Source organism: Rhinolophus sinicus, linkage group LG10 (genome assembly GCF_036562045.2).
Source record: "Rhinolophus sinicus isolate RSC01 linkage group LG10, ASM3656204v1, whole genome shotgun sequence".
In the NCBI taxonomy this organism is placed as follows: domain Eukaryota; kingdom Metazoa; phylum Chordata; class Mammalia; order Chiroptera; family Rhinolophidae; genus Rhinolophus; species Rhinolophus sinicus.
In genome coordinates, this window is record NC_133759.1 from 36,829,165 (window position 1) to 36,951,060 (window position 121,896).

A 121,896-nucleotide genomic window follows, 5' to 3' on the forward strand; every position below is an offset into this window, starting at 1 on the left:
AATACATACAATATGACTTAATAATAATTAAATCACAGGGATTTTGTCAAAGTGATATTGGAGAGCTTTTGAGTTTCTATTATCCCATATTTGGAAAAAAAGGAAAGAAAAAGAGGACCCCAACCAACACTAGACCTGCTTATATGTATTTATGCAAACAGAGAGAGAGAGATGAGAAGGGATATAAACCAATGGATGACATTGATCATACATGGGGTGCATGATTTTAAACCTCTTCATATACTATTACTTGTTAAAGCAAACATGAATTACTTCTGTAATTTCATGAACTCAAATAAAATAAATTTAACAAACAAATGAGAAACATAATGGTGTTTTCTCAAAAAATTGAACACAGAATTACTATATGATTCAGTAATTCCACTTCTGGGTATATACCCCAAAGAATTGAAACCAGGGACTTAAACAGATGTTTGTACACCTGTGTTCATAGCAGCGTTATTCATGATAACCAAAAAGTGGAAACAACCCAAGAGTCCACCAATGAATGAATGGAGAAACAAATGTGGTATATATCTATAATAGAATATTATTCAGCCTTAAAAAGAAAGGAAATTCTGACACATGTTACAACATGGGTGAACATTCAAGATGTTGTGGTAAGTGAAATAGGCCACACACAAATGGACAAATATTCCATTTATATAAGGTCCCTAGAGTAGTCAAATTCAAAGACAGAAAATAAAATGGTGGTTGCTAAGGGCTGGGCTTGGGGAGAATGGGGAGTTAGTGTTTAATGGGCACAGAGTTTGAGTTTGGGATGATGAAAAAGTTCTGGAGGTGGATGATGGTGATGGTTGCACAACAATGTGAATGTACTTAATGCCACTGAACTGTGCACCTAAAAATGGTTAACATGGTAAATTTTATGTTAGGTACATTTTAATACAATAAAAAAGACATCTTTGGCCTCATTCACTTTTGGTAGATAAAGTACTAGTTTGTGGGTGTCAAGAATCGCAGGAGTGGAAGTTGGAGCAATGAGATGGAGAAGAGGGGTCAGGGCAGGAAGAGTACTAGGGGAAGGGGTGGGCAGGGGTGAGACCCCAAACCTTGGCCTTTATGCCTATCTGTGGAGTTCTGGAAGCACACCTGTGGGCAGGTGGAGGGATATGAGATCACAGACCCTGCCCGTGGTGGGCCTCCCTCAGAGGGAGGCCTTACCAAGGTGGTCACCCCCCGGGCCTCCTCCCCTACACCAGTTTGGAGAAGGAGGGAAGCAGACACTCTGAGATGGCAGCAACAGCCACACTTCTGTGCCCAGATGGGCGTGCCCAGGAACTCTACTTTGACCCAGCACAGCTAAGACACACAGGGTCACCTTCTTCCCACATAGGTCATGACAGTGTGTGGGATGTGTCTTGGCATTGGCAGCACAGGCACAGGCTGGCTCCATCGGGAGGTGACCTTGAGGTGGCAGACAGGGGTGAAATCATGAAGAACATTGTGGGGATATGCCCTCCCCTCCCATCCCTGAAGCCTTCTTGCTGCCCACCACCTTTATCACACATACACCTCTACCTCATTTTCTGATGACAGTGTAACATAATTGACTTCTTAGGTGCAGTCTCCACACCTGCCCCACCCCAGGACTCCAAACAGTGCTCCATAAATGTCAAATTTGATTGACTGTTGTATAGGTTTCAGGCCTGGCCTGAAAAGATTATAGGTTAAGCAGCGTATGGGTTTGTATCTCCCTCTGTAGCTTTTCATCAGATGATATGATTAAGGACCATCCTCTCCTTGGCTCAAACACATTCATGCATTCATTTATGTGTGTGTTCCTTCATAAACATTAAGGCTCTAATGCTAGGACTAAGCTTGATAACCCAGTAAGTTATCAAGACACACTGAGAGAATTGCAGCCCCTTAGCAGGACAAAACCTCACAGATACTCTGGTTAAACCCTTCATTTGACCCAAGGGGTTGCTAAAGTCCAGAGTGGGAATGGGATTTGCACAACATCATACAGCAAACATTGTTTTTGTGTTTTTAATTTTTTCTAGATTTACTGACGTATAATTGATATATAACATGGCATTAGCTTAAGGAATGCAATGTAATGATTGATATATGCATATATTGTGAAATGATTACCAAAATAAGGTTAATTAACACTTCCATCACCTCACATAGTTACAATTTTATGTGTGTGTAGTGAGAACTTTTAAGATCTACTCTCTTAGCAGATTTCAATATAAAATACAGTATTTTTAAAACTATGGCCACCGTGTTGCACATTACATCCCCAGAAACGTTTTTTGTGTTTTTTAAATGATGGTGTACAAATGGCCAACAAACATATGAAAAGATGCTCAACATTACTAATAATCAGAGAAATGCAAGTCAAAACCACTGTGAGACACCACCTCAAACCTATTAGGATGGCTAATATTAAAAAGCAAACAAATAACAACAAAAAAAGCCCAGAAAATAACAACTATTGGTAGAGAGATTGGAACCTTGGTACACTATTGGTGGGAATGTAACATGGAATCTCTGTTGTGGAAAACAGTATGGAGGTTTCTCAAAAAATTAAACAGAATTACCATTTGATCCAGAAATTCCACTTCTGGGTATATACCCCCCCAAAATTAAAAGCAGAGTCTCAAAAAGATATTTGTGCACCCATGTTGATAACATCATTATTCACAACAGCCAAAGGATAGAAACAACTTGTGTCTATCGACAGATTAATGGATAAGCAAAATGTGGCACATACATAAAATGGGATATTATTCAGCTTTAAAAAGAAAGGAAATTCTGACACATGCTACAATGAGGATAAACCTTGAGGACATTATGCTAAGTGAAATAAACCGGTCACAAAAAACAAATATTATATGATTCTATTTATATGAGGTTCCTAGTATAGATAGAAAGTAGAATGGTGGTGGGCAGGGGCAGCGGGGAGGGGTGATGCAGAGTTATCATTTTTTAATGGGCACAGAGTTTCAGTTTGGCAAGATGAAAAGAGTTCTGGAGATGGATGGTGTGATGCTTGCACAAAAATATGAACGTACTTAATACCACTGAACTGTGCACTTAAAATGGCTAAGATAATAAATATATGCATTTCATCACAGTAATTTTTTTAATTATACAGATAACCCACAAATACATTCTTGCTCTAAAAAATCAAATAATACAGACAAAACTAAAGTCCTTCTTGACTATTTCCCCATTTGGCGATATAGCTTTATATGAGTACACACTGTGTCTTACTTAATCCTTGTAATCGCCCTATGATTTAAATATTACTCTGGTCTCCGTTTTACAGATGAGGAACCTGAATTGCAGAGAAGCTAAGGACCTTTCCTGGAGTCAGTAAGTGCTTTGGTCTAGATTGAAACTCAGGCAAATGAATTACAAAGACCCTGCTCTTACCCAGGGCTCTCAGCTCCTCCTGTACGTCAAACTCTGTGCTGGGCACCAGGACACAAGATGTAGTATGAAACCTGGTCTTATTTTCAGGGAAACACGGTATCAGATAGAGCCATTGCCCTTGAGGAATTCCCAGTACTTTGGACAGAGAGGGCAGACACAAAGAAAATTACTCTAGCCCCACATGGAACTGCAAAAATAAAACTAATGACATCTACACGGCAGAGGTTATCTTTCTATTCCAAAGGACAGATATTTTTATGAGATATTAAGTTTTTATAAAAGATGAAATTGTAACCTGAAACTAATTTTAAAAAAAAGATGAAATTGCACATACACTTTTAGTCTTCTTTTTTATTTAGGTCCCAAATGAAATGTGACCTCCTCAGAGAGCCCTTTCCAAATCACCCTAGCTAAAATAGCCCTCCGCCCCCACCAGTCACTCTCTCCCAGCACTTACTGTAATGTCTTCATGTCACTTTCCTTACCTGCTATTTTCTCCTTCTTAGATTGTTTTCCTGTCTCCCCCCACTTGAATGGCAGCTCTGTGAGAGCGGAGATCCAGCCAGGATCTCTGCTCTGAATCTCCTGTACCTACAACAGTGCCTGGTACTTAGTGGGTGGCTGTGTTAGTTTCTGAGGGCTGCCAAAACAAAGTACCACAAACTGGTTGGCTTAAAACCAACAGAAATGTATTCTTTGTTCTCCTGTAGATTTACTGCCTAAACTTGGAGATTCAGACCTCCACCTGCTTTGGTCATTCAGAAATGATTAGATAGAAACTCTGGGCTTCACAACTGAACCCCAAGCTCTCCAGGGCTTGCTCATCATTTCTGTTGTAATTCATCCATCACTTGCTGTGCCCCAGAGATGAGCAGGACTGACCTGGCCTCCCGGGAAGTCTCGGTCTGATGATGGAATGAAGATCCGAACTGACACCTGTACAGAAGGTGGGGAGTGAGGGGCACAGGACAGTCCCTGAGCTCCACCAGGTTGCGCTGGCTGGGAGCTAGATCTAAGCTTTATAGATGCTAGAAAAGGAGGCAGCGATGTAGGGCTCTAGGGGCCACTTGGAGGGCTCAGGCTCGGTCAGGCCCACCCTGGGGCTGGGAGGCCCTCTAATGCCCGCCCAGCTAAATATTGTAGACTAGGTGTCAGAAACAGGTTTTAGGTGATGTTTATCCACGAGAAGCCATTTGTTCACATGCCACTGGTGAGTCATAAACCGCCTGGGGCAGCACCTGGTCCACCCCGGGTTCTACCTACCCGGGTGTTGCAACTGCACCATCCGCTGACGCCTGCGCGGGACGTTGAGGGCTCCCTCCTCAACTCCTTCCTTTTCAGACCCCGGCAAGCGCCCGCCGGGTGGCCTGACCCCGCCCCCTTCTGCCTAAGCTGGTCCCCGAGGGCGGAGACTTTTGGAACGGTCGGCTGAGAGCAGAGAAGCGCAGCCGGCTGTGCTTTCCCAGGCCTGGCGCTCGAGTGCGCAGCAGGGAACTCCGAACTTGGAACGCCCAGACGGTGCCCGTGGGTCGCGCGGGGCAGGTGCGGCGCGGCGGTCAGGTCCTCGCGCTTGGCGGACAGATGTGCCCGGGCGTCGGGGCGCGCGGACTTCAGATCAAGTGAAGCTTTTGGAAAGGGCAAGACGGCGGCGGCGACATGCAAGCTCAGGAGCCCTGCGCTTCCGGCGCGGCTGGTGCCGCCAGCTCCCAAGGAAAGCAGCGTGCGCCGGGCCCCGACCCACGCCTGTCTAGCCAGCTGCTGCCCGAGCTCTACACCTTCGTGGCGCGCGTGCTGTTCTATCTGGCGCCGGTCTACCTAGCCGGCTACCTGGGGCTCAGCATAACCTGGCTGCTGCTCGGCGCCTTGCTGTGGATGTGGTGGCGTAGGAACCGTCGTGGGAAGCTCGGGCGCATGGCGGCCGCCTTCGAATTCCTAGACAACGAACGCCAGTTCATCAGTCGAGAGCTGCTAGGCCAGCACCTGCCGGCCTGGGTGAGCCTTGACGAGCTGGGCGGGGGTCGGAGTGGGGCGGATACCCCTGGAGGTCTGGGAGGAACCTGCGATCCGCTGGGGAGCTGGGACGCGTAGACGTGAGGCATGGCAGGAAACCAGCAACCGGCACGCCTGGTCCCGGACCGCAGCCGGCGCACAGACCCTGGGGGCGGTGGCTGTGCCCCTCGCTGCCAGTCAGTTTCATCCCCTTGAGCTGCGAGACAGAACCTGGGTTTCATTTAAGGGCCCAGAGCCTGGCAGAAAAGTCACGGGCGCACCACACCCAGGAGAAAAACAAGGGCGTCTAGGACTCAACAAAATTACTCGGGAGGGAAGCGGGGGGCATTTCTTCCCGTTCCCTGCTGATTCAAAGACCGCTGGGCGCAACACTGATCCATAAATGCGATGACAGAAACTGCAGACTTAGTTGCCTTCAGCAGAAGTCAGGACAAAGGGAGGGAGCCCGGCTAGGGATGCGAGTGCGGGGATGGGGCTGAGAGGGGCAGGGAAGAGGCCGGCAGCTCTGGGTCACGGGCTTCTCTCCCTCCGTCTGTCTGGTAGGGATGCTCAGACATGTCCAGACACACACACACACACACACACACACACACACACACACACACACACACAGAGTCACCCTACAGCTACAAACCTATCTCCTGGTGTGGAATGGTCTGGACTATGGTTTCTCAAACGCTACTGGTACTGAGAATAACCTGGCCCGCTTGATAAAAAGTTCTGGGCCCTCCTCACAACTCCCAAGTGGGACTGAGGCACCCTGGGGAATCTTGTGATCAGGTGAGTGGGGGAAACACTGGTAAGAGGGGTGTTTAGTCGAAGGCTTGGTCTGTGGCTAACCTACCTCTGTGGGTGCTGGAGGCTCCACCCTTCTCTAATCTCTTCCAGATGCACTCAGGTCCACAAGGGGACATGTCCAGTGGCCACCAGACCCCTCATTTCCTCTGGCTTGAGGCTTGTATTCTAAGATCCACCCAGGCATAGGTTCCTCACACCTGCCCATAACAGTAGCATCCGAAGTGGGGTGAGAAGAAAATATTAGAACGGCTTATTTATATTTATTTTATGTTTTAAAAAAGAGAAATTAAGGCTTACTGTATTAGGTTGTTATGGTTGCCATAAAGTACCACAGACTGGGTGGCTTAAACAGCAGAGATTTATCAAGATTAAGATGTTGAGAAGGTTGGTTTCTTTTGTGCTTTCTCTCCTGGCTTAGAGAGGGCCGTCTTCCCTCATGTGTCTTTGCTTGGTCTTCCCTCTGTGATATCTGTGTCTAAACTTCCTCTTCTTATAAGGTCACCAGTCAGATTAGATTAGGGTCCACCCTAAGGGACTCATTTTAACTTAATCCCCTCTTTAGAGTCTTTATAGACCTTATTTCAAAATACATCACATTCTAGGTACTAGGGATTAGAACTTCAACATACGGATTTTGGGAGACACAATTCAGCCCATAACAGTTACTCATATTTAATATATGGATTGACTGTAAAGCTTTGTAAATAGATTTATGTATATTGGGGATTAGGGGGTCAAAGACTTTTACTGCTAAGGGTGTGCAGTAAAAAGTGACAGTGACCATTTTCCTAGGGTAACAGCCATGGGGTCAGTATTTTGGACCTGTCTCCTACAGACTTTGGCCATCCTGGTTGTTCAATGGAGATTTGTGATCATGAAAGGTGTGGACCCAGAGAGCAGGTCTGGACCTGTCCACACTCCGTGTTCACTGTTGAGTGAGCCCAGGCCACCTGTCAGACCTCTGTTGTGACCCCCATGGTGGCCTCAGCCCATGAGGTTGGACATGTGAGGCCTCCCCAAGTGACAGCCCTCCCCTTCTGCCTCTTCTTGTACTAGGGAGGCCTCTAGACACTCAGCTGTATGCAAAGGCAGTGTTTCTGATTTAGGGCAAGAATCAGATCCTCTAGGGGCACTGACACCCCCAACCCACCCCCATCCCTATGCACAAAACAGCATAGAAATTGCTTGGGCTTTCTTGAGAGAGCGGGGCCCAGAACTACAGGGATCTAGCTGACAGGGTGCTCAGCCTGATATGTATGACAAATACAAGAAGGTATCTCTTGGGTTTCCACCCCATAAACCATACCGAAGGCCTGACCCAGCTGGATGTTGGGACACCGAGGAAGGTGACAGTATCTCTCCTTCCAAGAGGGCAATCTGAGGCAGGAGGCAGATGCATAATAGGTAGCTGCTTTAGAGGTCTCAGGGAAGCTGGTGCTGGGAGTCTGAACAGAGCCCAGTCAGGGGGCGCAGGCTTGGAGTGAAGGGCACCCTACTTGCTTTCTGTATCAGAATGTTCCCAAGCCTCCTGTTTCCTTGGCAGAGTCCTGGAGGCCTGGCTTCAGCCTGCATTCTCCAGACTTTCCTGGCTGACTTGGCTGTCCAGTTGGGAGAGCCAGGGCCTGGAAAGCCTTTTGGATGGAGGCAGTGGTGCTGCAAAGGGCGTCCAAGCAGAAGGAGGCTTTTGAGCACAGCACGGAGGTGTGGCATGGCCAGTATATGAGGGAGCACGCGATGGTTTGGCCGGGCTGAAGTGTGAAGTACAGGCTGAGGAATAAGGGCCAAACTGAGGCAGGCTTGATGGAGGTTGGGCCTGATTCTGACGGCCGCAAGGAGTCTGTGGAAGGTTTTGGAAAGGCCCTATCAAACTCAGCATGGAGGCAGGAGTAAGCTGGGGGAGAGAGACCATTTGAGAAATTGATCTGAGCAAAGAGGCTGATAGTGGGGCTCAAGAGGAGGGGGTGAGCGATGTGCAGAGTGGGACTCTAGGTGCTTGGTGGCCTCAAGATTGGGGTGAAAGAAGGATCCAGGGGCCTTTCAGGCCACCTTCTGATTTGGGGAGCTGGGCGCTCGTTACTGGGATTACGAATCCAGAATAAGGAGCAGGTCTGGGGAGGCTGGTCATCTCTGAACACCTGTGAAGAATATGCAAGTAGATGTAAATGTGGACTTTCTGGCCCATCTCGGGGATGATGTGGAAAACCTGAAACCTACTCGACTGAATATTCTTCTCCCATCCTCTCTCTGCCTCCCGAGGAACACATACTGTTTGTGAAGACAGAGAGACGTGGCTCCGGGTATGGTGGGGGCAGCGTGACCCTTGCCCACAATTTTGGAGCACTGGGCCTTTACCTTACGTGTGGACCTTTCAGCATGCCTTCTTCCCTATTTTGAGAACTGATTTCCTTGTATGGATTGAAGAAAAACTGAGGATCTCAAGGGCCTTGTATGTGGCTGCCACACTCAGGCCTCACACAGTTGTATCAATGGCTCCCTGAAGAGCAGCACCCAGCGAGTGTGAGGGCATATCCATCACACCTGCTGCTTGTTAAGCTGTGTGCTGATTTGCACCAAGCCCCTGTGACGGAGTGGAGGCCACGGCCAGGCTGAGCTGAGTGGAGGCACCATCATGCTCCCCTGCCAGCCCATGGCACTCAATTCTCAATCAGGCCGCCCTTCCTGCCCCTGGCCCCTTAGGCTTCTTCTCAACACATCACCCCAAGCTGCTCCCTCCAGGTGATCTGCTTTCTCTTGTTGGGGCTCATTGTCCCCACCTGTAAAAACCAATAAAAGCAGGTTGCTTCTAGTCAAGCTTCAGACCGCTCTGCCCCTCCTCTGGCTCGTTCCGTGGAAGGTGTAGCTCAGAGAAGGGGTTCTGCTTTCAAAGGGGTCCTGTGAAGAACCCGGGGATCCCCTCGCCTCCTGAATGTGCCTGTCCACACGGAGAGGGAGGCAGGGTGCCTCCGCTGCTCATCCTCTGAACGGAAGCGTGGCCGCCACATTTACATGTGAGTGTTCATTGCGCACAGTTTTTAGGTCTATTTTTGAGAGGAATTAAGCGCTCCCTCCGTCAGCCCTCCCTGCCAGGGCTGGGGACTGTGGGGACAGCGCAGTGACAAAGTAGAGCCCTTGGTGCTATAGAGCTGGTGAAACCCCAGTTCACCACTCATCTAGCTGCGGGCATTGAAAGCTGTTTCTATACGCAGTTGTGATGTGTTGAGAGTCTGAAAAGCTGCTTGTTCAGAGCCAGGCACCAGTGAGGGCTCAGTGAGGACCGCCTCTGTGTTCTCATTGCCCAGGCCTCTGACTACCTTTTCCTCATATGAAACTCATTCCCAAGTGTCGCAGCAGCAAACATGTCTTTCTGGAGCAGGATGACGGCAGGGGGTGGAGCAAGTAGGAGGGACGTGCGGAGCACATCCCCGAGAGCCCATCCTGTGGCCCTGGCTCTGCCCGGGACTGTCCTGTGGGTTCATGGAACTCAGCTCTGGTGCTCCAGAAACCACTTCCTCTGACCTTCAGTGCCATTCTTCCATCCTCGGGGCTCTTCAAGACCCTTCTGGGGGTAATCTTTGTTGCTGCACTGCCCCCCAACCCCTGTGGCAGGGCCCTGCTAGAAGCTGTGCAGGCCACACTCCTGGATTTGTGTACCCAGCGGCCCTTGGCTGCTTCATGCATTGATGGTTATTCGTGGAGCCTAGACCAGGTGGCTGATTGAGTTATCAGATACTTGTTTTGCCGTGGCCACGAGTGGGCTGGCTGTGAGAAGGGAAGTTTGGTGAGAGCTCACCTGGCTCAGGTCAGACTGGAGGTGTTTGGGGGACAAGGGCCTGAGGCAGAGTAGAGAGGGGAAGGAACTGTCAGAAACTTTGTCTTTTGTCTGTCTGTAGTCTCAGGTCTGTGCGGCTAGCTCTCCTGCCAGCTGATAGCAATCAGTCTGCAGCTTTGTTAGGGACAATTAACCCTTGTGTGTCTGCGGGGGTGGGAAACTGATGTGATCTGATGGCAGATCTGAACTTGGAGTCTTTGCTCAGTCACTGGAGGACCTTGAGAAGGTCCCGTCTTCTCTGGGTCCCTGATTCCTCTCTGGAAATGATGAAGTTTTAGGAGATGTCCAATAGGGTCTTTTTAGTTAAGGAGTCTGCCATGATTATCATGGCTTTTCTCTGGTGCCCCATGACCATAGGACCCTGTTGCCTACATTTTCCTACCCCCCATCTAACTGGATGTGTCTGGGAATGCCTGCTGAAAGCTGAACCATTCCCCCAAAGCAGTGAGAATTCCAAGGCTCACAGTAGTGTCCCGGGGATGCTGGTCCCCTGGGATGGTCCCCTCCAAGCCTCGATAGCAGCCATTCAGGCCCACAACCAAGGCTGAGTGCTTTGCTTTCCTGGAACAGAGTTTGACATTCCTTTTGTAGGTGGAGCCACAATCTTCTAGGGCCCAGGCTCTCATAGTCTGTCTAGTACTGATACTTTTGTTAATTAGGGGAAGTAGAGGCAATGACAACTCTGAGCTAGTCTGGGTACTCTCAGATTAAATCACAAAGCTCAGTTCTTGGAGCCAGTGTGTGAAACCTCATCGGGACTAGTTTGGGGCCACTTGAAATTGGGGGACTTCTTACCCATGAGGTCCCTGCAGTCCTATGAGGTCATTCCTATGGCTTGGCGTCAGGCCTGTCCTCAGGAAGGAAGAGGCATGGCAGATTTTAATCATGCTCCTTGGGTCTCTGCCCCATGTCTTAGTGATGCTTTAGGGACTTATCATGTCCTGGGCCAGGATTGGGCAATAGGGGGACAGAATGTGGGCCTTCCTCCCTCTCTTCCTCCAAGCCCAGCACAGGGATCTTAGGCATCCTTTACTCAGCTGGCAAACATCTATTGAGGACTTGCAATGTGTTAGGCACAGGGCCGCAGGCTGGCCCACAACAAGAGTGACACACGGTCCTGCCTCAAGAAACCCCTGGGCTAGATGAAGATTCAGAGCCTGGAGAACAGCTTTTTCTGATACAAGGTGATCAGTCCTAAAGGTGGCAGTGCAGGCTCTCAGAAAGCCTGGGGGAGGGGACCTACCCAGGCTAGAAGTGGTCCAGGTAGCCTCCTTGGAGGAAGTGGCACTTTGGTTTGCTGGCTGCGGTAGGGGTTGAGGTACTTTGGGCCCAAAGTTTTCCACAGGTTTGGGCACTTGAGTTCATCATCTCATCCTGAGGTGAGCAGATTCTGGACAGCAACTTCTGACACCCAAACTCATGTGAGACTGCCCATTGCTTAATTTACAATGGGCTGAATTTTTCTGGGGCAGGAGTGTCCACGGCAACCTTTTTTCCAAGCCAAGTGCCTTGAGGACCTGAGTAATTAGGAGGTTATGTAGTGGGTGAGGTTCAGGGCCAAGGGTGGGACAACCCCTGTCCTTCGTCTCTATCGTGGCCCCCTCTCCAGTGGTCAGAAAGCTGTGGAGAGCTGATCACCAGCTTCCACTGGCCTCCTGGCCCAGAGCAGGCAGAGTTGGCACCTTTGTGGGAATATCCCCAGGGACTTTGGGGGAGCCACTGGGAGGTGGGAGCTGCCTCCTGATGGCTGTGAAGGCCACAACCCAGCTACATAAGCAGGGAACTGTGGCCAAGCCTTCCTTTCCTCCTTGCTTCTCTAACCCACCTCTATTAAAGTCACTTCTCCTGGCAGAGTTCCAGGGATTTTTAAATCTCAGGAAACCTAAAGCTTATAGCCCCGAAGTATTCACATATGCTTGAGGAAAGTGACTTCCCTTTTCTTTCTCCTTCTATACTGCAAATAGAGAAGAGAGTTGAGATGTTTTCCCCATGGGAACTATTAAAGGGATGAAACCCATTTTCTTAATACACCCGGTTATTTCAAGCCAACGGTCTGAGACTTGACGGCTTCTGGCCACACTGGGAGTCAGGACCCATCTCCTGCAAACCCACCCTCTCTATAGGAGTGCAGGGTGGCCATTCTTGCTAAGTCCCTTCCTGTGTGCCAAGAGTCATGAGTCCTCAAAACGCTCAGAGTGACAAGCTAAGGAACTTCTCTAGGACATAGGATGGTTCAAAACCCCAGAATCACCCACTCCATTCCTTTGCTCATGTGCGTTTATGTTTTTAAAGTAACTGGTTATAAACTGGTTAAATATCTGGATTTTCTGGTCATTAAAGTAAAACTATTCCCATTGTAAAAATATTTGGAAATGGCCTAAAAGTAAAAATTAGAATTAGCATTTACCCAGTATCTTCACCCAGAAAGACATCATTATGTTGGAGTGCCTTCTTTTGTACAGAATGTGTACGTGAAAGCAGTTTTACAAAAACTTGTACCCTCTTTTTTCTCCTTTACCTTCTCATTTTTTATGTTCTCAACCTTCTATTACAAACATTCTCCGAAAACATGTTTTTAAGGATTATGATATCCCTAATGTGAATATACCATAAGTTGCTTAGCTGATGATTTTAGTTATTTCTAAGGTTGCCCTATTCATATGGCTAGCTGAGGTGGGGAGCATTTCCTGTATCTGTCTGGAAGTTCTCCTTCTAATCTGCCAGTCTGGCTCCTTGCCTCTTTCTTCAAGTCCAAGCTCAGACACCTGCTCTAGGACCCTTCTCCTCTGGTCCCCACAGTACCCTGAGCGTGTTTCTGTCACTTTACTTCCCATGCTGATTTTCACCTGCCTATTTTTATGTCGGACTTTTCCTCCCAACTGAATGCTGTTTTAAGGCACGGCACGTTTCTTGTTCATCGCTGTGCCCTCAGCTCCTCGCTCAGTGCCCTGTGCCTAGTAGGCTCGCAATAAAAATCTGTTACACGAATGCTACAGTGAACGTCTGTATATAAATCTTAGTCCATGTTTCTCAAGTTCCTTCCTGTAGATTCCTGCATAAACTGATCTATCAAAGCTTATGAACATTTTAAAGATTCTCATTCCCACTGCACTGTGGCTTTATCAGCATTGCAGATTATTATTATTTTTTATTTTTATTTTTTGGCTTTTTACTAGTTTGCTATGCAAGAGAATAAGGTTTTTTTAACCTCCAGGTATTACCAAAGCTAACTGGATTGTCGAATTCTCTAGCAACTTACAATCACACTCAGGTCTCCTTGAAAAAATGACAATGGACAGCTGAGGGCACTCCCTCTCTGCTCCAAGCCCTTGTCCCTCCGCCAAGGGTGATGGGCTCCTGGCACCAGTGTTCTTATCACTGATGACTGCCTTTGGGGTTTCATCTGCTCACTTGTCCTTCTGCTGGGTCCAGCTGACTTAGGCCAGTTTGCAGGCTGGGTGTGTAGTTAAGGAGCCTGTGGATTCCCCCAGAGCAGTGCTAGCCAGAATTTCAAGTTGGGAAACCAATTATTTCCCTTCAAGCACTTTTAGCAGGGTAATTTTAAACAGAAGAGTGGGCAGATTTAAAAGCAGTTTTCATGGCTGAATATTTGCCACTCAAGAACAGAGGGGAAAAAAGGGACAAAGGCTCTTTATCAGAAGACAAGTGAGTGAAATTGAGTGCCCCTTTTCTGGTAGAGCAGGAAACCCTGTATGTGCACCCACAGAGCAAGACCTCTCTTGGGAAGACAGGAGCTGGCCTGAAGTCCAATGTGGCCTCCTATGTAGGACATCCCTGCAGGACACCCAGAATGAGGGGTCTCTTCTCTGAGCCTGGGGAGGGGCTTGGCTACATCAGTTGGAGTCAGCAGGAGTGTGTGAAAGACTGCTTTGGAGCAGACAAAGCCATGAGGCTCTCTTTTTTCCCCCAGCAAAGAGGGTGTATGTCTTTGTGTATATGTGTGATTCTGTGGAGGTGTTTCTTTAATTCTGGGTGTGTGTGTGTGTGAACACATCTTGGTGTGTATGTCTCCATGTATGCGTCCATGTATGCCTGTCTGTCTCTGTATCTCTTTGTATGGGCTGCTCCCATGGGAGGAGCTATCCTTCCTGTGAGAAGGAACGAGCAGGTTCACCTAGTGACATGCAGGCCCTTTCAGTGAAGCTCTGCCACCCTCTGCCTCCTGAGAGGGTCTGGGGGCCACAAGCTCCTAAGCAGGCCTCCCACCCCAACCCCAGCCCATCTGTGGGCCCTGTCTGGGCCCCTGCCATGATGGGAGGTAACCAGCACTCTGGCTCCATTTCCTCACTGCTTTGGAATCATTTTTCCTAAAGGCCTGCAAAATAAAGCACACGATCTCCTAAAGACAGAGCGTTGATGAGGGACTCTTTGGTGGCATCTGCTAGCCCGGAACTGTGACTTAGCCTGGTGTTTGGTGTATAATCGGTCTCTTCTCTACTCAATCCTGCCCCTCCTGCTCATTACTGCCCCTCCTGTGACAATGTTCACAAATGCTGTCATGAAAATATTAGCCCACTTTACCTGGGCAGCTTCTGCCCAAGTATACTAACAGCAGCGAGAGGTGTGTGAGCTCAGGGAGGCCTCAGATGGGGCTGAGGCTCTGTCTCAGCTTCTCCTAGGGGGGCTGCGGGGGGAGGAGCAGGCAGCTGAGATCCTAGTGACCTGACCAGGGCCCGGGAACTTTGCAGTTTTCCAGGCCTGCTTTGGAGAAAGGCTCACACCTGAAATATATCAGTCGGACGACTGTTGATGTTTCTGCGGGGTGGAACCTTATTAGAGTTGCTGCATTTGTCTCCATTTAGAAGTGGGTTCGTGTCCATTATCTCTCTTGACTGTAGATCGAGGTGGCCCAGGAATTAACAGCCTCACTTCTTTCAATGATGAGGAACCTGCGGCTGAAGGAAGAGAGTCAGGAGGAGCCCCTGCTCCTCGGGAGGCCCCCCAGTTGCACTCCTACTCCTTTGCCTGTCTACAAAAAGCAGCCTTGGGTGTGAGTGGTTCAGCTCTTAGGGGAAAGGGCAGCGCCCAGAGCCAGGCAGCATCATGATACTGTGTTTTTCACCTGCTGGCTTTTGCCTCCCCTTGTTCTTTGTGGTACAAATGATAGTCACTTTGTAAAAGAATTGAGGTCTGTAAGCTGCTGGTAAGAATTTGGTGTTCTCCCAGGAACACACCTGGAGACACATGCTGTGACTTTGGAGTCTTAGTCAGGAACCCCAGGGGACACAGGAGCCACCTTCTTCCAAGGCCCCAGCAGGTCCTCCAGCCTTTATTCCGTGCACTCCTTCCATCTCCTCACCACCATGATCAGAGCAGCCTGGAGAGCTTGTTAAAGATGCAAGTTTCCAGGCCCCGCCCCAGTCCTTTAAGGCCCTGACCACAAAGCCACATCTTAACAAGCTCTCTAGGTGGTGTTTTTGTACAGAAAAGTTTCAGAACCCTTTGCATTGCCAGGTGGTGTGGGTGTCTCCCCCCTGGCTGGTCCCAGATACCCCCAGCCTCATGGGGAATTGGAACAAAAGTTCAGCGACATTAGGACTCAGTCTAACAGTGAGCCACCTGTCTTCCTGCCTTTCTTTTGTTTGCCTAGTGAGGGGAAGACACAAGACAGGCTCTGATTGGATGGATCCCTTTGTCGTGCCTCACTATGGAGCTCCCTGGGGGCAGAGTTTCCCAGGAGCACCTCACAAGCATTGGGCCCAGCCTCTCGGTGCCTGTCTTTATCAGGGGTCACAGATCCCTCTGCCAGTCAGTGGAGGCCAGGGAAACAACAATCAACCATGGCCCTTCCCCCGTGGCCTCAACCACTTTCTCTGTGTTATTCTCTCATTTTCTATTCTCCCTTCTCAGTGGTCTCCCAAAGGGCAGAGATGCAGGCATTGGGACACCCACTAGAGATTTGCTGGCTTTGAGTCAGACAGAAATGGACACACAGTCCAGGTGACCTTCTTCTTGGCATGTACCTGAGGTCAAAGGTGTCAGAGTGTCTGCACCTACAACTTCCAACAACACTCACCACTTCTGGAGCATTCGCTCTGAGCCAGACACTGAGCACTTACATGCATTGTCTCATTTCGTCTTCTCAGGAACTCTGTGGAGTTGGAAGTATTGTGCCCATCTCATACATGAGAAAGGTGGGTTCACAAAGGTGGAATTTTAAATACACAAGGAATAGGTTGTTAATTAAAAAAAAAACACTAAGAAAGGGACTTCAAAGGATGACATTTCAGGTGGAGGAGGGGGAGGGGACATGGATGAGAAAAAGATTTGAAGGCTGGGCTCAGATCACACACAGGTGAGATCAGAGTTCTGGTCACCTGGGTGATCTTGGCAAAATGGGGATAATTGCATTTTTACTCTTCGCCTTATCCAGCCCTAGGAGGATCAAATAAAGATGTCTATGGATTGCTCTCTGTAAGCTGTAAAGCATGGCCTACCAATAAGGACTCAGGGCCCATAAAGGCAATCCTCTGCTGAATGAGACTTTCTACCCAAGAGGAAAACATGGTGGTATTTAAAGAAGAGGAGTGAATGGGGTTCGGGGGATGGAAAAGCACAGACAGCTCTGAATCTAGGTCTCAGCTGTAGCTTTCTGACCTCTCTGAGCCTTAGTTTCCTCACGTGTAAAATATAGCTTGTTAACCTAAAAATAAAAGTCCTTTCAAAGTGAGAGGCAACAAGCATTTATTTGAGATCAAAGAATAGCTATTCAGGAAGCATTGATTCAGGCAGAAGCCCAAATAATGTCCCTATTAGGAGACAAAGGCAATGGGTATTTATGAGAAAGGGAAGTAGAACAATTACATCAAAGGAAGGAAGGCATTTCTATTGGTGCAGATTAGCCTACACTGTGACTGATTCTAAACAATATTTTTAATTTTCAGTCCAGTAATCATATCTGCTTTCTTGTTATTTTTGCAAACAGTTCTTTGAGGTATCATGTTGCTTTAGGCCCAGTCCAAAGGTTATTTTGCCTTGTTTTAACATTCCAAAAGTTTAAAACATAAGACCTACAAGACAGTTCCTCTGGGACGGCAGCTCTAGCTCCACTTATTGTTTTACATTTCCCCTTTTGATCAAGATCTTTCCTTGAAAGCGTTGCTGATCAATTATCAGAAAGCAGCACTGATCACTTATTAAGAGCATCATTAGTCCTCCATTGTTGGGATGGTTTATTTTAGGCATGGCATGTTATTGTCAGTTCCTCGTAGCCAGGCAGGCTGATTCCTGGTATATTATGTCCCCTGTAGGAGGGAAAATGGCTTTCTTTTTTCTTAGGAGCCTTAGGTCACATTTGAGCAACAAGAGCACCAAAACAGAGAAAAGCTTTCCCGTCATTTCTCTTTAAGGGCAAACATCTTCTATAGCTTCTTCAGGTTTCTCATTGGAAGTCTTATAGGTCTTAATAATCATCTCAAAACATTGAGTAGCCATGATCAGAGTGGTATCTTTGTAACATCACGATATGAAAAACAACAAAAACAAAGTTTTATAAAAGCAAAAATTTCTATAATAACAAACAAATGCCAAGTCCAATTTGAAGAGTAGATTTGAACCAGAGGAAATACCTGAGTATAGTAAGCAGAAGATATTGGAGAACCACGAAGCATTCGTAGGCACTGTATTTAATTATTTGGTTTATCAGGTTTTATCTAGGTCTCTATTTTATCAGATGCATTTTATCCAAGTACAATAAAAAGTATTAACAGCAGAGTAAAACCCACTTTGTTCAGTTAGGAAATGGTCAAGAGCAATTTTATTGTCTAATATAACTCATCTAAGGGAATTTAAAGATTTTTCCTGGTTGGCTATTGTTGTGGTTATTGTAATACCTCCCCAAGGCAAAGGTTGTTTTTTGTTTTTGCAAATCTGATACTTTCATGACATCATCAGGCATTGGACATCTTTGACTGTGTGTACAACCAGTTGTACATTTTGACCTGTGAAGTAGGTTTAAAGATGATGCTCAATGTTGAGTTATCGTTCTAGTCAGAAATTAAGGGGAAAAAGGAAATAATAACTATTATAGTGAGTGCGTGGCTTCTCATATTATTTGTGAGATGGGAAGGAACGGAATTAAAGTAAGGCAAAATTGTAGGTTGTACAAGCCTGGTTCACAAACTTGATTTAGTTGTCCACTCAGATGTTGCACTCTTCACATGGTAGTAATTTTGAACTTCAAATCCTTTGTTAGTTTAGCTGTCCGGTGACCTATGAGAGCTTTCTTTGAATTGAGAACCATGAATCTAAGAGGCAACACCTCTGAATTTGGTTATACATGGATTAGTTAAGAGTACCTGACATTTTGGAGGGATCAGGTAGAAAGGAAAAGATAAATGCTTTAATTCTGCTTACAAAAGTATACGTTACCAAATTGCTGTAGGTCATAGGTAGCTTAGGAGAAGAAAAAAAAATTCTTGTATCTGGAAAACAAAGATCAAAACCCAGTAATATTTGATAGAAAAAGTCATGAAAATTACAATTATTCGTGTCAGTTTATTTAGCCCCATGTTATTCTTATTGTCTGGATCTTTTTGTTAGCAGTTTTGTGGATCCAGTTATCCTTAGAGTTCTGTAAATCTCTACTGAGTTCAGTGTTGTGTTTTTAAAATTATAATCTCTTTGAAGATGAAACACGTTTATGGGAACATTTTTTTCCACAGCATCAGAGTAAAATAATAATTGTCTGTAAATGATAAAAGACTTAAAAATGGCCATTGTTAAAGATCTGGTGAGAGTTCATTACATACATGTAAATAAGGTAATTAACTTAGATATCCATTCCATCTTAGTTTGACCATATATATATCTTTTTTCTCAAGATCCCTTCTCCATGAACCTTTTGCAACTTCCACAAATCTTCCACAACATACACAAACCTTCTGTAACTTTCACATACCTTTCAGAATTTGTCCTATCTTTTCCTTATTTTGAAAGTATCATTTTACTCTAGGACAAAATGTTTTCCCTTTTTCCTTCCTTTACAAAACAAAAACCCTGTCCTTTATATCTTTCCTTATCCAAAAAACACTATTTCTCTTTTCACTCAACAAAAATGTATCTTCATGCTGTATACCTTGGTCTGCCGAAAACATCCTATTTTCTGTTTATAGTTATTTTGTTTTATCCTTATTATTTTCTATGAGAAAACCCATAGCTCTTTCACAGATCGGCTTTGGCAATGGAGCTTATACAACAGTTTGTATTTTAAAAAGGCCTTTTTATTTCCCCTTCAGTCTCTGTGGACAGTGTTTTGGTTAGTTCCTGTGTGTTTATATTTCAAAGACAAAATTTATAACTTTCAGTGACAGAGAAAGATTGTAAATTAGCATTATACCACGACATGTCAGAATTTTATATAATTTTTAGAACATTTATATTAATAATATATGTATATAAATATAATTATTTTTTATATTATAATGCTTCCCATGTAATTTTAGCATATCAAATAGGCCTGATTAGTTTAATGTTTGTTTTTTATATTGAGAGAAAGCAAACTTTTTGAGGTGTTTCAGGGGACCTCTGGAACATTCCAAAGTTATTTGTAGATTAATAATACTTTATTTTGATCCCAATTTTGGGAATTTTGTCAAACATATCTAAAGGTTTGGATATTTGACTGGAAAATCACCAATTATTATGGAATAATAGCTAACAAAATAATACCCATTTAACCAACAGTGACAATAAAATATTTTAAGGGCAAATACAGAAGGTTACATGGTTGTAAGCAAAACTTTGAAAAGATTCAGTTTTCTTAAGTAATCAAGGACATGATTAAGACAATATAAAACGTAAAACTTCATTTTTTAGGCATAAAACTTCATAAAATCTATTAGGAATGGACTAATAGTGTAGAAAAACTGTCCTTTTAGCAGATGAAAGAACATTAAGTTTTAGCTTTACATAAATACATCATTGATATTAAAGCTTAATTTTCAAAAACAATCTTTATAATAACAGTTTAATTTTAGCCAGCTTGATTATACAAGGTAAAAATTCTTTCCATTCTGAAATAACCAGTACAAAATTATTTCCCTTAATGAAAATGTGTCTCTATACTGCATACTATCTTTTATTGAAAACACATATTCAATCCTTCCATATTAATGAGAATTTTTAACCCTCATCAATTTGCCAATCTGAATACCTTTTATAAATTTTTGATTGGTAAATGTATTTTATAATTTTAGAAACATGTGCTTAATGTAGCATAAAAACGTTTTTATTAACAGACCCAAATATCTTTAATTTTTCTGCATTAAAAGAAGCCAAAAGTAGGTAAACATTAATTAGTTAGCAATTAATGTTTTAGTATTTTATCTTATTTAGAAATGACTTAGATATTTAATTATTTCTATCTTTTAATTTAACTTAGTAAAATTCTAAGGTATCAAGTTACTAAAAGATTTAGGGAAACTATTTTTAAGTATACATACCATAAAACAATTATTGCTATACAGTTTCACAAAAAAACCCATTTATTTTATTTATATCTATTTAATCTATTAATTCTCAGTAATTTAGATCACTTATGAACCATCTAAGAGACAGTAGACAAAGTCAATTATTATCCCAAGCTATTTTACTGTGGATAAACTCCGTAACAGTGAGAGTATAAACTTACTTTTTTGTAAAGTCAGATAAAATAAAAATATCATATTAAATATTGATAACTTTAGCGACATGTCATTTTTTTAGTTAAACCAGACTTAAATCTATTTTAATATTAAATAATTTCCTAGATCATGTGATCCTGAAAAGAATTTGATTCAATTTCTGTAATATTTCTTAATTTATGTGTTTAATTCCTTTAATCCAATTAAACAGCTCTCTATATAAAACAATTTTAATAATCTCCAGAGTTTGATATACATACACATATATAGACAGACACAAACAGAGACCTAAGAGTTTCATTTAAAAAAAAAGTTTTTTAGCCATTAGAGAGGTGCAATAAGGCAAAAACCCATTAATTTATAACAATTGAAATAAGTTTATTCATTTAGACGGCTAGGGCTTTAAGATTTTTATTTGTTCTTGATAAACTATTTTTAAGGAGATTGCAGGGGGCTGCTTGGGTAAAGGGATCTTTTCAGTCACTTGTGTTTTTAAAATTCTTTCCCATTTTTTTCCTTTTGTCTGTTTAGTCTCAGGCAGTTACAGTTCTGATTATCTGTTAGGAAGGCCTTAAAGTTGCCAAGGAGATTTTTTCTTTAAACCCTATTAGACTTCTAGTTTTGCCAAATTTCTGATCATAGAGTTATTAAATTCTCTGAGATATGTTGTCAGGTTTCAGGCAGGAGAAACAGTAAAAAATCTTAAAGTACCTGCTCAGATGGCCAAGTTTAGGACTCTTTTAGAGAGAAGCTTCCACTTATTAATCAAAGAATGTATCCCATTGTCCCAGAGAAGTTTGGAAGCCTCTCTTTATGAAATCTTTTTCTTATGACACATAACAGGCAGAGACAAGAAAGGAAACAAAAGAGCCACTGTAATTAAATGAGTACTCACCCATCAGGGGAACCCTTTCGGAGCTGCTCACCTCTCCCCACCACCACCACCACTTCTTACAAACATGAGCTGTGAATGGTCCCTCCTGAGAAGAAAGATTTTCCTGTGAAAAAGAGGGTGTATGTGTGTGATGTTACAAAGTTGCCTTAGTGAGACTGTAGAGCTGAAATTATATGCTTATCTTACCCTCTACAAAAAAATTCCAGACAGATTAATGACCTAAATGCAAGAGCTAACATATAAAGCCAATAGATAAAAACATAGAATAACTTTGAGAATTGGGAGTGGGGAAAGATCCAAAAAAGACCACTGATAATAGAAAAATAGACTCGTTTGTCTCATCAGACCAAGGAAGCATTGGGTATGAGGAGCTGTTTCATGTCAGTGTCTCTGATTTCATTCCCTGATCCAGAACTTCTTCAGGGGCACAAAGGTGGCTCTGCTCTTGTAACAGCAACTTGGGGACTGGTGGCAGGTGCTGAAAGTCAGGCTGAGGCAGGGCCTTCAGGGTACCTGAGGCAAAATGGGGTGACCTGATCGTGTCTTCTTTTCTTGGTCTGAACTGCTGCTCTGTCCGGGGGTTCAGGCTCACATATGGAGGAATCTCTTAGCTAGAAGCCTGAAATACAGATGTGGGTGGCCCAGAAAGACCACGGAGACTTAATCAGTGTGGGCCCTGGGCATTCTGTTGCTGTCCTCACTGCCAGGGCGAGTGTGGGTTACTCTAATGCAAGGGATGGGCTGCTCATCGATACCTCACAACCAACCTTGAGTGAACTCCAGAGTCGTGCCAGGAGCTTGTTAAAAATAATGTGGAAGGGCACACCCTGATACACTGATTCAGTAGGTGTGAGGCAGTTCAGGAATCTTGGTCTGACTCCCAAGTGTAGCCAAGGTTGGACCCGTCAAGCTGGATCACCTTTTAGGGTCCAGCAGATCATAACTTCTCAGCTCCCTGAGGTGCAGAACTGCCTGGGGTCAGGGGCAGGGGTGTGTCCTGGGAGAGGATGGGAAATGCAGTGGTTAGGGCGGAAGGAGGAGAGTGAGGGGTCCAGCCAGCAGGTTTGGGCAGAAGAGGAGCAGAGGTGCCAGTGAGAGCCCAGCTGTAACCATACTCTCTCATCTGTGACGTGTTCCCCCTCCCGCTTTGGCTCGGATTCTGCGCTGAAATGGTCTGTGAATTGCCTGCTTCCTTCACCAGCCTGGGAGCTCCTTGAGGGCAAGAACCTTGCATTCATTCATGCAGTCATTCATTCCAGAACTATTTATTAAGACATTCATATGCCAGAGACAGGTGCTAATATGGAACGAGGCTGAGTTGGCCCCCTAGTGCTTCCGGTCCAGTGAAGAGGCAGGCAGTAAGACCAAGCAGCTCTAATAAGGTGTGTTATATGCTGCAATGACATGTAGTTGGGACACCCATCCCCAATTTGAGAGATCTGGAAAGGCTGCCTGGAAGAAGTGGAGTCTAAGATGGTGATGAAGGGAGCAATCAAAGGGCAGTAGAGAAGTGTTTCAGACCCAGGGAATGGTATGTGTGGGTCTTTGTTGGGAACGGCTGCACTGAAAGGTGAGGAGGCAGAGTTCTGGGGGATGAGGCTATGGTTTGTGCTGGGGCCCCAGGCCAGGCCCATGTGCAGCAGTTTTTACTTTAGTGCTGAGCAGTGTAACAGAGGACAGTAAAAAGGTCCCCCCTTCACTTCACTTGCCTGGTACCCAGCTTGGGAGCTGACCCGGGGCAGCTGCAGGGAGCATGTGGAGAGCAGGCTGCTTCTCTCTCCAGCTGAGCTGGATCGCCTGCCCCAGCCCCTGCCCGCTTCCCACATCATTCCTGTCTGTCCTGTGGGCTAGGCCAGCTTCCCCTCTGGGAACTGGGTAGTAGTCCTTCAGCACCTGGAAATATTAGATGCTTCTCCAAGTTAGTGTGGGCCACTGCCTAGAGCTGGGGAAACTGAGGCTGGGAGAATAGGATGATGTGCCAGGAATCTCAGAAACATTGGACTTCTCTGACCTCTCGAGCTGTTAAAACCTGTGTTCCTAAAGAATTCAATTGCTCTGCCCTGCCTTTGGCTCTCCTCCTGGCAAGTAGTCTCTGCCAGGGTCTGTGTTTGGGCCTTCAGGGCATCGTGGGGCTGGCCCAGAGCCTGGGGCTGGGTGGGTGTGCGCTAGGTGTGTGAGCTGCATGGACACATCCACTCAATCCCTGGACAGCGAGCCTCTGAGCCCGCAGATGGGAGGGCAGACCTTTTCTCCACTTTGGGAGGTCTCAAGCCCACTACGAATCTGATCTGGAGCTGGCCTCGGGCTCAGAGGGCTTGGCGCATGGCGACGGCGATGGCTGTTGCTGGCATTTTACTGATCCATGTTTTGTGCCAGGCAACAGGCATCCTGGCACAATTTCTGTGACGACTACACATACTTATTTCTGGAAAAGACTGAAGGGAATGCGTCACTCTGTTAACCGCCAGTTATCACTGGGTGCCATTCTCTGATAAAATATTTTCCCTTTTGCTTAGCGACACTAATTTTTCTACAGAATATTACTTGTGTCATTAAAAGGAATAGCGGGATGGAATTTGTGGGCTGATTTGCACAAGCCATTGGGAGGTTTCCAGTCTGTCAGCAGGGGCAGAGGGGAGGGGAGAGCAGTCTCCAGAGCCGCTCAGGAGCGCACCTCCAAGCTGGAGCCAGCATCTGTTGTGCCACTGGCCTGGCTGTGAGTGGGCGCCATCTGGTGATTTGCAGCCTGCCCCGCCTGACCGTGCGCTCCTTGAGGGCAGGGCTGGCTCTGAGTTGCAGGCCAGGCGCTGGGTGGGTGCTCGGCATGGGTGGGGGCAGGCGCAAGAACCTGCCAGGCAGCCCTGCCAGGCTCAGCTGCTTCTGTGGCTCCCAGGGGTGAGCCGGTCTCAAGTCTAACTTCCCCTTGGGGCTTCTGTTCCCTAGATCCACTTCCCGGACGTGGAGCGGGTGGAGTGGGCCAACAAGGTAAGGTGAGCGTGGGCCCAGTGGGGCTGGTCTCACTCCAGGCCTGGTCCTTGGCTGCTGCCCTTGGCTGAGTCACCTGCAGGGATGGGGGCGGGCAGCACGTGGACAAAGGCCCTGGCTGTCACTTGTCTGCCTGTCTCTCACCCTTACCACCCTCTGGGTTCTTCTCATCACCAAACGATGACTCTTTTACCTGAGAAAAGTATTCTTTTAAAACTGTGAAATTAACACATGGCTACAGCAGAAAAGTTAGAAAACACACAAGACATAGAAAAGTACAGCCTCCAGTGCCCTCCCCCCCGAGCCCAGATCAGCAATTCCCGGGAGAGAAAGGGAGTGATTGCTGCTCCGTCTGCCCTGGTTCCCAGTGCTGGCTGTCTAACCTTGGGCAGGTTGCCTAACATCTCAGAGCTCGTTCCTTCCTCTGTGCAATGGAATAATTATGGTCCCTGCCTTTGGGGTTGTTGTGAGGATTAATGAGGTAATTAATGCACCAGGGTGCCCGGCACACCATGGACGCTGGGGTAGCTGTCATCGCTGGTATGACTGCTGTTGGATCATGCAGGGAACTCCCTGCGGGCCCTGAGACTCCAGGGCTGGGACCCCCCTTTACAGAAGAGGAATCAGTGTCTGGCCCCCTACCTCATCTGCCCAAACCTGTCCCTAAAGGCGAAGGCTCCTGCAACCCCCTTCAAGTTTTCCTCAGGGCTTTTTCTAACACAAACCTTGCCTCTGTTCTGGATAGAGGCTTAGCCCAGAGCAGGAATGACTTAGGTTAGATATTTAAAAAGGACTTCCTGATGGTTTTTGATCTAAGGTTGGGATTCTCACCTTACCTGAAATGTCATTGCCAAGTGCATCAAAACCTGTTCCCAGCCTCTGGGTAAAATTTGGAGGAAGTAGCTTTCTGCTTTAAGAGGAGTGATCAGATTTCTGTGGATTAATGCAGGCCCAGGGCTTCTGAGACAACAAACCTGTACTGTGCCCCCCAAAATAGCATGCTTCCTACATGTACGTCAGTGGGTTCATGGACCCCGCATGCATGATGTGTTTCTTGACCAACACACAGAGGCCCACACAAGATACTGGATACGTACCATTGTTGGGATGAGGCTCCTGCCCTCAGCTCAAGGCTCAAATGGGGAAACAGTTGTGTAGATGAACCACCCTCTAGAGCACAAACTATGTCCCAAGGAGCTTTGTACTCAAGAGGTACTCAGCAAATGACAAAGCAGCGAGACAGGAAGATGGGACCAGCTCCTAGAGAGCCCCTGAGAGAGAGGGGAACAATAAATCCCTAAAACCTCACGTCTTCAGCCTCCTCCAATTGGAAAGGGGGAGGCACATCTTTAAACTGAGGTCCAAGATAGAGGAGGGAGAAGAAGAAGCCTGTGCCTCAAACAGAATCTATTGGCCAGCTAGCCGTCCCTCTGCACCCGTGTCTGATCACTGTCTCCTGCCACCAGGCCCCATTTCTCTGCTACCGTTCCTCTCCCCAGGCCCTGCCCTTGGTTCCCAGGCTAGGGCCATGAGTCATTCTGCTGCAGAAATCAGCTGAAAGCAACCTTTCCTGGTTGCTCGAAAAAAATCAAATCCACAGGAGACAATTTAAGTTTCTCTTCTGTGATTTTTTTTTTTTTTTTTTAGATCTCTGCCACCAGCTACCTCTTGTTTACACCACAGTATAGATTCACATAATTTATGTTTTAGCACAGCCCTGAAGGGCTTCATAATGTTAGGTTTCAGGAATGACTATTTCATGGTGCTCAGCAAAACGGCACCAAATCTTGGGGGTTCCCCTGCCTGCACAAAAATGAGAACCACTGCTGTAGTTATTCGATGTTTGATGGACAGATAAGTGGGTAGATGGGTGGGCAGGCAGGCAGATGGGTACTGCAGCATAAGAGTTCCATGGCCCTTACTTGCATATATTTAAATATATTCAAAAATATTTTTCAAGTATAAAATTTTAATGTTAGGTTTTTGAAGGGAAACTCCAAGTTAGATTTTTAGCAAGGACTATGATTAGACCAGAGATGGCCATGCTCCTAGGCCTAAAAGCTTCTGACAGCCATGGGTCTGGCGCGGTGGGGCACAGACCAGACCCTGAGAGCCTCTTCCTGTTCTCGCAGATTATCTCCCAGACCTGGCCCTATCTAAGCATGATTATGGAAAACAAGTTCCGGGAGAAACTCGAGCCTAAGATCCGGGCGAAGAGCGTCCACCTGAGGACCTTCACCTTCACCAAGCTCTACTTTGGACAGAAGGTCAGTGCTGTCACAGAAAGGGCAGCCTGGGTCTGTTGTGCCCCAGTCACTCACCTGACTGACTGGGATCCACCGGGCCTCTCGGGGGGCCGGCCCCCACCTACACTTCCCAGCCGGGCCTCAGGACAGAGCCCTCACCATGTCTGCAGGGTCTAAAGAAGCCTGGTTCAGAGAGAACAAAGAAGAGAGGTGGAAAACAATTCTACTTTTCTTAAGCCAAAGTTTGAAAACATGCTCCCTGGTGGAAGCCAGCCAGATACAAAATCCGTAAGTCACACTTACTACCCTCAGGCATCAGCTGGGGAGAACACACCCTCAAGGAGTGAGATAGTCAGTGCCTCAAAGCAGTGTGTGAGATTATCTACTAATTTATTCTGGCATTCAGCGTCACCAGCCCAGGCTCGTTCTGTGAAGATAACAGGTGACCTAGGATAAAAGGAGTTTCTGTTTCACACACCTCGCTTCCTGTCCCTATTCCAGGCTTCTGCCTCTGCCCCACTCCTCTTGCCCCAAAGTGCCCCCTGAGGTGAGTCTTACTTTGGTCATTTGAAAATGCATCCTCCAGGTAGAGAACTGCTGTGATGTCCATCACCTGGTAAACCAGAGGCGTTGGCATCTGGTTTGCTCAGGAACAAGCAGGTGTCTGAATGCAGTTCAACCTGCTGAGAGCTGTCTGCCAGCCCCCAGGCATGTGCCCAGCTTGGAACTGCCAGCCCCCGAGTCGGGGGTGGATCAGGCGTGCCTGAGCCTGGGATATTCTGGTGCATGACACTCCGACTCTGCCAGGACTGGTTTGTTCCAGCATCTGTTAGTTCATATGTTCTTTCCCTGTTTTGTTCACGTATGATTTACTGAGCATGGCTGTGTGTGAGGCACCATAGACAGCGATGGTGTGCCTTCAGGAAGGTCACCGTCCTGCTGTGAAGGGAGATGGATACGCTGGTGGATGACAACACGGCAGTGTCCGCACGGTGGTGGAGGAATGTGTGAATTCAGGAGTGGACGCGTGTGGGGGCTGTGGTAGTCAGGGAAGGCATCCAGGAGGAGGTGATGTCTGCGCTGGCAGTTAAAGAGTTCTGTAGACTGCTGTGTTTGGAACAGAGCTTGCTCAGCCAGGCTGTTTGTCTGGTGGTGCCTGTGGGACATGGCGCTACTGGAAAGCAGTCCCTTGCAGGCAGCAGAAGCAGGCTTAGAGGTGGCTGATCCTAAGGGATGATTTTTTTTGGTGGGAGACTGGCAGGCTGAACAGAAGCCCCAGCCCTGCCAGACAAATACCAGACTCTTGGTCCTGGTATTGAAAGCCCTTCCCTCTTGGCTCTTCCCCCACCCCCTTGGCTTGCCTCTCCTCTCCAGTATGGGCATCACAGAGGACTCCTCAGTGACCTTCCTGGGCTTGGCCAGGACCCACACACCCCCTTCCTTCACGTCCATCTGTGTTCCCATCTCCCTTCAATTCCTGTGTCCATGCCCAACTCCACTCTGCTGTGATGACCTTGGACTAGTGACTTAACCTCTCTGAGCTTCAGTTTCCTCCTCTGTGAAAGGAAAGGACCTACTTCTAAGGGTGGTTGTGAGGCATGTCTAACAGGCCTGGTCTTAGGGCCACTCCATGTGGCTGTGTGAGTAGTGCTTACACAGGGCACCTGGCCAAGAGGGCCGGGGGAGGCCAAATTCCAGCCTCGTGCCCCTCACCTAACTGTGAGCCCTGGCCTAGGGCCACGCTGCCCAGCACAGCGCAGATGCTCAAAGGATGGTTCTCCGTCCTCTGTGATGCGACCTCCAGGCGGGCAGCCTTCCCCAGGACAGGTCTCTGCAGATGGGGGTCTTGGGGCTGGCTGAGCTTTCACAGATGCCAAAAACCAACCCCCAGTTCAGGAGCAACAGGCTCCAGGCTGTGGGAAGTCAGTTACAGGGCCCCCCACCCCCACCCCAAGGTTTCCACTGGCTTTTCTGGGTATTTACCATCAAGGGCTGAGCCAGGTGCTGTGTGGCGCAAAGCTTCTATAATTCTGGGGGCCCTCTTAGAAAGAGTGTAAAATTAGGACAAAAAATTAATATTAAATAAGTATAAGAATGAGAAAATACAGCGAATTATACATGCAGCATATCACACATATCATAAACTCGGGGGAAACTACATAATCATTTTAATTAACTGCTTAGCAGGCTTAGCCCGCCTTGCTTTTTGCCTTCTCCCCTTTTTTCTTGCATTTTTGGCTCCATACTCTTTGGTAACCTTTTCACGTGACAACATAAATATACTTTCTATGGGGAGAATAGAAAGATAATGGACTCTTTCCTCTAGCATGAATTTTTTTTCTCCGATATTTTATTATGGAAAATTTTAAACATAACAAAAAATTGAGAGATTTATGCTGTGAACCGTCTGGATTGCACCATTCTTATCCTTTTGCTATATTTGCTTTGGTATATATCCATGCCTCTATCCTTCTTGACATCTTTTTTTAAATGCATTTCAAACTAAATTCCAGACATTAGTGAATTTCATCCCTAACCACTTCAGCATGCATATTACTAATTCAAATTCAAAAGAAATTTAATTTTTATTTTTGATAAATAATAACCAGACTCCACTCCAATGCCACCAGACAGGAGGAGGAGAATTTGGGCAGAGGGGATAAGAAAAATTACCTAGGAGCTCAGCCCTAGGCCCCAGAGGTTGGGGACTGCGGCCCTGGAGGGGGGCACTTGAATTCCTAGGGTCAGAGCCCTCATCCTGCGACCGTGCCCTCTTCCCTTTCCCTTAGGGGCTAACTCCTTTATCTGCCAGAACCGTTCAAATGCCTCCTCCTCCAGGAAGCCTTCACTAACCTCTGCCCACCGCAAGCTCGGTTGGGAGGTTCTCCTGATGTCCCCAAATCTCCACATGACAGCACAGGCTGTACCTCATCACATACTCCCCACTGTCTCCTGTGCTGGGCTGCGAGCCCCTGAGGGCAGGCTCAGCCCGCCTTGCTTTTTGCCTTCTCCCCAGGCCAGTGCCTGGCACAGAATGGGTGCTCAGTAAATATCTATGGTAGGAGAGAGAGAAAGAAGGGTGCACATTCTAGGGAGAGATGTATCAGAGTGACAAACTCAGGTGGGCTGCTGGGTGGATTTCCATGTTTGTGCCTCATCCCGGGAGTGCAGAGATCGTATTGGTTGTAGGGGGCAGCAGCCATCCCTGCAAGAGACTTCTGCTGACCTAGCCCTCTGGCATCTCTTCCAGTGCCCCAGGGTCAACGGTGTGAAGGCGCACACTAACAAGCAGAGCCGGAGACAGGTGGTCCTGGACCTGCAAATATGGTGAGCCCCTGCCTGTGGGGGTCAGGGGCGCACTGGGGGAGCAGCCACTCTGAGGAAGGAGAGGCATATGTACATTCTAATGTGGGGTATGAAAGCCCCTCACAGAACATATAGTACCCTGGGCTGCAGCACAGGGTCCCTGCTTGGCATATGGAGGGGGATCAGGAGAATGGATGGTCCCAGGGGAGCCACCACCATCTGACCCCTCAGCCCAGACCTGGCTTCTCCCATCAGGCCATGCACCAGGCACTAGGCATGCTCTGGGTACCAAGGCCCAGGCAGCAGTGCTTTCTTGGGGGCCAGGACCAGGTCACCTGGATGGTCAGACCAGCTGCCTCAGAAAGGATGTAGCAAGAGGGAGTAAGTGGGACAAGAAGATATGGGCACTGTGGTGAGGCCCAGGGAGCTCCAAGCATAGGCTGTGAGAGACCAGCTAGAGAACTTGGCTCTGTGGCACCTCAGAAAAACTACAGGATGCAAAGACACATGAGTGACTAGTTTAGTGGGTTGGGCAAGGGCACCTTTTTTGAATAAGGCTTGTAATAGGCTTGAGTTAATGAGAAGGGAGATTCAATCCAGGAAGTCTTCCCAGAGGTGGTGAGATTTGAATTGTGTTTTTAAAGGAGGATGAACTCCTGTGGTTCCAGAATGTTGCCGTTCCTTCCCAGTGTCTCATATTTCCTGTCCTTAGCCCAGAGGCTGGCACTGAGAGAGAAACTGGGAGACAGCTCTGGGAATACCCATCCTCACTTAGTGGCTGGTCTCAAGTGTGTTGGGGTGGTGCTAGCTGTTGGGTGTCCTGGCCCCGAGGCTCTGCCACAAGATCCTTGTATGAAGGCTTGGGGCCTGTCAAGGTTACCTGGCCCACACACCCAGCTTCCCAGTCAGCTCAGGCTGCTCCTGGGGTCCGCAGGTTCCCCCTGCTGCCCTTCGGGTGGCACTCCGCTCCCCTGCCGGTGTCCTGCAGATATTTGATGGCTGTCCTCTCCCTTCCCTTAGTGTCCTTTAGTCCTTTGACAGACAGCCTCCTCATCTTTAGCTTCAAGGTCACCCATTCTGGGCTCCCTGTGCCCATGCTTGACAGGAGCGACCAGCAGGACTCAGGCTCCTGAGAACGTTATCTATGCCCCCCTCCACCACTCCCAGCAACAATCTGGGTGAAAGGCTGGATATAAGAAGTGAGGCTGCCGTGTTCCTCAAAGAAGAGACCTGGGCAGATGGGGCAGGGACACAGCAGTGGCAGAGGGGTGAGAGCAGTGTATTCACCAAGAGGCCCTCCTTCGCATCTGGGGTGTGGTGGGGCAAGGTGGTACCCAGAGTCCCTGTCATGGGCAGAGGTGGGGGTGTATGTGGGGCACCTGGGTGCAGGGCCCTGCGCAGCTGCCTCCCAGGGTCTGGGCCTGTGTCAACGTCTGTGCAGAGCCGAGAAAGGCTGAGGCTATCAGAGTGACCACATCTGGGTGGCAGGGCTCAGGCTGGGCTGGGGGCGCTGGGCAAGTTTCCTGACCTGAGCGTGGACCTGCCCTTCCTCCCACCTTCCTTCTCTCTCCCCACTTTTAGCTACATTGGGGACTGCGAGATCAGCGTGGAGCTGCAGAAGATACAGGCTGGTGTGAACGGGATTCAGGTGGGTGTAGCCTGGCAGGACTGCCCCCCATACCTGCCCTGGGGTGGGGGTCAGGGCAGGGGGAAACAGGCTGCAAAAGGGGACGATGCTACAAAACACAGAGGCTGGTGATGATCGAGGGACTCCAGGCCCCAAGGTCACACTGCCAGGAGGTAGTGGCTGGGCCTCACCAACCTGCTGCTTGGCCGCACAGCTCCATACTTGGGGCTGTTTGTGAAGTCACCCTGGAAAGACTTTGGCTGCCTAGAGAGGGGAGAGGTTCTGCCCATGCTCAGAAACTGAGGTGGATTAAGGAGGTGAAAGTATTTCGTGGCAGGAGTACAGGAGCTGAGTGGGAGCCGGAAAACACTCCTGGGTCCCTGCTGGTTGTGCCTGCCTGAAATGGGGGCAAGGCTGCAGGCCCTTCAGTCCAGCACACCAGCAGAAGGCAGTGGGGGCCAACTTATGGCCCCTGGGGAGCTGGCAAAGGGGTGGCAACTGCGTGCAGCTTTCTGTCCCCCAAGTTTGGTCTCTGCAGTGACAGCAGGTAGCCCTGACATTTTGGGGCGACACGGGCATGAATGAGACAGCAGTGGCCTCAGCTGAGTGCAGTAGGTGCAGGAAAGGAGGCTGAGCCCTCACGGGGCCCTCTGTGCCCGTCCAGTTGCAGGGCACGCTGCGGGTCATCCTAGACCCCCTCCTGGAGGACAAGCCCTTCGTGGGAGCTGTGACCCTGTTCTTCCTTCAAAAGCCGGTGAGGCCTGGGGATGAGAGGCAGGCCTGCTACTCCTGTGCGTGAGTGAGCGTGCCTGCTGGGCCCCAGGCACTAGCCTTGAGCTCAAGAATGGAAACTGCCTAAGCCCAGCGAGGCCCGGGCACCCCACACACCTGTCCTGCGTAATCTCAGGCAGCCTGAGGTACCCGACTCTGCTCTCCCCAAGGCCTGAAGCAGCAAAGAGAAGTGGCTTGCCCTGGTCACACAGATGGTCACTTAGACCTCTCTGAGTCCAGGCCAGCCTGTGGTTGTCCTGCCAGGGAAGCAGTAGGCCTGACAGCCCTAGCGCTCCTGAGCCAAGGCCTGAGCGGGACTGGGAGGCACTCACCTGCCTGGCACCCCTGCAGCAGGCATCCCCCAGCAGGCTGGGCTCTCCATGGGGGCGGGTGTGAGGCACTTGGCACAGGGCGCTCAGGCCTGGGCTCTGGCTCCTTCCAGCCTAACAGCCTCCTTCTGCCCTGCAGCATCTGCAGATCAACTGGACAGGCCTGACCAACTTGCTGGATGCACCAGGAATCAAGTAAGTGCATGAGACAGCGCCAGGCAGACTCCAAGTGTGGGGCCGCTGGGGCTGTGCAGTCAGTGACGGAGCTGCCGGGGGCTGTGCCCTCCCTCCTGGCTCCCTGCATGAGGACTGGCGGTAGGTGTCTACCCCTCCAGAGGAAAAAGTGTTGGTGTGTGGAGTGGGAGTTGGGAGGCTAAGTGCTGCTTGGCCTCTGTGGGCAGGCACTGTGCTCCGAACATGCACACGTGTGCACACACATGTCGTGGGTGAGCCTGGGGACAGTGGCTCTGATCAGATGAGATGTCCTAGAGGAGGCTGTGTGGGCTAATGAGAGAGCACAGGCTCCAGAACCAGAGCCAGCCAGACCAGGCTCCTGGTTCTGTTGCTCAGCAACTGTGTGACTTTGGACACGTTACTTCACCTCTCTGGGCCCTTCCTCAGTAAAAGGGGAGCCTGGCTCCTCTATCTTGAGGTCCCTGGGAGAACACTCATGTGGGTGTGGTGGTGGCAGAGTGGATGTGGACACACACGAGTGTCTTCCTTTCATCCTTACTCCACCCCCTCCCTAACCCAAGTATGTGGGGAGCAGCCCATGCGGCCTCCCCCAAGCATGGTCCCAAACACAGGAGTGGGGAGCAGGGTGGGGTGGGGGGCCTCTCACCGCAGGGGCCAGTGAGGAGGAGCTGTTATGGGAAATCCCAACTTCCTGGGGCTGGGGGTGGGGTGGGGTGAGGGATTGGGGGGTGTTGCACTCAGAGCCTCAGGTCCCCAGCAGAGAAGGGCTCCAGCCCACGTGGAGACACCTCCCCAGCAGGGAGGGACAGCTGGACTAGCCAGGGCATATACCAGCGGGTCACCAGGCTCAGGCAGCTGCCCCCACCCGTGGGGAGGACCATTCACTCTCTCACTGGGGACATTCCCATTGATCTCAGCCCCCTGGGTGCAGAGACAGTGTCGTGCAGTCTTTCGTACAGAAAGTATTTACTGAGCACCTACTGTGGCCAGTCCTGTCCTAGGCACTGTCCCTGCTGTGTCTACTGGGGAGAAGGAGTCAGGCAATAAAGGGAATTTGGATGTGACGTCAAAGAGCAGAAAGGCTACGGCAGCGAACTTGCATCTGGCATTTACTGTGCACTACGCTCTGTGCATATTAACTCAGCGTTGTAACATCCCTACTAGGCAGGCACAACCTCATTTTAGAGATGAGGAAACCGAGGTCCAGAGGGTTAGCAACTTACCCAAGGTCACACAGCTTGTGGGTGGTGGAGCCACGATTCTCACATAGGCTCCAGGTCAGCACTGTTAGCTACCATGTTGCGATGCCTCAAAGGACAAAGCAGGATGGGGAAAGGGACAGAGGTTGTCAAAATGTGTATTCACATCCTCGTCTATCCAGACAGGCTGGGGTGAGGGCTGTTCTCTCCTCAGCAGGGCCTACCCTGGAGCTCTGCTCCGGGTTCCAGCTCCTGGGAGGCGGGGAGGGGCAGAGGGGCAGGCGGCCTGGGGCCGTAGTGCCACCCCGCACAGCTGGTTATGCCCACTCTCCCCAGCGAGGTGTCAGACAGCCTGCTGGAGGACCTCATCGCCGCCCACCTGGTGCTGCCCAACCGCGTGACTTTGCCCGTGAAGAAGGGGCTGGACGTGACCAACCTGCGCTTCCCTCTGCCCTGCGTGAGTACCTGCACTGGTCACAGAGCACAGGGCCCAGGGTTGAGGGACAGACAGGTGGGAGGGGGCAATGCATTCTCACATGATAATCCTTATTTCTGCCCTCTGGGGGCATGGCACCCCCATTTTATAAGGTGAAGACTGAGTCTCAGGAAGGTGGAATGGCTTGTCTAAAATCACCCACCTAGAGTGGGGCAGAGCCCCGGTGGCATTCCTTTCCAGATCCTGGTCCCTGTGTGGCCTGGGATAGGGGCTGTGGGCGGTCACCCCATCCCAAGAGAACTCCAGGAGCCTCCCATGCTCCCTTCAGGGACATGAGGCTCCCCAACTCCATCATTTGGTGATAGGAAGAATCTTTGGGGTCTGCGGGAAAGGAGAATGTTCAGTAGAGCCAGGACATGGGGCTCCCTTGGGTGCTTAGCAGCACTGCCCCCTCCATCCTGGGCCCCGCTCAGGAGGCCCCTGAGGACAGCCATGTGGCCACCCCACAGAAGGTGCCCTGGCTGTGGCCCTGAGCCCTTTGGGGCCAGGAGTCAGGACCTCAGGAGAGGGGAAAGCGCCCATTTCACCATCAGCACCAGGTACGAGGCATCGGCCCACTCAGGCCATGTAAGGGTAAGGGGCTGGCAAGCGAGGGACACAGACGTGCTCTCAGCCTCGCCTTCACGGAGCGTGGGCTTTAGTGTTTGGCAGCCTCAGAATAACCATACAACGCTGTCACCTACATCTCACTACTGGAAATGTTCTGTCCTTGGGGTCTACCCCACTCAAGATGTACTGTCAGGCTGCTACGATTTCAACTCACTCGGAATAGTTCCCGTGTGTGTGTGTGTGTGTGTGTGTGTGTGTGTGTGTGTACAACTAGCCATGCATATTTACATTGATTTGTTTCATTCCATTTTCTATTTTTAGGGTTTCATTTTTACCTTAACTTCCTTTTACAATTATGTAAAACATTGGCACATTTCCAAAGTTCAATACAAAAGCACGAATTATGTTTTAAGGCGTCTGGCTTCTATCCCTGTTTGCTCCACCTAATCTCCACCCGCCGCCTGGAAGCAGTGGTTTCTCTTTCCACTATTTTTCATGATTTGTTTTCTAAGATGAGCAGCTAAGGTGCGTTTGGTGGTGTGTGCATACCTAATTTTATTCACATGCCCCCTTTCTTTGATGAATGGCGGCACAGTTTTCCCCACCTTGCTTTTATCACTTCCTGTGTCCTGAGGCTCCCGCCATGCAGGGTCGTGAGCCCTTCGTCTCCTTGCAGCTGCAGAGTGCTCCCCGGCGCGGATATGCTGCCGTTTATTTAACCAGTTCCCTATTGATGGACCGTTCAGTTGTGTCTGGCCTTTTGCTCTGACGAATCTGTTGTCATGAATAACCTTCTTATATTTTTACCAATATGGTGCTAGGGCTAGAAATGGGATTGCTGGGTCAAAGGGAAAATGCATGTGTATTTACTGATGTTTAAAAAAAAAAAAAGTTCTAGGCAGGAGGGCTAGTGGCCCCTGAACTGTGTTTTTTCCCAATTCTTGTGCTCTGTTCTGCCTTAAGACACAGCCCAGAGTGTGGGGTGAGAGTCCGTGCTGGGCCCTTGGGAGTACAGGGACCCACTGCCAGCAGCAGGTGTGCCCACAGGGCTGTGCGCGCTTGGGTGTCGGGAAGAAATGAGTCCACATGCAGATAGAGGGGGAGCTGGAACACAGGAGGACACCTCCTCAGGTGGCATAGTTGTTGGCGCAGCAGGGAATGGCTGCAGTGGAAGAAGCCACTCACGTGGCAGGTTGGAGGCAGGGAGTTTGGGAAGGCCACGAACGTGGGTGGGTGTGGTGATGCCGTGGACAGAGCCCTGGGCTCTGCCATCACCTGCTGCGTGGCCTTGGGCGGGAGACTGTCATCTCTGGCTTCTGTCTCCCCATCCAAACCACAGAGACCGTGACGTGGGCTGGGGTGATGTCTGGTGGCTTTGGCTCTGATATTGTGGGCCTTGAGTGTTGGCACAGCACAGGAAGCAGCTGTGAGCCCTGGGCTGGGGCATTTTCCAGGGGGTGATCAGAGTCCACCTGCTGGAGGCGGAGCAGCTGGCCCAGATGGACCACTTCCTGGGGATCAGAGGCAAGTCGGATCCCTATGCCAAGGTGAGCATTGGCCTGCAGCATTTCCGGAGCCAGACCATCTACAAGAACCTGAACCCCACCTGGAATGAGGTGTTTGAGGTGAGGGTCTCCTCAGCTATTCCTGATGTCCTCCAGGGTCCCCTCAGGGTCATGCTGGGTGCAGACAGGGGAGGGCCTCACACACCCAAGGAGCAACACAGAGAAGTGGGTCTTGGGGGCAGGCAGGTAGATCAGTGTAATCCCCACTTCCCACATCCACCAGGTTTCCAGAGGTGGGCTGCTGTGCCCCATTGGAAGGACAGCTTGTAAAAGAATTCACACTTTCTTTCCCCACGAGAGTCAGCTTCGTGGGAAGTTTTCAAAGTAAAAGAACCTAGAAGCAGTTCTGCCCCAATCCTCTCGGCCTCCCCTGCCAAAGCCAGATACCAGGACCGTAAAGTTCTTAACTTCAACTGCAATCCCTACTCCGTGAAGGGAACCCACAGCCCGTTCCGTGCTCTGGAAGCTGCAAGCCCCACACGGAGCAGCCACCCTCTGTGGGTCCTCCCCACGGTGCAGGGGAAGACATCACTGCCTTCTTCCAGGAAAGTGCTCCAGGCACTGACGAGGGCAGGACTCTGCCCAGGTTTCCCAGCTGGTGGGGGTGGACCTGGAATCGGGCTCCCCCTGGGTCATGCTTGAGGGTCACCTCTCTTTCCTTCCAGTTCATAGTGTATGAAGTTCCCGGGCAGGACCTGGAGGTGGACCTATACGACGAGGACCCTGACAGGGACGACTTCCTGGGCAGGTGAGGAGGGCTGAGCTGGGCCTTGGGGCGCTGGGCCTTCTGTCGCTCAATGACCTGCAACCCCACACAGTGACTGTGCCAGGCAATCTACCCCATTGCTCTACGTCCCTGCCACAAACCTCCTTCCTAGTTGTCTCCTGAGTGTCCAGCCCTGAGCTGGGCCCTGGGGGTACAGAGAGGACCCCAAGGTGTGTATACAATGGGCTCTTTCTGTGCTCCTGATAATGTATTGAGTCTCCATTTGGAGCAGTGGGCAGGGGGCAAGGCTGGCATGGATGGCCAGGCCCCCAGTGCCGCTGACTCTGGGGCAGAACACAGGAGCTCAGGGCTGTGGGAGGACTGAAATGGCCCCGCGGGGGCTGGCTATCAAAACTTCCAATTTACATGCCTTTTGGTTCAGCAGTCCCATTTCCAAAAGACTCCTATAAAATAGAAGCATACGTGAAATGTTTGTTGCAGAGCTATCTGTGGTGGCAAAACAAAAAAGCTGGAGGCTGGAGGATGTCCAGCGTCCGAGGACATTGGTTGAATGTTTGAATAAGTTTGCCATGGCCAAACTACAGAATATCCTGCAGCTTTTAAAAACAATGAGTGAAATCTATGTGTATTGATCTGGAGGATATCCGTTGTGTATCAGGAAGTGGGGGAAGGCAGTGGGGAATCACCTGTGCAGTTGGACTTGTCTTTCCAGGGAGGGTCCCGGTGCGGGTTTGTGTGTACTCGTGTGAGCACAGAAAATGCATGGAAGCTACGCAGCCAGCTGCTCACACTGCTCGTCCCAGAGGGCTGGGATTAGGAGGCAGAAAAGCGTTTTATGCAAATCTTCATACTCCTGTATTTAGCTTATTTCCATGAACACATCATTTTAGAAAGTAGGAACAAAACAAAATGGTAGGAATAAAACATAAGATGACAGCCTAAGACACAGCTCGCCAGCAGATGTTGCTTATCATTTTTCATCTTAATGAAAAAAGTTACAATTTTTGTAATATTGCAGATTAGAAGTTGGCTTGTGGTTGACGTTTTACATAACTGACATCAAGTGTGTTTTGAGCTCACGCATCCGTCTATACATCTAACAGTTTCATGGAATTAATTTCAGTTCTCAGGCTCTTCTGTTTGGGCTTGGGTCAGGGTAGGTGAGAGAAACGCTGTGAATGTGGGTGGACCTCCTCTCACACACATGCCAACGGTCCTTATCCCATGGAGAGCATCAGGGGCAGTTTTGGAAATGGGGGGGCATTGTTACAGTGACTGCAGAAGGTGGTGCCACTGGTATCTAGAGGACACTGGACAGGGAAGCTGAATTCCTGCACTGCACGGGCGGTTTTGCATGATGAAGAATCATTCTACCCAAATGCCAGTAGTACCATCCCCAGGAATTCAGAGCCGATGTGTCCAGCAGTGTCTGCTTAATCCCCTGTGGGGATGGCAGCCACCTGCCTCTGAGGGGGGGGGGCGTGCCTAGTGGGAGCAGCCTTGATGGGCCTTCCTTGGCTTGAGCTGAAAGTGGCTTCCCATTGGTTCTTTGGCATGAATAAGATCCTCTATCTTGAGGGCCCCATTCATATTTGAACACAGATTCTGGGGATGGCCCACCCCTTGGAGCTGAACTGACCCCTCCTCCCTGTGTATTCCAGCCTGCAGATCTGCCTTGGGGATGTCATGATGAGCAGAGTGGTGGACGAGGTAGAGTCGGTGCTTGCGACCCCCTCCCCGTGCACAGTGCTGGCAGGCTGCTTCAGCCCAGCTGCTCCTATGAAATGGCCCCTTTTGTGCTGAGCCACATGTGCCCATCTTTAAGGGCTGGGCGAGGCACAGATGGGTCCAGGGCACCCACCGGGGCCTGGGTTGGAAGAAGCTTCCCTGGAAATGCCCACAGACCAGGGACCTTGAGCAGGGGACAGTCACACGACAGGGGAGGGCAGCTGGGCCTGGGTAGGAGGGCCTTTTCCATCCCACAGTGGAACGCTTCTGCTTTTCTATGACCACATCTCCTAGTCCTTTGAGTTCCGAGTCCACCCTGTCTGAGCTGGTTCACCTTTTCCCTGAAGCTCCTATTAGGGACCCAGAGGGTCAGTAGCACCTCACTGGCCTTTCCCTGAGCTTCCCTTCCCTCCTTATCTCCCCCCAGTGGTTTGTTTTGAACGACACAACCAGCGGGCGGCTGCACCTGCGGCTGGAGTGGCTTTCACTGGTCACTGACCCTGAAGCCCTGACGGAGGTGAGTGCGTGGCGGCGGGGCTCCCTAGCAGCAAGGGGGTCCAGCAGTGAGGCTGGTTGTATGTGGGCTGTGTGTGTGGAGGGAGGGAGGAAGATGAGTCCCCAGGTCTTGCTCCGTCTTCCAGCCAGCCCCTTCTGGAGAATGTGTCCCTCAGGCCTCGCCTGCACATAGGGCAGCTCCTGGCCTCTCAGCAGATGGCCTCTGGAGCATCTCAGCCATCTTCAGGGAAGCTGGGATCCGTAAAAGCTCTGTTAGTGCCTGTCAGCTCAGTTCACTCTTGTGTCTGACGGAATCTGTCATGCTGCCACTGTATTCTCAACAAAAAAGCTAGGTTGTGAGGGAGCGTATGGCCCATCTGGAGGGCAAGGGCGGGCTGGCTTCCTGCTGCCACAAATAGGCTTCTCCAAAACCGGTCTGCGTCTCTTGCTGCTGGGGGCACCTAGTAAGGGTCTGTGTCTGCTTGTAGGACACTGGTGGCTTTTCCACTGCCATCCTCGTGGTCTTCTTGGAGAGCGCATGCAACCTACCGGTGAGTGGTGACATGGCCAGTGTCACACACACCCTGCCCTTGTGCACCTTTGAAATGGAAATTTACGAATGTTCTGCTGCTCATTTACCCTTCTTGTGCTGCAGAGAAGCCCTTTTGACTACCTGAATGGCGAATATCGAGCCAAAAAACTCTCCAGGTTTGCTAAGGCAAGTTTGTGTGTGGCTGAAAACTTGAGTAACAGCAAATTGTAACTCCTTTTCCCCAGAGTAACCACAGCCCCGTAGCTTCTGGGCGACAGTCTCTGCCATTCATCAAGTCAGCTGTGAGCCAGGCACTGAGCATGGCAGCTCATCCGTGCTGTTCATTGTGCCTAGGTCCCATGATGGCTGTGTGTCCAATTTTATTGCCATTTTACAAATAGGACTCAGAAAGTTAAGTGCCTGGGTCACACAGCTAAGGGAGGAGCCAGAACTTGACACCCCAGTTCCAGGGAACAAGGGCCTGTGCCCAGGCAGGCCCAGCTCTGGCCACCTGTCTAACTGGAAGCTCCTCCGGGGTCGGTGCTTGCACAGTAATGGCAGCCCAGGGGCCCGGGGAGCACCAGGGTCGCCTTCTCTCAAATGGAGCCAACGGGCTGGCCACAGGTCCCACAGAGGCTCGGGAAGGCTGGGGGTACAGTGACTGGTGTCTCAAGCTGACTCTGATGGTGCCCCCTTCATTGTTGTGGATTTGCCCCCTCACAGAATAAGGTCAGCAGAGACCCTTCTTCCTATGTCAAGCTATCTGTGGGCAAGAAGACATACACGAGCAAGGTACGACAGTTTGGTGTGTCGCCGTGGGCTAAGGAAATCAGTGCCCCAACCCTTTTCAGGGAGAGAAGCAAAAGACAGGCATTAACTTACGCTGAATGCTTAGTAGGTGCCGGGACACTTTGTTATTTTATTTAGTCTTCAGAGTAACCTCACAAATAGTTTTATAGTTCAAGAATCTGAGAGTCAGAGATCAGTGACTTACCCAAAGGCACACACTAAAAAACAGCAGAACTAGGGTTCAAGCCTGGGGATGGCTCTAAGCCTGTGTCCTTTCCGCCACCCCACTGAGGTTCTTAGTCCAGCAGCAGAAGTCCCGTCACCGCCCTGCCCCCCACCCCAAATGAGCGCTAATGCTGGTATGATTTTCAGCCCCTGTAACACTTCCTGGCAAAACTCCCCTTGCCTTTGAGTGGGTCTGGTCCTGTGCAGACATAGCAGGCTCCCAGGGGTACCCAGCAGCCAGAGTGAGAGCAGAGGGTGCCGGTATCCTGCTCTGTCCGACCTGGCCTTGTAATGATCTCTCCCTCTTCTGTCCCCAGACCTGTCCGCGAAGCAAGGACCCTGTGTGGAGCCAGGTGTTCTCCTTCTTTGTGCACAATGTGACAACTGAGCACCTGCATCTCAAGGTTTGCTGGAAGTGGGGCTCTTAGAACAGAGCTACAAGGTGTCTAAGCCAGCTTGGGGGGGGGAGCTCGTAGTGCACCTCGCTCAGGTTCTCCTGGCAGTAGAGTCAGCCCTGTGAGGGAGAGGACACTAAGGCCCGACATCTTCAGGACGCTGGTGCCCAAGGTCACTCGTAAGAGGCTGTGAAGGACAAACCCTGAAGTCACTTGGCTCTCCCTGTAAGTCCTTTCTAGTTGTTACACAGCACCCAGAGTGGCCTGTGTTGAAATCTACTCAGGCCATTAATGATGTATGTCTTTAAAACAAAATGTTTAATCTTTAGAAAAGATCTATGGAAGAGAAATATGTTTATTTTACACGTGAGCAAATAGAGGTCTCCTCAAGCCCATGTCACAGACTTGCCTCGCATAGATCATAATTGCCTCGACCCTGACTCCCTCTCTTCCCCTGACTGAAGGCAGGGTCCCAGGCCCAGTTTTCAGAACGGGACCAGAGGCCAATAAAAGCACAGTACATATTTACAAGGGGCCCAGCGTGGTGCTGGTGACGGTGGGGCTTGGTTATGCTATTGTTTTGTGACTGACCCCTGCCCAGGTGCTTGACGATGACCAAGAGTATGCTCTGGGGGTGCTGGAGTTCCCCCTGTGCCAGATTCTCCCCTGTGCAGACCTCACCCTCGAGCAACGATTTCAGCTGGACCACTCAGGCCTGGACAGCCTCATCTCCATGAGGCTGGTGCTGCGGGTAAGTTGCTCCCCTTGGCCCCCAGGGGAGGCAGGGGGTGGAGCCCTAGCACTACGTACCTGGTCTGTGCCAGGAAGGAGCCAGGAGATGGATGCATGTTTTTCATCAACTTTAGAATACTGTCAGCCATTATCTCTTCAAACGTCACCCCTCCCATTCTTCTAATCCTTCCTTCCTTTTATGCTGGACCTTCTCATCATCTCCTCCTGACCTGACCTCATCTTCACATTGTCCATCTCTTTATCTCTCGGTGCTACCCTCTAATGTCCTCAGCTCTGTCTTCCAGACCACTAACTTTTTCTTTGGCTGTCCCTAATCTGCTGTTTAACCTCTTCACGGTTTTTATTTCAAAAGCTATTTTTTATTTCTAATTTTATCTTTTCCAGATCCACTTTCTTTTTTCATTGTATTTTATTGTCTTCTCATGGTTCTATTTCATCTTTAATCATTTGAAAATACTTATAATGTATGTCTGTTAATTCTATTATTTGAACCTTGGGAATTGAATTTTGATGTTTGTTGTTGTCTGTTGATGCTCTTTCATGGTGACTCATTTCGGTGTTTGGTAACTTGTGTTGCATACATATGTACAGTGTTCCTTTGTGACCTGGATTGAGGTTGTTCACTTCCAAGGAGGCTCTGCAGTTGCTGCACCTCAGGGGCACTGCAAACCTGGGTTCATTTTTATGTTAATTTTTAACTTTGGGTTTCAAGACCCCTCAGGTAGTATAAATTCATATGAGACAGGCCTGTAAGGTACCATATTCTCAGTAAAGACTTTATTTCCCCCCAACCAGAGTACAGGTTAAGACAGACACACTTCTTATCATCAGTCTTTTGCTGGAATGTTTATCCTGGACTACTTTTCACTAAAGAGATCCCACCTTCATGGTCTTACTTCAACTCCTAGCCTCACACTGACCAAGGCCTCTTCACCTAAACCCTTGGATTCCAAGTTTAATAAATGTAGGGTCATTTAGAAATGAATAACTTATAAAGGAGAGCTTAACCTTTATTTTTCTTTATTTTTTTTTAACCTTAGGGATTTTCCTTACTTTCTTGTGAATTTGGCCACACTTTTAAAAGGATGTTTGTTCATTTTATTTGGCATTCCTAACAAGACGTTTTTCAGAATATTTTGACCACCAAAATGGAAATGGAAAACCCTAGGAAGGGTCCTGATGATTAATAGCTGAGGGAAAAGGGGAGAAACACAATGGCTGAGGTTTGAAACTTTGGCGCTGGGAGCACAGGGGTGTGGCTGGGTAGGAAACACATTTTAGGGCAAGCGATGAATAAGGTGACAGCTGGAAAATGACCATATCCAGAAGGCAGCTGGTGACACATGTGGAGGTTAAGGTGAGGGCAAGACTGGAGGTGTAGTTCTGGGCGTCCACTGCACAGAGGAGAAGCACATGCTGTGAGAGTGGCCAGGTCTCCAGCAGCCAGTACGAGTGTAGAGAGAAGGGACCAGGGCTGAGTCTTCATGAAGACCCACTAGTGTGAGGCAGGCAGAAGGGAAAGGGTAGAGAGGCACTGGTGGGAGGGGGCCAGGGGCAGAGAGAGGTTAAGGAAAATATAGTCTGGGGGCGGGGGGAATCCATTGACTTGGGCAGTCAGGAAGGAACAGAAGAGTTTTGAGGAAACCATTCCTTCGAGGAAAAAGAAAACCGGAGATTAAGGTGAGAGCAGAGGAGGAGAAGGCGGTGGGACCAGCCCATAAACAACCCTGTTATCTGCTTACAGCTCCTACGTGTGGAAGAACGAGAGATGGGCAGCCCATACACAGGGCCTGAAGCCCTAAAGAAAGGCCCTCTGTTCGTTAAGAAGGTGGACACCAACCAGGGCCCCAAAGCCCCACCCCAGGGAGAGGGCCCTGCAGATTGGCCATGCCCCCCAGACTCTGCTTCTGATACCAAGGAAGCCTCCAAGAGCACCACGACAGCCACCAGTGCCACCACTGCTGCCTGCGAGCCCACACCCCACGAGCCAGGCCCAGAGCCCAAAGGCAAGGACAGTGCCAAAGGGTTCTGTAGGCCCACGGGGGAGAAGAAGAGTTCGGACACCAACTTCCTGACTGTCCCAGGCTCCCATTCTCCAGGGCCCATCAAGTCACCCAGACCCATGAAATGCCCTGCCTCCCCATTTGTATGGCCGCCCGCGAGGCTGGCTCCCAGCTTTTCCTCGCTCAACTCCCTGGCCTCCTCCTGCTTTGACCTGACAGATGTCAGCCTCGACACTGAGTATGCACCTCTCTGCTTAATCTTTTCTAAACTACCTACATGAAAAATAACTCCCTGGATGGAAAAGTGGATTTGAACTTACTTTTCTGTGCAAGTTCTAGTGTTTCACAAAATGGCTTCCTGAGAGGGGTAGAAAGAGAATGTCCGTCCTGCACAGTCGGCTGTGGCTCTAGCTACAGACCAACTGTAAAACAGACGCTGGACTTTGTCAAGTGTCCTTACAGCAGAAACATTCCTTGAATTCTAAAGAGTTACAGAGGGAAGCTGCAGAAACCTTAGAAGATGCAATTATGTAATCAATGACTGCTGCTTAAGTGTTGACCGTGGGCTTAACGCATTATTTGATTTAATTTGATCTTCACAATAACCCTATGAGATAGAACTTACCATCTTAAAGGTTAAATAACTCACCCAAGGTCCCACAAGAAATCATGGCCTAAAGGCAGATCCCACTCCAGGGTTCGTGCTCTTCCTCTTGTGAAGTAGGAGAATTAATTCTACGTGAATGCTGGATGGAACTGGCTTCCAACTGGAAGGAAACTTACTGGGAATTTCTTATTAATCCACAGGGCTCAATGTTCCAAAAGCAGGACATGCTCTGTCTTGGGGGTCGGGGGAGAGGCCAGCAGTTGTAATGGCACGAGATGTGACAAGCCCTTTCTTTGCAGAGGCAGGGGTCTCAGGTGGCGGAGGCTGGGCGAGATTCGGCTCACAGTGCGCTATGTGTGTCTGCGTCGCTGCCTCAGTGTGCTCATCAACGGCTGCAGGTAATGGGATGCTGGGGCCAGGAGAGGTCCTTTGGGAGTATCAGGTGGCCAAAAATTAGAGTACGGGCCCCTGAGCGATGGCAGGAGTGGGCAGCACCAGTGTAATACAATGGGAAGGCGCGGGGCTTGAAGGCCGCGTGCTGTGAGTGACAAGGGCCTCAGGGGAGCTGATGGGCTCCAGAGCCAACGGCTTTGCTCAGACGTAACCACTGCAGAACTGTCTGGGGTCATGGGAGGCAGTACGTTTCCTCAGGTGGGTGAAGATTTGAACTTGAGATGGAAAGTAACTTGGCTCTATTCCAGATTTTACAGAAACACGTTTTTAAAACCATGTGTCTGATGTTTTTTTCCTCCAAATGCTACAGACTTTTGCTTTTTTTTTTTTTGGTCATCTAGATTACTGAGCATTTTTTATCCTCAAGGCCATCCAAAGCTGAATGGTTAGTACAGCTTTCTCCACATGAGTGTTTTCAATGTTTCAAAACCAGGACCTTTTTTCTTTCATGTCTTTGAAACTAAATCAGAAACCTGACACCCTGTACCAGCAGTGGAGTGGATCCCTATGTTCGTGTCTACTTGTTGCCGGAAAGGAGGTGGGCAAGTCGTAAGAAAACCTCAGTGAAGCGGAAGACCCTGGAACCCCTGTTTGATGAGACGTGAGTGAGTGGGCCCGTTGGCCTGCCTAGAGCGCCTTATCCATTCAAATACTTGCCAGGCACCAGTTGTGAGCCTGGCAGCCTGCCAGATGATATGAAGGGCTAAGGTTGAACTGGACATGGTCTGGGCCTTCATGAAGCTTCTATATACTTTAGTGGGAGAAAAGCACTGCCAGGGCAGTTTAGCAAAATAGCTACCCACTTTCTTTGCCCATAGTAGCTAGTATTCCTGATTATGAAATGTTCCATACCCTTTCTCCTTAAGTGAAGGCTCTTTGGCAGTAAAATGATTTGAATCTGGCCATACATATGATAGATAGATAGATACAGATCTATATCTATATATCTATATCTATCTATCTATCTATCTATCTATCTATCTATCTATCTATCTATATCTCAAACCTGTTTTAAAGCAGCAGTTAAAAATAAACATATCTTGAACCTAAGGATCTAAAATTTCCTCCAAAGCTCCAAGCTCTTTGGTCTGTCTTCCCTCCTGTAACAAAGCATAGGTGTCAGGTGAAACAGACACCTCCCCTAGCTTGTCCACCCTGTTCTTGGGGACGAGACTGGTAGACAGATCCTTATCACATTGCTTGTTTTTGGTGGGTCTGTGGTGGCAAGTCTTCTCAATATTCTTGATTTCAAGTTCACCTCAAGGTACAGGAGTCAAAATCTCATCATTGCTTCCTATTGCTTCAGGATGCTAAGAGAAGCTATTTCTAGCCAGCCTAGGAAGATATACCTCATAATTTTGGTTTCTGCTTATCTTAGAATGAGTCATTTTAGGTTTTACTTCCCTTGCCTTTGGGACCAAGTTCCCAAAGATTCCTCTGAGACCAAGGTCCGTAAGTTTAGTGCCTGTGTGTTCGCCTATGTTTTATTTCAGATCTTGCATTCAAGGCTTTAATCCATTTTGAGTTAATTTTGGTATCTTGTGTCAGGTAGCAGTCTAGTTTCATTCTTTTGCATGTGGCTTTCCCGTTTTCCCAACACCATTTATTGAAGAGACTTTTATTTCTCCAATGTATGTTTTTGGCTTCTTTGTCAAAAATTATAATAGTTGGCCATATATGTGTGGGTTTATATCTGGGCTCTCAGTTCTGTTCGATTGGTCTGTGTATCTGTTTTTCTGCCACTACCATACTGTTTTGATTACTGAAGCTTTGTAGTATAATTTGAAATCAAGGAGGTGATACCTCTGGCTTGGTTTTTTTTCCTCAGGATTGCTTTGGCTATTCAAGGTCTTTTGTGGTTCCATACCAATTTGAGGATTGTTCTATTTCTGTGAGATATGCCTTTGGAATTTTGGTAGGGATTGTATTAAATCTATATATTGCTTTAGGTAATATGGCCACTTTAACAAAGTGAATTCTTCTAATCAATGAATATGGAATATCTTTCCATTTCTTTATGTCTTCAATTTCTTTTTCAACAATGTCTTGTAGTTTTTAGTGTAAAGGTCCTTCACCTCTTTTGTTAGGTTTATTCCTAGGTATTTTATTCTTTTTGTTGCAATTGTAAATGGGATTGTTTTCTTCATTGCTCGTTCTGATATATCATTGTTAGTATACAGGAATACTCGTACAACAGATTTTTGTATGTTGATTTTGTATTCTACAACTTTACCATATTTTATTGTTTCTAATAGTTTTTTCGTGAAGTCTGGGGTTTCCTATATATAGAATCATGTCATCTGCAAACAGTGACAGTTTTACTTCTTCACTCCCAATTTTGATGCCTTTTATTTCTTCTTTTTGCCTAACTGATCTTGCTAGAACTTCCAGCCATATGTTGAACAACAGTGATGAGAGTGGCATCCTTGTCTTTTCCTGATCTTAGAGGAAAAGCTTTGTTTTTCATGGAATACATTAGCTGAGGGTTTGTCATATGTGGGCTTTATTATGTTGAAGTACTTTCTGTATATACCCATTTTATTGAGTGCTTTTATCATAAATGGATGTTGTGTAAACTGTCAAATGCTTTTTCTGCATCTATTGATATGACTTTTATCCTTCATTTTGTTAATGTGGTAGATAGATCACATTGATTTGTGTATGTTGAACCATCATTGCATCCCTAGAATGAACCCTACTTTACTGTGATGTATTATCCCTTTTAATGTATTTTTAATGTAATATATTGCTATTATTTTGTTTAGGTTGTTTGTATCTATGTTCATCAGAGATATTGGCCTGTAATTTTCTTTTTTGTGTGTTGTCATTGCCTGGTTTTGGTATCAGGGTAAGGTTAGCCTTGGAAAATTACTTAGGAAGTGTTCCCCCTTCAATTTTTTGGAAAAGTTTTATAAAGATAGGTATTTAATCTTCTTTGACTTCTGGTTGAATTTACCAGTGAAGCCACCTGACCCTGGGCTTTTGTTTTTTTTTTGGAGATTTTGGTTAGTGTTTCAATTTCCTTACTAGTGATCGGTCTATTTAGGTTTTCCAATTCTTCATGGTTCAGTCTAGGAAGGGTATATATTTGTAAGAATTTGTCTATATCTTCTAGGTTACTGAATTTGGTGGCACATAGCCTTTCATAGTATTCTTGTATAATCCATTGTATTTCTGTGGTGTCTGATGTAACTTCTTTCATTTCTGATTTGAGTCGTTTCTCTTTTCCCCTTGAGTCTAGCAAGCGGTTTGTCCATTTTATTTATCTGTTCAGAGAACCAGCAGCTCTTTGTTTCATTGATTTTTTGGTATTATTTCTATTGACATTTTTTCTATTTTTTCCTTTTTCTCTATTTCTTTTATTAGGTCGGTGCAAAAATAATTGTGGTTTAAAAGGTTAAAGATAATTGCAAAAACTGCAATTATTTTTACACCAACCTAACATTTTTGTCTCTAGTTTTCATTATTTCCTTCTGCTGACTTTGGGCTTAGTTTGTTCTTCTGTTTCTAATTCTTTAAGGTGTAATGTTAGATTGTTTGAGATTTTTCTTGTTTCTTGAGATTGGTGTGTAATGCTATACACTTCCCTCTTAGTACCACTTATAAACTCCTAGAACAAAACATAGATGGTAAAGCTCCTTGATATTGGTCTTGATGATTTTTTGAATTTGATACTAAAAGCAAAGGCAACAAAAGCAAAAATAAACACGTGGGACTACAACAAATTAAGTAGCTTCTGCACAGCAAAGGAAACCATAAACAAAATAAAAAGGCAACCTACAGAATGGGAAAAGATACTTGCAAATCATGTATCTGATAAGGGTTGAATATCCAAAATATATAAAGAACTCATACAACTCAATAGGAAAAAAAACAAACAATCTAATTAAGAATGGTCAGAATATCTGAATAGACATTTTCCCAAAGAAATCATACAGATGGCCAACAGGTACATGAAAAAGTGCTCAACATCACTAATCATCAGGAAAATGCAAATCAATACTACAATGAGATATCACCTCCTACCTGTTCCAAAAAGACAAGCAATAACAAGCGTTGGCGAGGATGTGGAGAAAAGGGAACCCTTGTGCACTCTTGGTGGGAAAGTAAATTGATGCAGCCACTATGGAAAACAGTATGGAGGTTCTTCAAAAACTTAAAAATAGAACTACCATATGATCAGCAATTCTACTTCTGGGTATTTATCCAAAGAAAATGAAAACACCACCGTGTTTCCCCAAAAATAAAACCTAGCCGGACCATCAGCTCTAATGCGTCTTTTGGAGCAAAAATTAATATAAGACTCAATCTTATATAATATAATGTAATAATATAATTAATATAACATACAATTATAATTATAACATAATATATAATATATAATACAATATATAAGACCGAGTCTTATATTAATTTTTGCTCCAAAAGACACATTAGAACTGATGGTCCAGCTAGGTCTTATTTTCGGGAAACACGGTAATTCAAAAAGATATATGCACCCTCATGTTCACTGCAGCATTATTTACAATAGCTAGGACATGGAAGCAACCTAAATGTGTGTGTGTGTATTTTTCATCCATGGGAGAGAAAGTAATTCTACCATTTGCAACACCATGGATGGACCTTGAGGGAATTATGCTAAGCAAAATAATTCTGACAGAAAAAGATACTTACTATATGATTTTATACGTGGAATCTAAAAAAAAAACCAAAAAACTGAGCTCATGAGTATAGAGAACAGACTGGCATTTGCTTGAAGTGGGGGGGTGAGGGTGGGCAAAATGGGTAAAGAGGGTCAAAAGGTACAAATTTCTAGTTATAATAAGTCACGGAGATACAATGTGCAGCATGGTGACTATAGTTAATATTATATTGCATATTGGAAAGTAGCTGGGAGAATGGATCTTGCACAAGAAGAAAGTAACTATGGCGACGGATGTTAACTAGACTTATTGTGATCATTTTCAATATGTACAAGTATTGAATCATTATGTTGTACACCTGAAACTAATGTCACTTATACCTCAATAAATAAAAAGATTAAAACACCCTAGAAGAAGACCAGAGGCCTCTTATGAGTACATGACAAAGCCTGTACACTAAGATTCCTCTGCCTCACCCCACAGGCCTAAGTGGGGAGAAGCCACTATTTTCCATGCAACTCCAGCAAACCTAACTATTCAGCATCCTAGTCCTTAGCTGGTCAGAGTAAAACAACTTAGAAAGGGGTCAAGGTGGTCCTCTGAGCAGACACTGTACAGAGTGAGAAGGGGCAACTGAAAGAGTGGCAGCTAAGGCAGAGTCAGAGAAAGAAAGCAAATCACAAAGCAAAGTGGCCCCAGCCACTTCTCAGAGAGGCAAACAGCAGGGTTTGTGAATAATACAGGACAGCAATTATGTATAATACGACACACTGAGTATCTGCTATGAACCAATACTGTTCTAGTTGTTCCTCTCAATTGTCTACATCTTCTGTTGTAAAAGTAGGAAAACGGATGCAATACTTTAGATTTTCAACAAAAATGATGAAAATATGTAAATATGATTTCCTGACTTTTTTCTCTTAAAGATTTGAATTTTTTGTTCCCATGGAAGAAGTCAAGAAGAGATCACTAGACGTCGCAGTGAAAAACAGTAGGCCACTTGGCTCACACAGAAGGAAGGAGCTAGGAAAAGTAAGTACAAGGAGTCTTGGTACTCGGTGCCTCCTGGTACTCTAGCTGGAGTTCACTGGTGGAACACACCTTGTTGAAATTCCGATGGAATTATCTGGCTATTAGCAGAACTGACTTTAAGGAAGATATAGCCTTAATGGGAGCTTTTTGTTTCGTGTGTGTTGCTATTGTTTTTAACATTCTTGAAACTAAAGAATATAGGTATATAAATTAATGTGATAAATGCTATTTCAACAAACTTGAAAATATCCAAATTCATCATTCTACAAGTATTTGAACATGCTGTTTTGATAAATACAGACAGCACTGTGTGTGGTGAAGCTTGGATCTCATTACATCAGTGCTTTTGTGGTGATGGGATTTCACTTAAAATAGAAGTAGAGGAAATATAATCCTCAGGGAGATGCCAAAGACAGACGAAAGAATGGTATTTGTACAGTACTTTGTCACTGCATTTTTAACAAGCACCTTACACTCATCTTTTTAAAGCTCACTTCTGTGAAGTAGGTGATATTATCCCCCTTTTACAGTTGGGGCAACTATTGCTTAAAATTATGAATCAGTTAATGAGTAAAGGCAAGTTGTTCTCGCTTTCTGTAACATTCATGAATACATTCCTGAGGTGTAACTCCAAAGAGCAGTTCACCTTTTCCCAGGACACTGAACTGAGGTCAGTGTCTGCGTGCTTATGGAGAGGTTCCAGAAGGAAAGCCAAAGCAAAAGAGCCCTTGCTCAAAACTCCAAAACCCGAGGAAGCCCTTTTTACGATCAATTCCGTTTATCCCAGTGTTTCCATTTAATGCAATTTTGGGGACGTGAACTGATTATTTGTGATTGTTTAGGTACTGATTGACTTATCGAAAGAAGATCTGATTATGGGCTTCTCACGATGGTGAGTCCTTTCATTTTCTCAAGTTCATCTGCTAGTTAAGACATTATCTCAGTTGCCCACACTCTCCAAAGTTTTTCCTTTTCAATACATTTCAGCTCCTCTGGTTACTAAAGAGGGAGACTGATTATCACCTTAACTTAAGACTTTACTACCTGCAGATCTTACTTACCTAAAGGTCTCTGGAAGCTCCAGCCATAACCCTGGCTGGCCAACTTACAGGGAGATGGGTTCCGCTGGTGCCATACCGGCCCAGGCAGGCTAGACTGTCCTGATGCGGCCACAACATACTCTCAATACTAACGTAAGTCCAAACCCAACTGTCTTACAGGTACGAGCTGACTCCAGATGGACAGCCTAGAAGTTGATGATGAGCAACATTAGTACCTTTATAGTAAAATGTGTACATATGTATATTTTATAATTTAAATCAGAAGAGTTATTTGAAAATATATATACATACATTCTTGTGTGATATTTAACTGCATGACTGAATAGTATTAGGAAGAGACAAACATATATGTAAAAGCAAGAACTACTCTCTCTTGGTTGGATTTAATTGTTCAAATCCCAAAAGAAACGGGGTATTCCTGCCTAATAAATTATAAGAACCTTAGTGGTGATGTTTCACTTTTGGTAAATAATTATAGACCACCTGACTTAGGACTTACCTGAATGTATGTATCAAAAGTGCCCTGCCTCAGACACCGGGGGGGGGGGGGGGGGACGGAAGTCTGCCTGGAGCATCTACTGGTATTTCTCCTGGGCAGTGACTGACCTGGGACTAAAAGGTGACCCACCCTGAGACTGCTAACAGCTGTCACCACCTAAGCCCTTTGGCTGCCACCTCTGGTCCCTCTCTGTCTGGGGATGTGTTCCTGTATCTGATGGCAGCAATGTTCCAGAGATACACCTAAATACTCCAGTGTGGGATGCCTGGGACAGACTCCAGCGTGTGGCATTATTTCCACAGGAAAATGCAAGGTGAGTCCCACACCCAGGCTGGAGACTGCACAGTGTCAGTGCCAGAGGGGAAAGGGGGCTTTCTGTATCTCTGAGACAGCTGGTTCACCTAAATCACATGTAAAAAGCAAACTATGTCAATTGTACACTTAAGCAAGTGCCTTGTTTGCATTTCAAACTTTATATAAAACCAAATATTCTTGTCCTCTCTGATGTTCCTAGAGCTTCTATCAAGGTCACATCCTCTTCTGTCTTATCCAGTCTGGCAACACCCCTCCCCACCCCCCGCCATCAGTTTTCTGTCCGTTTTCTGTCCCAACCTCTGCCTTCACTGCAGATTTTCTGAAGAAGGGTAACATCTTAAAACAAAGTTTTACCTTGTTACTCTCACTTATGAATTTTCTATGGTTTCCTGTTTTCTATAAGATTAAGGCCCACTCCTTAATTTGTCTTTTAGACCTAACATAATCTGGTCTCCAGTTCTTTGCTACTTTATGTGTGTGCAGATACTCTATTCCAGAATAGTGCACAGATGGTAGGTATCCTACCTACTCAAATCCTACTCACCTCTTAAAGGCCCACCTCAAGCCCCCTCCTCCTCCATTAGGCGGCGCCCCATCCCTACAGCATTACCGCCAATACTGTGCACTTTTCATTTTAACAGTTCCCTGCCTTGTAACATTTTAAAAAAATGTTTATTCAGTATGGGGTATGATCACAAAATACTGTGAATGTTTAAAATTTAAAAAAAGTTATTACAGTAAAAGACACATTGCCATGAATCCCCTCAAAATCCTCCCCCTCACTTCAAACACATCCCATCGTTCTTGCCACTTTCTGAAGCAATTCTGGAAGTCCTCTTTCGTGTCTTTAGTTGCACTGCCGTCGATGCCTCGATGTCCTGAATCGATTCAAAACATTTACCTTTTATGGTCATTTTGACTTTGGGGAAGAGCCAGAAGTCACACAGTGCCAAATCAGGTGAATAACGTGGATGAGGACACACCGTCATGTTTTTATTTGACAGAAATTGCTGTACTAGAAGCTGGGTGTGACACAGAGCATTGTCATGATGGAGGATGAAGTAAAACACGAAAGAGGACTTCCAGAACTGCTTCAGAAAGTGGCCAGAACGATGGGATAAGTGTATTTGAAGTGAGGGGGAGTATTTTGATGGGGATTAATGGCAATGTGTCTTTATCGTAATAATTTTTTTTATTTAAACATTCACCGTATTTTTTTATCACACCTCATATCTACTGATGTCACATGCTAAACAACTATGTATATTATGTTTGGTATTTAATGTTTCTGTTTACACTCGGATTATAGTTTTATAAACTACTTGATTTTCACCCCCATCATCCAAGACTATGCTAAGTACATGGTAAATATGTAATAAAATTTGTTTCTGCTGAAATTTCTATTTCAAATGACAAATTCTTATAACAAAATGGGGCAACTGATGCCTGTCCTATCTACCTCACAATGGCACTGAAATGTTCACTAAATAGACAAGTGCCTTGAAAATAGTAAAGCACCAGAAAAGTAAAAGGTAATGTATTACATATCACATCACGAAATTTAGTAACCCTAAAACAACTACTGGTCAAGATGGCAGACAAAGCAGATAAATAAAAATCTATCTTTCCTCTTCCAAGCACATGGAAACCTGAGTTAAACCATGAACACCATTTATCTTAAACATGTTGATTAAAAAGTAACACAGGTAAGGTTCCTGGTGATGGTCCAAAGAGGAAATCTAAAGCTGAAGGGATGTTGAAGGAAACCAGGATTTCAGCATCACCCGACAGGAGGCAAGGCTACTGCGTGTGAGGGGCAAGGAGCCTGAAGAATTTCGTGTCGTTAAGAAAACCCCTTGGCTGCCAGTAAAGACAAGGAATTAGTTGTCAGCAATGGGTGAAAACATGTCCCCTACAGGAATCACAGGGTATTAAGTTACAAACAACTGACTTGGTGTAGAAATCCCCAAACCTCGAAACTAATGTGAAAATTGGTGTAAAACCTGGAACCACGTGAAACCCGATCAGAGGCAACCACAAAACTGGCCCTCAGGGTTGCCATGCGCACCTAGGGCACAGGTGGGGCCATGGCAGCAGGTAATTCCCACTAAAATGAAGCTCACCGGCCATAATTATAAAACAAGAACAATTTAAAAAATATGAAGCGCAAGGGAATATCAAACAAAAATGGCCAGTAGATGTATTTCAAGAAGGAAAATGCAACATGAAGGCAGAAGTGACGTGGGAAACAGTGGAGAGAAAAGAAACCTGTAAAATATGTTGGTAAACCTAATCTTGAATTGTTTAAAAAATATACACAAGTAACCATCCAAAACCTTTTGCAAACAATGGGTTCAGAAACAGTGGCACTAAAATGCTAGTACTAATATCTAAGAAGGGACATAAGACTGTTTCAGAGGAAAATTCAAGTGTTCAAGTCCTCATCTTATGAAAACTAAAGATAGTTTTATGTTTTAAAAACAAGTTATAAATGTGTCACTTACTAGTTTTATCGCCTCTCAGCTCCAAATCAGCCCCTTTGCCCTGCTTTGATACCGGACACACCACAGGCTCGTGTCCTTTGCCAGGCGACTTGATGTTATGCCTTGTGAAGCAAGGGCATTGGCGAGACTGCAAGGCCAGAGCAAAAAGAAGGGTTTTCTTTGTCCCACTGACATGCTGTTTTCCGTGATAGGTGGCCGACTGCCCTATGGGGGCTGTTCTCAGTCACTTAAGCTCCCCTCACAGTTTATCACCAGCTCATGCCCTTCATGGTTCAACACCTGCCAGCGCCCTCTGGCAAGTTTCTTTGCCTCAAGTGGGCTGCCTGTTTCTGTGGTAGCCAAACCTCTCCTCAAAGGTTGAAATCTCAGCTGGGTGGGAAGGTGCTCTTCTAAATTTCTAAGTTTCTTTCTTGTTCACTGTCCTTTACCCCTGGGGGTAGTATCTGCTTTCTGAAGTTGCTTCTCTGTACCCCTCAGAGTCCTCTTTTATCTGCTTTTACTAGTTAACTATCTTGTACTAGTTAGCAATTCTTGTTTTAAATTTTTCCTGTTTGGCTACCTCTGCAAAGTGGTTTTTGTCTCCTGATTGGACATTGACTCATAAAACATATATTAAAAATTTTAAGATAAGCTGTAGAGTAACAACAGAAAAATCAACCCACCAAAAAAATATGAAAGGGAAAGAAAGCAGAAAAATATAATAGAAAATACAAAAGAAGATAGTCAAAAGACCTCTAACTGTATTTGTAATCACAATAAACCCAGTATTAAAACCTAGAATGTCAAACCCATGAAAATAAAAATAGTTACATGCTATTTACAAGAGGTTTATGTCAAACACATACAAGTTTTGAAAATAAAAGGGTGAAAATGATGTGTGTGTGTGTATATATATATATGTGGTGTTTTTTTTTGCAACACATATAGCTGTCAAATGGCTCATGTCCAGACTATATAAAGACATCTTATAAATCAATAGGAAAAGACAGTCCAACAGAAAAATAAACCAAAGACATATAAAAGCACTTCAAAAAAGAAATACAAATGGCCAATAAACAAAGGAAAAGATGCTTAACTTCATTAGTAATCAGAGAAATCGACATTAAAACCACAATAATAACTCGATATACTACACTGGCAAGAAATTTAAAAATTTGACTTACCAAGAATTGGTCAGGATGTGGAAAAGTAGGAGCTTGCATCCAGACGGTGGGAGTATAAACTGGTACAACCACTTTGGATAATAGTCTGGCGTTCTCTTCTAAAGTTGGAGATACACATGCCCTATCAAAGCCTCCATACTGTACAACCCCGAGGCTCCACTCGCATAGTTATCTATAGAAATGATTCTACCTCCATTTGTACAGTGCACAGCCTCTGTGCCTGCACACAGACGTGTTTCCCCCAGGACGCAGCAATTCTTGGATAGATTCTAGAAAACTTGCACAAAAGTGTACAAGGATGCGTATATAAGAATGTTCATAGCAGCAATTCACAATCGCCAAGAACTAGAAACAACTCAAATACATATGTTAGAGATTAGACTTTTTTTTTCAAAGCATATGTGGAACAGGTATAAAATTCATCACAGAAAGTCTCAACAAATTCCAAAGACTCAATATCCAATAGGCCATGTTCTCTGACTATAATAAAATTAGAAAAAACAACAAAAGACAACCTAAGTAAGAGGCCCTATATATTTTCTTCTAAATTTCCACTTTTAACCAGGATGGAGAAACAGAAACCAAATTTACCCATCTGCCTATACCAACCCAAATCAAACCAAACCAAAAGACAAAAGACATGAAAACTTGACAGTTTTCGAGACACTGGCTATCAGGAATACGTCCAAACAAAGACCTGAACATGAATGTTATTTCATAGCAATTTTATTTGCAGTAGTAGTCAAGAGCTGGAAATAACCCAAATTTCCATCAACAGGTGAATGGATAAACAAATTGTAGTATATTCATACAATGGAATGCTGTACAGCAATAAAAAGGAATTAACTGTTAATAAATGCAACGACATACAAAAATCTCAAAATAATTACGCTGAGTGAAAGAGGACAGTCAAAAGAGAGAACACATTGTATGATTCCATTTATGTAAAATCCTATCAAATGTAAACTTGTCTGCAGTGATAAAAAGTGGTCATTAGTTGCCTGGGGATGGGAGTGGGGAAGGACTCCCAAGGGCAAAGAGAAAACTTTTGGAGTGACAGGTATGTTTATTATTTATGGTGATGGTTTCACAGGCATATATGTATATCAGAACTTACCAAATTGTATACTTGAAATATATACAGTGTACTAAATATCAATTATACATCAATAAAATTGCAAGAAAAATCAAGACTAAACAATATCTGTGGGACTTTACTTATATTTTAAATAATTAAAATTGGATAAAAGTAGATCTGATAGAGAAGGCCTACTATTCTTCCCACTAGTGGCACTTCCCTCTCAGTGGCCCTCCAAAAAACTCCTAGGCCTCTGAGGAAGAGTCTGAAAAACCTGTTTTAAACTAAGAGTTAACCCCTAGCTGACAAAATTTAGATTAACATGATTTTTTAATTACTTCCTTTCAAATACTATTAGATTCCCAAACTGTCTCATAGCAATTTCTTGGAGTAATCTAATCAACTCAAGAGTGTTACATTATTGAGTATCCAAATTTTTTTTTTTATTCAACCCTCAAAGACACAGGTTCTTGCACAAGTTGTGGGCTAGTGTTTGGAAATGTAATTGGAGGTTAACAAAAGAAAGAATTTTAAATCTAGAAGGAACCTAAGATATTATCTTATGTCTAATCCCTAAGGTCAACACCTTGTTAGCAACTTCCAAGATCATAAATTCTACCAAGATTTCTCATTAGGTAAGGACCTGGATGCTTATCTACTGACATGTACTCTCACCATTCCACCATGCTGCTTCCTGGAAATTCTTTACAAGTCTGTATGACAAAGAACAAGAATAATAAACGTCTTCCTAGGCTTGCTACTCATAAAAGAGGAGGGGGGGGTGTAGGGTGGCAGGGCGGTGGGGAGCAGCAACGTGGCTTGTACTCCTAGATGTGAGACAGAACACTAGTTCTTTAAGAAAATCAAACTGAATATTGAGAATAGAGAATAAGTAGAAGGAAGCAAGAAAAGCACTCTTATGTAAGATGCAGCAAGGGTGAACCCGCTGCCCAAGGAGGACTCAGCCTTGTGAGAGAATATGACTCATTATTTGTGAATAATACAAATAAGTCACTGAGGACACGTACGTTTGGAAATTCTTCATAAAATTTTTATTTGCAATCTCATGCCCTTATAAAAAGTACATTACATCAAGATTGCCAATAAAGACACTTTTTATGAGAGACTTCTATCGGCTCATCTATATTACCTCCTAATTCATTTCCTACCCTAACGCAAAATAAAACATTTCCTCTTTCTTCCTCCTGCTTTGACAGGCCAAGCGCCATGAGGGATATCTTAATAGAATGTGTCACTTCCTTGCCAGGAAAGCAATAGCTTCCTACTGGCTGGACTCGAGAGCCACTGGCATTCCTTATTTCCAGAAGCAGAAAGATCACTAAACCCTGAACTTAAATGCAACCTTTCTATTTATTACTTACAATCTCTTTCCCTGAGTTTCTCTTCTACTCACACACTGTACTTCAAAATAATCTTAAATTTTAAGCACTCAAGAATTCCTTAAGAAATGATTAAACGCTCTAAAGATAAATCACTACTTTAACTTAACAACTGTTTTCTATATAAGAATCTCAAAGTTCATAAAAATTATATGAATGGAAAAGGACACAACAGTAGGAAGGGGATGAATTCTGAGAGTAAATACATTTTATAACCCTTGTCTCAAAGTAAGATCAATCCTACAAAATACTTAGAATGTTAAGAATGCAATTTACACAGTAAAAATGATTTGTGTTCAGTATGAAAGTACTTTTAATTTCTTTACGGCAGGTACAATGGCATCCAAGTCATCAATTTCTGTAATAAAAAAAAAAAAAGAATAAAAGAGTAGCTTTATCTAGTGATGGGCTCGGATGAAATGAGAATCTCTATGCAAAAGCAAACCTCAAACACAAAGGCCACAACACTGGTGCTTTCAGGCACATGATTTTTCTCCAATAGTGGTGATAAGAGTCTCACTAATTCAGACACACAGGTCTCACCGGGCATCTTGTTTGTAAAAGCTACCACATACCTACAAGCACCCACTGACGCTGATATAAATCTCATTGGCAGTATGCTCTTACTAAAAGATCCTACGGGCCATATTTATGGTGTTATGTTATTGCCTCTTTAAATCAGTATGATGACACGGATGAGGCTACGTGGTAAAATCTCACGCAGAGGCTCTCTCTCCTGGGTTCCTGAGGACTTAGGGATTTCTTCGCATGGGACACAGACCTTAATTCTTAATCCTCAATTCTCCTGGAAAGATTTCTCATTAGTAGGACCACTCTTAGGTCTACCTTTTAGAATGAAGTATGTCTACCTAATAAAAGGTGTTAACGCCTCCCAAAGTGCAAACCTCAGACGCAGTGCATCATACAGCTTAGCCTGCTCCAGCTTCCCAGATAAACCAGTTCAGGTCTTTCTCTGCCAGGTTCTTTCTGAACCTGATTTTTCTTCCTAAGACTATTTTCTCCCAATCAGCCTAAGTTAGAACTTACTGTCTGAAAGCTCCTGGCTACTGAGGAAGCAAGGTCCTTTCTCTCAATCATCTGGACTCCAGCCCTACTAAAGGTAGGTAATCCCCATTGGCAGGTTCTCTAGATTGTTACCACTTTTTCTAGATTATTCTGCTAGGCCACTGTTCATAAACTCATTTCCTTTACATAAAACATGCTTCCTTGGATTTCCCCTTTCTCCCTCCACGTTTACCTGGATTTTGGTTCTTCTTCCTTTAGCCTAAACACATGACCCATGCTGCTTAAGTTCCTAACAGTCAGAATACTTGTCTGGATCCACTTACAAAGCACCAAGATTTAGGAAAGGAAAAAACATAAGCAAATCTACAACAGAGAATTTGGGTCACACCTTACATCGTGGTCAAGTACAAGATCAAGTTATTCCCCGACCTCCATTCTGAAATCTCGCCTGTTTCCTCACTAAATGAGAAATCCACCTTATAAATGAACCTCACAGAGAAGGATCTTGGCTGATACAAGAATTTCCTCAGCTTATACGGTATAAGAAAAAGGAAGTCCTTCTTCATATCTGGTTCTCAGTCCACCACTCTGTAGTTCTAGATGCTTAATATGACATCTAATAATAACAAAAATAGTCATGGTTGCCAAAATAGATTTCACTTTCCCAATGTTAAATATAATATTTAACTCCAGAATTTCAACTGACGAAAATGCAGAGTTCATCTGCAGGAAGACTTGGCTTCTTGAAGCAAATATTCCACATGAACCATGCTGGTAACATCTGAGAGGAAGTTTCTACAGAAGGATTCCGAAATAAGTGTTACCAGCACACCTATTAACATGTTTTATGAACGACAAGAACTTTATTGTTTAAGTTAATTGCTGCACCAAAGCAAGTAGAGTCTTATTATTCTATGAAACAAGGCTCTTTAAGATACGAGGCAACACATTTCTACAATTTCATGTCTCATCTTAACTTTCAAATTACCTTTTCCCGAAGCATGCCCACACACTGTCTCCCTTGCTCCCACCGTCTATATAAAATTGGCCATAAAACTTCCTTTATGTTCACTAGGCTATATACGCCAGTCAGATACTTCTTTCGTTTATTCATTTTCTTACCAAATTTTAATTTACTCATTCCCTTATCTTCTACTAAACCTCATTTCCTTCTAATTTAATTTCCTGTGTCAAGGAGCCATTCTTTTCTTTTTTCAATCTTTCAAATGAGCCATACAGAAAAAATTAGTGAACAAATCATTTTAAAAAGTGTTCTTAATAGTAACATAAATTACTTTAATAGCCATATATAATCACACTTAAAATAACAGACTTGGGTTTCTATTTTGCCTATGACTCCTAAGCAAATTAAATTTTTCCCTTTAAGAGATATTTCTACTAATGAAGCCCTCAATCTGACCAAGAGTATAAATATAGCTCTTCCTTTCTACAGATTTATAAATTTACCTCTTCCTTTGCACAGATGTTTACTTTACTTCTTCTTATCACCTGAGTAAAAAATTTAATTTGTATATGTAAAAAACACAGCAAGTAAGTACTATCTTTAAAAAGGAGGAGGAGGAGGGAGAAAAACACCTTCCAAGATCATAAATTCTACCAAGATGTCTCATTACACAATGACAGAGTCAGGGCCTAGCCAGAGTAATGCCATTTCTCATCTTAAAGTCCCCAAACAAAAGCAGCCCCTAGCTGCTTAAAGGATATGTGCTTCTCTGTCCTGTAGACTAATCCCAACCACCTCTAACTGCAAGTTAGGAGTGTGTTTCCAGAACTTTCAGTTGTTTCCAAACACTCTAGGTAAAAGCACTAATCCAGTGATACAGGAACATTCTTCCCTCAAAGCCACGGACATCTTAAGACTTGAAAGACTTAAGACTTAACCACCAACAACAAATATCTTACCTAAGATTTCAAGTAGGTCATTAGTAAATGCCTGAAATGCTGGAAAAAATTCTTCATGTTCTTCCAATTTGATGATAATGCTTTTAAAAAAAATGCACAGTTTATACTTAATTTCCAACTTATGGTTCTTGCATCTAATTGAAAATAGAACATTTTTAAAATGGAAAGAAATTTCCCTGCTAATTTAAGTATAAACTTAATGAAAATTTACTGCAAGTCTTCCTTTTTGAGCTCTTTGTTCATCTAATATCACTTTTCCAAAAATAACAAAACAAAAAACTCTTACAATTAATGTAAATACCTGTTCCAAGGTTAAATTTAAATAACATTCCAAATATGGGAAACTTTCTATTTAGCTCAACGCTTCTTAAGAGACCACACTCTTAAAACATATTAAAAAAATAATTGGCTTTTGTATCCAGTATTCTATTAAACATTAGGAATAAGTGTCAGTAGTCAGTAAAACTGTGGGAAGGGGAAAAGGACCAATAGTGAGATATGTGTTCCTTCTAAAAGCATCCAATATCAGAAAACTCAAGTGTCATATTAGGTAAGGGCTCTTCTTGGAAAACTTGCAGAACACGTAGTATATGTATGTATATGTATATGTATGTGTTCCTCTTTCCATATGCTGCAGTATAAAATTGGGGGGGAGTTCTATGTTAGAGATGCGCAGCTTTTAAAAAAATCCTTAATATTTTATCTTCTAATCAATTAATAAATATACTGTTAGTGTTTATTCAAATAGTCTATGGTAGTGTACTAAAAATAGGACATGTTTATATTCTAAACTCATATGAAGTTGCTAACAAGGTTTGAATTTCTCCGTATATAATTTCCCCAGGGAACAGGCTTACAGCAATAAGGCTGGAGCCCTGACCCACCCTATATAAACTTACAGGCCCTCCAATCTCTCTTTATCTCGAAAATACTTGGCATTCTCTCCATCCCTAAAGTGTGAGATTATTTTAAATTGTCAAGTTATTTAAAAGATGCTATCCCAAACACGAAAGGTAAAGAACTCATGAAGTTTTGAAGGTCTTTAATTTCAGCAGTCCAAGCATTCTGGATGATACTTTGCAAACTTTTAAAACTAAATACCTTTGGAGATCTTCAGGTCCCAACACCCGCACGACCTGTTCATTCACATCCTCATTGACCAGCCTACACAATTTTCCAACTGTGCTTACCACCACACATAGTGAGGAAGAACTATCTGCAAAAGAGAAATAAAAGGATAAAATGAAATCATTAAATCAAACACTTTATGCATCAGTTATCCTCAATTTTTGACTTAAAATTTTTTTCCCTACTTTTTGTTGATTTATTAGGAATAATTCTTAAATGGGGGCCAAAAATGACAGAGGGTCAATACCTAATTCTAGGAGTTCTTGGAGGTTTCTCACAGCATTGTTCATTTCTCCAAGCCTAGTATAAACTTCATTCATTCGAGGATAGACTCCATTTAAAGTAGGCACATCAAATAATTTTTGGAAGTGAGCAACAATAGCTTGCAAAGTTTGAAAGTTTGGCATATTGCTGTCCTGTCCAAAAAAGAGGGAGAAAAAGAAAGATGTTCACGTCTTAAAATAATCCCAAATCTTTAATAAAAATTTTAAAAAGAGAAATAGAGTTTAATAGAATATCAATATTCATATCATTATCAGTTTTTAAGCTCAGACTACATTAAAATGTATTATAGCAGTATTAAGTACTACCTTTTCCTTATTTTCAACTTCTTCCAACATGGTATCTACTATAAACAGCAGATCTTCAACTTTGATACCTTCATTTTCATCCTGCTTCTTTGTATTATGCCAAGGCACCAGTTCTGCAGATAGTATTTTCAAGGATTTATACAAATCCTTTATAACAAAAGAAATGACATGGTATTACTGATTTAAAAATAATAGTACTCATTGATAACACTAATATTATGTTTCAATATCTTAGAAAAACACTAGGTTTTATGTTAGGGTTTAATAAATATATTAACCATCATCAGTACTTTTTTAAAAAATACCATTACCAATTAAGAAAAAGTCTGAAAATTAGTTTTCTCCAAGTAAATATAGGACTTACATAAAACATTATATATTAATTATCTCGAATCTGGATGCTTTAAGTAATTATATGTTATTATTAGCATATGTTATTTAAGTAATTATTTTGAATTATTGATGGATAAAAAAGTAGTTTGCCCTTTATATTTTGGCCTTGGATTTTTTTTATAAAAGACTTACTAAGATGTAATTCACATAGGCCAAAATGCACCCTCTTTAAAGTGTAAAATTCAATATCTTAATACATTTACAGAGATGTGCATACATCTCTTTAAAAATTTCACATTTTTTAGTATGCTTTGTCTCTCCAATTAATCTGTATCCTGTCTTCACCTTTTCTGACACCTCCCACAATGCCTTGAACATAATCAATATAATCAATAACTATCCGTTTGTTTCTTTCCTTTGCCAACTTTCTGTTTTAGTCTTTCCGTTGTCTTAGGAAGGCTGGGACATTTTCTAGCCCATCTGTCCCGACAAGGAGAAAAGTGAAGTTAGCACTATTCCCTTCTACTGGAAGAACCCCCTGACAAGCAATGATTGGGGAAGATGCCATGATTTACATAAGTAGCCACTAATTATCACTCTTTTCTGAGATGTAAATTGGTACAACTCAGGCCTATAGGTAGGTATATTACTCCAACATTATCACTCAACTAACATGTTTGTTTTGTTGGATTTTTTTATTTTATAGCTCTATCTGAGCCCTATTTAAAATGGGAAGGAGAAATTAGGCTGAATGTGAATATTCTTTCAACAGTTACAGACATGTTTTCATTAAGATATTTTAAAATTCAGCATCATCATCTCCATTTTTTGTCTTGGAATGTGTTATTCTGCTTTATTCTTTTGACAAATATTGAGCACTCAGTATGTATCAGGAGGTTCCCTGGGATAGATCCGAGAACAAAAAGATAAAACTCATGGAGCTTACACATTCTTACACATATCTCTGGCACCATTTACACTTCATGTAAGAAGCCTTCTATTAACAAAGAGGGTCACTGAATCATCTTCATGAACAGAAGTAGTGCTACATATATATTAGCTGTTAAAAATCTAAAGTTTAAAGGGAACAGAAATTAAATACTACTGACTTTAGCAATTCACCTTTCAGTGAACTACTCAACAAAAACTGAAAGAAAAAATAAAAACCCTGAATTTAATAAAGAACACACGATAACTCTACAATGTGAAGAAATGTTCTTTTTCCATGGATAGATAGGCTAGGTAAGTGAAGTATAGGCTGCTGCCTATAACCTGCTCTACAGAAGAGACAGACATGAAGATAAACTGTTTTGAGAGAAACAAAATAATTTAAAATGTGGAGAGAAAAAAATCCCCAATTAAAATGAAATGAAGAATAAGACATTACGTCCGAAGGGGAATGAGGGCCAGGAAAATTTGCAGTATGGGTTTACCAAAAAGATGGAGATGAAGGCAGAACAGTGGAGGACTTACAAGTGCCAAGTGGATATACTATAGATTTTCAACAAGGCAATGACCTAAAAATGTCTTGTTTAGTAAAACCGTACATGAGGCAAAGCTTATAGTAATGACAACATCAAATAGGTAGTACTTAAAACAGGTATGTTAAGTAGCAAGATTCAAATTTTAGGTAAGTTAAACCTTTTCAGCTTTACAGTTAAACAACAATAAAAAAGTAGGCCTAGTTCTATTAATAAGGCCACAGACTCCACAGATTTTCAAAGCATATAAAGAACATTCAACCCCTTACCTTTAGGGAAGTCAGCTGATCTGCCCACATTTCTATTATAGGAATAAGATGCTCAAATCCACAATCTTGAACAAGATCTTTATTAAAATGTTGGACTCCTCCTTTGCTCTGTTTATAAATTATTACTGGAGCTCTTGGATTGTGAACAATTGAATTGATGCTACTCAGCACCTTTAAAAAAAGACAGTGTTTTTAGTTGAAATGTTTGTTGTAGTCCTATCAAAGTGATATATATGTTAACGGAGTGCTTTATATGTCAATGTAGTATCATTTTCAGAGTTAATTTTAGGCATTAGGAAGATCTTTAATCAGACTGATACTAGTAATGTTTTAGGAGTACAATAGTTTCATTAACTTGATTAAACATTTAAGTTCTAATGAGAACCACAGACTAAACAGAAGAACTGAAATGTATTTTTAAATGATTTAGACTTGAAAGTAGTTATGAATGGCCCATTATAATCCACATAAAGAAGAATGATCATCCAGATATCCTCAGCTAGAATCCCACATTTCCCTGTTTCTATATCCTCATATTTAAGCTAATTTGGATATCAAAAGGGGGCATTTCCTTTTGTTTCACAGCTTTAGTTGAAGTTCAAAATAAAGACAATGAAAAATACAGTCTGACACATTCTAAAGAGAAATCCTGAAACATTACGCAGGTCTTGCTAAGAGGTGATCAACCTGATTAGATAGTGACCAGCCTATCTAAGAAAATGTTAGAGCTTCATTGGACAGGATTCTCCAAGACAAGTGTATTTTAAAGGTGAAAGAACTAGTGAGAGAAAAAATACTATGCTGTTTTTCTTTTGTCCCCTTACACGTCTCCTGAGAATTTGACTTCTGAAGTTTATTTACAAGAAGTTTTGTTATTTTGTATTTTAGTGCATTTTTATATTTCACTTCTATTAGATTTAAACTCTTTAAATATAATAGAGTTTATTTTAACAGAAAAAACCAATCAGATTATTAATGAGATCAGGAACATAGTCCTCCTCCTCTCCCACCTCGCACCAAAAGTAAGGAGGGCAGAACTCCTAAAAGAGATCAAGGAGTGATGCTGCGCTTCAGAGGTTCACAGACAATCCCATTCCATGACAGAGGTGCTGAACAAAGGGGGAGGGAGGTATATGCATCCAGACTTGGCGGGGCATTGTTTGCAAAAATTATTGCAATTATTTCTCTTCCTTATATCCTCTCACCTTTGCCACGCGACACTGCAGGTTTTCCCATCAAGAAGTGGAGCTATTTCCTACTCCTCGATTCTGGGCTGGTCTTGGGCTTTGCACAGGCCCACAGTAAAGGAAGTAATGGTGTGCCAGCTAGGAGCGCAAGACTCAAGGGGCCTTGATTATTTCTGCTCTCTTTGAACTCTGCTGTCACACATGGACAAGCGCAGGCTAGATGACGGAAAGTGAAAGACACCTGACCCAGTCACCTCTATCACCCTGAGCCAATATCCACCAAGTCCCAGAAGCAGAGCCACTTAGCTGACTTGTGTCTGACTGCAGACGCATGAAGCAGCCCAGCCAAGAGCAAAAGAACTACCCAGCTGTCCAATCTCAATAATACTAAAGGACTGTTATTTTAAGTCACTAAGTTTTAGGAGGGTTTCCTACAGAGCAAAAATGAACTCATACGCATGTAAAGATGAAATAGAGCAAGGAGAAGCAGCAGCAACAAGAAAAGCCTGCCCTTTTTTATTATGGTAGGGTAAGAATACGCCCTATGGCCAAATGGACACTTTTGAAGAGAGTCAAGCTTTGCTTTCACAGAAAAAACTACCTATAGCTGGAGGACCGTAAGGGAGTATTACCTGAGCAGGATGAGGAAAGAGATTCCTAAGCAGTCAGCTGGAAAATACATTGTCCACAGAAAGAATGATACATTGCCAAGGTCCTTAGTTGATGGGGAGGAAATAACCCTACACACACACACACACACACACACACACACACACACACACACACACACACACACACACACACACACACACACACACACACAGAGCTTTCCATGAAAGAAAAAGCAGGCAGTGTTTGGTCATCAGCCTCACAAAGGACACCACTGTTAGACTACACCAGTACCAGTCAAGAACGATTCTCCCCTCTTGCTTTCTACTCTCACCCAGCATCTACCCTCACTGCCACCCCTGAAGACACCAGACACAGCAGAGGACTAGGAGAGAAGGTGGAGCAACGAGAATAAAGAAATAGATCATACCCCTTGCCACACTGTCTGTTTGAAAAGTAAGTACAGGTCAGTCATAAGGTAAAGTAGGCAGACGGTAGAGGCTTTGAACTGGGTGACAGATTGAAGTTTTTGATTGAGATTTGAATAACTTTTTCTTCTAATTTTTATCAAGAAAATTTTGAAACATACAAAAAACAAAAAGAATATAAATAATAAACACTGCATGATTCTGGGTTCTCCAGAGAAACAGAGCCAATAGAGTTATGTGTGCGCACGCGTATTATTTATTTATTTATTACAAGGAATTGGCTCATGCAGTTATGGAGGCTGACAAGTCCCAAGATGAGCAGTCAGCAAACTGGAGATGCAGGACAGCTGATGGTATCGTTAGAGTTCAGATACCAGCAGGCTCGAGAGCCAGGAAAAGCCAACATTTCAGTTCAAGTTTGAAGGCAGGAAGAAAATCAATGTCCCAGCTCATAGGCAGTCAGGTGGGCAGAGTTCCCTCTTCCTCAGCCTTTTTGTTCTATTTAGGCCTTTGACTGACTGGAGGAGGCCCACGCACGTCAGGGAGGGCAATCTGCTTTACCAAGTCTACCTACCAACTGAAGTGTTAATATCACCCAGAAACACCCTCACAGAGACACTCAGAACGACGACTGACCAAATATCTGGGCATCCTGGGCCTAGTCAGGTTGAAACATAAAATGCACCATCATAAATACCTGTATGATCACTACCTAGATTCAACAATTGTTAACGTTTTGCCATATTTGCTTGCTCTATCTATATTTCAGCTCAACCATTTGAAGAAAATGAAGACATGATAACACTTCACCCTCAAATACTTAAGTAAGCATCTCTTCAAAGTAAGCATATTTTCCTACAAAACCACAATACCATTATTACACATAAGAAAAATTAACTATACCCTAATATCATCAATGCCTGGATTGAATTTTAAATACATTGATGTGTATAATATGTGACTATACCCCCCCCCCCTGCCAAAAGCTATGAGTTCTATGTTATATATCATCCAAGAAGAAGAAACTTTCCTTTCCTCTTCTTGGATGATATGATAATCAAATAATCAAAACAGCAAGTTTATAGGGAGAAGAGTAAAGCAATTTCCTTATTACCACCGTCAAGCCTATTTAATAAATAGTTACATGAGTACAAAGACAAGGTAACATTTGATCTCGAATCTTTGCTACTAATCATACTTCAAGCAAAACTCATAGGTCTGGTAATATGACTTCATTTGTTTATTTAGGAGCTTTTTTTTTTTTAAGTTCAAGAGAGTATACTTCAACAACTCACTTCTCCTATATCTAAATACATCATTTTACTGGAAAAATTCGTAATTTCCTTTGCACTGAATTAGTATTGACAGCAGAGTATATTCTTCCTTATGACTTAGCCATACGCTGATGAATGGCAGCAAACGATGTATTAATGATGAAACACTACAATGACTAAACAATTCCCAAAGAGACGGGAATTAAAAAAATAAAACTCACAATATAGGTCTTATCTTATGCAGAAAGAGCTTACAGATACTGATAAACTCTTGATATGGATAAAAATATTTTTTAAGGGTAATCATTAGAAGAATCATTAAAAGAATACAATGATCATCTTAATTACTTTAAGAAAAAAAAGGACAAAGATATCTCAACCTAACAAATGTCAGGAAAACAAAAGACTGGAACACAAACCACATAAATAGAAACAGAAAGTAAGATGTCAGGAATAAAAGCAGATATATGAGCTGGTCTCAATGTCCATGTCTGGTTTCCCCTGTTAAAGGACGAAGCCTCTCAAATTGAATCGAAGAAACAAAATGAAATAAAAGAGATTCAGTTAGAGTGGTACAGGAGAGTTACCTAAAACTTATCTAAAACAAAACAGTTTTCAGAAGGTGCCTGGACATAAAATGAACACTGATATATGAAGAACTAGTAATAATCTATTAGATAATGTAATGGAAAGGAAGATTCCCACACAATAGCAATAAAAGTTATAAAATACCTAGGAAATAAATATAATAAGAAATATGCAAGAGCTAAATTTAAAAATATATAAAATGTTATTGAAGGCTATAAAAAATACCCAAATAAAATTAGAGACATATTTCTGAGTGAGATGATTCAAAACCATAAAGGTTTCATTTTCCAAATGTTAAATCTAAAAAGTAATTCGATTTCAGTTCATCTCAATAAGATCTATTTTTGAATTTGACAAACTGTTCATCCAGAAGAATAAATGTGCTAAAAAAATAGCCAATGAAAAATTTTAAATGAACAATGACAAGATTACCCTAAAAGGTATCAAAATCTACTATGAAACTACAGAACTTAAAAGAATATGGAAATAGTATGAAAATGGAACACACTAGACAGTCTAGAAACAAACCTAAGCACACAAGGGAATATGGCATAAGATAAAGGTTTCCTTTTAATAAAGTACAAAAAGTATGGTCTATTAGAATCTGCAAACTCAAATGCCTGTTGAAGCCAGGTAAGAGCATAAATGAGTGAAGCAAGGATGGGTGGGTACTATGCTAACTGAAGAACACAGGCCCATATGTGACAGGGGAAAGGCATAATTCTATTCTGATTAAATGACAGTGCAGAATTTTATTGCCAGAATCTCTGGCTTTTTAGAGAAGCTAGAAATAAGGACTTAACAAATAAAATTTCTTCATTTAAAGAAATTACTAATAGTTAGTAATTAATTCAAAGTTTAAAAGAACCCTATGTGGGTCCAATAAAATGAGTGCAGGCCCAGTTCAGTTAGTAAACTACCAGGCTTAATAAATTGCACATCTATCCAACACATGCTCATCTATTTATTCTATAAAACCAGTAAAGGAAGATCTCTCCATCACACCAAGTAGAAAATTAAATTTCAGATGGACTAAACATCTAAATAAAAAACAAAACCATACAAGGATCTTAAGAAAATAGATTTACTTAAATAATAATAATAATGATGATACCAACAACAGCCAACAACAAAAACTATAAAAGGGAAATGGCTTAGGGGGGAGAGTAGGGAAAAGGAGAATTAAAATTGCGTAAAAATCTTACCAGCTTTTTACTACCCTGCTTTGAACCAGACCAAAGTCTCTTTTAAGGGGTAAGAAAAATTCTATGCAAAGCTGCTTACAAAGCTTTTAGCCAAATAGGTATGTAATTGCAAGCCAAGACAGGATAAGCACATACAAATACCAGATAACAAGTATTCCTTACCAACTGATAATTTATTACACTGCAATTGAAACCAGGGTTGACTACAAACACCAGTGTTTGCCAGCTATTCAATACCTGAAAGTATCTCTGGTCAGTTAGGGCCTGCTGCTGGTTATCTTTGCTGGGCTCATCTTTTTTCTCTGTGTCCTCAGCTTTGTTTTGACTGATAAGATCCTGTAATCTAAAGGGGGAGGAGGGGAATCAAGATATTACAAAATGCTTTCCTAGACATTGGATTAAGATAACAAACTGAGCCAATGATCCAGCTACCCTCCCAGCAGCTTTAAGTTTTCACGTATATGTGTGTATATGCGTGCACACACACACTTTCATACATGCATTTAAAAAAACGTTAAGCCATATTGTCACTGGAAAACAAGAAGATCCTCTCAATAGACCACAAATTAGAATCACTAAAAACAAAAAGGATCAGACTGAAAAAGAAAGTTCTAACCACTCCCCAACACATGCAAATAATAGAATAGTAAAACTACAGCAAATGATGAAAGCAACATAAAAGGTACTCCAAGCTTGGAGGCTACAGGTGAAGGGAGCAAGAAGCAATGGGCAGGGCAGCTGGTTTGTAGCAGCAAGAGCTAGAGAGCATGGTCTTTCCCTCTTCACGCTCCACTTGTGCCAAAGACCAGACAACAGTGATGCCTGAGCATCCCCCAGTCAAGAGCGCATGAAAACCCAAGAGACCATTGTTCCAGGGGGCTACTGGAACTCTGGGGGAGAGTCTCTTTACCCAGACACCTAAATATGTATGAGTGTATCCCCCTAGTAGCAAACCCTTGCCTTTCTCCAAATATCTCTGCAGTCAGGCTGTAGTAGACATTCCTCCTCCCACCCACCATGCCCTTTGAGAAAAAGTGGTCTCTTATTACACCCGCCTCAAATTGACCATCTGAACTTTGAGTATACCTCTCGGTTTCTTATAGAACCCTGTTCCATTAACTGATTCCATGACTCATTAATGAGCTTGACCTGCTGTTTGTAAAACAGAATATCAATATTCCATCACGTCATTTGCCTGCTAAAAAAGCAATCAATGGCTCCCCACTGCTTTGTGAATTAGATCTAATCTCCTGGGGTTAGCATGTGAACCTCTCCATGCTGTTAGTCCTAACCCAATATTCCTCCTGACTCCTTTCTTACCTCATCTCTTACTACTACCCTACAATTACCAACTCCAGTCACATGTATTGTCCTTGACCTTCACTCAATTGCTTATCTCTGCTCTCTGGTGAGTATGTGCCAAAAACAAATTAATATGGAATCAGCTCTAGATAAAAAGTCAACCTCCTTCCTCTAGTAGACACAAAGACCTCACAATCCATTTTCCACGTGACTTTCCACCTATTTGTCATATTCACATACTTTACAGTTTTGCCTAAAGGTAGTACCAGAAATATATTGTGTAGAATACAAGAGACACAGAAAAGCCAACATGCTCCCTAGTGGGAATACAAGTAAACTGATATATCTGAATTTAAATGTTCATTAACCTTGCACATCTTGCTCCATGAACCTTTGGAATGTTTGGGCAAAATAACCTTTGGACTGGGCTATAGCAACACTGTCTTACGAACAATTGTTAGTAAAGCCAACAGTAAAAGCAGATAGCCTGACCACAAGGACTGATAATTATGCACATTCTTTCTGGAGACAGGATCAGTAACCAATCATGTCCAGCTAAAGAATAACTCAGTTTGTTAACACCAACAGAAATTCCTTTCTTATGTGAAAAATAATACAAAGGAGCCACTTCAAAATGGAGTCAGAGCAGCCATCCCAGAGGAAGTGCTATGTACGTCTTACTCCTCAAACCTTCGGAATGTTTAAACTGGGCAAAATAAGCTTTGGACTGGGCCAGACCAACACTATATTTCAAACAACTATTTGTAAAGCTAACAGAAAAGCAGACACTCTAACGGACTAAAAATTAAAGACATTCTTTAGAATTAGCAGCACCATGTTTAGCTAAAGAATAACAGCTTACGAGCACCTATAGAAATTCTTTCCTTGATTTAATAACACCAATAGAAATCCCTTCCTTCTATTCATGTAATTATTCCCCTTCTCTTTCTCATAAAAACCCTTTGCCATTACCCCCAATCGGAACACTATTTGAGTGTCTGCCTGCATCAGTACTTCCTGGATAACTATTCTTTTGGATCTCAAACGCTTGTTGCCTCTCACACTGGCCTTTTATTTTTAGGTTAACACTTCTAGTCACGTAATTGGAATAATTACTTTTCCCTTCCTTTTCTCATAAAAGCACCCTGTAATCAGGATACTATGTGGGTTTCTGTCTGAATCTGTACTTATCTTTTTTATCTCAAATAAATGCTGTCGCCTCTCATTCTGGCTTTTTCTTTAAAGAGTGTTTTAGAAACCTATGTTGTAGCAGAATATGCTGTACTCAGAAATATGCTAGGGTTGTTTTGTAGTCTCCAGAGCAGTAAGCAAGGCCTGATAGCCACAAAATTCCCCTGAGAGTGCCTAAGGTATACTTTATGCACTTAGCAGACACTCATTCCACTGAGCCAGCAGCAACAGCTTGGTTTCTTTGTGGAGTCTGGGAAAAAGAGAAAACTGTACTTCCAACTTAAAATATGCTGTGTTATCTCCTGTTTTCCATAGCCATCTCTGAAAGATAAGTTTCTATGTGCAGACATTTTATAGCTTTTAACTGTCTGTTGAAACCTTTCCATGATCTCATGGTGATTCATTCCCATTCTGAAGATAAGGAAAGAGTTGAAAAGGGGAAGGCCAATTTTGTTTTAAAATCATGCTAATTTAGCCACAATGATACAAAACACATGTATGCATCCATACGAACCTCTCAAAGTTATGTTTCCTGAATCCTTTTCCCTGCATTCCTAGGATTTTTGAAATCATTAGGATGAAAAAGAAGGGTGGTTCTCTTCAATCCAGCAGCCACAACTCTGAAGGCAACTGTTTCTCTAGGAGGGCAGTCCAGCTCCAGGCCAAAATCCAACGTGTTTTCTTTCAGGCGCAGACCACAGGCAATTATAAAAGCCTTGCCTGGAAAGCCTCATGGGGGAAAGCTGCCCTCCACACACCAGACTTGGTGCACAGCCTGTGCACTGCAATCTCTGGAGGGAGTTGCTGTCAAGGATTCAGCGCCCCTGACCTCTCCCCTCCCTCCATACTCCCGGTGGCCACGCTCACATGCACGTCTGCATTCCTAGCCCACGTGCCTCCATTCAGGGCCCTTTTCATCTCTCTTACTAGAGTGGGGAAAACCTTAACTGAAACACTTTCCTCCACTCGGTCTGTTTTTCCACTCCTAAGCCTTCTCCTAGGCCCATGAAACAGTAGGAGTCTTTTGTGCCAGGCTCCTAGGCAGTGAGATGCTTCCTCCCATCTGTGCAGCATGTCACTGACTGAACTTTGCCTGGTGCCATTCCCTGGGGAAAATGGAACACTGAGGCGCCAGCCTTTTGCTTTTTGGCCCCTTGCTTATACTACTGCAGTAAGTGAATGAAGCCTGGATTATTCATTTCAATTTGGCTTGTTACCCTAACTGACCACCTCTCGCCTGTCAGCTCAACATTAGGGTGATGGGATTCTGATTTTGTTTTCTCCTAGCAAAATAGAAATACCATTGAAAAATTAAATGGAATTAGTGTAGTACCTCTGGTTATCTTGCACCAGCAGACCTACTTGATCACGTCCTAGCAACAGAATTTTAATCAGCCTGTTTGTAATATTAACTCAAACAAGAGAAGCCCATGTTTCCCCATGTTAAATTAATAGCCTCAGTTGATACTGAAGGTTGCTTAGTTGAAAGGTAACTACAAATTTAAAGGGGAAAAAAAAGGAATTTTCTCTGGTTCTAAAAGGGAAAGAGACTTTCTCCTCCTTTTCTTGTAGTATTTCTTTTTGAAAACTTGTTGTTGCAAACCCTTTATCTGTCTCTTTAAAAAGAATGAAAATTTTTTAAGATTGATAGAAACCTCTTGCCAATTTTACATCCTAGGAATGTCTACCTTGGGAGTCTTGGAACCACCCCTTTGCCATGTAAATATTAGGGAGGACCATGCCTTATCTTCCTGTCTCTGTTGGGAGTTCAGCCTAGCCTCCAGGCTCTAAATTGTAACTTCCTGTTTGTCTAAACAAAACAAGAAGTTTCATTTTTCCTTTGGATAAAGACAATTCACATGTATGTAATGGCTGTTATCTGCCTGGTTGTATAAAAGGGTGAGATTTCATTCTGTCTTTGCAGATTGCCTATAATGCACTTTACAGTCTGCTTGAATGTTTATTCAGTAATATTAATAAAACTGTTTCTTTTTTTCTATATATGTGGAAAGGGCCCAACATCAGTTCTTTGAAAAAATATTCTACCTCTGCTACTTAAGAAAATAAAAATTTTAAAAGTTTTACCTTGAAAAAAATTTTTTCAGAGGGTGTTTTGTTTGGCTTTAATTATTAGTGTGGTAGTTAAGAGTGTGAACTTTGGAGTCAGAATGACTGGATACAGATCTGACTTCTTTCCAAATTCTCCTACATACCACCTGTGTGATGTGGGCAAGTTATCTAACATTCCTAATTCTGTTTCCACATCTAGATACTACAAAAGTTCCAAACCTAAAAAAAATTTAACAGATTTTTTTTTTAATTCCAAATTTAAATTTCTAAAAACACAAAATTTCCTCAAATTCAGCAGAAAAAATATATCAGGGATTGGTTCTGAATCAATTTTAAAGGCTAACAGTGAAAAGTCAGTCTAAAGACCAGAGCCCAAATGAACACCACTATACACACACACACACACACACACACACACACACACACACACACACACATACAGAGGGTGCCAAAAAAATGCATACACATTTTAAGAAAATAAAACTGTATTAAAATTGTAATACTTAATATGTACCGATAACAAAAGATGAATACAAGTCACATTTGACTTCTGCATTTACAAGAGGTGCTCAAAGTGGTTCCCATCAGTGTAATTTTAATACAGTTTTTTCCTTTCTTAAAATGTGTATACTCCCCCCCAAAAAAAAATCTAAAAAAAAAAAAAAAAAGTGTATACATTTTTTTGGTACCCTCTGTATATAGTCAATTCTTGTTATTTGTGGTAGTTATGTCCTATAAAGTCACCATAAACACTAAATTCGCAAAGACTACCCCATTGCTTCTCGGGGAAAGAAGACAGGATCAGGTTCCTGCATGCATCTGGTCCCATTCCCTCAACTGATCAATAGATAGCCTTGTCTTTAAACATCAGCGCACATAAAACTAGGTTAACAGCACTGTCACTCATGCCTAAATGAAGTTTACCTAACACACATATTTTCTCCATAAGGCAGATCACAGCCTTCTTGAGTGTAACGACACTAAACAGCACTTCAACACTATGTCTGGACGCCATCTTGGAGAAATTGCCAAGAAAAAGCACAAAAATGCAAAAAAAAAAAAAAGGAAAAAGGAAAAGAAAAAAGAAAGTGGCTCTGTGATAATAAAAAAGGATGCTTATTTACATTATGAGAGCTGAAACAAGAAGGCAGAGTGTCACCTTGTTCAACAGCTGGAAATGTATGTGTTTGGCATGTCTGAATGATTATGAAGGTTCTACAAGTATTGATTTGGGGATTAAAAATAAATGTTAGCAGGTAGGCTAATTCACAAATACAGAATTTGTGAACAATAGGATTAACTATATTACCCCTATGTATATATACTCGTAAGTGCATTTATGTATGTGTGTGTATATCTTCACTAATATACTTGCCTTGAAGTCAATAAGATTCCTTTGCAGGGAATCAGGATATGCCACTCCAAAATATGCCACTTTGACATAAATGTTTTAAGTTAAAGGAATTTGAAAAACGGCAGGTGCAGGAGAGACTCTCTGAAGACAGAGGGATGCCAAGAAGAATCCGAGTTTCTCCCAGTTGACTACCCTTATGTCCTGTTGCGTTTTTCCACAACTTTCCACTCTTCATCAAATCTAGTATAAAAACGCTCAGGCTTAACTGCTTCTTCAGGTCTTCATTTCCTCATAGAGTCTCCCACATCACATAAAACTCACATATTCAATAAATTTGTATGCTTTTCTTATGTTAATCTGTCTTCATCAGTTTAATTTTCAGGCCCAGCCTAAGAGGGCTGATGAAAAGTTTTCTTTCCCTACACCTTCTCCTCTGACTTTTTACCCCCCTACATCCTCCTATTACCAGTTGCTTCTCCACGAATTTTCCCATCTCAGTTAATGCACCAACGAATACCTAGTTATTCAGGCCTGGCTTAGGAGTCTTGATTTTTTTCCCCCTCAGCTGCCTATATCCAATCCATCACCAAGTTCTATCAGTTCTACCTCTAATCTTCCAAACACTTCTCATCACTTCCACTACTGCCACCTTGAATCATGTCACCACCTCTTGTTCAAATTCACACAATAGCAATGCTCACACTATTTTACATTTAGTACTATATATAAAAGCTGTGTTGTTTATTTTCACTCTCCTCCCTTCATGTAATCTCCATGAGGGCAGGGACTTTAACCATTTGGTTTTCCACTGCAATTCCACTAACTCAGAATGCTAAGTAGATAGTAGGAGGTACTACAGGTACCCAAAATGTCAAGCAATAGTAGGAAGGGAAAAAATATTAATTACTTTTTTATAAATGCAGTCTTTCCAAACCTGCCATCTCTCTCTCTCTCTCTCTCTCTCTCTCTCTCTCTCTCTCTCTCTCTCTCTCTCTCCTATCTTAATTTAACTCAATATGTAATCTTGGATGTCCAGAATACTTGCCTTTCACTGTGGCATGTGTTGCCACAGGAAGGAACACAGCTGTCACTGAAAATTGAATCAACTTACGATAATATAATTGATTTAATAGATCTAATGCATATAATAACGCGAATAGCTTTCAAAATATTTCATCCCAATGCTTCCCACACTACTTCCTCAAGTCCCATTCCCTTGAATCAAACAGTACACATAGACAATCTTCAGAAAATACGATCACTATTTGAGGACCAATTTTTTGCAACTCCTCTGAGCACACGCTTTTCCAAGTCAAGAAAGGCACAAGTGGGGGATATGAATGGCTCACTGCACTCATTCTGGTACTTTTAAAGTATGACGAGGCTATATAGGCTTCAGGTCATGACTACCACTAACAAAAATTGGGGGCTTGTCATTTCTAATTTCAATGATTCCCTTGCAATTCCTCCATGACTTCCAAAAACAATTTCCTAGTTAAAATCTTGTGTTTTATTATTATAAGGCAACTACCTTTTTCTTGTTCTTAAGATGAATATATAGCCAAATCCAACACAGTAGAAATTGTTTTTAAACTGTGGAACCAGAAATATCCCTAGTTAGTGTCATTCCCTCCCCCCACCATCAGCATGGTAATTTCAAGCCAAGGCCATTATGAGGTAAGATGATAGGTAATAAAAATAATAAAATAGTTTTAAAAATAAAAATAAAAATATAAAAGCCTAATAAATTTGTAACTTTGGTAAAATATAATTACTTGATGTTTTTCTTAAGGGCTTTCTCCAGTTTCTTCACCTGTTGTTTATAAAGTCTTAATTCATGCTGTGTGGGCCTGTAGAAAATAAATGATGTTGAGCATTCAATTTATTAAATAAAACTATAAAGATATTTAACAATAAACAACAGAGTATACCTTGTTACTTGTCACAAATATGCTTATTAAAATTCTTAAAATATTTCATGATTGCTAACGAGGTATTAACTGGCCATAGGATTTCTTCTCTATATTTGTTCAAAACTTTTTAGCATTTTTTTTGTTGTTATTCTATTACTTGTTTTTATAGCAAAATATTTCAAATGTACAGATAAGAAGAGAGAATAGTAAAACAAATAGTGGTGTATCTACCACTCAGCTTTATCAAAGTTGAATATTAACAGATTTGTCTTATATTAAACTGAAACATTATATATACACTAAAACTCCATGTATGTCCCTCACTACTATCATTCCTCTCCTTCTCATAATACAGGTAACCACTTTCCTAAATTCACTATCCATTATTCCCATGCATGTTTTAAAATTTTTACTACATATTTATATAATCATAAATTTACATATTACTATGTGGCAGGTCGTTAAACTTTATATAAGAGGTTTTTATACTGTAGATATCAGTCCCATTAAAGTATAAGCTTTATGAAAACAAGATATTTGTTTCGGTCATTATATAAGAGCTTAAGACAATGTCTAACTTATAATAGGTGTTCAACAGATAGTTGTTGAATGAAAAACGTCTCCACAATGCTCATTCCTCACTATCAGCATGGAGAGTGTCATCGCCTCATGGTAGTATGCGGCATATAAATACATGTTTCTGTTGTATGCCATTTCAACTTTTTAGTTTTCTTCTCCCACAACACAGGGATAAGACGAAATAATGAGACATCCAAAAGTAACTTTAGAATAGAAATCTCATAGTGTAAGACTGAGTCTGCTCTGAGCTCCTACCCAGTTTTATCCTCTTCATTGTGGACTCCTATTTTCTCACTTCCCTTGCCTACCTATGCGTTCTTGTTCCTTCCATTATATGAAAGACAACTGACCAAAATGAGCAGACGAGTATGAGTTTCTCCAAGATGAGTTTCAAAGAAAAGGGGCTAGAATGATTCATTTAACCTTCCCAATTCCAGCATGTGTTTACTTTCCAAAGGTGAAATAAAAATGACTTCAGTTTTTCTTACCTGCTTTCCAAATCTTTTTGGAGATTCAGCTTTTCACTTAAAAGTACATCAATCTTAGATTTCGATTCCTTGAGTTGATTCTGTAATGACTGCAATGCATTTTATAGAAAAAGAGTTAACTTTCCTAGGAAATTATTATTTTACTTTATAAGAAAGTATTTATTAGATATCTAATCCCCGTACCATTAGAAGGCCTTTATAAGTTGGTGAGGCATCAAAGCTTCTGTAGTCTTTTTCTTCTTCTGACTGACTTTCATCTTCTTTATAATGCCTACGAAAAAATACATGCAGTATACTTCTTATGAAAAATCTATCTTCAAAGAAAAAAATCTAGCTAACAAAAATTAAATCAATCCAATAAGGATTTGATAACCTAAATATGAATTAAAATTTAAGCCAAATTTCCTACTTGTTCTAATACAGAATGGTATTAGGTATTAGGTTCTACTACCTAATATTATAGTATATATCTGCTCACTACCACCTTAATTAGAATGTAAAATCCACACAAACCAGAACTTTGTCTGTCTTGTTCCCCATTTTATCTCACTGCCTAGAAGAGTATGGGCCATAAAGGTGGGTAAAAAAACACTTGTTAAATGAATAAACAAAGCATACTGTTTGTTTCCTTCTAGTACTTTAGGTCACCAAAAAAGCTAAATGAAAAAAATGTACAGTATAAGTGGACAAAGCAGCAGGCTTAACAGTCCTGATTCAAGTCTGGATACCACCATTAGCCCACTGTGTTATTTGAGGTCAATCTCTCAGAATTTGTTTTCACATCTGTCAGATAGACAAATATCTGTCATACGTGTCTCACAGAAGTGGTGTTAAAAGTAAGCAAAAGACATTAAAGCATTCTGTGAACTGCCAACTACTACTAGTAAATCAGTTATTATTTTAACAATCCTGATGCATTAACACTGGCCTGTCCAATATGGTAAACACTGGCTCCATGTGGCTAAGGAGGACTTAAAATACGGCTGTGCAACTGGAGAATAAAATTTTTAATTTTATTTAAAATTAAAACTTAAGAACTGATGCAATGCAAATATTTTTCTGCTAAACACAACTTTACGGTTTAGGGCTACAATCCGCTGTGCTGCACCACGTGCAAGTATTACTGTTGCAGCCTAATGTGCACTGGGCACATGCGCGGCTTGTAGTACTACACACAAACGTACAACCAGTCTAGTCAGCGTCAATGGATTGATCCAGTTTGAATGGTTTTCTTTTTTCCTATATATCAATATAACACTGTAGTGTGTTTATTCTGGTATTACATTTATGGTGATACCTATAGAAATCAGAATTAATAATTAAACTGATAGTTATTTTAAGAACTAAACAATTTTTCTAGTTTAAAAAAATAATTATGGACAGATTTTTAACAGAATCAAGTGGAGACAATAACATGTGAGAGAGTACAACTGGGACAGTAAAGAGACTTAAAGAAGTATGTCACGAATTTCCTGACGAATGCTCTTTTGACTTGCTGCAGAACAAAATGAAAAAGCTGTTGGCTCACAAGTGACAAAAGAAAATAACAGGTAAATTGGACTTAATAAAATTAAAACAATTATTGAGCTTCTAAGGACACCATCAAGAAAAAAGACAACCCACAAAACAGGAAAAAATATTTGCAAATCTGATAAAGGACTTATATCCTGAATACATAAAGAACTCTTGCAACTCAACCGTAAAAAGACTAATAACTCAATTTAAAACTGGGCAAAGGACTTAAATAAACATTTCTCAAAAAAATATATGCAAATTACAATAAGATATGAAAAGACCCTCAACATCATTAGCCCTTAGGGAAATGCAAACAAAAACCACAAGGATATACCACTTCAAACCCACTAGCATGGCTAAAATTAAAAAGACAGACAATAATAAGTTTTGATGAGGATGTGGAAAAACTGGAATCCTCATACACTGCTTGGTGGAAGTGTAAAATGGAAACAAAATGCAACCACTTTGTAAAAACAGATTGGTAGTTCCTCAAAATGTTAAACATCTAATGTTACCACATGACCCAGCAATTCCACACCTAAATATATATCCAAGAGAGGTGAAACATGTCTATACAAAAACTTGTAAACAAATGTATGTAGCCGCATTATTCATAATAACCGAAGAGTGGAAACAACCCAAATGTCCATCAACTGATAGAAGGATAAACAAAATGTGGTATATCCATACATTAAACTATTATTCAGACATAAAGAGGTATTAAGTACTGATACATGCTATAATATGAGCCTTGCAAACATTATGCAGAGGCCAGTCATAGATGATCACATATTGTATATGATTCAATTTATATGAAATGTTCAGAAGAGGCAAATCCATAAAGACAGAAAGTACACTGGTGGTTGCTTAGGTTGCAGGTGGGTAGGGACACAGGACAGAGAGGAGATGGGGCATGACTGCTAGTGGATATGGGGTTTCTCAATAGGGTGATGAACAAGTTCTAAAACTGATTATGGTATCGGTGACAAATCTCGGAATATAGTAAAACCATTGAATTGTACCTTTAAAATGGTAAACTCTATGGTATGTGAATTATACCTCAATAAAGCTGTTATTTTAAAAAGTTGTTTGTAATATAAAAATATTTTAAGATAATAAAATAGATAATGTTATGAGGCATTTTCAGCAAATGCACAGTGAATGTAATAGTCTCAAGAGTGAAAAAAGCATGGAGGTTAGCCACCGAAATCAGAATTAACCATCCAACAAAAACTCGTAATATAGGGGTTTTTAAAAGAAGAATCTGAGCTTGTAACTTTGCCCAGCTATAAAACACTTTGAAATCTTGCACAAAAACAGAAATTGTTTATAGATGTAATGATGGCAAAGTAAATTATTTCAGTTACAGAAAATTTGTAGGAAAATGAGGAAATAAAAGATATTTTATAAAAAGTGGAAGATCTTCAATTAAACCCACTAACAACTGTCTGCAAAAATACAAGACCTTTCTCATAATATCAAAGATTAATCCAAACTTTGAAAATTTCAAGTACTTTATCTTCAGATGAGTAATGTGCCCAATTAATACTTCGGGAAATGTTTGTCTCAAAAAAGACTTCCAAATTTACTAAGAAATGTTGTCAACTTAAGACCTGAAAAAACTAAAAAACTCGAACTTGTAGTGTATGTGTTTTTGAATTTTGCATATCTATCCAATGAAGAATTTCAGCTAGATATGAAAAAAATCATTTTTTAATTACAATTGGTGTTCCAGCGTTGTTAAGTCAAAAATCCAGATTTACTGGAATTTTTAAAAAGACTGATGTTTCTCTTGCTTTCTTTGTTATACTGTATAACACATGTGTTGGAAATATTTGTTTTCTGAAGCACACTATGAAAAACATCATGGATACAGTTGTAAAATTATTCAACATGTACAAATGCTATGCCAGTTGGTGAAACTGCTGAAACAAATAGAAGACAATGAATTCGATGATCTTGTATTTTTTGCCAAGGCTTATTGGTTGAGTCATGGAAGTTACAAAAATTTATTGTACTATTAAACTGAATTCAGTATTTTCTTGAAAAAATGTGTTCAATAATCAAAGACAAAAAAAATGGTACTGTGATTTGTTTTTTCACCAATATCACTCTACAAATGAGTAAGCTAAATCTGAAGCTCCAAAAAAAGGAAAAGCATTATTTGTGACTAGCTGATAGGCATGAGAATTTACACCGAAATGGAAACTTTTCTTAACACAAATCAGTAATATTGATTTTATACATTTTTCTAATATGAATCAATATGCATAAGATTTTAGTTTTAATCAGCAGTACATGTAAATTGGCCACTAAAATTACAAAAAAAACTGAAGAATTTTGTTGCTCTTGATAGATTTAGAGTTGCTTTTCAATTTTGCAATAGTCTTCTGAATTAAATAAGAGCTAGTGAATTTATTTAAGTTAGACATAGTTTTGAAACTGTTATGTCTTTGATTTTTTAGTCAAATCAATTATTCTAAAAAAGATAAACCAGTTTTGTAAATGTGGATGCAAATATTAAAGGAAAAACAAATTTTTTGTACTTGATTCAGTTGCTAGAAAACCTCTAGGTATGTTTGGAACAATTTGGATATGTAAATCTATTTTTCAACTGTAAACTTTATGAAATCTAAATACAGATCAAATATTTCTGATGCAAAATTAGTGTCTGAATTGAAATATATGCCATAAGTTAAAATAGTCATATTTCACTGAGTTAGTCTGAAAAAAAGAATATGAAATATCTCATTAATAATGTTCTTATTGATTACATGTTGAAACATTATTTTGGATATTAAATATGTAAAAAGTTATTTCATTTGTTTTTTACTTTTTAACTTGGCTACATGAAAATGCAAAATTACATATGTGGCTTGCATTACATTTCTACTGGAAAGTGCTGTACTAACATATCTCTCAGACCTTCTAAAACACATGCTGGCCTTGAACAAATTATCATTTTAGGAAAGATGGTGATGAGAAGCATGACTGACTAGCTACTATATAACAAGTACTAAGATGGATGTTTTATATAAGCTGTTTCATATTTAACAGGTGAAGAAGTAAAGCTTAGAAGAGGTATATAACTTGCTCAAAGTCACTCAAATAGTATTAGGTTGGTGCAAAAGTAATTGCAGTTTTTGCAATTATTTTTAACCTTTTAAATGGTAATTACTTTTTTTTAAAGTTTTATTTATTGTTTAAACATCTTTTAATTAGTTTCAGTTGTACAAAACAATGTAATAGTTAAACATTTATCATTTATATCCCTCACACAGTGATAACCCCCATTCCCCCATCTACTATCCCTCTGACATCGCACACAGCCATTACATTTCCACTGTCTCTACTCCTAATGCTGTACTCCACTTCTTGAACCGCAATTATTTCTGCACCAACCTAATATGTAGTAGTGGTGAGACTCAAATTGAAATCTCTCTGGCTCCAAAGCCTATGCACTTACATCACTCCCTATATATACGCTAAAATACCTGCCATTTACGGCTACACTTCTTAAGAGAAGCCTAATATACAAATGTTCTAGAGGAGGACAATTTTAAATGTACGCGGACCTAAAGGGAAATGGGTTTCAGTGAAGAATTATCACGCTATTTCCCTGCAGTCCTTTATTTAGCATTGACAGATTTTGTGGTTTTCCTGAAGCAGAAACCATTCTAAGCATGCCCCACGCTCTCATTAGGATGTGGCACCCCCACAAGTTCCTCCGCGCCCTTTCTCCAGTGGCCTGCAGAAGGCTCGGGAGGGGCCCCGTATTGAAGATGGTGCTCCTCAGGGATGAAGAGAAAGAGCTTAACTAGAGAAATCCTGTGTCTTATTTTCTTCCCTAATCCACATGCGATCATGTCCAGGAGATCAGAAGTGAATCTCAAAGCCACTTGCTTCCATTTCCCAAGACCATTTCTAAAATTCCTATCTAAAGAGAAGAATGGAATTAGACACGGGAACTTCACTCATCTACTAACTCACTATAGAACTATTTTCCCCAGGGGTAGCTTTTCAAATGTCTCTGACATCTCAGAAGCTCCCTCTGAGCCTCATAGGTTTTATTCCTATGTTACTTTCCTTGGCTCTTTAATCCTACCAAGCCAGGGAAATACTAATAGAAATAACAAGTAATATATTCCATGCAATCTACATTGATGTATTAATATTAGGTAAAGAAAAGTAGGTAAAGTAAATTAGCTAAGAGCCTCTCATTTTAAAATTTACTTTTCCTCTTTTTCAAAGATTGTAGCATGTTTGTTTGCACTTTTTTCCTAAGACTTCCAACTGGTTAACCGTCATATATGCATATTGCAGGTTTGGTTCCAGACCACCACAATAAAGCGGGTCTTGCAATCTTTTGTTGATGGAGGGTCTTGCCTTTCATTTTTTTTAAAAAAAGGCAATATCTGTGAAGCACAATAAAGCAAAGTGCAATAAAACAAGGCATGCCTGTATTCACATTTCTGCCTTGATTGCTGCTTTCCCTGCGTTTTCTAATGTATGGCGAAAAAAAGGAATATCAATCAATAGGTGTTCAGAAACTGCCCTCCACAAATCCCTCTGGAGGCCTCCCCAAGCCTGTGCCCTAAAGTTGAGCACCCAAATGGTATGCCATAGACACACTGTGCACAGGGTTACAGATGTGCCAAGGTACTCATCCCCCTCAGCCCTCCGGACAACTGGGTAAGGCATGAGGTGGCCAGAGTTCCTGAGTCAGTTGTTTCTGACTGCAGCTTTGTCTGTTCATCTTTCTATGGTATACAAACATCACTTTTGGTGTTTCATGATGAGAAAAACTTTGGACAATGCTGCCCTTTAAAAAAATGGGTGTTAACATGGTAAAACTGGTTTTGTTATACGTTGTTCTACCACAAGAACCTATCAACAACATTAAGTGAGAACTTACTGTGTATTTATTATATTTTACTTCTGTTAACTTTACTGAAGGAACAGAAAAAATAATAATTGGTGTCAAGCGGAGGGCTTCTGCTTCTGCAAGAGGCCCAAGTCCTGTCTGTCTTCTTCCTTTGGTCTTGCTTCTGTAGCTACAGGTACATAACACCTTCTCTCAGGCTTCCTGTTTTAGTCCACTTAGGCCCCCAACATAGCCTGTCTTCCCTCATTTTCTATTCCTTTTCACCTCTTTCATCTTTAAATTCTTTCATCACCTTTTCTTCAGTAATTTAATACTTGTTCATTATTTTTATAGTACTCCTGCTTCTTCAGGTGATACTAACATCCTATTTGTAGATCTCAAAATCCATCTTGAAGTTGCTACAATCTCACTATCAAGTTAGTACTCACTCTTAGAAAGAAGACTGAGATTATAAACTGTGCAGTTCAAGAACCCTGAAGACCCTCTCGTTGAGAGACTTTATATCGCTGCAAAGTATAAATGACTTCTAATTTTCTCATTTGTAAGAACATTATTTCTAATGTAGCTCCTATTCTGTTCCTATCTCCTTCTCCCATAACGAGAGACATTCAATCTAAATATCTGACCTGAGCCAAAGCATTTGTATAGGCCAAAGTATTTCACTTCGGCTAGACAGGTGATGACAGGATTAAATACAAAATTCATTTTCCCCAAGTTTCTCATTCCTTAATCTCAGATTTTCACTACAAATTCATGACAATCAAATTCAACACCACTTCCCTCAATGGCCGCAATCCTTTTGTCATTTTTAGTCAGAGAAACCCCAGTTTGCACAACTTCAGAGGCAACCTCTCACATATTCTACATGAGAGATTCCAGTGATGGCTGTGCTAAATCTTCTCTACCTTACTAAACATCCCAAACTCTCTTTCTTCACCATCTAGATCAGCGGTCAGAAAATTGCTGCCTGTGGGTTTTGCACCAAAGTTTTATGGAACACATCCATGCCAGACCCTTTTCACACCATCTATGGCTGAGTTCAGCAGAGCTGCGTAGTTGCGAAAAGGCTCTACAGCCTAAAATACCGAAAATATTTACTGTCTGGCCCTTTACAGAGAAAAGTAAACCTGTATCTAGATTAGCATTGACTAAAGACATAGATCAAAGGTTGTAACTGATACTCAGTTTGGATCATATTTTTAAAGCATTGAGTTAACTGTGAACATTAAAAAATCTGTTTTCACTTATAAATCTAACCTCTAGCTTCTCTCAAAAACAAACAAACAAAAACCCAGAAGATCTAGCCACACTGGGCTCACATTACTGCACAGCATCAATTGATGAGCATGTGTAGTAGCTGCCCCCTTAAGACAGATGGTGCACAGCTCTCCAGTTTGCCACAATCTCCATCTAACCTGATTCATTCATTTTCATTATTTCCTTAATTCTACCAGCATAAGACTCTGCAGCTGCTCAAGCCATGAAATGCTTCATTTTCCTTCTCTTTACTCGTACATACTTTGGCTATTCATTTTAGTGTCAACTTGGCTAGGCCATGTTGCCCAGCTCTTTGGTCAAACACCAGTCTCAATATTGCCGGGAGGTATTTTTAGATGTGATTAACTTTTAAATCAACAGACTTTGAGTAAAGCAGATTAACCTTCATAATGTGGGTGGGTGGGCCTCATGCAGTTAGTTAAAGGCCTTCAGAGCGAAGACTGAGAGCCCCCAAGAAAAAAGGTATTCTGCCTCCAGACTACCTTCAGCCTCAACACTGCAACACCAACTCTTCCCTGGGTCTCCAGCCTGCACGCCTGCTTCACAGATTTCAGACTTGCCAGCCTCATCTCATGACCCAATTCCTTTAAAATCAATTCTTCTCTCTATATAAATGTATAATTGGTTCTGTTTCTCTTAAGAACCCTAATACACACACCTGTGACCCCATCACCCAGTTTTTCTGTATTAAAGGAAAAAGTGCCTTCTTACTTTTTAAGGCAAATGATGTCTTCTCATTCATTTACAGCTTCCTCTTGGTCCAGTATTTGAATGACTGCTCTAGAGAGGTTATGACCTCTATCAATGAACATACCAACAAATCCCTGGAACTGCAGCCAAACTGGCTTAATTATAGGGCCATAATAAAGTCTGTACTTTTATACTTATCCACTTTTGCTCATAACATCCAAGGAGTCTAAAATGGCTTTAGCTTTTTTGTCTTTCTGCTTCCCCAAATTTTACTTGTCCTTCAAGCTCAAGCATAGCCCCCATCCGCTTTGTAAAAACTTCCTGGTCACTCCATCCAAAACTAATTTGTTCTTCTTTTATACTTCTGAAATATTACTGTCTATACAATTTTTAGTAATTATTCTAGTGTAACATTATGGATTAGTGTTTAAGTCCTATATTTTTCTTAATTATTAATGTGTTTATATTTTATCTCCCTTACCAGATTGTACACTCCTAGAAAGTAAGGACCATACTGTGTCCTATCTCTATAGACTCTAACACCATGCCTACCATCTAAAAAATAAGTTTCATTTGGAAATCAGAAGGTTCCCTGAAGTTACTTGATATAATACCGCTTTCTGCATAGAACGAAGCAAGGAGTTGATCTATCATCATTAGTTGTTCTTTGTCTTTTCTTCCTCCCTTTTTACTTTTTTCCCTTTCCCTCCATCCTGCTCCCTTTTTTTTTTTAGAGTCCCCAATGGCCAAAAGAATGAGCAACCAGCACAATTCTGTCATTGGTCCTGCTGAGTTTCTGGAAAGTCATTTTGGTCATTTTGTTTGGGGGGTAAGAATACTATTATAGAATGTACACTTGATGAAAGCAGAGAATTTATCTGCTTCATTAATTATGGTATCCTTAGTTCCTAAAACAGAACATGGCAGAGAGCGGGTGCTCAAATAAATATTAGTTAAAAGAGCTATTCCATCTATAAACAATGAAATAGATTGCTACTGTTCTAATGACCTCATATTAAAGCACTTTTGATTATTTGGCCGTAGATATCCTTCAGCTATTTTAGGTAAGTTGAAGACCATTATTTTAATCTTTACCCTTAATTTCCTTAATCAGAGGTGCCAAGTATGTTTTACACTATATGTTTAATTTTTCACCATGACATTTTATCTGTATCTCACATAAATCTGCATACTAATTAGGCTGCACCTGGGTAGGCAGCTAATCTAATCCTAAGTACTTTGTGGATAGACTCGGGAACTATCCAGTGGCTCGATAACATCAGTAGAACAAATTATAATACTTCAACAAAAGAAAAAGTGAATCCTATTTCTTTTGTGACCAAAGCTTTAGTGATTACTAAATATACATATTTAATATAAATGCAGTAATATATTTTAATATAAGTACAGTCTTCAAGATCTTTATAAAAAAAGAAACCCATAGTTACATATTAGGTAGATTTCCAAAGCATATTTAAAGCTTCAAGAGGCTATAAGAATTTTTGATGTGATTCATGACTAGAGAGTAACTTTAAGAACTGTAATACAGGATTAGTCGTACCTTTGTTTATGCAGTTTTCTAATTTTAGATTCATAGTAATCAATTAGGCAAAGCAACCTAAAAAACAGAAAACAAATTGAATTATTTTCAAAATGTGGTATTGTAGCATTTACTATTCTAATTTCAAATTATAGTGATAAACATACAGATAATCTAACAAGTTTATTAAAAGTTTCAGTGATTTTGCCAGAAGTATATATGAAATCATGTTTTATATTAATTTCAAAGTATAGTCTTTAAAATAACCACAAACATTGTATCACAACATAGTAAATGTATATTTTCCTTGTCCCAAAAGTTCTACCTCTAGTGATCGGTCAAACAGAAATATTTGCCCAAGGTGATAACTCAAGATGAACAGTTGTTCATTATACCATTATTTTAAAAAGTGAAAACCCAGAAGCAATGTATTCAACACGGGAAAAGTTAAATAAATAATAGCACACCCATACTATACAAAAAGATGAAGCATTAAAAGAAATAATGTAAATTTGTATGTCCTAATAAGTAGTAAGGAAAAAATTAACATTGCATTGCCAAATAGGTACTATTACTATTTTTTAAAAAGAAATAATTGTATGTGAATTTGTATGTGTTTTGAAAAAGAGCTCTTCACGGATTCTTAACTAGGGGATAGATGACACCATAACCTAGGGGACAGTATTGGGTGTCACACTGGCTAATTGGGGAGGGGGGCAGGATGCTAAAAGTTCTTCAATGAAAATGACAGCCCTAAACAACAAAAAATGGTCCCACCCAAAATACCAATAACATTCCTGTCGTGAAACACTAAGAAGGACACAAGCCAAACTATTAAAAGTGATTATCTCTAGGAGGTAGGAATTAGGAGGGTAAGCAGAGCTATACAATTTTACTTTAAACACTTTTATATTGTTTGGATTTTTATAAGCATGTACTGCTTTTGTAATTTTAAAAATCCTCCAAGAAAAATAATACTGTGTTTTCACACATTATTCTTTTTAAAGAAACATTTACACTATTTCCTTTCTATCCTGGGAAACTTACCCATCCCCCCTTTCAGAACTAATTCAACCAATTGTTCTTTTAGTATCATAACTTTCTAGATTATTCTTTCTTTTCAACCTTTCCCCATCCCAACACATACCAGCTTTCATATTATTCTGCAAATATGCTTTAATCTCCTTTACATCCTTCATAAGCCCTCTCACGTCCTACACTTCCCCCATATGGTACCGTTCCATTTCTATCTTTTCTTTTGTAGCAAACTCCATTCATTCTGAGTGATTGACACCTGCTACCTTCAATAAACTTTCAGGGAATTCTGAGCAATAAGACTGGGGGGAAGCAAACACACAAACTGATGAGGCAGCATGTAACACTTCTTAGCACCCTCTCCTTTTTGAAACACTCTTGTTTCTTGGTTATCCTGACACCCAAACATAACTTCTCTTCTTTCTCTAGCTGAAATTTGGAAGTTCTCTGGAGTTTGGTTCTTCTAAATGGAGGTCTGATAGTTCTACATGGCTGATGGACGGTACCGAAGCACATGTCCGTAAATGAATTTGTCATCTTCCCTCCCCACTACCCAAATCTAACCTGAAATCTAGCTATCTGTGACTCCTCTCCTTCTTCCCACAACTACAGCCTGTCAGTCTGGACAATTTCTGTCCATCTCTGCAATCTCTCTCCCTTCTTTTAGCCCTAATACAGCCCTTCATCATCTCCCACCTACACTATTACAACTGATTACTAACTTGTCTTTCTGTCGTTGGTCTTAATTTCTTTGCTCATAAATCCTGGGTTTTTTTTATCCTGCTACATAGAAAGTAGAACCTAAACCCTTTGTCCTAGAGTTTAAGCTTCTCAAAGTTCCAGCACACTTTTCCGTCCGTATCGTCTCCTAAGACATTAACCATCAACTTATGCAACCTGTGCTCCAGACCTCCTGGACTGTTTGCCATTCCCAAATACATTCGGTTTTCCTGCCACCATACTTCTCTAACTAAAATCATCTTTCCCACACTTCTGCCTATTAAAATTCTATAGTTCCTAACAGTCTAGTTTACAAATTACCCCCTTCATGAAGCCTTCCTGGTCATCACCATCTTCCTCAATGGGAACTAATCTCTCCTGCCACACCCACTTAGTCTCCTATTTGCCCCATCGCAGCACATACTATGATCTGCATTAAATTTACTTATTTGAGTATGTGTTTACCCAACAAGACTATTAGGTCCAAAAATGCAGGAAACGTGGCTTTACTTACCTATGTATGTCCTATATTGTCTTGCCCAATGCCTTTTGTAACTTTTGACAACAGCAGAAGTGGCTACAACCTCTAACAAGGTTAATTTACAGTTTTTAAGTTCTGCATCTCAAACTCAAAATTTGCTTTATTAAAAATCAAATAGAGTGCAGAATCTCTAGGGAATCAGACAAATTTATACTAGAATTAGCTTGACTTCATTTGGTATATGTTAAGTTCTCTCAATGCTTCTCTTTTTCTTGCCTTCTCACTCAAATTGACTGTGTTTTTCTGTGTGTTATTTTTTCATTCCTCTTCCTCCATCGTCTTGCTATCTTCTTTCTCCCATTGTAATTGTCTCTTTATTTCTTTTTGTTCTTCCTTAATCCTCCCCTTCTTTTCTTTCTTTGCTTCTCTTTTTTTAATTTATTCACACCTATCTCTAACTATTTTTGTTACATTATTTATTTTTACTTTTTTACTGTGTTTGTCCTTCAAAATGATAAAAATCATATATGTATATGTGTATTAATTCTCCAATAATTATCCAATCTATAGTTTTGTTTTTAACTTATAGGTGACCTCATTTATTTTCATAGTAAAACAGAAATACGTAATTAATAAAGATCTCTGATCCTATTATGTAAACACATAAGGCTAGTTAAAATGTTTATACTGTTAAGCAAATAAAAACAAGGTGCTACCTTTATACAAAAAGGGAAAATATGAATATAATATTCATACTGTTTGTATTAAAAATAACACTAAACATTTAAAATTACCTAAAGGGGGGGGTAAGGAATAGGGTTAAGGGGACAGAAATGAAAAATACAACTTCTCTGAATATAGTTGTAGTTTTAAGTTTGTAATCATATGTCTTACATATTCAAAAGTAAATATATAAACTTTAAAATTCCTAAAAATCGAAACAAATAAACCAAACTGTAAATTCATTTGGTAACATAAACACAGAGAAAAGGAATATTTCAAGATATTTAAGAACACTATATGTTGATTGTATCCATAGTGGAATATATTATTAACATCAAAGATAATTTCAAAGAAATTTAAATTTCATTCAGTAGGTCTATTGTTAGAAGTAATTCTGGTATTACTCTTTTGAAACTATTTTTATATATTATAGGATAAAGCAAATAATTATGATATTGTTTTTAGGAGTAAGAATTTTTTCAGTGCAAAAGAGTTTCAAATATAAAATCAGAGTTTAAATCAAAGTTCTATAATGTTAACTACATCTGGAAAAAAATCAATAATAACTTGGGATTTTTCCCAGAAATATATACAGTTCCTAGTACTCTCCACTAAAAAGTCCTAAAATCAATGACAATATAATAATGATAAGCAACCTGAACAACCAAGCTGCAGTTTCTAAAAACTATTGCTGACTAAAAAGATAGTCTAATTAATTTGAAATTTAATTCAGTTAATTTAAAACATTTAGTGCTAGTTTTAATAAATATCTGATTCCATTCCTCAAAACAGCTCTAGGGAAAAGAAAAAAAAATGTACATGCTATACCCTCTATCTAAAAAGCAATAAGTCTAACAAAGATTAGTGGAGTTAGATCAAAAGGATATAATACCAACATGAAAAAGTTGCCAACTGGCCAATAAAGGATAAATTGATCATTAAAGTCCCATGAATAACAACATTTGAAAAAAGAGAGATAGCTACAAACAAACAAAAAAATCTTACTACTGTTTATCACTGGAGATCATCAGGGTACCAACTCCTACACTAAAAAGTGGGTATTAAAATAAAGAACTGAGCATTGTTCCCACCTTCCCTGTAACAAACTCTATAGGGCAACTAAATACCCGCAAAATGATAAGAAATGTTCTTTTTTTTTATGGAATTGCAGCAAAAAAAAAAAAGAAAGAAAGAAAGAAAGAAAGAAATAGCAGAATTGAAAAAAATCACCATATCCATCGTGTAATGGTTAGCACTCTGGACTCTGAAAAAAATCACCATTTTGCAAGATCATCAATGGGTGACTCCATTAGATGAAAGGATGATGGGTAATTTTACAGTGAAAAAATCAGATTGTTACTATACAAGCCCCTGAACAATCTTAGCATCCCCAAGAGTAGGCCAATTAGACATCCTGTGCCTCCCAATATGTTACTATATGAAACATACATTACCACCTATGAAGTATTTTGCCAAAAGTACTTGAATCTGAATTTAGCACTAACTTCCATTTTAAAGGAAATGTAGGAAGATAGAATATACTTCTTTAGGACAACTGGTCAACAAGTTAATGACGTTAAAAAAAAAAAAAAGGGAGAGACGACAGGAGGAAGACTCCTCCAGTTTATAAGAGATATACCACTCCCAAGATAAATTCAGTTTAAAAAATGATGAGTCTACATATCAATTTATGAAGCAAACATTACTGTCTATCCAAGATGGTATGAGGAACTCTTTTGCAGAGATAAGCAAACACTCTGTTTTGAGTGACAATGCGCTCTTCATCCTCCTTTGTTAATCTACAGATATCCTTTTGCAAAGAAGCAATAGTCTCTTGTTGCTCCATTCGTTTTTTCTTATAATGCTGACATTTTGCCTGTAAGAAATTTTTCAAAAAACATAATTATGATAGATACATCTAGGACACGATATCCTAACAATATTATACACAAAGTCATTTTCACAGTTACACAGTATTGAGGCAGTTTTTAAATGGGTACTAGCTCCAGGAATATTAATATGTCATAAATGCAAAAATGTAACAAGTGAAATAGGTATAAAATAGGGAAAATACAGCTTATAATTGCTTGCATTCAGCATTTCGTAAGAGTAAAGGAACCCAAGAATCTCTATAAAACTAAAGAAAAAGGAAAGCCATTGGAGAGTTTTGAGCTACTACTATGTTGAGAACAACTGAAAAAGGCAAAGGTAGACGCAGTGAGACCAAGAGAGAAGCAGGAGAGAAATGAAGGTGACTTGTACCAGCATGTAGACTAAAAGAAAGTTTGGAGAGGAAATTTAGGGACTCAGTTTTAGACACGTAAAGTTCTAAATGCCTATTAGACATCCAGTGGAGATACCAAGTAGGCAATGGGATATGAGTCCAGAATTAAGGTAAGAGGTCTGGGCTATAGCTTTAAATCAGGTACTATGAATTAGACTGAGCATCACCAAGGGAGTTAAGAATATATGGAAAAGAGGAAAGGTCTAAGGAATTAGTACTAGGGAATCCCAAGTACTATTAATAAGAGATTAGGGAGATGAGAAGAACCAGCAGAGCTGAAGAATGGGGTTAGAGGGAAATCAAAAGAGGATATTCTAGAACCCAAGAGAAGACTCTCAAGGGACAGTGACAGGTCAAGAAAGGTAAAGACGAATTAATTAAGCAACATGGAAGTCACCTGTGACGTTGACGAGCTATTTTAGTACTATCATGTAAGAAAATACATAACTCAGTACCTGTAAAGCTTTATGATCCTTTTGAAGATCTTTTATTTTATTCTGTTGCTGGCAAACCCTATTTAGGGATTCATCCTCCAATTCACCAATTTTGGATTTCACACTCTCCATGATTTGTTCTAAATCATTAGCTCGTTGTTCCTGATCTACTGCTCGGCGTTTCTCTAGCTGAAGTTCATTTCTAATAACAGACACACAATTCCTTCCTTAGTAATAAAAATAAATCACACCAACAAACCCCCCCATCTAACAACATAATGAATTTCTAAAATTTCTTTGCATTCTTAAAATTTCTATCTTATAACACAAACCAACAGAAGAAATATAGAGTACCATTATATAACTAAGCTAAGCCATTACCAAAAGATTTATCAATCAAAAATATTTTTTAAACTTAATATTTAATCAAAATGGAAAATTAATTTTCAAAATTCTTCTCAAGGCAGTTATTTTAAAAATGCATACCACTTGGATACAAAAAAATTCAAGAGATATTTCTCCATTTTCTTACTTAAGCTGCTGATTAGTTTCTATGAGCTCCTGGATCATGTTCTGTTGACGTGCTGTTTCGTCCACCAATGTTTTCAAATTCTGTCTCATCCTTTCTGATGACTGTTTGTCAAAAATGGTGAAATCTGCATTTTAAAAAATGTAATACAAATAGTAAAAATAAAGGTAAGGCAAAAAGAAATTAAGATAAAAACATTTTTTAAAGGAAAGAAGCTTTTTATCATAAGGAACAAGAATAGGATGAGATTACCTTTAAGATCTGTTCTTTTGACTAGAGACAAAGGTTTTAAGCCATGCATCATCAACAGCACATTTATGTTCTCCCATTCTGCTGCTTCACGCTACAATTACAAAGGAGAGAGGAAAGGATCAACTTTATAACGTAAAGAAACACCCTCTTGTATATCATTTTCTTTGTTTTCAGAATAACAGGACTTTTTCACCAAACATTTTTTTAATATGAATTTTTATGTATATGTAATGATCAAAATTAAGACATAAATAAAAAATACCTGTAACTGCAGTGAACCAAACAGACCTTAGGTTTTTTATTTAACTGAACCAGACCAGGCCTCACTCAAAAAAAAAAAAAAAACAGCTGCAAACTAGGTTATATTTGCTGAATAGTACAGAAAAAGTAAGTCACTTAGAAACAAGTGTCATTTTAACATGACTTATAGAGTCACACACACACACACACACACAAACAAAAAACCCAAAACATATCTGACTGGTAGGAGACAATAATTTAAATAGTTCCTTGTATAATGGACATGGTCTAACTATAAAAAGGAATCTGTCCATCTAGGTAACTGGTTCAAGAATCACTCTGAAAGACACTCTCAAGTCTTGTTTCCCTGATTTTAAATATGTATTTACACCATGAACCTGAGAGGGGAACTCTAACTTTCTAGATTAAGGGAATAAAAACATAACAATGGGAAGAAAAAAGTGATAAGAACATAAAATATGGATAGGAATAGAAATATCGATTTTTTTAAATGACACATTTAAATCCATGATATTAATACAGTAGTTTTACAATGGCCTTTTAATGTTAAATACAATGACCAATTTTGAAATCACTGTGTGAGGTGCTTTACTCGCTTTTTAAGGTATTACAGTATATTTGTGAAAAGATATTTGAGTGAATTTTCAATGTTTAAATGCTTGAAAAATATAATTTATACAATAAATACATTTTTGTTACTGGTATAGTATGTAAGTAAATATCATAATAGCTTAAAGATTAATAATATAGACAAAAAATGAAGTATTACTCTTCACATCCAAATGCCCCTGACATTTAAAAATCTATCAAGACAAAAAAGGAAATTACCCTGATGACTCTTTGACAGCATTATGACTCATAGTACCAAATAAATCTTTCCTTTTGACTGCTGACTTTCTTCCCCTTCTTTATCTTTTCTACACTTCTCCTCCTTCCCACAGACTTTTCTCTTATTTATGCTTTAGGTCTTCTGGTCACAAAGATTAATGACACAGAACTAAAATTATTGCTGATACCCATTTTAGGAGCCAAAAGCTCTGTGTGGCTATCTCAGTAGATGTCTACTAGATAGCATAAAAATAAAATGCCTTGTAAGTAATAATGTCACAAATTTTCAATGATCAAATTAAACATGTTGTTCCAAATTAAACATGAATACTTCTTTTAAGAGAAAAAATAATGGAACTGTTTGCAAATTCTGAAAACAGCTGAGAACGGCATTTTCCAAAGTATGTGCTGCAAAACACTAGTTTAATGAAATATTCACCAGACTGGTGTTAAATAAGTAGGGAGTGCTGTATACTAAAGCCTTTTTTGGCAGACTGAGAATATTGTGAAGTCTTAGAATAATAAAATCCTTTAATAGTATTTAACAAAGCATTGCCCCAAATTATCTTACTAAATCAAAAAATCATTTTAAAGTAAGATTTTTCACATTTGTAGATGTAGTATTTTTTGGCCTATATTTTACAAAACACTGGCTTCAAGTATTTCAAGTTTACCTCTTTTTCAGTCATGAGTCTGATGATTTACTGGATTCCTCGGCTTTAGAGGCTACTGGAGATACAGTTTCGTTTGTAGAATCAAAGTAGAGATTGGCAATAAAAAGTTTTGAGTTGCCTAAATTAAAAAAAAAAAAAAGACAATAGATGTTAAACAAAATTGTATTTAAAAGAGTCCACTACTCTTGGGCAATTGAAGTCATTCTTGTGTCAAAACTTTTATAACTTCTTAAGCTGATGTAAAGAATGATTAGAATAAACCATATCTTATAATGTTCTCTACAAATAAAATATCATGGGTTTTACACATATACACACACAAAGAAAATGATTTATTTTAACTAGATAATGTGAAAAGCATGTGAAGCCAATAAATAATCTTTTGAAAACTGCTCCCGAAAAAACTAAAAGAATTGTACCTGACCCAAAGTTAGAGGCCAATCTAACAATTCACTGGACTAACTCCCAGGGTGAATGAAGTTGCCACTTTCTCAGGTAGCCTTTATTTCTAAGTAGTAGATCAGAGGCTAGTAACAAAGGGTTCTGCTTGGCACACACAAAAGCTTGTATTCAGTTTACCCTACTATCACTTGCTCTTATTGTCTAAGACTCCGTCATTCTATAGGAAAAAATTTCCTTGGATTGTTTGAGATACATAGGTATAATCCCTTCTTTCCAGAGACAAAATCACACACATTCATTAGTATCGTGGCATTTTAGAACTTGAGAGAACCTTGGAAATTGTTTAATCCAAAATCTCTAGCTGTTTATATCTGACAGGGAAGAATAGAGGGGGAGTTGTATCAATACATCAGGTACTATAACCTGAGAGGTGAAATGATCTTCTCATGAGTAATTAGAAATAGGCCTCCTTGCTACCAGTTCAGTATGTCTTCCAAAGCACCTTTCTGCCCTTCTATATCTACTTCAGATAGTGAAATCCAGCTAAATAATTTACTAGTCACCAATAATTTATTTTCAGTTAAATCTATTAACATGTTACACATTCTCAAATTCTGCCATTTTTGCTGCTTCACACCATAAAGTCCTCTCTTCCTTTACACTTTGGTCTCTTGCAACAATTCAATCACCCACTACGTTCATCCATCCTGCCCTTATTTGAAATAAAGATGGTTTTTGAAAATGTCAGCCAACTTCAGCTGCTACCATCTTTCAGCTATTTTTTTTAACTTTGTATTAGAAAATTTTTCAAAAATACACAGGAGAGAAAAAGTATAATGAACTCAGGTATTCATCAATCCAGCTTCAATGACCAATTTCTTCCATTCTTATTTCATTTATTCCTCACCTACTTATGAATATATTTCCATATACATCACGAACAAATATAGACTTATAAACATAATCTCAATAGCATTATCATACCCAATAAAAATAAGAACAATTCCTTTCTATCACTCAATATCTAGTCCATGTTCAATTTTCCCCAAATGTCCTAAAAGTGTCTTTTCATGATTTTTTTCAAAGAAAGTATATATATATATATATATATATATATATATATATATATATATATATATATATATATATATATATATATATATATATACACACACACATATATATATATATCTCACTCTTAAATTTCTTTTAATCTATAACAGTCCCACTCCCACCCCTCTTTTTTTTAACATGCCATTTATTTGTTGAAGAAAATAGGCCATTTGTCTTGCAGAATTACCCACATTTCAGATTTGGCATATTGTATTCTCATTATTTAACGTACGAGTATTTTTCCATCCCTTATATTTCTTATAAATTTGTTACATCTAGAGGCTGTATTAAATTCAGTTTCAGTAGTTTCTGGCAAGAATATTTTAGAGGTGGTGCTGTGCTCTTCCTACTTCATCACCACTAAGAGTCAGCCAGTTTTAAAGTGGGAAGAACACACCATGTAAGCAAGATATAAGGGTGGTACATATCAGTGTAAGAGAATCCCCCAAAGAGTATGGAGCCATAAATTCTGACAGTCTTCCTAACAGTCACACCAGACCTCTCAAATCTTCAAAATGTCGTCTCCCTCCAGGTGCAAGGCCTGGGTACTCCTAACCTCTTCTTCACTTAGTTAACTCATACTTGACCTTCAGATCTCAGCTCAAATTTCCTTCTTCAGGGAAATTTCTCCTGATCCCATGTCTAGATCAGGGACTCTTGTAGCACTTTAAAGAGTAAAGTATAGAGATTTAGAATTCAGAGTCAGATGGCCTGAGTGACTACCATTTCTGAAACTGTGTGACCTGGATAAACTCATTAACGTCTTTCAGCTTTGATTTCTTCATTTGTAAAACAGAGAACATAGTAATGATACCTACACCTCATAGGTTGAATTAAATCAGACAACATGTAGAAAGTATTCAGTACAAGTGCCTGGCACATAGAAACTTACAAATTGGTAGTTATTGTTATATATAAGTATGCTAAACAAAATGGATCTTACCTAATCATACTATATGTATTACCTTAGACTTTTTCTACAAATTACTCAGTTAACTATATGATACAAGTTGTGTTACATAATATATCTAGGTAAGATTAAATCCCATGAGATAAGCAGTCTACTTTTTAGTAATGGTAGAATAGGTAATTCTGCCTCCAAATACAATGAAGCAAGTCAAATAAAATACGTTAATTTGTTCTTCTTATAAGCATTAAAGAACAAGATAATGAGGAATTACCAGGCCAAAAAAATAACTGAGAAGATGAGAACCCAATTTTTCCCTCAAGGCTTTGCCAAATCCAAAGAAAGAACTGTGAGAATAACTCCTAAAGATCAAAGCCACCCCCCATTTAGAATTGTTACCTGAAAGGGCTGCAACTCTCAGGACAAGGGGGAACCAGAAGCAAACCACCTGTGCTATGAACTGAAACCTGGCTTCCCCTCCTCTGTGTCATTCCAGTATCTCATGGAGGTCCCAAATTAATAGTGCTCCAAGTACCTGGCAGAAGCAAATGAAATCTCAGAAAAAAAGGCCTCAAATTATCCCTACAAAAAAAATGTTTCGAGTACAACATCCAGAAAACAGTAAAAGATATACAGGAAACAAGACATAAAGAGAACAGAAGCAATAATCAAAAGAAACTAGAAAGAAAGACTGCTGATATTGTAATTATTAGGCACAGATCATAAAATACCTATGCTAACAACATTCAAAAAAATAGAAGCTTGAAACTTCTGGCAGAGAACTGAATACTAAAACACAGGAAAAAACAGATTTGAAAAAGAAAAAATATTTAAAACAAAAAAATTACAATAACTACAATTAAGATTTTAAATCACAGTCTTAACAGTAGATTAGAAAAAGCAGAAGAGAAAATTAAATGTACTAGAAGGAAAGTTAGAAGAGACTACCCACCTTTTTAGTTCTCTATGTTACATTCAGGAAAAAAACAGAAGAGATCCCCTTCAAAAAGGGAATATAAGCATAACTGGCATCCAAGAAATAGAGAAAAGAATGGAACAGAAGCAAAATTTAAAGAGTAAGAAGTTTTGAGAGCCAGTGAAATATATAAATCCAGAGTCTAGGAGACCAACATAATATTGCACCAGGATAAAGAAAAAAAAAATCACACCTAGACACATTATATTAAAGTACAGAAAAACAAAGACATAGAGAAAATCTTCAAAGTAATTACAGTAAAAAAAGATTATCTTCAAAGCAATGACAGTTGGAATACCAGCTAACTTCTTAGCAGTAACAATAGAAACTAAGAGTTGACTAATCTTCAATGTGCTGAAAGAAAATAATTGCCAATCTAAAATTCTAAACCCAGTAAAAATATCCATTGGTAATAAAGGCAAAATATATTTTTCAAACAAACAATACACACCTCACATATCTGTTCTACTAAAAATTCTAAAGGTACTTCATGCAGAAGATTCCTTGATAGAGCTGTAGAAAGGAATAAAGAGCAAAGAAATGGGGGGCATGTAAACACACATTAACTACATAAAATAGTAAGACCTTGTGACCTTTAAAACATATAACTGAAATGCACAATAACAAAAATATATTAGCTGGGAGTGGGGTAAATGGAGTAACAGCGTTCTAGTTTTATTTATAATCAAGGAGGAGGGTAAAGGTATCTATTAACATCAGGCTTTTGTAAGTTAAGGATGCTTGAGAATTTCAGGAATAACAACTAAAGAATAGAACAAAATGTGTGATTTCCTAAATAATAAAGGGGAGAAAGAAACCATGATGAATAAAAATGAATCCAAAAGAAGAAAAAAATAGAGAACAAAGAAAAAAGTACATAACATAGTAGACTTAAACGTGTATCAGTCATTACATTAAATGTAAATGGATTCAATGCTCCAGTTAAAAGAATGATTGTCAATTTGGATAAAAAAATAATCAAACTATATGTTGTTGAAGAAAAAAAGACATCTAAAATATTAAAATGCCATAAAATATAAACATACAGAATAGTGAAAGAATAAAAAAGGATTGATGGCATGGGGACAGCACAGTTTAACCTCTGAATTCCCACATAAAAACAAAAGTAACTGGGGTGGCCAATTAGCTCAGTTGGTTAGAACACGGTGCTGGTACCATATTTCCCTGAAAATAAGACTGGGTCTTATATTAATTTTTGCTCCAAAAGACGCATTACAGCTTATTTTCAAGGGATGTCTTATTTTTTCATGTACACCAATCTATATTTATTCATGTACAACAATCTACATTTAGTCATTTATTCATGTACAAAAATCTACATTTATTCAAATACAGTCATGTCATCTTCTTCTGGAACATCATCATAACTCGCTAAACCCCAAATTCTGGCTTGAATTTCTTGCAACTCCATTTCCTGCACAATCATTGGCCCCAGTCTCTCATGTCCAGCAATAGAGCTTTCCTTAAATGAGCACTTCCTGTCCAGGTACCCTGCTCGTAGTGTATTGGCAACACAGCTGTAGTGATTTTTATCCCATGAATTCTTCACCCAAGTCATGACCTCTTGCAGGCTAGGCTTCACAAAATTTCCACGCTGGTTACTCTCCATTATATTTTCGATGTCGTCATTGATTGCCATGCACAAATGGTCCTTGAATGGCTTGTTTATTGCAATATCAAGAGCCTAGAGATAGGCAGTCATTCCAGTGGGAATCATTATTTGATCTATTCTTCTCTCTGCAAGGAAGTTCGTCATGTCTTTAGCGCAGTGAGTGCTGGCTGAATCCCAGACTAGTAGACCTCTTTGGACACCTCACAAAACAAGTGGCAGCATTAAATCAACCCACTTCCTTATAACTGCTTGTGTGCAACAGTTTCAAGAACATAAATGCCTGAAACACGTTCAACCTTATCTTTCTTGCCCTTAGTGATGATAAAGATGCGGTTTTCTTTCCATCCAGATGAATTGCCAAAATACAGGTAACACGTGCACTTTTGTAACCAGTGGAGGGAATGTAGATTGATGAGGCACACCTCTGATCAATTGTCGTTTGAGATCCTGGGACCATAAACACTGCAGTTTCATCCATAGCAATCATGTCGTAGAATTGGTATTTAGAAAAGTCGATGCCATCAACAAAAGACTTGAATGCAAGTGCACATTTAATACCTTCAGTATCGTCCAGTTTGAACAACGTTGTCGACCTTAGAGACAGTTCATACTGCTGAAGGGAGCCATCCAGCTAGTGTTGTGATGCTTTGAATTCTTTTGGGGATATTTCTAACTGTGGTGCCACTGCAAGGGCAGGTGCTTGAATATCAGCCCTCTGCACAACCAAAGCCTTTGCTCTCCTGTCAGCAATCCATTCACAGATGATGTCTTCCAGCTCAGGAAATAATGGTTGCCAACCTGATCCACACTTCGCTTCTTAGCATTTCCCTCATCCACTTGTTGACTGACGTTATCGTACTCTGCTCACCATTCTCGGACCATTCGGAGAGCCAACTTCTTCTCTTTGCAGAAAGCCGTAAGATTCTTGCCCCGGGAGTCCTCCACGATTCCTTTCTTGTACTCGACGGAATAGCTCTTTCCTTTTGCACTCCTCTTGTCTGGGGGGTCAAAATATTATTCCCTTTAAATCTACCATTAAATCAAGTGTTAATTGAAGACTTATGAGACAGTAGTGGCAACAAAAATGATGACAGTTAAGAATGATGGTCCACACAAAAGCGACAAAAAATTGCAGGCACCAAAATTCAGAAAGCATTTCTTTATTTCACACGAGTGCATTAAATATGTCCAACACACGACGTATTGAATTGTGAAGATTTCTATTAGACACAATCATGTCCATTCAAGTGCACACGTTATTCATGCGTTGTGTCTGTACTCTGATTGGTCATTCGGCAATAAGTCCTGAGTTCATCTGTTTACATAGGCGTTTACCTCTCGTACAAAGGCTCCCACTTCGGTATTTACAAATACTTAATTACCATTTATATTATCATTTATTTTAAGTATTAATGTCAATAATATAATTTATTTATATTTAATTATATGTTAATATTATTTTATAATTCAATACATCCCTCTTGTGTTGCAACGGATGTACTAAATGCGTCAGTCTGGCTGACTATCTTAACTGGGGCTTATTTTGGGGTAGGGCTCATATTACGAGCATCCTGGAAAATCATGCTAGGGCTTATTTTCCGGTTAGGTCTTATTTTGGGGGAAATACAGTAGCACCAAGGTTGCCGGTTTGATCCCTGCATGGGCCACTGTGAGCTGCGCCCTCTTTAAAAAAAAAACCCAAAAACGGAAGTAACTAGGTAACAAAGACAAAAAAGAACAATATTTATATCAAAACTCAGTGACAAGTTATTACCACAAATATCAATACTGAAGTGGGTGCCTTCAGGACGAATCACTAACAACCAGAAGAAATGCATGGTATCAGCATCTATGCAGGAAGACAGAAAAGCAACACCCAATATCTAACACTTATGAGGACAAGAGGATTCCCAAATCACTGGTATTTGATAATATTCACTATTGCACTAATATGAAAACATCAGGTGAAACTGGAAGGGGTTTTGCCCTCTCTTATCATAAGGAGGAATGTTGGAAATCCTATAACATTCAAAATTGATATAGTAGGGCTCCAGGACCCACAGTAAGAAGAAACTTCTGGGAATGGAATCACAGTTGAGCAAGATAGAGACAAGAGAGGGAAGGGAAAGTCAAGACCAAAATGAGATGGGGAACAGAGCCAGGAAATCTCAGAAAACAAACTACCATATTTTCAAAAACTACACAAAAACAACAGAAGAGGGATGTCTAAGAAGTTAGATGTGCTTTCTGGAATTCTATACCCCCATTGTAGAAGTTCAGGAGGATTCAGGGAAGACAGAAGAGTAAGAGGCACCAGGAATGTGTCTCTCACCTAGACAATAAGTACACTGGCTGAATGTTTTGTGTAACTATTTTGGAACTGGAGTCTATTGAGGCTTTCAAATTCCAGGGAAGGCTTGAATGATAATTTGAGGTAATTTCAGCCATTAACACAGTTAACAACTACTCATTCCCCACCCCCAGACCCACTGCACAGTGTACCAGGAATAGCTTGCACCCAGTTTGTGTAAGTCAGGGTGGACCAAAAATTAAAAATTAAAAAAAAAACAAACCCTGTCCTCCAAATATCAGGGTTCTGTGATGTGATCACTGATTAATGCTTCTGATCTTGGAGGAGAGGACAAAGAAGGAAGAGTGGTTGCTGTACCCACCCCAAAAGGTTGCTCATCCCACTCCAGCTAACGTGATTTTCAGGAGATTAAAAGGGCCATCTTTTTTCTTTTTCTTTTTTTTTATTCCCCTTAATTTTTCCTGTTTTCCCCTTTTGGGAGCCAGACATTAAAGACTCGGACATTTAAAAGTAAATGCATATATGAGGAACAAAACGTCACTGCCTGTGCTCAGGGAAATGTTCAGGCTCAAAAAGACCTGAAAAGACCTTAAGTTTACATCTTAGACTAATCCTCAGGACAGAGACAGCATACGACCATTTAAAAAAATAAAGAATAAACAAAAACAAAACCCGGCAAACCTTGGGGTAGGGGGAGAAGCTGACCTCCAGAGTTACCATATTATTAGATTCAAACGCCCAGTTTCCAACAAAAAAATAACAAGACATACAAAGAACCAAGAAAGTATGGCCTAATGAAAGGAAAAAAAAACAAATCAACAGAAATTGTTCCTGAAAAAGCAAAAAAGATCTGATGGCAGATCTAGTAAAGAAAGACTTTAAAACAACCTCTCAGAGATGCTCATAGAACTAAAGGAAAATGTGAAGAAAATCAAGACAACAATATATGAACAAAATCAAACCATCAACAAAGTGATGGGAAACCTAAAAAGAAGTCCAAAAGAAAGCTGGAGTTAAAAAGTATAACTGAAATGAAAAATTCAAGAGAGGTATTCAAAGGCAGATTTGAGCAGGCAAAAAAAAAAAAAAAAAGAATCAGTAAATTTGAAAACAGGACAATGGAAATTATCAAGTCTAAGGAAGGAAAGAAAAAAATTTAAGGAAAAGTGAACAGTGCCTAAGGACCTGTGGGACATCATCAAGTGGGCCAACATACAAATTATGAGAGTCCCAGAAGAAGAAAATAGAGAGTGGCAGGGAGAATATTTAAAGAAATAATGGCTGAAAACTTCCCAAATCTGTTGAAAGATATGAATATATACATTCAAGAAGCTCACTGAACTCCAAGTAAGATGAAATCAAAGAGACCTACACCAAGAAACATTACAATCAAACTTTTGAAGACAAAGAGAGAATCTTGAAAGCAGCAAGAAGTGACACATCACATACAAAGGATCCTCAATAAGATTATCAACAAATTTCTCATCAGAAACTTTGGATGCCAGAAGGTAATGGGACAATATAGTCAAAGTGCCAGAAGAAAGAAGTCATCAATCAAGAATCCTGTATCTGGTAAAACTGTCCAGAAGTGAGGGAGAAATTAAGATATTCCCAGATAAACAAAAGTTGAAGGAATTTATTACCATTAGACCTGCCCAGCAAGAAATGCTAAAGGGAATCCTGCAGGTTGAAATGAAAGGACACTAGACGGTAACACAAAGCCATTATGAAAAAATAAATATCTCAGTAAAAGTAAATGGCATGGTAAATAACATGGGAAATTGTAAAAGCTAGTATTATTATAAGTGAAGTTTGTAACTCCACTTTTTCTTTTCTACATTTAAGAGGCAGGTAAATTTTTTAAAATAACAGTCTAGAAGCTAATATTGTAATTCTGGTTTATAATGTCACATCTCATTTTCTACATAATTTAAGAGACTAATGCATTTAAAAGAATTAGTTTATATTTTAGTGCACATATGTATAAAAATATAATTGTGTGACACAAACAACTGAAAGAGGGGATGGAACTGTAAAGGGGAAGTTTTTGTATGTCACTTAAGTTATAAGCTGTTAATTCAAATTAGAGTGCTATAACTTTAGGATGTTAAATGTAATCCTCATGATAACCACAAAGAAAAAAGTTATGGAATATATACAAAAAGAAACTATAAAGGAATTTAAACATTTTACTACAGAAAAATCAAATAAATGCAAAAGAAGACAGTGATACAGGAAGTGAGGAACAAAAACAGGGTATGAAAAACAAATAGCAAATGACAGAAAGAATTCCCTACCTACCAGTAATTACTTTAAATGTAAATAGATCAGTAATTACTTTATAAATGTCAACAGATTGGCAGAATGAATTTAAAAATATGATCCAACTATATGCTGTTTAAAACAGATTCACTTGAGATCAAAAGACACAAAGGGGTTGAAAGTAAAAGGATGGTAAAAAATATTCATGGATATAATCAATGGAGAGAAAGTGTGGCTATATTAACATAAGAAAAAATATAGTTTAATGAAAAGGTTATAAGATTCAAAAAGGACATTACATATTAATAAGAGGTCCAATACAACAAGAGGATATTACAATTATAAACTTTTATGCACTTGATAATAGACCATCAAAACCTCTGAAACAAAAGTTGACAATATAAGGAAGAATTCTACAATAAAGTTGGAGACTCTAATATCCACTCTCAATAAGGGATAGAACAAGCAGACTGAAGATAAGTAATGAAACAGAGGACTTAACACTATAAACCAACCAGATCTAACAGATTTATAAAGAACACTCTACCCAACAAAATACACAGTCTTCTCAAGGGCACATGGGACATTTTCCATGACAGACCATATATTAAGCCACAAATTAAGTCACAAAAGATATCAAAGTATATTCTCTGACCACAGCGAGAAAAAGGTAGAAATCAGTAACAGAAGTAAAACTGGAAAACTCATAAATTTATGGAAATTAAACAATACATTTTTAAACAACCAACGGATCAAAGAAGAAATCGCATGGGAAATTAGAAAATACTTACTGATTAATGAAAATGAAAACACAGCATACTAAAACTTATGGTAGGAAATTTATAGTTATAAACATTTACATTTAAAAAACAATAAAGATCTCAAAGTAACAACCTAGCTTTACAACTTAAGGAATTAGAAGAACAACACACTAAACCCAAAGCTAGCAAAAAAAAAAAAGAAAGAAAGAAAGAAATAATAAAAATTAGAGCAGAGATAAAAGAAATAAAGGATAGAAAACCAATAGAGAAAAATCAATGAAATTAAAAGTTAGCTATTTGAAAAGATTAACAAAATTGACAAACCTTTATCTAGGTGGACAGACAAAAAAAGAGAAGACTAAAATCAGAAATGAAAGAGATGACATTACTACCAATTCATTACTATACAGAAATGAAAAGTAAAAGAGAGTACTATAAACAACGGTATGCCAAAAAATTAGATAACTAAGATGAAATGAACAAATTCCTAGAACACAAAACCAACCAAGACTAAATCACAAAGAAATAAAAAATCTGAATAGACCTGTATCTGGTAAGGAGACTCAATCAGTAATCAAAGCTCTCCCGACAAAGAAAAAGCCTTGGACTTGGTGGCCTCACTGAGGAATTCTAACAAACACTTAAAGAACTAACAAAATTTCTCAAAATTTTCCAAAAAAAATTGAAGAGAAGGAAAGATTTCCTAACTCATTTTGGGAGTAAGTAGTTTTCTTGTATTGTCTTTGTCAGAAGTCAGACAAAGACAATACAAGAAAACTAATGACCAATATATTCCTTAAAGAATACTGATGCAAAAATCCTCCATAAAATACTAGTAAACCAAATTCCGCAGCATATTAAAAGGATTATACACCATACACCATGATCATGTAAGAATTATTACTGGAATGCAAGGATAGTTCAACATATGAAAAATGATCAATATAATACACTGAATTAATGAAATAAAAACAAAACACATGATTATCTCAATTGATGCAGAAAAGGCATTTGACAAAATCCAACATCCTTTCGTGATAAAAACATTCAACAAACTAGGAATATGAGGAAACTACCTCAACATAGCAAAAGCTATATATGAAAAACCCACAGCGAACATCATATTCAATGGTGAAAGACTAAAAGCTTTTCCTCTAAAATCAAGAATAAGGCAAAGATGTCCACATTTGCCACTTCTATTCCAGCCTAAGTTCTAACCAAAGCAATTAAGTGAGAAAGAGAAATAAAAGGCATCCAAATTGGGAAGGAAGAAGTAAAATTATCTTTGTTTGCAGATGATACGATCATATATGCAGAAAACCCTAAAGATTATACACACATTCATTCACACACACACACACACACACACACACACACACACGTTAAATAATTCATCAAAACAGCAGTAATCAAAGTCAACACACAAATACCAACTGCATTTCTATACACTGACAATAAAAATCCAAAAACAAAATTAAGAAAATTCCATTTATAATAGCATCAAAAAGAATAAAATAGTTAGGAATCAACTTAACCAAGGAGGTGAAAGAATTATACAATGAAAATTACAGTAGTCCCCACTCATCTGCTGGGGTTACATTCCAAGATCCCCAGTGGATATCTGCAACTATGCATAGTACTGAATCCTACATATACTGTTTTTCATATACATACATACCTATGATAAAGTTTAAGCTATAAATTAGCCACAGTAAGAGATTAACAACGATAAAACAATTTTAACAATATACTGTAAAATTGGAAAGCCAAATGCAAAAGAATGAAACTAATTTGTCACCATATACAAAAATTAACTCAAAGTAGATCCAAGACCTAAATATAAGACCTGAAACAATAAAATTCATAGAAGACAACATAAGTACCAAACTTATAGACTTTGGTCTTAGAAAGGATTTTCTGACTTTGAACACAAAGGCAAAGGAAATAAAAGCAAAAATAAATGAACGGGACTAATCAAACTGAAAAGCTTCTGCACAGCATAAGAAACCATCAACAAAACAAAAAGGGAGAAGATATTTGCAAATGTCACCTCCGATAAGGGGCTGATATCCAAAATACATAAAGAACTCATACAACTCAACAACAAAAAAAGACAAACAATCCAATTTGGAAAATGGACAAAGGACCTGAACAGACACTTCCTCCAAGAAGATATACAAACGGCCAACAGATATATGAAAAGATGCTCAACTTCACTAGTTATTAGGGAAATGCAAATCAAAACCACAATGAGATATCACCTCACACCTGTTAGAATGGCTATTATCAACAGGACAAGTACTAACAAGTGTTGGAGAGGGTGTGGGAAAAAGGAACCCTCACACACTGCTGGTGGGAATGTAAATTGGTACAGCCACTATGGAAAACAGTATGGTGGTTCCTCAAAAAATTAAGAATAGGGGCGGCCGGATTACTCAGTTGGTTAGAGCGCAAACTCTGAACAACAGGATTGCCAGTTTGATTCCCACATGGGCCAGTGAGCTGCGTCCTCCACAACTAGATTGAAGACAACTAACTGCCGCTGAGCTTCCGGAGGGGCGGCCGGATGGCTCAAATGGTTAGAGCGCGAGCTCTCAACAACAAGGTTGCCGGTGCAACTCCCGCATGGGATGGTGGGCTGTGCCCCCTGCAACTAAAGACTGAAAACGACGACTGAACTTAGAGCTGAGCTGCGCCCTCCACAACTAGATTAAAGGACAGCGACTTGGAGCTGATGGGCCCTGGAGAAACACACTGTTTCCCAATATCCCCCAATTTTAAAAAAGTTAAGAATAAAATTACTATATGACCCAGCAATCTCTCTTCTGTGTACGCACCCCAAAAATCTGAAAACATTTATCAGTAAAGATATATGTACCCCTATGTTCATTGCAGGATTATTCATGGTTGCCAAGACATGGAAACAAACAAAGTGTCCTTCAATAGATGTTTGGATAAAGAAGACATGATACACACACACACACACACACACAGGAATATCACTTAGCCACAAGAAAAAATACTGCTATTTGCAACAACATGGATGGATCTTGAGAATATTTTGCTAAGCGAAATAAGTCAGATGGAAAAAGTTGAGAACCATATGACTTCACTCATATGGGGTATATAAAAGTGAAAGCAACAATTCAACAAGACAAAAACTCATAGACACAGACAACGATACACAATGGTTATCAGAAGAGAAAGTGGGGAGAGGAGAGGTTAAAAAAAAAGGGTAAAGGGGATCAAATATATGGTGATGGAAGGAGATCTGACTTGGGATGGTGAACATATGATACAACATACACACGATGTATTATAGAATTGTACACTTTAAACCTATATAATTTTATTAACCAATGTCACTTCAATAAATTTAGTTAAAAAACAAAAAGGGAAATAAGGAGGAAAAAACAATATACTGTAATAAAAGTTATGTGAATGTGGTCTCTCTCTCTTAAAATATCTTGTGCTGTATTCACCCTTCCTTTTGGGATAATGTGAGATGACATAATACCTATATGATGATATGAAGTGAGGTGAATGACATAGGCAGTGAGACACAGCATTCATCAGGCTATTATAAGGGTTATTTGAACACAAATACTGTGATACTGCAACAGTCGATCTGATAACCAAGAGGGCTACTATTGGGAGGGTAGCATATACAGTGTGGATACACTGGAAAAAGAGATGATTCACATTCCCAAGTGGAACAGAGCATTGTGAGAGTTCATCATGCTACTCAAAATGGTGCACAATTTAAAACTTATGAATTGTTTATTTATAAAATTTTCCATTTAATATTTTCGAACCACAGTTGATCATGGGTAACTGAAACTGTAGAAAGCAAAAACTATGGGTAGAGGGGACTGCTGTACAAAATATTGCTCAAAGAAATTAAAAAGACGTTAATAAAGGGTAACACATCCTATGTTCATGGATTGGAAGACTTAATTATTATGATGTCAATACTACCCAAAGCAATCTACAGATTCAATGCAATCCATATCAAAATCCCAGTGAAGTTTTTTGCAGAAATGAAAAGCCCATCATAAAATACATAGGGAATCTCAAGAGATCCCAAATAGCGGAGACAATCTTGAAAAAGAAGAACAAAGCTAGAGGACACACACTTTCTGATGTAAAACTCATTGCAAAGCTACAGAAATCAAAACAGTGTGGTACTGGCATAAAGACAGACATATAGACCAATGACATAGAATAGAGCCGAGAAATAATTCCCTACATACTTGGTGTGATCAAACAATATGGCTAATGTTTAGATTTTTAAAAAAATTATTACAGTGAAAGACACATTGCCATTAAACCCCTTCAAAATACTCCCCTCTCTTTGAACACACTTATCCCATTGTTCTTGCCACTTTCTGAAGCAGTTCTGAAAGTCCTCTTTCATGTCTTTAGTTGTGCTGTTGTGGCTGCCTCGATGTCCTGAATCAATTCAAAACATTTACCTTTCATGGTCATTTTGACTTTGGGGAAGAGCCAGAAACTGCATGGTGCCAGATCTGGTGAATAAACTGGATGAGGACACACTGTAATGTTTTTGACAGAAATTGCCATATACCAGAAGTGATATGTGACATAGAGCGTTGTCATGAGAGGATGAAACCATTCACCCATTTCTCAGGCTATTTTCTACACACATCGTTTCTTAAACACTCTAATAAGCCCTTATAATATTCAGAGTTCACTGCAGTGTTCCTGAGTAAAAAATTGCACAATTCCATTAAGGTCAAAAAACACAATTAACATCACCTGGATGTTATATCGCCATTGACATGCTTTTTTTCCATACAAGAACTGGGTGACTTCTATTGAGAACTCTGAACCTTGGGCTCAGAATCATAACCATAGACCCAAGTTTCATCTCCCGAGATGACATGTCTTAAAAAGCTGGACTCTGAAGCGGCATGATGGTGCAACTCCAACAAAACTGACAAATGCTGCTGCTTTTATTTGACAGTCAAAACACGTGGAACAAATTTCCCATTCACTTGCCTTATGTTCAAATCTGTTGTTAAGGAGCGCTGGTTAGACCAGTTGATTAGAGCATGGGGCTCTTAAAAACAAGATTGCCGGTTCAATCCCCATGTGGGCCACTGTGAGCTACCCCCTCCACAATTAGATTGAAACAACTACTTGACTTGGAGCTGATGGGTCCTAGAAAAACACACATAAAGTAAATAAAAGTGTGTGTTTTTTTTAATCTATTGTTAAAGTGCTTTGGATGGAACCATCAGAGATGTTCAAATCTTCAAAAATTTCCCTAATAGTCAATTACCCATTTGATAGAATCATTTTGCTTATTCTTTCAACATTCTCTTGGGTTTTTTGATGTTGAAGGATGTCCTGATCTCTCTGGGTTTTCAATCGATTCACAACCATTATGAAATCGCTTGAACCACTTGTAGACTATCTTTGTGGTCACTGCAGCATCACAATAAACTAATTTTACCATTTCATGTGTTTCTTTAGCACTTTTTTGCCGTTTGAAACAAAATTTCATGGTAATGCATTATTCGTGATCCATGATTTTATGGCACACTTTAAAACACACCTTCTTTCAATTGTAGCTCACACCTGACTGACTGCACCAAACAAGTTGAAACTTGTCACTAAGTTTCAACGTGCCACTTCCCGTATTTGAATATCCTACCTTTCCATTGGATGGCACTCGGCAGCAGCATTCACCGTATTTTATCACACTACGTACCTATTAAACTAAGAATAAATGATGGCTGAGAGAGAAAAATAATATGAAATAACTACATGCTCTGACAATGAAGATAAAATACAATTATTTTTTAAAAAAGAAAAAAGGAGAGAACAGGAAGAATGTAAGCACAAGAAAAGTTTGTTTTCAGTAATCATATTGGTGATGATATCAGTGATATAATTCTGACACTGTTGTGTGTATAAAATGAGATGAAACAAAAGAGTAATTACAGGACATTTTATTAATAATTCTATTACCTCCTATGTTCTCAAGAACCAGTATTCCTTCTAAGGAAAAAAGGGCTACAGATATAATAGAGAAATTAAGTAATAAGCTCTATAGTCTCGGTTTGAATTGGAAATATTCATATGAACTCATGAGATAATTTATCTTTAATTTGTGTGTCTACAGATAGATGATAGATTTAGGTATCCTAGCTCTGCCTACTGAAAAGCCTCAAATAGTGACTGACCCAGGATCGCTAGCATACAGACTATGATCTTAAATGCTATCTCCCTCTTAAAGAAACCAGAGTTTCTTAAAGAAATGGAAGATTTCAGATTGTGGACAGAACTTTCAAGATATCAGATAATAAGGAACCTATCAAAGACTAGTAGGGTCATATCAAAAGGATAGGCTTGGATAGGCTCCCAGGCCAAAGATGATACAACATGAATCTAAATAATGATAATAATTGCAATAAACAGAGACCCTTCAAATATGTTTAAATTCATGACCTTATACTGATATTAGATTTTAATTGTCTTCAGAAAATAAGGAACCAATTTATCTTGAAAACTGGCAAATAAATGGTACAAATCAAGCATTTATGCCGTCTTTCCTAAAGGAATGATACTGCTGCCTATCCAAATGGTATATAAAGCACTAGTATTCCAACCAATAAGTGAAAAAGACATGATAGAGTTACAATACCTCTACTTTGCAGCCTTCAATGAATAGATGCAGGCATCAGGTAGCAACAGATACTGAGACCAGGAAGAGAGAGACGACGACACATTATACACCTCCTATGGTCTTGCCAACCACTACATAGAGAATTGCCAAAGGGATTGAATCTGAGTCGGATCCAGTCTGGAATCCAGCTCCCAATGTGCAGGAATTACTCAAGGCAGAAGAACATATTGAACTGTACATGATGATACAATCAGCAAAACCCAGACTGTAGGATATACAGGCCGAATGAGCCAGGTTCCGAATCATATAAATTATAAGGAAAAGAAAGGAAGAGAGAGAAAACGTACAGATTAAAGGAGTTTTTAAAAAAAAATTTTAATGGGTAAAAACCACTTTATAGTGTCTAGAAACATGCCTTTACGAAAAAGCTTTTTTCAAAACACAACTTCTGACTTCTGATTACTACAGAAGTCAGAAGAATGGCTGCTAATGGGAGGACATAAGTAGTTGTGATTGGAATGGGGCAATGGAGCAGCTCTGGCATGGCTAGTATGGTTCTATACCCTGATTGAGTGGTATTATCTTTTAATAATTCACTAAGCTATTCATTTGGTATGTGTGTTCTCTTCTGTTTGATTTCATAATAAAAATTCATTTTATAATAAAAAAGATTTTCTTAAATAACAAAAGTAAAGGAAATATTAACCAAAACAAAGCTGGTACAGCTAGCTCTGGGGCCAGACTGCCTGGGTTCAAATTGTGAATTCTGCCACACAGCCAGAAAAGTACTGTCTCTGTGTCTCAATGTCCTCATCGTAAAATGAGGATAATAAAAGTATATAGCTCACAGGGCTGTTGTGAAGACTAGGAGAGTTAATATACAGGCATACCTCAGAGCTATTGCCGGTTTGGTTCCAGATAATGGCAATAAAGAAAGTCACACCAATTTTTTGGTTTCCCAGTGCATATAAAAGTTATGTTTACACTATACTGTAGCCTATTAAATGTGCAATAGCATCATGTCTAAAAAACAATGTGCTAGGTCTCTGAATGTTAGAGACCTTGACTTAATGTTAGGCCTCTGAATGTTAGGTCTCAGAGACCTCGACTTACAGACAGAACCATGTCTGCAAGAAAACAAAATGTTTGTTGGCCTGCACCTGCAGACAGAGCCAAACTGGTAATAACAGAAAACGGCACAAAACAGCTACTGGCTCGCAGGCAGTCAACATTTTCTGTTCAAACAATGTTACCCTGTCAGCACAGCCCCTATATAAAATCCTCCTCACCCCCTCCTTCGGGGCTGCAAGACTCCTATAGGCTTGCAGCCTGTAATGTAGCTGTCTTTGTTCAGTCTGATATACTTTTCTCTCTTACAATAAAAACTTCTTTAACTTGCCTGACCATGTGCTTTCCTTTACTGGCTGACCTATCACAATGCACATACTTTAATTAAAAAATACTTTATTGCTAAAAAATTGCTAACCATGTGAGCCTTCAGCAAGTCATAAACATTTTGCAGGCAGAGGGTCTAACCTTCAATTTGTAAAAACACAATTATCTGCAAAGTGTAATAAAGCAAAGCACAATGAGGTAGGCCTATAAAAAGGAAATAGAACAGTGTCTGGCACACAGCAGGACAGAGGAGGTGATTTTAGAGTTTGACCAGCAAGCTTTGTTATCTTAAATAATTCCTTAACCTCTCTGGGCTTCATTTTTTTTTTTTTTTAATTTTTATTGGGGACTATTGGGGAACAGTGTGTTTTTCCAGGACCCATCAGCTCCAAGTCAAGTCACTGTTCTCAGTCTGGTTGTGGGGAGCACAGCTCAGCTGCAAGTCAAGTCATTGTTTTCAATCTAGTTGTGGAGGGCACAACTCACTGGCCCATGTGGGAATCGAACCGACGACCTTGGTGTTATGAGCACTGCGCACTAACCAACTGAGTAAACTGACTGCTCCGGCTTCAGTTTCTTTAACTGAAATCAAAATATCTATTTGAAAGGATTACCAAGAGGTCAAAAGGAAACACATGTAATGTACCTAGTATAGTGGTCAATAAATAATAAATCCTTTCCATGGCCTCCCAACATCTAGAGAGAGTCATCCGTCACATTAGACATACCTCAGTCATAGCACATTCCTCTTGCACTTTTTACCTGGTCACTCCAGTTGATCTCAGTTAAATGATCACCCAGTAAGTCTCAGGTCCGAAACTGGATCTTCATCTAGGTTTCAAAAAAAATAAATGGACCAAAATCTTAAAATGTTCAACCTCATAGTAAGAATGGTCTTGTGTTATTCCTAGAGCAGGCATCCGTGGTAAACACCGATCTGAAGCTGGACCAACTGAAGCTAATGGACCCCAATGCTCAACACCATGTGCCTTCTCTCTTCTCCTTTCCCCATAACTTTCCTCTCCCTGCTGGCAGTCCAAATCTATCATCATCTAACATCAAGTCTGACTTCTGGCTTCAAAGGTAGAATATTCTTATTTGCAAGGGTACTAAAAAGCAGCACTCTCAGAGAGATAAATACCACTGAACACAAAAGGCAAAGGCAGGAAGAAAACTATCTCCTCAATTCTACCTATGACCAAGTCCTCCTTTTTAGAGGTCCATGCTGTAAAATTCATGTGCCAATAGTATCTAGCTGCCTTTCCCACTCAAACTGTGACAGGACACAGATGGAACTTTGAGTCATCAGAAGAGCCCAAAAGTTTACCAAGGCCAAAATAGAAACTGTAGCTTTAAGGAGTGTCATAACATACCTAAAGTAAGACTGTGGGAATGGGAGTTGCAGGGTAGGAGTTGATTTGTTCAAAGCATAGAAAGCCAAGTGCCAAGAAGCAAAACACAGCTATATCTTCCAGCATTGTGCAGGTTCCCCAAGAGCCCTTTGGTAACTTACTCTTTACAGGTCTCAAGTCCCTGTAACTGCACCCTTCGTTAAAATGTAATTATTTTTCACCACTTTTTGGGCAGGAAAGCTGGAAATAAACCGCCCATGGCGAGTGTCACACGTGGTGTCATGTGGGGTCTCTGGTCCCGCTCCCCGCATAAAAATGCAGGATATGGTGAGGCCAAAAAGGAACACCAACAGAGCCATCGATAGGGGAGTCATACCACTATATTCTCGCTGGCAGCTGGGTTGGACACACAGGAAACAGGAGCCACACGATCTGCAACCTGCGGTCCGCGTCTCTGCCAACCAACAAACCCCACTTGCTAGCTGCAATCCGCGCTTGCTAGCTCAGCCACCATCCGCTGTTAGCGTAGCCACGGCAGTTATATTAGTGGCCAATGGCTCACTGGTTACAGCTGATGGCCAACTGGCCACAGCTGATGGCCATCCGATCATAGTTGATGGACATTTACTACCTGAGCCAGCACCTTTCCACATGAGGCCGAGAGCCTGGAAACTGCACTCCTGGCTCTGTCCCCACAGCGAGTAACTATTTTTCAAGTGACTCACATTAAAATCTGTAATTAGCTTTCTCAAAAGCATTTCCCATTATGGCAATAAATGGTACAGGCAATGTTTTCAAAGTCTCTGTCAATTAAATGCAAAAGCTCTATTCCAAAAATGTATTAACATGCTGTTTAATAAGAAGACTCATGTTCCTAAAAAGAATTGAGTCCACCACAGATAAAGGAATGGAGTTAGGACTGGATATCATCTCGACCAAATCATTCTGCCCCAGAAGAGGTTACATAAAGGGACAGAATTCTCCTCTCCCCGCTTTGAAGCAGAAGCTGAGGCAAAGCTTTACTAGGCCACCTCTTCCCCAAGTTGGGGTGGGGTAGGCCAGGGTCTACTAAGCAATACTGAAAGTAAAAAACAACTCGTGTAGAGAATTGAAACCAATATGGGCTAGTATCTGCACCGTGTTTAATATTATTACAGTTAGAAAATAAAGTGGTAGTAGAAACCCTTTCGGACTGGTCTCTATGTTACGGGTCTCTCAGCCTTCCGACATTTCCACCTTATCGATTTTCTCAATAGAATCAAATTAGACTGCATCAAGTCAGAAGCCTCCGGAATCCAGAATGAACCTAATAAACCGGAGAAAGAATACTCACCTACCCCTTTGCACATACCCTCCCAGCTTTTGCTCCAAGTCTTCACTAGCCAAGCAACCTTCTCAGACTCCTTGACCCAGAAAAGTGGGGCGGGTCAGACCTGACCAACTCTCTCGGATCGAGTAATTACCTACAATTTATCCAGAATCCAGTCTACACCACGTATCATTCTAAGCTTTACATTTATTGTCCCACTTAACCTTCTCCACCACCGTGCAAGGCAAGAATTACCAGCTGTATTACATAAATGAAGCAACTGAGGCGCTGAGACGTTACATGAGAAGCCCAAGATCACAAAGGGCGGAGAGCCAGGACTCGAACCAGGTTTGTCAGGTCCCCAATCGTAAGACTGGAAGCGAACCCGTCCCAAGCGGCTCCTCTCTGGAGTCCCCGACAAGGGTCAGTTTGACCACTCGCAGGGCCCAGGTGAAGCCAATTCCGGGGATGCTTCAGGTAGGGGCTCTGGCCGATGCCTCTGTGAACCTGGAGCGCCACTCACCTTCTTCAGCCGCCTCCCCCCACCAGCAGCGCGCCCAGCCCGGCCGGCTCCACCGCCTTTGCCCCGCCTCCGCGACCGTTACCGCGGTGTGGGAGCCAGGCCTATGGAGCCCGAGCTCGTCAAAGAACCGCCCTCTGCTCCGCCGCCGAACGCCGGGATTTTTCACCGGCCGCCCGGGGAGGCTGGGTCAGCCCCGCGCCCTCTGGTTGGCTCCGCTGTTGGGGGCGGGGCTCACTCTTAACGATGACGCGAGAGGCTGTGCCTCGTTTGCCGTCTGCGTCTGCGTACTCCTAGCACACTTGTTACAAGCTCTTGCTTCTCAGGGGTTCGTATCACTTGGCTGGAGCATCAGTTGCCAGAAGAATTCAGAAATACACTTTTGAGGAGGTGAGGGGAGTGAGGCCCGGGCCTCCTGGCCAGCGCAGGCTGCCCTCCACACAAATGCACATGCCATGACTGCGAGCTCTTACTGCAGGACAGGTCAGCCTGTTCTTTAAGTTCCAGACCTAGCGGAGCACTGCAGCGCCTGGCATTTGGAGGACCTCAATAAGGGTTTGTTGACATTTTATTCTTCCATTCAGCATTTTCCAAATTATGCAAAGTGTCAAACCCTACATCGGGCTCCAAAAATGCAGAGGTGGCTGACGATGTGATCAAAGTCTAGTTAGGGAGATAGGTATACACTTTGAAATTAAGATACAGTGTGATATGATCAGAAAAGGGTGCTGTGGGGACAGAGCCAGGAGTGCAGTTTCCAGGCTCTCGGCCACACGTGGAAAGGTGCTGGCTCAGGTAGTAAATGGCCATCAACTGTAATTGGATGGCCATCAGCTGTAGCTAGTTGGCCGTCAGCTGTAACCAGTGAGCCATTGGCCACTAATATAACTGCTATGGCTACGCTAACAAAAGATGGGGGCTAGCAAGAGGATGGTGGCTGACACAGATTGCAGTTAGCACGGTGGATTGCAGTTAGCAAGGGGTTGGTTGGCAGGCAGAAAAGCGGACAGCAGGTCACACGTGTGAATCCAGCCTCCAGTGAGACTACAGTGGTATGACTCCCCTACCTATGGCTCCGTGGGTGTTCCTTTTTGTCCGAGCCACACCCTGCTTTCTTATGTGGGAAGCGGGAGCTGAGGCCACGCAGGCCGCCCTGTGTGACAGTATTATAATTACGCCTGGGACCCTTTGATACAGCTCATATCTGCCCTCCCCAAAAATCTAACTCCCAAAGCATTTACAAATATAATAACTAAGAAAGCTGAGTGTGGGGCCGGCCTGGTGGCTCAGGCGGTTAAAGCTCCATGCTCCTACCTCCGAAGGCTGCCAGTTCGATTCCCACATGGACCAGTGGGCTCTCAACCACAAGGTTGCCGGCTCACCTCCCGCAAGGGATGGTGGGCTGTGCCCCCTGCAACTAGAAAAAATGGCAACTGGACCTGGAGCTGAGCTGCGCCCTCCACAACTAAGATTGAAAGGACAACAACTTGACTTGGGAAAAAAAAAGGCCTGGAAGTACACACTGTTCCCCAATAAAGTCCTGTTCCCCTTCCCCAATAAAATCTTTAAAAAAAAAAAAAAAAAGAGAGAGAGAGAGAGAGAGAAAAGAAAACTGAGTGTGTTGCATCATTGGAGAGGCAGAGGAGGAAAGCTTTAGGAAGTATGCTAAGCTGGGATTTTATCCAGGAGGTGATAAAGGAACTATAGGCAAGTTTTCAAAGGGCGCATAAAATGGAAAGGTTTTTGTTTGGGTGTCTTCAAGCCTAATTTTCTTGCATCCTTATATATAGGTAAAAACTGTTCAGTCTACAAATATGATCACTGCTTTGTTTTTTCTACAAAAGGAAATCAATTCAATCAGCTCTATTTTTCAGTTCAACAAGTTGAGGATATACAAATAGGGTCCTTGCCCACCATTTTCAAAAACTCGTAGGGGATTAAGTGATCCAAAAATTCCTAAGGGAAAATCCAACTTCCATA

General features: G+C 41.2%; 2 protein-coding genes across 9 annotated transcripts; one reads left to right on the forward strand and one right to left on the reverse strand.

Moving 5' to 3' along the window:
• The first annotated feature begins 4,681 nt into the window (after positions 1 to 4,681).
• Positions 4,682 to 52,738, forward strand: ESYT3 (extended synaptotagmin 3). The gene is made up of 23 exons (XM_019747665.2): positions 4,682 to 5,400; positions 24,527 to 24,568; positions 26,701 to 26,835; positions 30,065 to 30,141; positions 31,702 to 31,768; positions 32,412 to 32,501; positions 32,987 to 33,042; positions 34,578 to 34,698; positions 36,741 to 36,911; positions 37,517 to 37,599; positions 39,240 to 39,288; positions 39,734 to 39,823; positions 40,290 to 40,352; positions 40,457 to 40,519; positions 41,057 to 41,125; positions 41,665 to 41,751; positions 42,344 to 42,493; positions 44,240 to 44,736; positions 45,405 to 45,503; positions 46,028 to 46,159; positions 51,128 to 51,233; positions 52,076 to 52,125; positions 52,454 to 52,738. Exons 1-23 carry the CDS (start codon positions 5,065 to 5,067, stop codon positions 52,488 to 52,490), a joined length of 2,670 nt encoding a protein of 889 aa, XP_019603224.2. The 5' UTR covers positions 4,682 to 5,064; the 3' UTR covers positions 52,491 to 52,738.
• Positions 52,739 to 57,483: 4,745 nt separating this feature from the next.
• CEP70 (centrosomal protein 70) lies at positions 57,484 to 120,123 on the reverse strand. Of its 8 annotated transcripts, XM_074312913.1 has the most exons (20): positions 119,920 to 120,087; positions 117,464 to 117,566; positions 102,170 to 102,231; positions 101,142 to 101,277; positions 98,321 to 98,438; positions 96,558 to 96,648; positions 96,309 to 96,432; positions 95,798 to 95,978; positions 94,765 to 94,934; positions 90,121 to 90,177; positions 80,375 to 80,462; positions 80,192 to 80,280; positions 78,987 to 79,061; positions 71,532 to 71,637; positions 66,004 to 66,174; positions 63,921 to 64,067; positions 63,578 to 63,746; positions 63,304 to 63,418; positions 62,203 to 62,282; positions 59,619 to 61,074 (listed from the first exon to the last, which is right to left on the reverse strand). In XM_074312913.1, the coding sequence occupies exons 5-20, from the start codon at positions 98,333 to 98,335 to the stop codon at positions 60,977 to 60,979; spliced, it is 1,776 nt and encodes a 591-aa protein (XP_074169014.1). In that variant the 5' UTR covers positions 98,336 to 98,438; positions 101,142 to 101,277; positions 102,170 to 102,231; positions 117,464 to 117,566; positions 119,920 to 120,087; the 3' UTR covers positions 59,619 to 60,976. The 8 variants fall into 8 exon arrangements, with proteins under 8 accessions (XP_074169019.1, XP_074169018.1, XP_074169014.1 ...); XM_074312918.1 differs by lacking the exons at positions 59,619 to 61,074; positions 102,170 to 102,231 and adding an exon at positions 57,484 to 59,611 and having other exon boundaries at positions 117,498 to 117,566; positions 119,920 to 120,123; XM_074312917.1 differs by lacking the exons at positions 59,619 to 61,074; positions 102,170 to 102,231 and adding an exon at positions 57,484 to 59,611 and having other exon boundaries at positions 119,920 to 120,116.
• Between the last annotated feature and the right edge of the window lie 1,773 nt (positions 120,124 to 121,896).

What these genes read in the sequence shown, in the direction of transcription:
- CEP70 (XM_074312916.1), bottom strand. An exon ending in AGGATCATAAAGCTTTACAG is followed by an intron (nt 94,935 to 95,797) that starts GTACTGAGTTAT and finishes AATTTCTTACAG; the next exon opens with GCAAAATGTCAGCATTATAA. An exon ending in ATCAGCTGACTTCCCTAAAG is followed by an intron (nt 64,068 to 66,003) that starts GTAAGGGGTTGA and finishes TTTGTTATAAAG; the next exon opens with GATTTGTATAAATCCTTGAA.
- ESYT3 (XM_019747665.2), top strand. Translation starts at nt 5,065, where the DNA reads ATGCAAGCTCAGGAGCCCTGCGCTTCCGGCGCGGCTGGTGCCGCCAGC. An exon ending in GGGTGGAGTGGGCCAACAAG is followed by an intron (nt 24,569 to 26,700) that starts GTAAGGTGAGCG and finishes CTGTTCTCGCAG; the next exon opens with ATTATCTCCCAGACCTGGCC. An exon ending in ATTATGGGCTTCTCACGATG is followed by an intron (nt 52,126 to 52,453) that starts GTGAGTCCTTTC and finishes ACTGTCTTACAG; the next exon opens with GTACGAGCTGACTCCAGATG.